At 39.6% G+C, this 128,081-nt stretch overlaps 2 protein-coding genes and 1 non-coding gene across 3 annotated transcripts; 2 read left to right on the top strand and 1 right to left on the bottom strand.

Annotated features, from left to right (window-relative positions):
* Positions 1-40,474: 40,474 nt before the first annotated feature.
* SLC35F2 (solute carrier family 35 member F2) lies at positions 40,475-88,195 on the bottom strand. Its single transcript, XM_029206912.1, has 8 exons — positions 88,079-88,195; positions 60,271-60,446; positions 57,949-58,076; positions 47,704-47,863; positions 46,681-46,837; positions 46,081-46,133; positions 44,887-45,041; positions 40,475-41,506 (listed from the first exon to the last, which is right to left on the bottom strand). The coding sequence occupies exons 1-8, from the start codon at positions 88,186-88,188 to the stop codon at positions 41,321-41,323; spliced, it is 1,125 nt and encodes a 374-aa protein (XP_029062745.1). The 5' UTR covers positions 88,189-88,195; the 3' UTR covers positions 40,475-41,320.
* A 10,511-nt stretch (positions 88,196-98,706) lies between these two features.
* On the top strand, positions 98,707-98,779 carry TRNAW-CCA. Its single transcript has one exon. It is a non-coding gene; the product is annotated as a tRNA-Trp (tRNA).
* A 14,115-nt stretch (positions 98,780-112,894) lies between these two features.
* LOC114887518 (PHD finger protein 20-like) lies at positions 112,895-114,837 on the top strand. The gene is given in 5 exon segments (XM_029209339.1): positions 112,895-113,238; positions 113,339-113,453; positions 113,455-113,627; positions 113,629-114,103; positions 114,106-114,837. Coding segments are annotated over 5 exon segments (1,839 nt in total).
* Positions 114,838-128,081: the final 13,244 nt, after the last annotated feature.

Genomic DNA, 128,081 nt, shown 5'->3' with positions numbered 1-128,081 from the left:
GGGAAAAGGGCTAGTTTAGATGGGAAAAGGGCTAGTTTAGATGGGAACAGGCTAGTTTAGATGGGAAAAGGGCTAGTTCTATCTCTCTTATTCTACAAATATGAAAACTGAGACCTATAGAAGTTAGTAATAGCAATATTCTGCTTTTATCTCTTATCTTACAAAGCATTTTCACCCCTATCCAGTTTGAGCCCAATAGCCCTGTGAAGCAGCATCATTCTTTTAACATATCAGGAAACTGAGATTCAAGTGGAATTAGTGGTACACCTGAAAGCAAAGTCTCCTGGTGTCATATCCAGTGCTCATTCCATCACACCTCAGTTCCTCTACCAAAGTCACACGGTCAGGAACAGAGACAGCAGTAGACTTGACTCCTTATCCAAAACTCCTTCCAGAAGGCAAAAGTGTCCTGACACCTGATGTGGACTGACCGCTGCTAATTATCACAGCATGTCCCAATTACAAGAACACTTGTGCTGAGTGACTCATTCCCCAATAGCCATACAGACACTGGAATGATGGGAGTTTATTTGCTATACTCACAGATGTATGTACAAAGATGTTCACTGAATAATTCTGTGCCCTCAAAATTTTTAAAAAGCAAATTTCAGAATATTATATACTATGCTAACATTTCTATAAATTAAAATAATTACATAATATTGAGTACATATGTATAAGCAAAAGTGTAAAAGTATGGACTGAATAAATACCAAATTCATGATAATGGTTTCCTTTAGGAAAGAAAAGGAATAAGATAAGAGAGGTAACATAGGGACTTCAGTTTTATTGTGATTTTTTTCTTCTTAAAAAATTTTTTAAAATCTGAATCCAAAACTTAAAAATATTTTATAATTCTTTGTTCATTTCTGCATCAAATATATTTTTCAAAGCATTTTAATAAGCCTGAAATTTCACATGTAAGTTTCAAATACTTTTCCTTCCACTCCAGACAACGCTCCCAGTTTCCTCGTCTGTTAAAGGAAGAAAAGGTAGATTAGATTACTTCTAAGATCCCTTTCAGCCTTGATACTCGAGCTTCCTTCAAAATCTCAAGGCTTTGAAGAGATTATAGATGAATGACCTTTTGTCTGTAAATTCTGGAAAGGGGCTAGGAATATACTGTCAGCTATTTCAAGGGAAGTAAGCCCTGAAACATTTTTGTTTTAAACTATGAAAGCTTTTTTTCTTTTCACAGTAGCCTTAGCCCAGAGGCATTCCCCAGTTAGCGTCTTAGCTATTTATATTCTGGGAACCCTGTCTAAATTAAGCTTCCACACAGGGTTTATGTATGATAGGGTCTGGCTATTCTGTTTCTCTCCCGCCATCTCAAGCCAAAAGCCTTGTCATGAAACTTTATTATCACTAATTCTTGTATAAAACACTAGGCTTAAAGGTTTGGTGACCATATATTGACCACAAAAGGAGAACTTGTGATCTGACACAGGTTTGATGATGGGACAGAATATTTGCAATCAGGATGGTCCAGCAAATCCTCAGTCTTGTGGGAGACTGAAGGAACCAGTTAATAGGTTGGATGGGAAGACTAGCAGGACCAAGGGTTTTATACATAATCACGCTGTCCTTCAAGTGCACACAAACCCTTCCAAAGTAATACGAGGAAGAAGTTTCAACCAAGAGAGAATACATCAGCAAAAGGACTGATGATGAGTATTTAATATATTTCATTGTAGAGTTAAGAATAAAACAAGGGTTAAGAAATGGATAGAAGAATAGTATGTGAACAAAATAGAAGCAAAGCAACCAAGATAATGGGAGGAGATGAGATAAAAGGGAAAATAGAAAGATTTTGACTCTGAGAAAAAAAGATACCATTTTAAATTGAAAGTATATTATTAGTTTTAAAAAGAGGAACTAAGTGTACTAGAAAATATTTTAAAACGAAGATAGGAACTTCCCTGGTGGTCCAGTGGTTAAGAATCCGCCTTCCAATGCAGGGGATGTGGGTTCAATCCCTGGTCAGGGAGCTAGGATCCCACATGCCATGGAGCAACAAAGCCCTCACACTCTAGAGCCCACGTGCCACAACTAGAGAAAAGCTCATGCACTGCAACGAAGAGCCCACACACCACAATGAAAAATCTCGCATGCTGCAAAAAAGATCCCACCTGCCGCAACTAAGACCTAACGTAGCCAAATAAATAAAATTAAAAAAAAAAAGGATAACCATTACATGCACACCCATGTTCACTGCAGCGTTATTTGCAACAGTCAAGACATGGAAATAACCTAAGTGTCCATCAATGGATGAATGGATAAAGAAGATATGGTATATACATGCAATGGAATACTACTTGTTCATAAAAAAGGAAGGAAATGTTGCCATTTGCAGCAACATGGATGGACCTTAATGACAATATGCTAAGTGAAACAAGTCAGACAAAGAAAGACAAATATTATCTCACTCATGTGTGGAATCTTAAAACAAACAAACTCATATTACAGAGAAAACAGACTGTTGGTTGCCAGAGGTAGGGGATGAAGGGTGGGCAAAATGGGTGAAGCAGGTCAAAATGTACAAACTTCCATTTATAAAATAAGTCATGGGGTGTAATGTACATCATGGTGACTCTAGTTAATAATACTGTATTGGATATTTGAAAGTTGCTAAAAGAGTAAATCTTAAAAGTTCTCATCAGAAGAAAAAAATTGTAACTTTGTGGTGATGAATATTAACTAGACTTATTATGGTGATCATTTCATAATATTTATAAATATTGAATCATTATGTTGTACACTTGAATCTAATATGTTATATGTCAATTTCAAAAAGAAACAAAAATAACTATTACAACTAATAATACAAATTTTCCTAAATACCAAAAGAAATGTTTTCAAATAGTAAAGAAACATAGTAAGTATAATACATACAATAATTTTAGCATTGAATAAATGGCAGAGTTAAAAAGGAATGATTTCCAGGAAATATTATTAACTGGAAAAAGCAAAACACTAAAGAGTATGCATATTATGCTACCTTTTGTGTTAGAAGAGGGAGATTAAAAAAAAACACAATTGTTTGCAAAAAGAAATACAGGAAAAATAACCAAAAAAACAATGAAATTGATTACAGATCTTCCTTGATTTACATCACAATTATCCCATCATAAATTGCAGTTAACACACCTAACCTACCAAACAACATAGCTTAGCCTCACCTACTTTAAACATGCTCAGAACACTTACATTAGCCTACAGTTTGGCAAAATCATCTAACACAAAGCTTATTTTGTGTAAGAGATATTCAATAAAGTTTGAATATCTCATATAATTTATTGAATACTGTACTGAAAGTGAAAAACGATAATTGTTAAGTGTATCAGTTGTTTTCCCTTATGATCACAGGGCTGACTGTGAGCTGCAGCTCACTGTCACTGCCCAGAATCACGAGAGTTCATATTGCATATCACTACCTGGAAAAAGATCAAAATTCAAAATTTGAAGTACAGTTTCTACTGAATGCATACTGATTTCACACCATCAAAAAGTCTTAAATGGAAAGGTTGTAAGTTGGGGACATACAAAGAGTGGAGAGAAATGAGAAGGAATGGATAGGAAGGGGACTGATGCTTCTCTGAGTATGGTTTTGACTTCTGGAAGCATGTTAATCTTCTACATATTCAAATAATGAAATTAAATCAACAAGAACTGGGGAGACCTAAAACCAGATGTGAACAGAAACAAGTGAACTCAGTTGCATTTCAAATGAATGAGAGAACATGGAAAGCAGATTTCAAGCTCTATTTTTAGTAGGTTTGTTTTTCATAGGGATATGGATACAAGAATTCTGAATCTTATATTTATTGTAGGATTGAGTAAGAGAGTAAATGTTAGTATGTTTGAGGAAGCCAGAGTTCTCACTGTGTAAGAAAAGAGGTACAATTACAGATGGGGGAAAGAGAGGAAGATCCCTGTGGTGCTGAATTATTATAAGCATGAACTCATGATTTCTAAAACATGCCTGTAACACTAAACATCCCTAATGCCAAGATCTTTGTTTATAGTAGCAGTGGTATCACCAAGTTTCAGGGAAAGGTGGATGTTGAAAATGTGGCTTGTTGTGGTCCAGAGTAGGCTGCCCCGAAATGTGCCTCAATGGCATATTGATTATTTTGAATTAAAGTTACTTAAATGGTCAACACAAGAGGGACACTCTGACCCTCCTTTCTGTTTCCCTAAAAGCAGGAGATAAATCTCTCATGTAAAAGGTGCACTCCCAGCGGCTGGAGGTAGAAGGACACCCTAATCACCAAAGACAGGGAATTAGGGCCAAGAAGCCTATATAAACAAACTTGTTACTTCTCTAGTTTACTACTCCAAGCCCAAACTCTGTTTAGATTCTTCACTGATTGGGCACCCAAAACCTGAGTTTCTTCCTCCTGGCAATTCCTCACAAACTTATTGTTTCTTTGTTTATAAAGTATAAAAGCTGCCTGCTTTGGCCACTTCTTAGGTCCCATTTCTATAGCACCTCCATGTGCATCAATTAAAATGTGTTTCTTTTTCTCCTATTAATCTGTATTGTGTCAATTTTATTATTAGTCCAGCCACAAGAACTCAAGAAGGGTAGAGGGGAAAATTTCTCCCTCCCCAACAGGCTTATGATATGCAAAAAAATTTAACGGGGATCTACATTTCACATTATTAATGTAAATTCCAGAATGTGTTACATATGTGAAAGGTAAATCCGTAAAGCAAATAAGAGAAAAATTAACAAAATATTTTACAAACTTAGTGAAGGATTTTTAAAACAAGAACTAGAAAGCAGGGACTTCCCTAGTGGTGCAGTGGTTAAGAATCTGCCTGCTAATGCAGGGGACACGGGTTCCATCCCTAGTCCAAAAAGATCCCACATGCCACAGAGCAACTAAGCCCGTGCGCCACAACTACTGAGTCTGAGCTCTAGAGCCTGTGAGCCACAACTACTGAGCCCACGCACCACAATTACTGAAGCCCGCATGCCTAGAGTCCATACTCTGCAAAAAGAGAAGCCACCGCAATGAGAAGCCCGCACATTGCAACAAAGAGTAGCCCCCACTCACCACAACTAGAGAAAGTCCATGTGCACCACAAAGACCCAACACTGCCAAAAAAATTAAAAAAAGAGCTAGAAAGCAAAAACCATAAGGAGTAAAGTTGATGAGATTTGACTATATCAAATAAAGGATTTCTGTTCAACAAAGCATACCATACCGTGCAGTGGTATAGTGACAGATTAGAAAATGTTTGCAACATATAAAACCAATAAGGAATTAATTTCTAGGTTATACCAGGAACACCTGAAAACATACAGGAAAAGGAAAAGACATCCATTTTTTAAGGTAAGTAACATAAATAAATAATCTGATTCACAAAATGGAAAAAACAAATGACTAGCAAATATATGCCCCTCAAGACAAGGTCTTTTTCTTCCTTCAACACACATTTTCTTGTTCTGGCCATTGAGTCCCTGCACCAGTCATTGCCTCAGTCTTTAATGCTTTTCTCCTAAAACTTCCTATGACTGACTCCTTCTTGCTCTTCAGATTTTAGTTTAAATGTTATCTTTTCAGAGAGGTCTTTCTGAAACCAAGAGGGGCCCTGTGAGGCTCCTGGGCATGGAGGCCTTTTTGTCCCCCATTTCTTGTAGGCAAGACTCCAGCCTCCATGACCTTCCCTGAGTTCCAAAGGGCAGATTCAAACGGTTGCTAATGAAGGGAGGAGCAGTGAGGAAACCACCTGGGGCAAGATTAAAGGGACAAGAGAAGCTCATCAAGATTAGGAGACCCACCACCTGAGACCCTAATCTTGTCAGCAACCCCACTCTTGAAATTTTGCAGAAGAAAGAAGAATGCAAGACTGTCACTGCCTTGATCCTTTTCACTTACCCCTGACCACAAGTCCCAACTATAAGACCTCTCCTTATTCCCCAGGGACGGGGGCACAGTTCTTGAGGCGCTAGCCTACTGGGTTCCCTCTTTGCCTGGCAAAGAAATAAAGCCACTCTTTCTTTCTCCTCCATAACTGCCTCCATATTTCTGTCTGGCATCTGTGCACAGAGAGCCAAGATTTTGGCATCAAATTTTCAGGGCTTGTCTGGGATAGACTCCTAGGCAGGCAGCCTCATAGGGCCCCTTGGCTTGATCGGACCCTCAGGGATTTCTCCCCACACCAACCTCCTCAGGAAGAGCAGAGGGTTGGAGGATTTCTCTGAGGTCAGACTGCCAGGGTTCCCCTGCCGTAGGGCCGCTCCCCAATCACACCCGGCTTGCCTTCTCGGTTGTGGAACTCCAAGGCTGCAGTGGAGAATGGGGGAGAGGTTGCCCTAGCAGCTGCTGAGGCTTTCTTTGCCTTGAGGACACCTTCCTTTTCCCTTTCCCACATCGGCCCAGGCTTCTACTCCGAGAAGGCATTAACTCTTGAAGGATCAGAAAGGGCATTTGGTACATTGTGACACACCTGCCAGCAATTTTGTTAAGTCCCACGGAGTGCACACTGGGATTTTTTGACTTTGTCTGTTTGGGGAACTTCAGTTCCAATTTGGAGAATTATCCCTGTGAAGGGAAATTCTGTTTGTAAGGTGTCAATTTGGACAAAGGTCACAGGTCTAGTGGGACTGGGAAGTCATGTTTGGGGCATTTTTGCCATTTGGCTTTTGATTTCTGGGCTTCTCTTTGCCTTTTGTTTTGAGTGTGGCTTCCGGCTGGTGAGGTTTGGTTTGGTTACTTTGGTTGGAGTGCACAGACGTCTGTTACTAATTGCTTAAGCTAGAATGGGAAGCACTTCCTCTAAAGTTCCACCTGAGAGTCCCTTGGGAAAAATTTTGAATGGCTGGTTGACCTATAGCTATGATTCAGTGACAAAAAGAAAAATGGCCTGAAAATGGGTCTCTTACAATTAGCTCCTGACATTCTAAATGATCTCCTTCTAACTTTTCCCAACTCTTAAGGGGAAACCAAGTTTCCCCTCTACTCCTGCAAGTTTCCGTACTCCTTCAGATACTTCTGATCAAACTAAGACACCATCTCCCCAGAGGGACTATCCCTGCTGGGACAACATTTTATCAGCCAGTCTGCCCCTGTTATCAGGGCCAATTTAAGCACTAGGTGGTCTAAATTTTAGCTATGAAACTATGACCATGGAGAAAGAAATGATTTTTGACAGTGTGGCCACAATATTCTTTAGACTCTGGCGAAAATTGGTTAAGATAAAAACTTTTTTTGGAAATTGCAAAATCAGTTCTTTTTGCATGTACAATTAGAGAAAAGGAGCTTGTTAAAATACTTTTTTTCAGAATTCTGACCCTGAGGGAACAAGTCCTACTTGGAGAACTTACTTTTCTCTCCCTGTGCCTTGAGACCATGGCTCTCAGGAACACTTATCTAATCTAGATGATCTCCAGTTCCTGAGACTGAGAAAAAAAAGGAGGGGGTGTGCGGGGAGAAGCCTTTAAAATTTTTTTTCTTATTCCAACTGCTATTTATAAACTAGTGAGTTTTATATTGTGATATCTGATTCATGACTAAGTTTGGAAAATGAAGCTATGAGATCTCTCGTTGTGTCTGTCTCAGTATGTGTCTTTGTCTTTGGATATTACTGCTGAGGTTAATTTGTAAAGCACTCTATTTAATTGGCTTAAAGAAAAATAAGCACTTACAAATCAAACAATTCTAAATAGAAGAGAAATTAAGCTAAATGAATTTCAGGTTCACGTGAACTGGGAAATATTAGTATTAAATTAGTACATGGTAATAATGTTTAAGTCTGTTGATCTAATTTATATAGACATATCTTATAATACTTTCATTGCACCTAGGTTTACTATAAGTTAAATAAGATCTTATTATATCTGTTGCAAATTTGTCAGCAAGGAAAGTAACTCCATGTGAAGAAACTTTTAAGAAAAGAAAATGCAAATGAGATAAGAGCTTTTAGATAAACTCTATTAAGAATAATTATGCTTTAGGACTAAAATAGTCTCTCCAGATTCTGGTAACTTAAAATTCTAGAGTTGTGCTAAATTAAGTGATGGAAGCTTATTGAATAGCTAGCTCATTCCCAAATAAAATAAGATACTGAAACATTAATTACTGAACATTGGCTTCCTTTTACAGAGAAACAAAAGGTATTTAGGACTATTAATGATGTTTGGTGCCACGTTCTCTAAAGAAAGCAAATGTTTTTAGAAAATATCACTGGTATTTATGTTCACCAGTCTACAGAATGCTAATGTAAAGGACAGTTTATAATTGCTTACTTCTTAGTTTTCACAAGAAATTACGGTTTTAAGAGCTAAGGATTCTAATTTAAACATGTAATTAAAGCTAATAGAAATAATAAAGGAAGCATTTCAGTATAGAGTAGGAAAGTAGGATGTATGTTTTCAGTAAAGAAGCCATGAGGAATGGAATTGCATTTTATTAAGGGAAAAGGAAGCAGGTCTGACTTATAGCTGGCTGTTTCTGAATGGGAAATAAAGTGATGGATACAGAAATGATAAAAAGATTTGTGGAAAGTGGATCCCAAGAAAAGAGTTTTGCGCATGGTCAGGATTGACTAAAATTAAAATAAATTTAATTGAGTAATATGAATTTTAAAAATAAGTGGGTACAGTGCTTCCCTGGTGGCGCAGTGGTTGAGAGTCCGCCTGCCGATGCGAGGGACACGGGTTCGTGTCCCGGTCTGGGAGGATCCCACATACCGCGGAGCGGCTGGGCCCGTGAGCCATGGCCGCTGAGCCTGCGCATCTGGAGGCTGTGCTCCGCAACGGGAGAGGCCACAGCAGTGAGAGGCCCGCGTACAGCAAAAATAAAAAAAATAAAATAAGTGGGTACAAAAGTTGAATTTGGTTTTTCTCTCTTAAGAGGACAAGATTTCTTAATATGTTGAACTGCCTTTGATAACAGATTTCAAATTTCATTATCCCTTAAGTGATCTGTTCTGTATTTGCCTTTGAAATCTTTTGTTACTTTGGCTAAGTGAATAGCTATTGTTTCACAGTGACCTGTGATCCTATCTGGTTGAGTGTTCTAAACCCTTTTTGACTTTTTTTTTTGGACAAAACTTCCTAAATCAAAATGAAGTCCTTTGACCTCTAGCTAACTTTGGGATGCTTCAAAGGGTCCCTGAAACATCCCAAAGAGAGATATTAAACTAATTAGGTTCATTTGGTATGTTAAAAGTACAGGGGAAGTATTGTCAAATGAGTAATAAATCTTCGGTTATATTGTATGGTAAATGTCTACTAATATATATATTTTAGAAATTGTATGGAATTCCTAAAGATCTGACATGTCCTGGTAAAATGTTATCAGTCATAATTCAATCTTAAAGTGTTGTATGTCACAGTAGTAACCAAGTTACTTTGTCAATTGTATTGTAATCAGATTTTAAACATGCCTTCTAAAGTCTTTTGTCATTATACACTTATGGTTTTATTCTGATGCCTTTGCAAAAATGCTTTCTCTTCAAGAAGATTTAGAGAAAAGACTTTTGGATAAATACAAGTTTTTGACTTTCAGACCATAATGCTGAACTGGGTAAGAAATTGAAGAATATTAATGAAAAACCTGATGGCTTCATAAAGCTGTTAACAAAAAGGATTAGTTACATAGAACTGAGTGAACTGGTGAATATGGTTATAATTTTTATAGCTTCTATCTGAAAAATTACTAGTTTGAATCTGTGTTTTCCAGGTGCAAGGAAAACCTTCCCTTCAAACTAATTATGACTTATAGTAATTTGGTAAATTTTACCTTCGTAAACAAAATTGAAACCTTTATCTTTTCTCTCTATCTGCTCCCTCCAGATATTGGAAACTCTTAGGTTCCCAACAGCTTTATCAGATAAATTAGGAAGGCTACCTCACTAACAGGTGCAGAAATCTCAAGGTATTTTGGGAACCTTGAAAAGGAAGGAATTCACCTAGATCTGTTAGGTGAAATCTGTGATAAGCCCTTGGCGTGACTTTCCTAGCCCTGAGAAGTCTTTTAAAAGTCCAGTCAGAGACTCCTTATAAAAGTTCAGTAAGTAAAAAGTCTATATAATCAATTACAGTTATATAAATCATCAGGCCAAATTTATTGATACCAGACTTATTTTGCAAACAAATTAGTCTTAATTTGGTTACATTTGGTAGAAAAGAGGGTAATTTTAGAGAGAAAAAGATTATGTTTCAGTGAATATTAAACTCCACCTTTGTTAATGGAGGTCTGTTCTTACTAAGTCTCCCTCCCAGATAGTTCCTTGCTGTTATGTTATATTAATGTAAAGTTTAATTATTAAAAGGACACTGTTTGTCTCTGAAGCTCTTCTTAGTAATCTGTCTTTGCATGAAGATCAGATGCCCCACAACCAGCAACCAGGGATTATGCATACCGGAAAAGACATAATTTAAAGGACTATCCCCAAACAAGATGGAAGGACCCATATCAGGTACTCTTAACTAGCTCATGCATAGTAAAACTGAAGGGAATTGCCCGTAGGATTAATTTTCACTCACAAAGGGCCCCTGCACCAGACTGGCCTCTAGAGAGGGTGGCTGACCTCAAAATCATCTTAAAACAATGCTCAAACAAAGGAGAAACTACACTCGTACCAGGACGAAAAGAAGACAACATCAGAAGTAGATAGCTTACCCAAGATGCTGGACCTGATTTGTATGATCATTTACAATGTTTTCTTGACTTCTTGGACCCTTGCATATGAATCAAATGTTTTCCTATCATGGGCACGATCCTATGCTAATTTTTTTTAAAAAAAACTAATCCAATTGTTGGATTTGTGACCAATTACCTGTGTCTAGTAATTCTGGGTTACCTTGGTGGATTTCTCCACTCCAAGGCTCTAATTGGTTGGCTCATAGGAAATTTATTTTAAAAGAAAAATTATAGTCATGTTCAGGCCACTATTGATATTACTAGGTGGAATCCCCTCACCTAGCAAGTTAATAATGCCTGCTCTGACTCTGGCCATAAATATGAATTTTCCTCTACTACTCAAGTTCAGAGCAACAAGCAAAATTTCAGCCAAAGAATAAACTTCCTACAATTATGGGATGGATTTATGTAGTTAATAGCTAACTATGGTAATTTAAGTTTAAAGTCACCTCTATGTTGGGAACTATTAAATCATACTAAGGATAATCAGTCTAGTAACATTAGGATATTAAGCTGGGTGCCTTATGGACAGTGCCAATACATAATTTCCCTTAGAGATAAGGATTGGTACAGAACAGACTAAGTCAGATGACCTGGGATATACTGGGCCTAATGGAAGTTCTTGGCTTAACTCTTACTTATGACTTTACTATGTTATTTGCAGTTTGTCTGTTTTACAAAATTGTTGTTTCTTACATTACCAAATGTGTGACTGAGCCTCTGATGAAATGATGTGTAGTTCCATATGAGATCAATGATTGTAATAGTGTAACTCTAGATATGGGAAGAAGCAAGAAGAGGGAATATTTTCCTGGATGATAAGAGATTAGTAAGGCAGGTGGTCCAGAGACTTTTGCTGCAAGAAAGGCTTAGTCCAATAATAGCACATTGAGTGGCCTATCAGTGAAATCTTCACCAAACCTGGAAATGAGCATTTCTAGCACCATGGGATGAAATGGTCATGAAATGCCCCCCAAACCACGGTCAAATTTATGACCTTGAAGAGGCCTTGCCAACTGAAAATTGGCACTTGCCATCTGCCTCTGCAAGGATTAAGTCAATGTCCACTGTGGTCACTGACCTTCAACACCCCCTGAAAGGAATTCAGGGTGGAGATCAGGAATGAGGCATTCTGTGCTCTGAGAAAACCTGGCACAACAGGCCTTTAGATAGTTAGATGTTTTCAGGAGATGATCCGAAATTCTAGTATCTTCTCATATCTAGAAAAGCAGTGAAATCATTAACAGTGACATTTTCTTTAATATTGAGGAGGGGACTGCATTTGAAAGTCAAAGTGGAGTAACTATGGTAAAACTAGATGACCACTGTGGATGTGATTTCAAATGCATTCATTCCAATTTTTTTGCAAACTTGAATTTTCTGAACTATATCAGACTCCACAAAGATTTAAAAATTCCCCCATTCTCTTCAACTGATCAAGGTTGAATAGAGGCCTTTCCAGCCAGAACTGGAAAAAGCATTGGAAGTTACAAAAACCCTTCTTAAGGACATTATTAAGAAAATTCTCACAAAGCTATGCAAAAAAACTCATCTAAAATGGGACAAGGTCTTGCCAGTTATGGCAAGCTCTTGTTCAACAGATTGGTCAATTGTTAATCGCTATGCATGAGTTTGTGTTCCACAGGTCTCCCCCTCACCTGAAAGCTCCCTTGCATGCCCTCAAAGCAGAAGACCAGGTGCTGACCAGCCAAGCCTGCCTACAGCCAGCAATCAGACTCCTGGGAAGCAGACATCTCACCCTTTGGGAAACTTTAAGTATTTGTTCTGACAAGCAGAATGAAAGTTCTGTTTTCTTATCCTTTCTCATACTTTATTCATACACTGATTCTTTCAATAATTCTAACTGCTAGATATGTGGTCAGCTTCCTATTTCCATGTCTTCAGGATTGCCTTGATGGATTTTCCCCATACAGGGAATGATTTGGAAACAACTGGCTTCAGACTTATTCTCCTAAATTCCTAAGAAAATGAAATCTATTCTGTCTACTAAAGTTGACACTTCTCTTACCTCTAACTGGATCTATTGCACCAAAGTGGCAGAACAAGGGATTGAAATCTTAATCATATAAGACTCGGATCCAGGACTTGGAGCTCAAATGTTTCTAATTCGGTATCTATTCCCCCAAATTTAGGCAGGACTATGCCCCATCTCAGCAGGAAGTAGTTAGAGCAGTTGTCGCCCTGTTCCCTGACAGATTTGGGGAAAGAAAAAACCGAAGTAGGGATTAAACCCCCCTAAAACCAAGTTCTTCTGCTGAGTTTATGATTAACATCTCTATCCAAAACGATTGTTCCCTTTCTCATCCAACATATGTTCTCCTCAAGATTGAGGAGTATCAAAGAAAAGGGGAGAGTGAAACTGAGCAGAGCCCTGTGGGGCTCCTGGGCATGGAGGCCTTTTTGTCCCCCATTTCTTGTAGGCAAGACTCCAGCCTCCATGACCTTCCCTGAGTTCCAAAGGGCAGATTCAAACAGTTGCTAATGAAGGGAGGAGCAGCAGCGAGGAAACCACCTGAGGCAAGATTAAAGGGACAAGAGAAGCTCATCAAGATTAGGAGACCCACCACCTGAGACCCTGCACATACCCTAATCTTGTCAGCAACACTACCGTTTTGAAACTTTGCAGAAGAAAGAAGGATGCAAGACTGTCACTGCCTTGATCCTTTTCACTTACCCCTGACCACAAGCCCCAACTATAAAACCTCTCCCTATTCTCCAGGGAGGGGGGCAGAGCTCTTGAGGCGCTAGACTACTTGCGTTCCCTCTTTGCCTGGCAAAGAAATAAAGCCACTCTTTCTTTCTCCTCCATAACTCTGACTCCATATTTCTGTTTGGCATTGGTGCACAGAGAGCCAAGATTTTGGCATCATTTCCATTCTGCTTCACTTACCATAGCCATCCCACTACTTGCCCCATCATTCTTTATTACACCAACCTGTTTTATTTTCATCATATATTTATTATTCGGTGGCATATTCTTCTTTATCTATATGTTAGTTCCTCTTTCTAACTCGATAGTAAGACCCATGGAGTAGGAAATTTGTCTGTCTTGTTCAACCTTGTGCCAATGTTTAGCACATAGTTGGTGTTCAATTAATATTTGTTGAGTTAATAAATATATTAATATATGAAAAATGTAATGCAATCCCTGTTGCTGGCTTAATGAGTTTTCCAGACAAGAATGTTCAGTCATAATTAAATGACTAATTAATGGAATCTTGCCGAGTAGTGTCAAGCATCAGATGGAGAACTGGACAGGATGACCATTTAACAGGATCCTTCTAAAAATAATATATTATGAGTCAAAGGAACACAGTTCCCTTGGATACCTTGTTTTGACCACAGTGGCTAGAGCTCATTATTTTAGTCCAATGGATTAAGCCAATTGAAATTCAATCTTCTTTAGGACTGTGCACATTCTAAACACCATCAGGCAGAGGGGCCCTGATGTGAATTCCAACAACAAGAGGTGGTATTTGTGTGGAATATTCCACCAGGCAGAAATACTCTACTCATGAATCTTTGTGACTCAACATCACAGACAGTTGCTTCCCACTTTAAATCCTGGGGAGTGACAGTCACCACACGATAATGGAAAACCCCTACATTTTGCTAACCAGATCCCATGTGAAAAAATCCAGTCAATTTCTTATGATCATATCTCATGAGGAAGCAAGATCTCATGGTACCACATCTGCCATTTCAGTTAAGGCACAGAGACCCTGATTTAACAAATTGTTGAATTTATCTCAACAGAGTAATAACATGCTTGGAAAATCTGTCATAGGGCTTCTCAACATGCCATGTGATTTCTAATGATACATTTTTGTAATCTTCACTTGCCCAGTATAACATGAGCTTCATCCCTGTGGATTTGCAGGATGTCTATTTATGAGGTTTGGTTTGGTTTGGTTTGGTTTGACCTTAGGTGAAGAGTTAAATTAAATATAATCCTAATTCTTAACACATTATCATCATCAGTCCAGGCAAAACACCTCTCTTGCTCTATTTAATCTCTTTTTTTTTTTTTTTTTTGCGGTACGCGGGCCTCTCACTGCTGTGGCCTCTCCCGTTGCAGAGCACAGCCTCCAGATGCGCAGGCTCAGCGGCCATGGCTCACGGGACCAGCCGCTCCGCGGCATGTGGGATCTTCCCGGACCGGGGCACAAACCCGTGTCCCCTGCATCGGCAGGCGGACTCTCAACCACTGCACCACCAGGGAAGGCCTCTATTTAATCTCTTTACTCTTTGCCTTCATTTCTGACCCCACAAAGTCATAATGTATTTTATATAATATTCTGAACTAGGCATATATCCTCATGAAATTTGTGGTGTTGTATGTTTATGTACTTTTAATATAATTTCAATCTGTTTCTTCTACCACTTCAACACCATTTTTAAGATATATCTATTTCTGCATGAATATCTAATTCAAAGCTTCTATTTCAGTCTGTACTCACTTATTTTAATTACCCATGCTTTTGTGCAAATGTTACTGCTATTGTCAACAGAATCTTATATTCTACATTATTTTCAAGTTTGTTATTACTGGCCTGGAGAAACAGTGTTGATTTTTTTATAAGTTGACCTTGTAACCAATAATTTTGTCAAATATTATTAGTTCTAATATATTTCCATGTTGAAGAGGTCAACCAAAAAATTAATCAGTAGTCAATCTAAGAAAGAAATGGAAAATTTTATTTGAACCAACCTGATTATAAACTGAGAGACAGTCTTTCAGAAATCTCTGAGGACTGCTCTGCCCATTAGAGGTCAAATTACAGTTATATACATATTTGCAACAAAAGGTTATACATCAAATGTATTGACAGTTTATACAATTCATATCTGCACATACAAAGTGACCCTTATAAGCTTAAGAAGAAATGTTATCTCCTAAGGAGGTCTGGTTAATGCAGATATACAATACACACTAAAGGGGAGGAAGGAGGCCCAAAAAAGCAGAGAAAAGTTTTATTTAAATTTTTCTTGTCTTGCCATAAAATATGGATTTTATTTCATCAGATAGATTGGTTTTATCTCTTTCTTTTCAGTCCTTATGTCTCTTGTGCCTTTTTCTTGTTTTAGCACTTTTATGTTAAAACACAGTAGTGAACAAGGCTATTCGTTGCAGTGAAAGCCTGGAAAGAATCCAAATATCTATCAATAAGGAACTATTTGGATAAACGATAGCACACCCACACAATTTTATACAGTACTATACAACTATAAAAGGAAATGAGGAAGACCTCTTATTTTGGTATGGAATAATCTCTGAGGTATATTGTTGAATGAAATAATAAGGTTCAGAACAGAGTATATAGAAACACTCTGTTTCTTTTATCTAAGGAATAGAGAGGAGATAGATACAAATGAGAGAGAGAATTTGCTCCTATAAATTGTTAAAAATGATTAAAGAAGACAATTTAGGTGATACAAACTTTGAAACTTCAGAAAGTAGGCAGTCTTCATTCCCAAAAGTCCAGAGAACTACGAAATAGAGTAGGAGGCAGGAAGATTTTATAGGATAAAGAATAAGGAGCAAGACAAATAAAAATAGAAAATGAATAAAGAACAAGGAAATAAGAATAGAGCCCAAAGATGGCTTGGCATTCGGGGATTGGCTGACTAGACTGGGCTTCTGGTCGACTGGCGCATTTACAGGGATGTGAAAGTTACCTAAGTTTCGGTTTGCTGATGTGTACTCGTCACCCTGGGCAGGAAAGACACTATTTTGGGCCTAGAAATTTATTTCAACCAAACACTCCAGGATTTGGTACAACCTAGAGTAGAGCCAGAGCCTTAACTCTATGCTTCTAAGAGAATTTCTTGACCTGACATCCCAGCTCAGTAATTATTGTCTGTATTCATTCTGGCTAGTGCCATATCTACTGAATCCAGTTTTCAACTATTATATTTTCATACTCAATATTAAAAAGCAAAATTCAACTGAGTAAATCTGAAGATCTAATTAAGCGATTCATGAATTTAGGCAGCATCCCATCTAGCAACTAAAAGGGCACTAGCAACTAGAAGTAGTTGTACAAATGGAAGGTTTTTGTAGGAAGAAGGGTGGGGCAAGGGACCTATTAGCAAAAGAAAAGAAAGGATTATTATTAGGCCAGGACATTTTCTTTTTTGTGGGGAGGGAATTTGGCAAGGGTTTTACCCTGCAGATGCCTCCTCTCCCTCTGGGGGATGGAGAGGACCCATGTAGCAGATTACTTCATTGGTGCTGACCAGAACATTCCAGACTGGTTGGTTAAGATTACATTCCTGGTGAAGGTTGAAACTGCAATTAGGTCAGGTATTAAATCTAGGCTTTAGCACAAGTGGTGCCATTTGGGGCCTGTGGTTTTTCTCTTTAACACCGGGATATCTACTTGGGTCTTCTTGGCTGCTTTCTGTCCCTGCTCAATATTACCAATATCATCTTCTATTTCTTTGAAGAGATTTATTAAGCTTAAATTAAAAGCCTTACCCCAGTCCCCTGGAGGTTCAGTGGTTAGGACTAGGCGCTTTCACTACCATGGCCCAGGTTCAATTTCTTGTCAGGGAACTAAGATCCCACAAGCCGCGAGGCACTGCCAAAAATTAAATAAATAAAGCCTTAGTCCATGTTTTACATCAATTCTGCTTCCTCTAGCAAAGGTCATTTGGGTGGTATTCTTTCTCTCAAACAGACTGGACTCCCATTATCTCGATATTTTTGCCTCTGAGTTCATTTTCCCCTGGTGATATACCCAAAGTGAGGAGCTGTGGCCCAGACTCTTGTTTGTACTAACCCTGGGGAGTTGGTGGAAGAAGGTATTCCACTTTTTGTACCTTCACCAGGTGACCCTGACCTAACCTCTAGGTTGTTGGAGAGGCTACATAATCTCTCAAAAATCTCCCCGAAAGATCTTTTTTCTCTCTGCATTGTAATTGTCCAATCCTGGAGGTGTGATATTGTGATTTATAATAAGAAATACATATTTGGTCTTCATCCTTCTTGGCACAAAGCTCGTAAAATTCTTGGAATTTCCTAAACAAGAGTGATAAAAGTGAAAGGAATGTCTTTTGTTATTCATAACAAGCCCCTTTCAGCCACATCTGAGTTTATCTTAATGTGATGACTCTTGGAGGATGGGGGCTGGTTATCAGAAGAACCAACCAGTGATTAGAGGGATTCAGCCCCATCCCTTGACCTCTAGGGAAGGGAGATGGTATGGAGATTGAGTTCATTCACCAATGGTAAATGATTTAATCATTCATGACTACATAATGAAGCCTCCCCCAAAACTATAACCAAAGTTCAGAGAGCTTTTGGGTTGGAGAACACGTCGAAGTGCTGGGAAGGCCACCCTGAGTAGGCAATGAAATCTCCATGTCCCTTCCTACAAAACCTTGCCTCATGCACCTCTTCCATCTGACAGTTGTATCCTTGTATAACAAACCAGTAATCCAGTACATAAACTCTTTTCCTGAGTTCTGTGAGCCATTCTAACAAATTATTGAACCTGAGAAGGCTGCCACTGTTGAAGGAACCCCTAATTTATAGCTGGTCAGTCAAAAGTACAGGTGACAATCTGGGGCTTGTGATTGGCATCTGAAGGGGGATGAGGAAAGTCTTGTGGGACTGAGCCCTTTAACTTGTAGGATCTGATGTTAACTCTAGGGTAGATAGGGTCATAAGTAAAGCAGCACGAGTATAATAGTAGAGAAAAACGGTGTTGTTTGTTCTTTTAGGAGGAGATGGGAGGGAGTAGGGAACAAACAGATGCTCAATAATCTGACTGCATCATTGTCATCTGCTCCACACTACGGCCAATCACCCTGCTGACTCTTCAAGTCCTGGACTAGAGCTGCTACATTTTTGTTCTACATTACAACAGAGCCGTCAGTGATCCACTGTGGGCAATGGATAAAAGAGCATAACTCAAAATTTCCCTCCCCTGTCTTACTGGAGCCTGGTCTTCTACCCCATGTTGAGCTTTCCTTCCCATACCAGGTCATAATCACTTTGTATTTCCCCAAGGGTTTCTCATGGACTTCTCATGGATTTTGCTCCAGTACTTCAAATCCTAGTGCTTTTCTCTCATTTCTGTGATATGACTATGGTTCAGTTAGAAAAAGAGCCAACAGTCCTGTTAATTCACTATCATGTCTAGAACCAAAAGTAGCTTTTGTTCCTTATCAGCACTAGTTGAAGTCTCATTTGACCTTTGATTTTTGAAACTTTATACCTTATAATCCTGTTTCTTCCATCTACTAGCAATTTGATCATGAGCAAATCAACTCTCTACAATCTCTGATTTTTTTGTCCCATCTCATGTAAAATAACATGCCAAATCTTCTGTAAAATGTGTTGTACAAAGTAAATAGAGAGTAATTTAGAAGCAGCATAGTGTTAGCCTTTGCTGCTTAACAAACTCTCCCAAATCTTAGGGGTTTAAGACAACCTGTTAAAAAAAATTCAACTGAATAAATTTAAAAGATCTTATTGGCTGTATTCAATGATTCATGAATCAGGCAGCTCTGAGAAGCTGCACAAAATGAAAGACTTCTTTATTCAGAAGGAAGCAGGAACAAGGTAGTTATACTAGGTAAAAAACATATTGGTTATGGTGATGTCACTTTCCTTTAGGGGATCAGGCAATTCCTGATTAACTGGTTTAAGATTCTATTTCTGGAAGAGCTGAAAATATGTCTCAGTTGGTGACGTGAGGCTTAACATAAGTGACTCCATTTGGGGCCTGTTGTCTTGCTTGTAACAAACCACAATTTATTTAGCTCATGATTTTGTGGGTTGGCAATTTGGGCTGGGCTCAGCTGGGTGGTTCTGGGAATTGGCTACTGTCAGCTAGAATAAGGAGTATGGGGAATTAAACTGCTGGGAATTTAAAAAGGTACTGCCAGACCCAGCAGCTCTGTGGAACAGCATGGGCCTGTCCTAGAAAACACAGAGACATGTTTGTCTGGGCCAGCAAGTGAGAGAGAGAGAGAGAGAGAGAGAGAGAGAACAAAACACCGGGACACATGCTTCTCATCAACCAGCAGGCTAACTCCGGCTTATTCACTTGGCGGCAAGAAAGGTTCTTATAGTGAGAGCGGAAGCATGTGTGGTCTAGGCTTGGAACTGGTACAGTGTTTCTTCTGGTGCATGTGATTGACCGAAGCAAGTCATAAAATCAGTCCAAACTCAAGGGGTAGAGAAGTAGACTCCACCTCATGATGGGAAGAACCATGAAGTCACAGTCCAAGGCCTTGGACGCAGAAAAGCAATCTGCACCCACTCTTGCAATTCACCACAATTGGTTAACACAATCTCTGGAGACTAATTGCCTGGGTTTGAATGCTGGCTCTGTCTCTTAGTGGTTGTGTGACCTTGAACATTACTCGACCTCTCTGTGCCTCAGTTCCCTCATCTGTTAGATGAGGATAATTATAGCACGTATCTCATAGGGTTATTGTGAATTAAATGAGTCGATGCTTTTAAAGTGCTTAAAGCAGTGCCTGCCACAGGAAGCCTATATGTGCTTCCTTTTGTTTTGTTTTGAAGTTTGTCTTCCCATTGTCTCTCTCTACTTCCTTGCCTGTGCTCATCATGTTTCCTCTTAGACAAGAGATCAATCTCTATCACCCTCCTTCCCCCACATCAAAATTCCACCCATCCCTCAAAGCTCTGCTCAGATACTTCTTTCCCTCAGCACTCTCCCTTTTTCCTTTTAATTGGCATTACCGCTTGCCCCTCTGCATTCCAACATCACTCTTTGATAGCAGTTGTCACATTCTGCCTTGCATGGATTATATGTTTATTCATCCCCCCAAAATAATGAGCTCCTCCATGTTCCAGGAATGCGATAAAGGGTGATGAACAAGATATACAAATCCCTGGGCTTACTGGACTACAGTAGAGAAGAAAATTGTGTATATGTTTGTCTATTCTAGATTATACCTCCTTATGGTGGGGATGAAGTCAAATTCATTTCTTCATCTTTCACATACTCTAGCTGCAGTAGGGACTCAAAAGCTGTTAATTGAATCAAAATATATTGAATTGAATTAAATTGACTCAAATGTTATCAAATTGACAATGTTTTATTTGGGTCACTAGTTAACACTCTTTTTGGTTGCTTGTGCCCAGGTAGCAAGCTAGATTGCACTTAATGCTTCAATAATGTCCCTTCCCAAAACATCTCCTCAAGCTCTCCCTCTTCAGGCACTGAAATTAAGACAGACATTTTCTCCAGCTAAAACCAAAAGGGTTAGCTTCCAGAGCAAGTGTCACTTGTGGCTCTTCATAGAGTCTGTGTGAAAAAACCCACTTATCTTCCCCTTGTGCTACTTCCTGTAAGATGAAATTTTGTCCATGACTCAGTGCTATAATAGACCGTGTAGTTAGGGTTCTGACTTGGAAAATACCCTTGTGCCCTGAATCACAGAGAATTTTGATGGTACTAAGCTTGTAGGAGCCTCTACTATGGAGTGGTTTGAGAAGTCAGTGTGGTGTAAGATAAAAACAAACTAAATCACAAAATAAATATAAAGAAATTCATAATGTTCTGATTTTTCCTATGACAGCTATTTTTTTTAATAGAAATTATCAAATTCTTTCAGAATATTTTTTCTCATTTTTTTATGGGTGGGGCTGGGAGGGCCCTAAGAAAACATATGGTCTACATATTTAATAGCCCAGAGTGGAGCCAGCTGTTGTTATTACTCATATTCAACAAAACTGAGATGAACAAATAGGGTAAGGGAGGTGAAGGATTTAACAAAGACCACAAGGTCAGTTATTAGCGGAGCTGAAACTCCAGACTTGCTTCTTGCACACTTCCCAATAGAGCATTCTGCACAAATACGTGTGTGTGTGTGTGTGTGTGTGTGTGTGTGTCTGGGTGGGGGTTATGTGTTGGGGTCAGAAGTAGAAAGTATCTGCAAAAAAACAAAGAAAAAATAAAACAAAAGAAATCCAAGGAAGGCTGGAATTCTGAAGGTCTGGGTTGATCTGTTATCTCCCTGTGGACACAGTTGCTATGGGGAATAAAAATTCCCAGGGGAGTTGGATCAAGGTCTCTGAGACTTGGAATCTCAAAGTGAAGCACCATCCAGAGTGCCCTGGGCCAGAAAGGGAGCCAGTTCCTGCCTAACCGTCATGGAGCAAGAATCAGGGTTGCTTTTTGGGGTGGGGAGGCGTCAAGAGTGTCAATCCATCTGTCGTGTCTGGTAGCGGGGTTGGGGAGAGAGTGTGAAAGAAATAGCAAGTAGAGAAGATTTTCAGTTTCACAGATGGACGGTAAAAGAAATCAGAATGCAGTCTTATAAATCTTAGAAGCTTGATGTCTGCAGCCCAAGCTGGGGGAATATGGAGCCGCCAAAGTAATAGTCTTAATCAGATTAATGTCCTTTCACCAGTTATTCATTATCAGGATGTCAGGAACAGGATTCAGCCGAACAAAGTCCCGTACGCCTTTTGTTCCTGCGTACCATCAGTGTTTATTTTCCAAAATTTTCATTTCAGCACAGCCACCTAGTGTCCAGTTATCTGATTTACCAGGCCTCAGGTTATCTGTTGAAGGAAACACTATTCAATCCTTAGGAAGGTTAATATTCTCTGCCTTAGAAAGATGTCTATGACATCTTGCTGAATGAAAAAAAAGAAAATTTAAATTGTACTATATAGCTATGTACTATATAGTTCCATACATGTAGATCTGTGTGTATATATGTGTGCAAAGTTTAATTATATATCCATATGCATAAAAATCTAGAAAAATATTCTCCAAGTTATTGATGGTATCTCTGGTTGGTAGGCTGTGAGGAAATTTTTTGTGATTTCCTTATCTTTACTCTGTCAGTTTTCCATAACAGTAATAGATCATCTGTGTTAATAAGAGGAAAACTTATTTTAAAAGACCAAATGAGCCTCAGGATGAAAATCCACCCAAAAAACGTTATTTTCTGGAGTTAAATAAATTCAACAGAAATTTACTGAGCATCAAACTACACACATTGCATACTTTTGATCTGAAAGTATACCTCTAAAGTCAGATAACATCCTTCTACCTTTTAATAAGTGTTTACTATGTGTTAGGCACCATGCTGAGTTTTTCGCATTCTGAATCTTAATCCTGAAGGTGAAACTACTAAGGTGAGAGTGCTGAGGCTCAGAGAGATTAAGTAACTTACCCAAAGTCACAAAAAATATATGAGATTCAGGGCTTCCCTGGTGGCACAGTGGTTGAGAATCTGCCTGCTAATGCAGGGGACACGGGTTCGAGCCCTGGTCTGGGAGGATCCCACATGCCGTGGAGCAACTAGGCCCATAATCCACAACTACTGAGCCTGCGCGTCTGGAGCCTGTGCTCCACAACAAGAGAGGCCGCGATAGTGAGAGGCCCGTGCACCGCGATGAAGAGTGGCCCTCACTTGCCACAACTAGAGAAAGCCCTCACACAGAAATGAAGACCCAACACAGCAATAATTAATTAATTAATTAATTAAAACTCCTACCCCCAACATCTTTAAAACAAACAAAGAAAAAAAAACGCATACGCCTTTAAAAAATATATATATGAGATTCAAATCCAGGTGTTTCTCCAAAACCTGAATACTGAACCACCGCACAATTCCATTCCAAGTTTCTAAGGAATTCCCCCACATTATCCAAAAGGGAGGTTTTTTATTTTGTTTTTTTGAATGCTTACTGTCAGGCACCATTCTTTTTTTTTTTTAATATTTATTTATTTATTTGGTTGCGCTGGGTCTTATTTGTGGTAGGCGGACTCCTTAGTTGCGGCACATGGGCTCCTTAGTCGTGGCAGGCAAACTCTTAGTTGCCGCATGCATGTGGAATCTAGTTCCCGGACCAGGGATCGAACACAGGCCCCCTGCACTGGGAGCACAGAGTCTTAACCACTGCAACACCAGGTAAGTCCCTCAGGCACCATTCTTTAATCCTCATAGAAATCTATGCAGTACATATTTTTTAGAGTACAACCACATTATAAGTAAATAAAAGCCCTTCTTTATATGATAACTTTACCTAAGGTCACAGAGATAATAAACACAACAAATAGTGTGCTGAGCACTTGCTATATGACAGGACTTGTTCTAAGAGCTTAAGATGTGTTGACAGTTTAATCCCATGGGGTAATAGGCATGATTATCCTTCTCATTTTGCAGATGAAGAAAAGGCTCAAAGAGGTTAAGTAACTTGCCTACGATTTAAGCCAGTAAATAAGAGACCTGGGATTTGAACACAGGTCTGACTAACTACAAAACCCAGGCCCTTCCCTCAATCTGATTCTTCTCAGGGCTCAGGGTACTGATCAACACATATTTCAGATAAATAATTTAAAGATGAGGCTGCCATCATCCCCATTTTACAGAAGAGGATCAGGGCCCAGAGACCTGAACAGAATAATTGTCCATGGTCACTCAGCTAGTTGATAAGAATAGAACCAGGATGCCTGACACTCAGTCCTCTTGTACCCCTATACCTCTTGACCCCTGGATGCAAGTGTATATTAACCACAAATGGTTGCTGTATGTTTTCTAGTGCTGTGTAACAAACTACCACAAACCTGGGGACTTAAAACAACACAAACTTACTGTCATATGGTTCTGGAGATCAGAAAGCTGAAATGGTCCTCACTGAACTAAAATTAAGGTATGGGCAGGGCTGTGTTCCTTTGCGGAGTCTCTAGTTTTCTTGGCTTTTTCCAGTTTCTAGAATCTACCCACCTTCCTTGTTTCATGGTGCCCCACCATCTTCAAAGTCAGCAATGGCCAGTCAAGTCTTTTTCATGTTGTATCACTCTGATACTGCTTTCATTGTCATGTCTCCTTCTCTGACTCTCCTGCTTCCCTCTCTCACTTATAAGGAGGCCCTGTGATTACACTGGACCCACCCAATAAACCAGGACATTCTCTCCATCTCAAGATCCTTAACTTGATCACATCTGTAAAGTTTCTTTTACTATGTAAGGTCACATATTCACGGGTTCCAAGAATTAGGACTTGGACATCTTTGCGAGGTCATTATTCCGCCTAACATGGCATACTGACCTTTAGGATTTTTACTTATTTAAAATTATAATTAAAAAAATTTATACCTATATCAGTTTGTCTTCATTAAGTTAATAATGAGTCCTTGAAGGAGGCTGCTATTTGGAGTGTCAAGTTCTCCTCTCACAAAAAGCAGACAAAAATTTCCTTACTTGTTTGGCAGGAGGCTCCTAACCCTCTAGGAGAATTCTAAGATTGGAAAGTCCTATCCCACACCCACACTTCTGGACTGTATGCTGTTTACCACCATACCAGGGTCCACAGGGAACTGTCTGTGTCATCCTTGTTATGCAGCACTTCCTTCACAACCCACTACGATTTCCCCTTCTGAGAAGTACCAAGACAGGTCACAGCTGGAAGGTGGAAGGTAGAACCCAGGTGGGTCATATAGAATAGGAGCAATGCAAGATGAGATAGATTTAAATAGAAGGAATCAATGGCCATAAAAAGACTATTGGAGAGAGACCTTCGAGATGGTGGAGGAGTAAGATGTGGAGATCACCTTCCTCCCCACAAATACATCAGGAAAACATCTACATGTGGAACAACTCCTACAGAACACCTACTGAATGCTGACAGAAAACCTCAGACTTCCCAAAAGGCAAAAAACTCCCCACGTACCTGGATAGGGCAAAAGAAAAAACAGAGACAAAAGAATAGGGATGGGACCTGCCCCTCTGGGAGGGAGCTGTGAAGGAGGAAAAGTCTCCACACACTAGAAAACCCCTTCACTGGTGGATACGGGGGGCAGGTGGGGTGGTGGTGGGGAAGCTTCAGAGCCATGGAGGAGAGCGCAGCAACGGGGCGCAGAGGGCAAAGTGGAGAGATTCCCGCACAGAGGATCAGTGCTGACCAGCACTCACCAGCCTGAGAGGCTTGTCTGCTCACCTGCCGCGGTGGGTGGGAGCTGAGAGCTGAGGCTCAGGCTTCGGAGTTCAGATCCCAGGGAGAGGACTGGGGTTGGCTGCGTGAACACAGCCTTCAGGGGGCTAGTGTGCCACAGCTAGCTGGGAGGGAGTCCGGGAAAATGTCTGGAACTGCCTAAGAGGTAAGAGACCATTGTTTCAGGGTGCACAAGGAGAATGGATTCAGAGCACCACCTAAACAAGCTTCAGAGATGGTCACAAGCTGTGGCTATAAGCACAGACACCAGAGATGGGCATGAAACGCTAAGGCTGCTGCTGCAGCCACCAAGAAGCCTGTGTGCAACCACAGGTCACTATCCACACCTCCCCCTCCAGGAGCCTGTGCAGCCTGCCACTGCCAGGGTCCCATGATCCAGGGACAACTTTCCCAGAAGAACACACAGCATGCCTCAGGCTATTGCAATATTGCATTGGTTTCTGCCCCCGCAGGCTTGCCCCACATTGCATACCCCTCCCTCTCCCCGGCCTGAGTGAGCCAGAGCCCCCTAATCAGCTTCTCCTTTAACCCCATCCTGTCTGGGTGGGAAAAGATGCCCTCAGGTGACCTACATGCAGAGGTGGGGCCAAATCCAAAGCTGAACCCCAGGAGCTGTGCGAACAAAGAAGAGAAAGGGAAATTTCTCCCAGCAGCCTCAGGAGCAACAGATTAAATCACCACAATCAACTTGATGTACCCTGCATCTGTGGCATACCAAAATAGAGAATGAATCATCCCAAAAGTGAGGCAGTGGACTTTGGGAGCAACTGTAAACTTGGGGTTTGCTTTCTGCATCTAATTTGTTTTGGTTTTAGGTTTATATTAGTTTAGTATTTAGAGTTTATTATCATTGGTAGATTTGTTTATTGATTTGGTTGTTCTCTTCCTTTTTCTTCTTTATATATATATATTTTTTTCCTTTTTCGCTATTTGTGAGTATGTATGTATATGTTTCTTTGTGTGATTTTGTCTGTATAGCTTTGCTTTTACCATTTGTCCAAGGGTTCTGTCTGTTTTTGTTTTTTTTAGTATAGTTTTTAGTGCTTGTTATCATTGGTGGATTTGTTTTTTGGTTTGGTTACTCTTTTCTTTCTTTTCTTTTTTTATTACTTTTTAATATTTATATTTTTAATAATTTTTATTTTAATAACTTTATTTTATTTTCTTTCTTTCTCTCCCTCCCTCTCTCTCTCTTTCTTTCTTTCTTTCTTTGTTTCTTTCTTTCTTTCTTTCCTTGTTTCTTTCTTTTTTTCGGTCTTGGTGCTCCAGTTGGGTGTCAGCCCTGTGCCTCTGAGGTGGGAGAGCCAAGTTCAGGACATTGATCCACCAGAGACCTCCTGGCTCCACATAATATCAAACAGCAAAAGCTCTCCCAGAGATCTCCATCTCAATGCTAAGACCCAGCTCCACTCAACGACCAGCAAGCTACAGTGCTGGACACCCTATGCCAAACAACTAGCAAGACAGGAACACATCACCACCCATTAGCAGAGAGGCTGCCTAAAATCATAATAAGGTCACAGAGACCCCAAAACACACCCCTGATGTGATCCTGCCCACCAGAAAGACAAGATCCAGCCCCACCCACCAGACCACAGGCACTAGTCCCCTCCACCAGGAAGCTACACAACTCAATGAACAACACTTAGCCACCGGGGGCGGACACCAAAAACAACAGGAACTATGAACCTGCAGACTGTGAAAAGGAGACCCCAAACACAGTAAGTTAAGCAAAATGAGAAGACAGAAAAACACAGCAGATGATGGAGCAAGGTAAAAACCCACCAGACCAAACAAATAAAGAGGAAATAGACAGTCTACCTGAAAAAGAATTCAAAGTAATGATAGTAAAGATAATCCAAAATCTTAGAAATAGAATGCAGAAAACACAAGAAATGTTTACCAAGGACTTAGAAGAACTAAAGAGCAAACAAAAAATGATGAACAACACAGTAAATGAAATTAAAAATTCTCTAGAAGGAATCAATAGCAGAATAACTGAGGTAGAAGACTGGATAAGTGACCTGGAAGATAAAATAGTGGAAATAACTACCACAGAGCAGAATAAAGAAAAAAGAATGAAAAGAATTGAGGACAGTCTTAGAGACCTTCTGGGACAACATTAAACACAAAAACTTTCGAATTATCGGGTTCCCAGAAAAAGAAAGGTACTGAGAAAATATTTTAAGAGATTATAGTTGAAAATTTCCCTAGTATGGGAAAGGAAATAGTCAATCAAGTCCAGGTAGCACAGAGAGTCCCACACAGGATAAATCCAAGGAGAAACACGCCAAGACACATATTAATCAAACTATCAAAAATTAAATACAAAAACAAATATTAAAAGAAGCAAGGGAAAAACAACAAATAACACACAAGGGAATCCCCAAAAGGTTAACAGCTGATCTTTCAGCAGAAACTCTGCAAGCCAGAAGGGAGTGGCAGGACATATTTAAAGTGATGTAAGGGAAAAACCTACAACCAAGATTACTCTACCCTGCGAAGATCTCATTCAGATTTGACGGAGAAATTAAAACCTTTACAGAAAAGCAAAAGCTGAGAGAATTCAGCACCACCAAACCAGCTTTACAACAAATGCTAAAGGAACTTCTGTAGGCAGGAAACACGAGAGAAGGGAAAGACCTACAATAACAAATCCAAAACAACTAAGAAAATGGGAATAGGAACATACATATCGATAACTATCTTAAATGTAAATGGATTAAATTCTCCAACCAAAAGACATAGACTGGCTGAATAGATACAAAAACAAGACCCGGGGCTTCCCTGGTGGTGCAGTGGTTGAGAGTCCGCCTGCCAATGCAGGGCACACAGGTTCGTGCCCTGGTCCGGGAAGATACCACATGCCGCAGAGTGGCCTGACCCGTGAGCCATGGCCGCTGAGCCTGTGCGTCCAGAGCCTGTGCTCCACAACGGGAGAGGCCACAGCAGGGAGAGGGCCGTGTATCACAAAAAAAAATAATAAAAATAAAAACAAGACCCATATATATGGTGTCTACAAGAGACCCACTTCAGACCTAGGGACACATACAGACAAAGTGAAGGAAGGGAAGAAGATATTCCATGCAAATGGAAACCAAAAGAAAGCTGGAGTAGCAATTCTCATATCAGAAAAAATAGACTTTAAAACAAAGACTATTACAAGAGACAAAGAAGGACACTACATAATGATCAAGAGATCAATCCAAGAAGAAGATATAACAATTGTAAGTATTTATGCATGCAACATAGGAGTACCTCAATACATAAGGCAAATGCTAATAGCCATAAAAGGGGAAATGCACAGTAACACAATCATAGTAGAGGACTTTAACACCCCACTTTCACCAAAGGACAGATCATCAAAAATGAAAATAAATAAGGAAACACAAGCTTTAAATGACACATTTGAAAAGATGGACATAACTGATATTCATAGGACATTCCATCCAAAAACAACAGAATACACTTTCTTCACTAGTGCTCATGGAACATTCTCCAGGACAGTTCATATCTTGGTCACAAATCAAGCCTCAGTAAATTTAAGAAAATTGAAATCATATCAAGCATCTTTTTTGACCACAACAATATGACACTAGATATCAACTACAAGAAAAAAACTGTAAAAGAACGAAACACATGGAGGCTAACAATACACTACTAAATTACCAAGAGATCACTGAAGAAATCAAAGAGGAAATCAAAAAATACCTAGAAACAAATGACAAAGAAAACGCAATGACCCAAAACCTGTGGGGTGCAGCAAAAGCAGTTCTAAGGGGGAAGTTTATAGCCAATACAATTCTACCTCAAGAAACAAGAAAAATCTCAAATACACAACCTAACATTACACCTTAGGCAATTAGAAGAAAAGAAGAAAACAAACCCCAAAGTTAGCAGAAGGAAAGAAATCATAAAGACCAGATCAGACATAAATGAAAAAGAAATGAAGGAAACAATAGCAAAGGTCAATAAAACTAAAAGCTGGTTCTTTGAGAAGTTAAACAAAATTGATAAACCATTAGTCAGACTCATCAAGAAAAAAAGGGAGTAGACTCAAATCAATAGAATTAGAAATGAAAAAGGAGAAGTAACAACTGGCACTGCAGAAATAAAAAGGATCATGAGAGATTACTACAGGCAACTATATGCCAATAAAATGGACAACCTGGAAGAAATGGACAAATTCTTAGAAAGGTATAACCTTCCAAGACTGAACCAGGAAGAAATAGAAAATATGAACAGACCAATCACAAGCACTGAAATTGAGACTGTGATTAAAAATCTTCTGACAAACAAAAGCCCAGGACCAGATGGTTTCACAGGCGAATTCTATCAAATATTTAGAGAAGAGCTAACACCTATCCTTCTCAAACTTTTCCAAAATATAGCAGAGGGAGGAACACTCCCAAACTCATTCTACAAGGCCTCCATCACCATGATACGAAAACCAGACAAAGATGTCACAAAGAAAGAAAACTACGGGCCAATATCACTGATGAACATAGATGCAAAAATCCTCAACAAAATACTAGCAAGCAGAATCCAACAGCACATTAAAAGGATCATACACCATGATCAAGTGGGGTTTATCCCAGGAATGCAAGGATTCTTCAATATATAAGCAAATCAATCGATGTCATACACAATATTAACAAGTTGAAGGATAAAAACTATATGATAATCTCAATAGATACAGAAAAAGCTTTTGACAAAATTCAACACCCATTTATGGTAAAAAACTCTCCAGAAAGTAGTCATAGAGGGAACCTACCTCAACATGATAAAGGCCATATATGACAAACCCACAGCCAACGTTGTTCTCAATGGTGAAAAACTGAAACCATTTCCTCTAAGATCAGGAACAAGACAAGGTTGCCCACTCTCACCACTATTACTCAACATAGTTTTGAAAGTTTAACCATGGCAATCAGAGAAGAAAAAGAAATAAAAGGAATCCAAATCAGAAAAGAAGAAGTAAAACTGTCACTGTTTGCATCCTAAAAATTTGGTAAAGTAGCAGGATGCAAAATTAGTGCACAGAAATCTCTCGCATACTTATACACTAATGATGAAAAATCTGAAAGAGGAATTAAGGAAACACTCCCATTTACCACTGCAACAAAAAGAATAAAATACATAGGAATAAACCTACCTAAGGAGACAAAAGACTTGTATGCAGAAAACTGTAAGGCACTGATGAAAGAAATTAAAGATGATACAAACAGGTGAAGAGATATACCATATTCTTGGATTGGAAGAATCAACATTGTGAAAATGACTCTACTACCCAAAGCAATTTACAGATTCAATGCAATCCCTATCAAACTACCCCTGGCATTTTTCACAGAACAAGAATAAAAAAATCTCACAATTTGTATGGAAACACAAAAGACCCGAAATAGCCAAAGCAATCTTGAGAAAGAAAAACAGATCTGGAGGAATCAGGCTCCTGGACTTCAGACTATACTACAAAGCTACAGTAATCAAGAGAGTATGGTACTGGCACAAAACCAGAAATATAGATCAATGGAACAGGATAGAAAGCCCAGAGATTAACCAACGCACATATGGTCACCTTATCTTTGATAAAGGAGGCACGAATATACAATGGAGAAAAGACAGCCTCTTCAATGAGTGTTGTTGGGAAAACTGGACAGCTACATGTAAAGGAATGAAATTAGAAAACTCCCTAACACCATACACAAAAATAAACTCAAAATGGATTAAAGACCTAAATGTAAGGCCAGACACTATAAAACTTTTAGAGGAAAACATAGGCAGAACACTCTGTGACATAAATCACAGCAAGATCCTTTTTGACCCACCTCCTAGAGAAATGAAAACAAAAAAAAACAAATTGGACCTAATGAAATTTAAAAGCTTTTGCACAGCAAAGGAAACCATAAACAAGACGAAGAGACAGCCCTCAGAATGGGAGAAAATATATACAAATGAAGCAACTGACAAAGGAATAATCTCCAAAATTTACAAGCAGCTCATGCAGCTCAATAAAAAAAAACAAACAGCCCAATCCAAAAATGGGCAGAAGACCTAAATAGACATTTCTCCAAAGAAGATATACAGATTGCCAACAAACACATGAAAGAATGCTCAACATCATTAATCATTAGAGAAATACAAATCAAAACTACAATGAGGTACCACCTCACACGAGTCAGAATGGCCATCATCAAAAAATCTACAAAAAATAAATGCTGGAGAGGATGTGGAGAAAGGGGAACCCTCTTGCACTGTTGGTGGGAATGTAAATTGGTACAGCCACTATGGAGAACAGTATGGAGGTTCCTTAAAAAACTACAAATAGAACTACCATACGACACAGCAATCCCACTACTGGGCATATACCCTGAGAAAACCATTAATTCAAAAAGAGTCATGTACCACAATGTTCATTGCAGCTCTATTTACAATAGCCAGGACATGGAAGCAACCTAAGTGTCCATCACAGATTAATGGATAAAGAAGATGTGGCACATATATACAATGAAATATTACTCAGCCATAAAAGGAAACGAAATTGAGTTATTTACAGTGAGGTGGATGGACCTAGAGTCTGTCATACAGAGTGAAGTAAGTCAGAAAGAGAAAAACAAATACCGTATGCTAACACATATATATGGAATCTAAAACAAAAACAATCCTTTTGACGAACCTAGGGGCAGGACAGGAATAAAAACACAGCAGTAGACAATGGACTTGAGGACTTGGGGAGGGGGAAGGGAAAGCTGGGACGAAGTGAGAGAGTGGCATGGACTTATATATACTACTAAATGTAAAATATATAGCTAGGGGGAAGCAGCCACATAGCACAGGGAGATCAGCTCAGTGCTTTGTGACCACCTACAGGGTTGGGATAGGGATGGTGGGAGGGATACGCAAGAGGGAGGGGCTATGGGGATGTATGTATATGTATAGCTGATTCACTTTGTTATAAAGCAGAAAATAACACACCATTGTAAAGCCATTATACTCCAGTAAAGATGTTAAAAAAAAAAAAAGACTATTAGATAACCAGGTAATCAATACTCCCTGGCAAGATGTAGAATACTTCCATTATCCTAGAAAGTTCCTTCATGCCCCTTCCAATAACCCTTGTGCTGCCTTGAGGCAGCCACCATTCCAATTTCTATTCCCATAAATTAGCTTTTGAACTTCATATAAATGGAATCATACAATATGTACTCTTTTGTTACTGACTTCTTTCACTCATATAATATTTTGTATTCATGTTATTACATTTATCAGTAGTGTGTACTTTTTTATTTCTGAGTGGTAGTACATTTGCAAATATACCAATATTTATAAATCCTTTCTCCTTTTGATGGATCAATTGTTTCCAACATTTTGCTATTATGATTAAAGCTGTAGTAAGCATTCTTGTTAATGGAAGGCCACTGGACTGACAATCTCTGTTATCTCAAAGGGCCCCAGGTAGTAGTACCCCACATTTTAGTTAGCACAGTAGGGAAGTATGTAAGTAATGGGGGAGACCTGGTACATATGCCACTTGAACAGTTGTACCTGAGGTCAGACACTTACAAGAAAACTTCTTGAACTGGTCCTTAGCCTTCTTGAAGGTAGGGAAGTAACAGAAATACAGTAGGACATTCTGAATGGAGGAATGCAGTTGCTTGTGCTATACATTTGATAGGTGAATCATTTGCTGTGTTGGTAGGAGATATAGTAATGGAAGAATACTCCCTATACCTGGCGATATTTTCCATTCGCATGTCGGTCTGGAGATCATTGAATATGGACTTGGAGGGCTTTCGACTCCTCCAAAACCAAAAAACAAACTGAGGGTCAATTGCTAAAATCATGGCATTTAGAGTAAATTATCAATGATAAACAATTTGACAAAAGAAAAGTTGGTTGATGGAGTGCATGAAGTGCCACACTGCAAAGGATCTACCATCAGGACAATCTGGAACAGAAATGCAGGATAAGCACTCCAGCCCACCTGGTACAAAAGTTGAATGAAAGCACCCCTCGACCATTTGGAATTGCTGAAGCCCCTGTGTTTTCAGGTAATTCAGGGAATGGGGAGAGCCCCTAAAAAGAGAACTTCTTACTAATAGGATTATGAGCTCTAGAATAATTCATTAGTAAAATAAATGAGACGTAACTGTGCCCCCATTTTATGGAGCAGTTTATATTTGTGACATTAATAATGACAAGTTACTTTGCACTTCCTTTATTTTTGGATCTTCCTCCTTCACTGTCAACTGCAGAAACAGCTGGGTGTCTTAAGATAACAAAGAAGGTAGTGAGATTATGAAACTTGAAATAGCCAAAGTGTATGAAGAGAGTGACTGCAAGCCCAGGTAGGCAGAACCGGCCCCCTCAGAGGACAGTGGGCCCCAAACATTGCCAGAGGGGCAGTACCTCATGTGCTCAACACTTGATGTGCATTCTCTCACCTAATCTTCACATTTTCAGATGAGAAAACAGACACACACAAATGAAATCACTTGCCTGAGCCTCACTCAGCAATAGGAAGAGCCAGGATTGTACCCAGCTGTGCTCACAATCACTATGCCAGCTGCTTTGTGATCCCAAGGCTGATGGTTTCCTCCAGGAGAGCTCTCTGGTCCGGTTTGCCAATCTATTTGTGAACTCCAATTCACCCAGGAGTTTTTTGGTTTGGTTGCTTTTTGGTTAATGTTTTTTTTAAGCTGTAGATGAAGAACTCCATCTCTCTCAGGGTTTAATATAGCAGCACATTATTCTGGCTGGCATTTCTAATAGTTCCCTGGGTAGCAGGCCTGTGTCTGGGAAGCAGCCAAACACTGAAGCTCAGAACTTATTTTCAAATTCCTAAGGTCTAAAAACACTCTCTGGCAGGCTTGAATGCTACCAAATCAAGTACTGTCAAATGGTTGTTCTTGAGTGTCAGTGCTTAAAGCTCATAATTCTCCATGTACCTAAATAATAATTATTTAATTATATTAGGGGCAAGTCCTTCTTCCACTTCTTCTTTTTGTACTTAACACTTTGTCCAAGCTTCAGCTCAAGTCCATCTCCTCCTCCTAGTAGATGGAGTCCACAGTGTTCTCTCCCTTCTCGGAGCGCTCGTAGCCCTTCCTCTCTTGTCCCACTCAGTTGAAAACACATGAATTATTCCCAACTGCATTATCTATCACTGTTGAAACAGCAAAATTAGTAACGAGGGAAGAAAATTAAGAGGATAACCAAATGGAAAGGTATTGTTTTTAATTGTTATAAATTGGTCCCCAAATAGGCCTGTGGCCTTAGAATGTTCTTTAACCTTCTAAAAGGGACATTTCTCCACCTGCTATGTTAAAAGGTGAGGCAGATGATGAAGTGAAGGGGATAGAAACCATGATGTGCTTCAGTTCAACTTACTGAGCTTAATGGGAGGATAATCAACTGGAGAAATGTACATGTTAGAAGGTTAAAGAACATTCTAAGGCCACAGGCCTATTTGAGGGCCAAATTGAGTTGTCTGTCTTTGATGCCCCCAGTTACTTTTCTTGAACTCATCCTAGTACCAGGGACCTAGGACTCACACCTTCCCCAGTTTCTTCTCCCTGCCCCCTGCATCCCTGTTTGGGGGATCTATGTGAGTATCCTCCCATAATCTAGCCAGCCTTCCTCTAAAGGATTAGCATGTGGTCACTGAACTCCAGGCAATTTGAGAGTTCCCTGCTCTCTGCAAATAGATCTCCCAAACAGTGTCCTTTGGCCTAGCCTAGATTCCTTCTGCACTGCTCTCCACAAGGAGATGTGGACTTGAACCATGTTTCTACATCATGACCAAAGAGTTCTCAGGACTGTGCTTACCTGCCAAATTTAGCTCTCAACTAAGCCAAATCCCCCTGCTCTGGCATGTCTCACGCTTTAGTTATCAGATCAGATATTAAGGCTTGACCCTCCCCCTCCTATTGAATGCTCTAAATTGATGGGAGACCAAATAAATTTTGTATACCAACTGTATCCAAGTAGTCATATATACAGGCATATCTTGGAGATATTACGGATTTGATTCCAGTCCTCTGCAATAGAGCAAATATCACAATAAAGCAAATCACACAATTTTTTCTGGTTTCCCAGTGCGTATAAAAGTTACTTGTAGTCAGTTAAGTGTGCAATAGTATCGTGTCTAAGAAAACAATGTATATAGCTTAATTTTAAAATACTTTATTGCTAAAAAGTGCTAAGCATCATCAGAGGCTTCAGCAAGTCTTAATCTGTTTGCTGGTGGAGGGTCTTGCCTCAATGTTAATGGCTGCCAACTGATCAGGGTGGTGGTTGCTAAAGTTTGGGGCTGCCATGGCAATTTCTTGATATAAGGCAACAATGAAGTTTGCTGCATCACTTTACTCTTACTTTCATGAATGATTTCTCTGTAGCATGCAATGCTGTTTGATAGCATTTTACCCACAGTAGAACTTGTTTCAAAAAGACCCCTAATAAGAGAGTCAGCCTGTCCTTTGAAGCTTTGAAGCCAGGCAATGATTTCTCTTCTCTAGCTATTGAAAGTCCTAGATGGCATCTTCTTCCAGCAGAAGGCTCTTTCATCTACATTGAAAATCTGTTGTTTAGAGGAGCCACATTCATGAATTATCTTAGCTAATCTTTTGGATAACTTGCTGCAGCTTCTACATCAGCACTTACTGAGTCACCTTGCACTTTCATGTTATGGAGCTGGCTTCTTGTCTTAAACCTCGTGAACCAACCTCTGTCAACTGCAAACTTTTCTTCTGCAGCTTCCTAACCTGTATCAGCCTTCACAGAATTGAAGAGAGTTAGGGCCTTGCTCTGGATTGGTCTTTGGTTTAGGGGAATGTTGTGACTGGTTTGATCTTCTATCCAGGCCATCAAAATTTTCGGCATATCAGCAATAAGGCTGTTTCGCTTTTTTATCATTCATGTGTTCACTGGAGTAGAACATAATTTCCTTCAAGAACTTTTCCTCTGCAGTCACGACTTGGCTGTTTGGCTCAAGAAGCCTAGTTTTTTCAGCTTTCAACATGCCTTCCTCACTAAGCTTAATCATTTCTAGCTTTTGATTTAAAGTGAGAGACATGTGACTCTTCCTTTCACTTGAACACTTAGAGGCCACTGTAGGGTTATTAATAGACCAAATTTCAATATTATTGTGTCTCAGGTAATAGTGAGGCTGAGGGAGAGAGACAGAAGAATGGCTGGTTGGTGGAATAGTCAGAATACTCACAACATTTATCAATTAAATTCACTATCTTATATGGGCACAGTTCATGGCACCTGAAACAATTACAACAGTAATACCAAAGATCACTGATCACAGATCACCATGACAAATATATAATAACAAAAAATTTTAAATATTGTGAGAATTACCAAAATGTGACACAGAAACATGAAGTAAGCAATTGCTGTTGGAAAAAATGGTGCTAATATACTTGCTCAATGCAGGGTTGCCACAAACCTTCAATTTGTAAAAAACCGTGATATCAGCAAAACACAATAAAGCAAAGTACAATAAAATGGGGTATGCCTGTACACTTAATCCAACAGCTGGACCAGGAAACTGAAGTTCTATAGAAATGCCTCTGGATGTGTGTCAGGGGTGAGGGCAGATTCCCTGAAACTGCTGCAATCAATCTTATCAACAACTGCAATTTCTGGAAAAATAAGATGTCGGGGGGAGTGGTCTACGTAGGAGTTGGTGATGGTGGTGATGGTGGTGTGTGTGTCTGTGTGTGTCCCATCATGTAAAGGTACCTGCACTGGACTTTTTATGAAGACCAAGGTGGATAAGGTCCCACATGGGACCACAAGACCAAAGTCAGAATATGAATCTGAAAGAATGTGAAACACTCAGGGAAAAGTGGAAAAGCACTGTCACCAACCAGAAAGAAGGCAACATCTGAGGTCAAGGAAAGTGGGACTCCAAGCTCCGGCTACTAGCACTGCAAGTCCTCTACATCTCACCTGGTACCGGTACAGTCCTCTACACCTGGTACAGGTACAGTCCTCTACATCTCAGTCTGGCCTCCCCACTGGGCAGGCTGTGAAGAATAGCTCATTGAGTGATGATTATATGGCACCATCTGAATGCTTGTTATGGTAAGTTGGAGCCAATAATTGTTCAAATGGCCCATGTTTTTTACTCATATCATTTCTCTCCCCTTTCCAATTTTCTTCTCCAGAAGTGTCTGCGCTTTAAGATTGCTAAAGAGGGCAATATTTAAACCAGGAACAAAGTGTATGAAGAAAGCATTGGGGGAAGAAACTTTGGGACATTAAATCCTACAGGTAAAATTTTGCTATCCTAAAGAGGCTTTACTCCTCTCGATATTCCACATATACATAGACAGACTTCTCAAAACACTATAAAAATACTATTGAAGAACTGCATGTTCAGCATTACCTAATTTCCTCATAAATCTCTTGCCTTTTAATAAGCTAAGTGGCTATTTGCTGAATTTCCCTGATTTATTGGTATCTTTTGAGGGCTGAGGATATATCCAGATACTAAGTGATTAAATGTGGATGAAAATGGTACATCACCATAATAACGACAGAAAAGAGAATCGTGACTAGGCATACAGAAGACCTCACAGAGATGCATGTCTACAGCTTCTTAAAAGGGCAGGCTCCAGAGCCGCAGAGAAAACTGCACCATCAAGCTAGTTTTTACAGGAAAATCTTCCCAGTTCCACTCACTGGAGGTGCATTCCACAGGGACTACGGCCCCCTCAGAACTCAATTTCATGAAGCAGTGGGAACTTCAGGCTGCCAACTAAACTGAAGGGAATCCTGGATCCTGTATTCACTTTAGCCACCAAACTATGTGACCTGCAAAGGATATTTCAACTTTTCTGACACCTGCATTCTTCAACTGTTAATCAAAGGCAATCGCTGCTGAGGACAGTCATCATAATACCCTCTTTTAAAACAAAACACTTTGATTTAACAGAACGTTATGGAGGCACTACAAAATGAAAGATTATGTCACAGGTCTTTTTTATAATTGTTAAAGCGCCACCTGCTGGAAATAGTGATCTTACATACCAATTCTCTGTGAGACATTGGTATCAGAAAGGTGAGAAATGTTAACTACTCATCCACAAAAGAGAACCTAGATTCAAAACGCAAATAACGAAAATGGCGCCAGCAAAGCCCTCTCTTCTTACAGTGTTACCACAGTCCAATTGCACAAGTTATTACCCCTATACAACACTAGGGAATGACCTAGCAACTCTATTATATTATTCAGCAGGATATTTTTTTTAATGGCACGAATATCTACAAAAAATATAGAAAAATCGATATTGCTCTAATAGGCTGAGAAAGAATTTATAGGAGGTTTTCAACTTAAGAACGTGTTGTGTTTCAAAAGCTTGTGTGTCGGGCTTCCCTGGTGGTCACTGTTTAAGGATCCACCTGCCAATGCAGGGGGCACGGGTTCGAGCCCTGGTCTGGGAACCCACATTCCACGGAGCAACTAAGCCTGTGCGCCACAACTACTGAGCCTGCGCTCTAGAGCCCGTGAGCCACAACTACTGAGCCCGTGCATCACAACTACTGAAGCCCACGCACCTAGAGCCCATGCTCCTCAACAAGAGAAGCCACCGCAGTGAGAAGCCTGCGCACCGCAAAGAAGAGTGGCCCCCGCTCGCTGCAACTAGAGGAAAGCCCGCGCGCAGCAACAAAGACCCAATGCAGCCATAAATAAATAAATAAATAAATAAATAAGAAGCTCGTGTGTAAGCCAGATTTTTGAAGACACATCTTCCATGAAAGTGGTATTATGCAGGCTGGTTAAACTGACAGTCTTCACAACTTCCTTAAACCTTGCAAAGCCTTGCAGTACTATTATTCAGTTGCTGAATGTCATTCATAGAATTGCTTCTTTGAAACACTATTCTGAGTTTTAATTTGGGATGCCCAGATTGGAACTCCTCTGCCCCTTTCCAAAGGGAGCAAGCAAGGGGAAACACCAGGATTAAGGGTGATGGGTAGAAAGAGAGTAGGGTAGGATAACTTACTCCCTACAGACATGTATCTGCATAAAAGGCCTTACTTTAGCTCAATCTCCCCTTAAATGTTCCGAACTGAGACCAAAGACAAAGTTCATTTAATAATCACTCAAGAAGTAAGATGACCAAAGGACTAGAAAAATGATAAAAGGCTGTTGACCTGGAAGAGCTCAACCCGTGGTGAGGAGAGGCAGGTAAACAGCAACACCTCAATTCAATAAGTGCTACGAGGAAGATGTGAACAAGCAAGGGCCCTGGGAACCTAGAGGAGGTGGGGGACCCAGCCCAGATGGCCTAAAAAAGGCTTCATAGTAGAGATGACATTTGAGCTTAGCCTCGACAGACATGTGGGATATTGTCACCTGAGATTCTCTACTTCACCACTATCCCTATATATACCGGTTTATTATTAAGCAAGATATTTTAAGAAATAATCAGTGTATTAATCAAACTGGAAGTCTTCCCCAAAAGGCCAAACATTTTAACATAATCTTTTTCCACTCACTGACAGTTGTTAATGGTAAGGAGTGAAAACCAAATATCAGTTTTAATTGGCTGCAGGAAATGAAAGGTTATTTCACTCAAAAAGGTTTTTTTAAAAACCCATTAAACATTTTTAAATGTTTATTCCAGCAAATGATCTGGGAGCTTACTCTGATTTCCCCTCCATTCTGGCAGAGCCCCAAATAGATAGGTTTGCTTCGCCTTAAGAAGACATGATTCTGAAAAGTTGGATATGAGGAAAGCTTGAATATATTAAGTCATTTAAAATCCACAAGGGGAATTAGGTAATCAAAAAAACCACACAGTAAATATATTTCCATGAAATCAAAATCTTTTAATAATATGAACACTTACCCTCAATTTCTTTATTATATTTTTACCTAAAAAAGTTTACATACAGAGTTTTTGTAAAGTGGCATACTAGTAGTTGATATCATAATGATGCTACATATTAACACTCTGTATTGAAGAAGTATCATAAAAATCTCATGGCACATTATTTGCTAAGAAGTAGCATAATAACAATTGGGAGAAGGTTCCTAGGTTTACTGTACTCTACGGCTTCTATGGTACTCACAGTTGTATCTCAGGATTTCTCAAGTACTGCCCACCCATGTTCCCAACATGTGCAATCAGTCATCAGACCTCATCTAGTGGCCTAAAGGCCACGAGGCTTGTACAAGGACAATAACTGCCTCAGCAGGACAAAACTCAGATGCCTCCAAATGAGGAAACCTACTCCAAAACCAGCCTGGGCTGCCCCTCCTCCTGACTACCTAGCCCAGCCTGGACAGCCTGCTTTCAGGCTGTGTCCTGAGGCTGGCTCACACCCAGGTATCTATCCAATCCTGCTTTCCTACTTGTACCTCTAAGACCCCAGTGTGGGCCCCACTCCTTGTCTCCCTGACACTAATAGGTATTGGCCCTCAAACACACAGAAACACAATTCTGGCCTTGGCTTCTGCCCTATTTTGGAATTTCTACTTTTGATACATTATTTTGTATTCCTTTGTAAAATCTAACCACTGGATCCAATCCAATGCTACAGAGTATTCACTCTGAGTCTGATAATTTTCCAAGTATTCCAAGGCAGTAGGCTCTGCTTTATCCAGGTGACAGCTTCCAGCTTCCCAGGAAACCCCAGGTGTACGTGTGTGCCTTCTTCTCCAGCTACAAGACTGCAGAGTGGGCCTCCTGGAGGTTCTCCTCAAGCTTCAGTCCCAGGTTGTCGATTCCAATGCTGGTAACTGGTGGCATGCTGCTTTCAAACGGCTCTGCAGTGCGTGTTGGAGTGGAGCAGTACAGAATGAACCCCACCATGATGACGGTGAAAGAGAGGATGTAGAGTCCTGAAAACTAGGAGGAAATAATAGGCTATGGACAGTGCTCCCTCACATACACATCTTTGCTGCTGCCTTTTGTCAACAGAGCTTTGAGGGTTACCTTCTCATAATTTTTTTTTCTGAAAGTTGCCCAAGGAGATGCTAATGACCAAAACCGTTCCGTGTGTGTGTACTGGTGAATGTGTGAGCTCTGCCCATATCACCCACCACGTCAGCCAACTGGATTCTTGGATCTTTAGGAAATGGACTTTTGCCTTTCTCTGTGATAACCCAGCTGCATCCCACCTCACAACTAGTCCCACTTACTTAGTGGAGAGACTAAAAATTTAGCATGGTACCATGAGAGACCCAGATTCAGACCCTAGGCACAGCTTACAACACTGGTGTGAAACAATAAGAAAACAGAATGGTTTGGAAAAGGAGAAGAGAAAGAAGATGAGAGAGAAGAAAAAGTAAGACACACTCCCAGGCTTCCCTGGTGGTGCAGTGGTTGGGAATCTGCCTGCCAAGGCAGGGGACATGGGTTCGAGCCCTGGTCCGGGAGGATCCCACATGCCACAGAGCAACTACACCCGTGTGCCACAACTACTGAGCCTGCACTGTAGAGCCCATGAGCCACAACTACTGAGCTCGCATACTACAACTACTGAAGCCCACGCTCCTAGAGCCTGTGCTTCGCAACAAGAGAAGCCACTGCAATGAGAAGCCCACACACCACAATGAAGAGTAGCCCCCACTGGCTGCAACTAGAGAACAGCCTGCACGCAGCAACGAAGACCCAATGCAGCCAAAAATAAATGAATAAAATAAATTAATTTTTTTTAAAAAAAGACATACTCCCAAAGGTAGAAGGAAAAAATGAAATGGGTTTTGAAATGAGTATTAAGTAGATTACAGTCATCTCCAGGTGTGGGCTTCTATGGGTCACCATTGGCTTCAACATGTTAATGTTTCATAGATGCTCAATTAGTTCTTAACCTTAAACCGTTAGAACTTTTTAAGGAATGGAATACCCACAGTCCTCCCCAAAGCTGGAAGGCCTCCACTGGATTCAGTGATGATGCAAAGCCAGTGATAATGTCAACCGGAGCAGCAGCCAAACTAATTTCCTCCACAGGTTTCATTCTTGGATCCAATCTCAGCACAGCACCCAGCACATAGCTGGTATTGAATAAATGTTTTTTTGGGGGAAAAATGATTCAGAAAAGATTAAAGGGAGTTAAAGCTATTGAGAGTACCCTAAACTTTTAAAGTCAGTATCATGAAGGTCAATCATGCTCTCCAATAGAATGTTCACTGTTACCTGTGGGAAAACCTAAGTAACTTATTCAAAACATGTCCTGTTTGGTTTGGTGGTTTTAAATGTTTATAAGAAAAAAGTATCTTGTTCCTCTTAAGAAGGCACATGATTAAATGGAGGCACCTTTATTAGAAGAGAGAGACTCTGAGGGAGTGAGATAATAAGTCCCCTGAATCAGAGGCTGTTTTTAAAATTTTACCCTTTGTGTCTGGATCTATACAGGAAATTTCTTGTGGCTACTCTGTTCAGTGAGTATTTACTCAAGATCAATCCAGAGGAGGCAGAGTCTGACACCAATGAATACAGAAATTGTTTAATGTCTTTTTCAACTGTGTTTTAAAATATCAGAGCCGAAGTTATTTTAGATACTATAATTTTTTTAAATTAGTGACATACTGAACTTATGATTCTGTCTTTAAAAATTTCTTCTAAGATCCTAGATACCGTCTTTATGCTCTGAATGATTTCCCACCTCTGTAATTTACTCTGAAGATCACAGCAGACCTCCTCTTTGCTCTACAAGTCTTGAAACAGCCTTTGACCAAAAAGAATAAAATCTGATATGAGTTATGAGTGAGCTGCTAGACATGCAGGGACAAAGAAACATAAAGCAAAAGAACTGCAAGGAACTTATAGTTTGCATGTTCCACTTTTGAGAATAATAGTGTAAGTCATGTGGCCAAAAAAAATGACAACACAAGAAGGCTTTTTCTCATTAAAGTTAATACAGTTAAAAAGCAAATATGTACATTAAGGGAGCTTATAATAGGTAGCGACAAGTGTACTTTCACTTTGAAGCTTTTATTTCTTTAACCTTACTTCCTCCTTGGACATTATTTTACTAATGAGGGAAAAGTAAAAGTTAAACTACTAAAGCTACCTCAATATGTTTAGTTAAAAAAAAAAAAAAGCACAGGTAAGCGGGGCCAAATGTTATACTGCAGAGCTCTCAAGCTTTCTCTGGGTATGGGTAGCCATCAACTGGCCTTGAACTGCAGAATAAAAACACCATGGTCCCCTAGTGGTGGCCATGTGAAATGCAAGAACAGCACCACAGAACAGCTAACTCACTTTTTTTTTTTTTTTAACTCACTTTTAAGGCCCACTTTGTACCCCTTAATGATTGCTATCATAGAAAAAAAAAATCTAGGGCTGTCAGGATCACTTCCCTGATTCACTTTGACATTTGTTACTTTTTAATGATGCCACCAAAAAGCTATAAATACTTCTTCAGTCTTAGTTCAGGAATACCTTAACCAGCAAGTTTGTGAAGATAACAGCTGGTTCCTGTGACATGTAAAAGCAAAAATGGTTTATGCCTCTTAAGCAGAAATTTCTGAGAACACACTGAACTAGGCATTGTGAGTTCCTGGCCAATTCCTGGGAACAGTGTAAATCAGTGCCAAGCAATTTCCACCCAGATACAAAATTTTACACGGATAAAGAAATATAGTTGCTATCCCCAGCTAAAACCAAAATTATCAAGCAACAGCCGACATTCTAACTATTTGTTCAAATGACTGTAATAGCAGCCAAGTCAACAAGCTTTATACTATAGAAAGATGGATTTCTTTCTTTTTTTAAAAAATAATTTATTTTTGGCTGTTTTGGGTTTTCGTTGCTGCACGCGGGCTTTCTCTAGCTGCAGCAAGCGGGGGTTACTCTTCGTTGTGGCGTGCAGGCTTCTCATTGCAGTGGCTTCTCTTGTTGCGGAGCACAGGCTCTACGTGCACGGGCTTCAGTAGTTGTGGCTCACGGGCTCAGTAGTTGTGGCACACAGGCTTAGTTGTTCCGCGGCATATGAGATCTTCCTGGACCAGGGCTCAAACCCGTGTCCCCCGCATTGGCACGCGGATTCTTAACCACTGCGCCACCAGGGAAGTCCCAGAAAGATGGATTTCTAAGGCAGTAGTTCTCAAAGCAAGACTCTTATAATAACACTAACATGCTATTTGCCTGGAGTGAGAGTGTCCAAAGAAATTCTTGCCAAGAAGGTGAGAAGGTTTCATTTTGGGATCTAAAATCTTAAAGAAACCCATTACTTCTTTTAAACCAAAAAAGTGTTCTGATTTGAACAAGATCTATTTGCTCACCTTATAGCCAAACAGAAAGAGTCCAAAGAAAAGACTGTAGAGGTCAGCTGTCAGGATGCCCAGGTTGACAGAAGTGGCACTAGTGACTTTAATCACCAGTGGCATGAAGCTGTACAGGCAAAACATACAGAGGGCAAATGCTACAAACAGGAGGGCTGTGAAAAAAATGGAATATCTAATGTTATAGGAAGAAACCAAAAGTTAAAGGTGCTGTGCTTTTAAAGTTTGACTGATATATAAAATTCCCTGATCCTTTAACATACTATCCACAAAGCCACTTGTTAACAGCAAGTATTGCAAATGAGACATACAAAGCTCTCAGGAAAAAAATAACAACAAGATATGATGAAGAACTTAAAAAATTCAACAGAGTGTTAGATGATCGAGGCCATAGAATCTTGCTTATGGTGTTAAGTCAACAGCTCTTATCACCCCATGTTATCCACCTGCCCAGAACAGAGAGATGCCAATGATAAAAGGCATCATGGTTGGACATGATTTGTGTGGTTGAATCAAAATAAAGTAGTTTTAGGGTATCAAAGATAGTCGTTAGGCCCATTATCTTTTGTTCATCTCATAAGAGCTGGTCATGTGGGTCAGCAACTACTTATAGCAGTTACCTCTGCTTCACAACCACTTCTCCAACCTCACTCAACACACACACACACACACAGGCAATCTAAGTTATTTACTTGAATGAAATCATCCAAGCATGGTAAATGAATTTCAATGACACTTCATGTAGTACTTAATTTCTTTCCACACATCATTTAATAAGGTTCAGATCTTTCCTATCAGATGAGAGTAGCAATGGAACATGGTGGTGATTACACACCATCAGATTATTCAGGTTAATACTTCACAAATTACATCAAGCAGACAACCTTCACAAGAAGTCTGAGGACTCGAGATACAGATCTAGTTGAAAGTTAGTGTGACCAAAGGTCAGTCTTGTTCAGAATTCCTAGTAAATAAAGGCTATTCCTGAAGGTAAAGATTAAGGATTAACTTTTATGGGGGGGTTTGTTTACAAGTTCTCAGAGAAAACTCAATGTAAACCACTATAGTTCTCTGTGTACTAAATTACTCTGTGATTTTATATAAAAATGTTTAATAGTATTACTAAAATGAAGTATTTATTTCTTGATGTGTGTCAGGGGAAAGACTAACAAGAATTATTATGTATGTACATACCAATTTTCCAGTCCCAGTGAATGCTGGCAATATCCTTATATTCCACAATCAATCTGTGATTAAAACAAGAGGTCACAGAGAGATCTTTATACTAATTTTTACTATTTTATAAGCAATTAAATTGCTTCAAGCTTTAAGTACTTCACCAAGGTGATTAATTATGTTGACTTTTGAATTTTTCTTAGAGTATAAAAATAACTATCTTTAGTTAAAATGACAAAGAATAAAACCCAGAGGAGTCCATAAACACATGTTTGACACCCTTAGAAGCACTCTACAGTAGTCAACTACAGGAGGAAAACATGACACTATGTGTTCCCATTTGAACAGGAAGTTAATATTTTCTAGGAATAATTGAAAAAGAGTCTTCACTGGTAATATAAAGTCTACCACATTATAAGCAGGAATCAAGCATCACACATGTAAAAGAAAATGAGGCATAATTCTTGATGTTTCAAAAATCTTCTAATAGATATTTAGCAAGTTACTGATTTCAAATTTGAATTTGGGCCAAATAAACAATGAATATTAGTAGCTGGAAAGTAATCATCTATGACATATTTGCTTATATTGTTTTTAAGGATAAATTTAGAATCTTACAGCTGTATGCCACTGATAATTGTTCCAAACAAGCCCACCATTCCTAAAAACTCCTGTCTGCTCAGCTTCTTCACGATGTATTCTTCACACACATTAGAAACAGCATAGAGGGAAGCCCCAAGAAGGACCAAGATGTCACCAATCAGTACATCACTACCTATAAGGAGATAAGCCACAAAAAGGAATACATTTGTCACTAGGGAAAACTCTCCAGCTTGCTTCCAGGAGATTATCTGGCTCATATTTATTTAAGTAAGATTTTACAGAAGAAGAAACCCTGATTTTTAGAAGTTTAAAGACTCTTGCTCGTCTCACTTTCTGGCACAATTCTGCTTTCATTTTTCTTATTTTGGATCCTCAGGAAACTAACAGATTGGAAGATGGTGGTGTATACCATAATGTAAGGCCTCAGAAAATGATTCTATGACATGAGAAATTAATGGAAATTATTGATGGGAATTCATTGAAAACTATAGGGAAGGAAGCTAGGTAAGCAAGGTAATTTTCTCAATCAAAGGAGACATTGAAGTCACTTGTATATTGAGTGAAATCACAGACCTTATTTAGATTTTACAGTATCAACTATCTGAACCTTGACATAAAGAATATCAAAATGTTCTCATCCACAGAGTAACTGAAAAAAGAGGTCATTCAGTGAACACAAAGTCTCCTTTTTGATGAAAACAAAACCCAAGAATCTACAGTAGGATTTCCAGTAACTAATCCAAATGTATGGGCCAAAAAAAGATTATTGCAAATATATAAAGAAACTTCTCTCTCATGACACAAAACAAACTATTTAGTGTGACAAAACATAGCAAGGGCTCAAGGCAGGTAGAAACATAAAGACTGCTTTGTGGAAATGGTTATAGTACCAGAAGCAAGTAAATCTAAAAGTAAAATTTTAAAGATAGTTAATCAGGACACGTTCTCTGCCTTTTACTTTATCTTTGCACAATAAAAGTGAGGACATAAGCAAAACTTTTTCTGTGACTAAACCAGAAACAAGTAACACAGTCTCACCTGAATTGTCTTCCCTCCCTGCTAATATGTCTGCACCAACCATAGTTCCTACGCCCAACAGACAGACAGCCACAGCGATGAAGTGGATCACTCTGTATCTTGCATAAAGAATAAACCACGAGAGAGCCATCAACACAGGAATCCCAAAGCAATCCAAAAGCTGCATGGAAGGAGAAACAGATGGCTTAAAACATCTCTCATTAGCTACAAGATGATTAAGTAATAACAGGAGTCAGTGTTTATTGAGCATTTATTATTGCCAGCCCTGTACTAAATGCCTTACCTGGATTAACTCATTTAATCCTCACAACAATTCTATGAGATTATAACTGCAATCTCCGTTTTACACAGGAGGAAAACAAAGGCACAGAAAGGTTAAATGAGTTGCCCAAATTCACATAGTTAAAAGTGGTGGAGGACTTCCCTGGTGGCACAGTGGTTAAGAATCCACCTGCCAATGCAGGGGACACGGGTTTGAGCCCTGGTCCGGGAAGATCCCAATGCCATGGAGCAACTAAGCCTGTCCACCACAACTACTGAGCCCGCGTGCCTAGAGCCCGTGCTCTGCAACAAGAGAAGCAACCGCAATGAGAAGCACATGCACTGCAACGAAGAGTAGCCCCCACTCACTGCAACTAGAGAAAGCCCGCGTGTAGCAACAAAGACCCAACACAGCCATAATAAATAAAAGTGTTGGAGCCAGTTGATGAACCCAGGAATTCTGCCCAACAGCCTATGCAGTTTACCTCTACACTCCCACCTGTGTTTATCTTTAAGTCCAGTAGACATGTGCCCATTCACTCAGTCAACAAATATTTAAGTATGTGATATGTGGGAGACACTGTGAGAGGAGCTGGAATATAGAGGAGAACAAGAGAGACACAAAGAGGAGTATACAGAAGGCTAGACAGACACAGAAGAATCACACAACCAATATATAAATGCAATTGGGCTAAGAGCTACAAAAAAGTACAGGTTATTATGAGAGAGCAAACAGACACCATCTCCTTGACAAAGTGTCCAACCCCACCATATAAGACAGATGCTTGCTCACAGCAAATACTCTTGCTCATCTTCATCATATACTCCTCCATCACCTGTTGGTCCTGCATCCAGAAAATACTTGCTACACCCCTGATATTGCCAGTCTGAAAGGCAGGGGGATTAAGAGTGCCAAAATTATAGTAAATCCAAAATCTTTGTAAGATAAAAGAAAAAGAGATTCCATTCACTGGATTCTTAAAGTCACAAATTTGGTAAAGTGCGTTCAAGGATAAAATATATTCCTTTTACTAATAATGTTCCTGATGATGTTTTTTGATTGCTCATCCTGTTCTTTTTTTAAACATGTCCCTGAGTTGCTCTGTATCTGTTTAGTCTTGGAGAAGGCAGGCCCCTAAATCTCCAACAGCCCGTTTGATCCTGTCCACAGTTGTTTACTGATTGCCTTTCACTGCAATGTTAAGTATAGGAATGGGCACCTTGCCTTGTGTTATTTATTCCAGCTGCAGAACTCCAATCTGTCTCTCTCTCTTTTTTTTTTTTTAGAACTCCAATCTCTTAAGTGCTTTATTGAGCCTGCCTGAATAACAAACCATTAAACGATGCAAATGATAATAGCTTGTCCTTGAAGACACCAACAGAATCCAGCCATAATGAAGTAACAAAGTCTAAACTACATTCTTTAAACAAGAAAAGTGGAAAAAGTCACTCTAAAAACTATTACAGGAGACTCCCTATCCTCAAATTGTGTCTTAAAGTCAAACTTAAACCTGCTCTATTTTAAACAATTTTTGGTGGGCAATGAGTAGCCATATAAGGGAGGCACCTACATTTGGTAAGAGCTCCCAAGACCTCAGGCCCCAGACCTACCATTGACCAGCTGTGTGATCTCTAGCTAGTCACCCTTTGAGTCAAAATCTGAAATCAAGAGGTCAGACCAAATGATCTCACAGGTACCTTCCCACTCTAAAATTCCATGACTTCTAATCTGATATCTATCACATTCAGTCATTTATCTACATTGGATCTTTTCAAAATGTGTTCTTGGTGACAGATGTCTTCTGTTTGATGCCTGTAGCTCTAAGAGCCTCCCTATTTAATTTAATCGTTAAAAATTATTGTACAGTCACAGTAAGCAAGGAACTAAGTAAGAACCTGGAATGAGGAGAAGGCATGGATATAAACATGAATTAGACTTTATTAGAGATACAGTGGAGTATAGAGGAGAAAGTGAAATTGAATTAGGCCTTAGAGAAGGGGCTTTAAAAAGATTCATTCTAGAAAGAATAGAGCAACATAAGAGAGAGAAGCCGCCTGTGGGTACGGAATGTGTAGATGTGGCAGTGAAGTGAGAAGAGACATGAGTAGAAACCTAGGCCAGCAATGTCAATGGCCACATCAAGAACTACTACATTACTATTCACAATTACAGAATCTTTGAAGGAATCCTTAAGAAGGAGTTTCAAAGACCATCCAATCTAAACTTCCACCTTTTCAAGGGGAATTCCCTGGTGGTCCAGTGGTTAGGACTCCAAGCTTCCACTGCAGGGGACACAGGTTCGATCCCTGGTCAGGGAACTAAGATCCCACATGTCACGCATGGTGATCAAGCAATCAATCAGTAAATAACTTCCACCCTTTCAGATTAACCAGGCCAGAGATTTACTCAAGGAGAGAATCCGCTTGAAGAATTCCAATGAGAGGCACTTTCTACTGCTGGAAGCACCTCTAGTTGTTAGATGTGCTTTTTATAATAGGGCTTGCTAGGACCATAAGTACATAACTTTTGACAACCAAATGCTTAGGTTTTTCTAAGAGGCTAAGACGAAAGAAATTGTTTGAGATTAGTTTAAGGCATGACCTTTAGTCACAATAACCCAGCTGTGTTTTGTTTAGCTGTGTTTAGACCTTGTACCAATTCATAACTTCTAATTGTCATTAGTCAGAGATCAAAGTTTCTACAAATTGTAATCAAGTAATTAAACGGTGTGTGAGATTATGAGGATAGATGTGACTAGAAAAATGCCATTTTCTATATACTTATACTCATTATTCATTGCTAAAAGTACACTTAATACTATTTGTGATGAACTGCATCTTCTAGGTAACTCCTGGTTTTAATTTTTGTGAAATTCTGGGTTTTTCACGTGCCTCCTATTATGTCTGTCTTAAAAAATATTTCCTATCTTGGCTTTTTAACCCATGCCAGTCGAAACCCAAGAGATTTGCTGAGGAAAATGCTTAGCACAATATTAAAAGGCATTCTGGAAATTTGAGAAGATGGCGGAAGAGTAAGACGCAGAGATCACCTTCCTCCCCACAGATACATCAGAAATACATCTACATGTGGAACTGCTCCTATAGAACACCGACTGAAGGCTGGCAGAAGACCTCAGACCTCCCAAAAGGCAAGAAACTCCCCACGTACCTGGGTAGGGCAAAAGAAAAAAGTAAAAACAGAGACAAAAGAATAGGGACGGGACCTGCACCAGAGGGAGGGAGCTGTGATGGAGGAAAGGTTTCCACGCACTAGAAGCCCCTTCGCGGGTGGAGACTGCGGGTGGCGGAGGGGGAAGCTTCAGAGCCACGGAGGAGAGCGAAGCAACAGGGCTGCAGAGGGCAAAGCGCAGAGACTACCACACAGAGGATCGGTGCCGACCAGCACTCACCAGCCCGAGAGGCTTGTCTGCTCACCCGCCGGGGCGGGCGCGGGCTGGGAGCTGAGGCTCGGGCTTCGGTTGGATCGCAGGGAGAGGACTGGGGTTGTCGGCGTGAACACAGCCTGAAGGGGACTACTGCGCCACAGCTAGCCAGGAGGGAGTCCGGGAAAAAGTCTGGAGCTGCCGAAGAGGCAAGAGACTTTTTCTTGCCTCTTTGTTTCCTGGTGCGCAAGGAGAGGGGATTAAGAGGGCTGCTTAAAGGAGCTCCAGAGATGGGCGCGAGCCGCGTCTATCAGCGCGGACCCCAGAGACGGGCGTAAGAAGCTAAGGCTGCTGCTGCCGCAACCAAGAAGCCTGTGTGCGAGCACAGGTCACTATCCACACCTCCCTTCCGGGGAGCCTGTGCAGCCCGCCACTGCCAGGGTCCCGTGATCCAGGGACAACTTCCCCAGGAGAACACACGGCGCGCCTCAGACTGGTGCAACGTTATGCTGGCCTGTGCTGCCGCAGGCTCGCCCCACATCTGTACCCCTCCCTCTGCCCGGCCTGAGTGAGCCAGAGCCCCCGAATCAGCTGCTCCTTTAACCCCGTCCTGTCTAAGTGAAAAAACAGATGCCCTGAGGCGACCTACACGTAGAGGAGGGGCCAAATCCAAAGCTGAACCCCGGGAGCTGTGCAAACAAAGAAGAGAAAGGGAAATTTCACCCAGCAGCCTCAGAAGCAGCGGATTAAAGCTCCACAATCAACTTGATGAACCCTGCATCTGTGGAATACCTGAATAGACAACGAATCATCCCAAATTGAGGCGGTGGACTTTGGGAGCAAGATATATTATTTTTTCCCCTTTTCCTCTTTTTGTGAGTGTGTATGTGTATGCTTCTGTGTGAGATTTTGTCTGTATAGCTTTGCTTTCACCATTTGTCCTAGGGTTCTGTCCGTCCGTTTTTGTTTTTTTTCTTTTTTTTTTTTTACTTAAAAAATTTTTTTCTTAATAATTTTTTATTTTAGTAACTTTATTTTATTTTATCTTACTTTCTTTTATCCTCTTTCTTTCTTTCTTTCTTTCTTTCTATTTTTTATCCCTTTTATTCTGAGCTGTGTGGAGGACAGGCTTTTGGTGCTCCAGCCAGGCATCAGGGCTGTGCCTCTGAGGTGGGAGAGCCAACTTCAGGACACTGGTCCACAAGAAGTCTCCCAGCTCCACGTAATATCAAACAGCGAAAATCTCCCAGAGATCTCCATCTCAACACCAACACCCAGCTTCACTCAACGACCAGCAAGCTACAGTGCTGGACACCCTATGCCAAACAACTAGCAAGACAGGAACACAACCCCACCCATAAGCAGAGAGGCTGCCTAAAATCATAATAAGGCCATAGACACCCCAAAATACACCACCAGACGTGGCCCTGCCCACCAGAAAGACAAGATCCAACCTCATCCACCAGAACACAGGCACTGGTCCCCTCCACCAGGAAACCTACACAACCCACTGAACCAACCATAGCCACTGGGGACAGACACCAAAAACAACAGGAACTACGAACCTGCAGCCTGCAAAAAGGAGACCCCAAACACAGTAAGATAAGCAAAATGAAAAGACAGAAAAACACACAGCAGATGAAGGAGCAAGGTAAAAACCCACCAGACCTAACAAATGAAGAGGAAATAGGCAGTCCACCTGAAAAACAATTCAGAATAATGATAGTAAAGATGATCCTAAAATCTTGGAAATAGACTGGAGAAAATGCAAGAAACATTTAACAAGGGCCTAGAAGAACTAAAGAGGAAACAAGCAATGATGAACAACACAATAAATGAAATTAAAAATACTCTAGAAGGGATCAATAGCAGAATAACTGAGGCAGAACGGATAAGTGAACTGGAAGATAAAATAGTGGAAATAACTACTGCAGAGCAGAATAAAGAAAAAAGAATGAAAAGAACTGCGGACAGTCTCAGAGACCTCTGGGACAACATTAAATGAACCAACATTCGAATTATAGGGGTCCCAAAAGAAGAAGAGTAAAAGAAACGGACTGAGAAAATATTTGAAGAGATTATAGTTGAAATTTTCCCTAATATGGGAAAGGAAATAATCAAGTCCAGGAAGCACAGAGAGTCCCATACAGGGTAAATCCAAGGAAGAACACGCCAAGACACATATTAATCAAACTATCAAAAATTAAATACAAAGAAAACATATTAAAAGCAGCAAGAGAAAAACAACAAATAACACACAAGGGAATCCCCATAAGGTTAACAGCTGATATTTCAGCAGAAACTCTGCGAGCCAGAAGGGAGTGGCAGGACATATTTAAAGTGATAAAGGAGAAAAAGCTAAAACCAAGATTACTCTACCCAGCAAGGATCTCATTCAGATTTGATGGAGAAATTAAAACCTTTACAGACAAGCAAAAGCTGAGAGTTCAGCACCACCAACCCAGCTTTACAACAACTGCTAAAGGAACTTCTATAGGCAAGAAACACAAGAGAACGAAAAGACCTACAATAACCAACCCAAAAGAATTAAGAAAATGGGAATAGGAACATACATATTGGTAATTACCTTAAATGTAAATGGATTAAATGCTCCCACCAAAAGACACAGACTGGCTGAATGGATACAAAAACAAGACCCGTATATATGCTGTCTACAAGAGACCCACTTCAGACCTAGGGACACATACAGACTGAAAGTGAGAGGATGGAAAAAGATATTCCATGCAAATGGAAACCAAAAGAAAGATGGAGTAGCAATTCTCATATCAGACAAAATAGACTTTAAAATAGGGACTATTAGAAGAGACAAAGAAGGACACTACATAATGATCAAGGGATCAATCCAAGAAGAAGATATAACAATTGTAAATATTTATGCATCCAACATAGGAGCACCGCAATACATAAGGCAAATACTAGCAGCCATAAAAAGGGAAATCAACAGTAACAGAATCATAGTAGGGGACTTTAACACCCCACTTTCACCAATGGACAGATCATCAAAAATGAAAATAAATACGGAAACACAAGCTATAGATGATACATTAAGCAAGTGGACTTAGTTAATATTTATAGGACATTCCATCCAAAAACAACAGAATACACCTTTTTCTCAAGTGCTCATGGAACATTCTCCAGGATAGATCATATCTTGGGTCACAAATCTTGCCTTGGTAAATTTAGGAAAATCGAAATCATATCAAGTATCTTTTCCAACCACAACGCTATGAGACTAGATATCAATTACAGGAAAAGATCTGTAAAAAATACAAACACATGGAGGCTAAACAATACATTACTTAATAACAAAGTGATCACTGAAGAAATCAAAGAAGAAATCGAAAAATACCTAGAAACAAATGACAATGAAAACACGACCCAAAACCTATGGGATGCAGCAAAAGCAGTTCTAAGAGGGAAGTTTATAGCAATACAATCCTACCTTAAGAAACAGGAAACATCTCAAATAAACAACCTAACCTTGCACCTAAAGCAATTAGAGAAAGAAGAACAAAAAAACCCCAAAGCTAGCAGAAGGAAAGAAATCATAAAAATCAGATCAGAAATAAATGAAAAAGAAATGAAGGAAACAATAGCAAAGATCAATAAAACTAAAAGCTGGTTCTTTCAGAAGATAAACAAAATAGATAAACCACTAGCCAGACTCATCAAGAAAAAAAGGGAGAAGACTCAAATCAATAGAATTAGAAATGAAAAAGGAGAAGTAACAAATGACACTGCAGAAATACAAAGGATCATGAGAGATTACTACAAGCAACTCTATGCCAATAAAATGGACAACCTGGAAGAAATGGACAAATTCATAGAAATGCACAACCTGCCGAGACTGAACCAGGAAGAAATAGAAAATATGAACAGACCAATCACAAGCACTGAAATTGAAACTGTGATTAAAAATCTTCCAACAAACAAAAGCCCAGGACCAGATGGCTTCACAGGCAAATTCTATCAAACATTTAGAGAAGAGCTAACACCTATCCTTCTCAAACTCTTCCAAAATATAGCAGAGGGAGGAACACTCCCAAACTCATTCTACGAGGCCACCATCACCCGGATACCAAAACCAGACAAAGATGTCACAAAGAAAGAAAACTACAGGCCAATATCACTGATGAACATAGATGCAAAAATCCTCAACAAAATACTAGCAAACAGAATCCAACAGCACATTAAAAGGATCCTACACCATGATCAAGTGGGGTTTATTCCAGGAATGCAAGGATTCTTCAATATACGCAAATCAATCAACATGATACACCATATTAACAAATTGAAGGAGAAAAACCATATCATCTCAATAGATGCAGAGAAAGCTTTTGACAAAATTCAACACCCATTTATGATAAAAACCCTGCAGAAAGTAGGCATAGAGGAAACTTTCCTCAACATAATAAAGGCCATATATGACAAACCCACAGCCAACATCGTCCTCAATGGTGAAAAACTGAAAGCATTTCCACTAAGATCAGGAACAAGACAAGGTTGCCCACTCTCACCACTCTTATTCAACATAGTTTTGGAAGTTTTAGCCACAGCAATCAGAGAAGAAAAAGAAATAAAAGGAATCCAAATCGGAAAAGAAGAAGTGAAGCTGTCACTGTTTGCAGATGACATGATACTATACACAGAGAATCCTAAAGATGCTACCTGAAAACTACTAGAGCTAATCAATGAATTTGGTAAAGTAGCAGGATACAAAATTAATGCACAGAAATCTCTGGCATTCTTATACACTAATGATGAAAAATCTGAAAGTGAAATTAAGAAAACACTCCCATTTACCATTGCAACAAAAAGAATAAAATATCTAGGAATAAACCTACCTAAGGAGACAAAAGAGCTGTATGCAGAAAATTATAAGACACTGATGAAAGAAATTAAAGATGATACAAATAGATGGAGAGATATACCATGTTCTTGGATTGGAAGAATCAACATTGTGAAAATGACTCTACTACCCAAAGCAATCTACAGATTCAACGCAATCCCTATCAAACTACCATTGGCATTTTTCATAGAACTAGAACAAAAAATTTCACAATTTGTATGGAAATACAGAAGACCCGAAATAGCCAAAGCAATCTTGAGAACGAAAAACGGAGCTGGAGGAATCAGGCTCCTGGACTTCAGACTATACTACAAAGCTACAGTAATCGAGACAGTATGGTACTGGCACAAAACCAGAAATATAGATCAATGGAACAGGATAGAAAGCCCAGAGATTAACCAACGCACATATGGTCACCTTATCTTTGATAAAGGAGGCAAGAATATACAATGGAGAAAAGACAGCCTCTTCAGTAAGTGGTGCTGGGAAAACTGGACAGCTAAATTTTTCCATGTTCCTAAAATTTGAAGATAAGACCATATCTGTTTTATATAAAAAAGTGATGTATCAGGAATTCCTTGGTAGTCCAGTGGTTAAGACTCCGTGCTTACACTGCTGAGGGTGCAGGTTCAATCTCTCCCTGGTCGGGGAACTAAGATACCGCAAGTCATGCTGTGCAGCCAAAACAAAAAAAAAGTGATGCATCGAAAGTCTTAAATTCAGGAGCTTCCCTGGTGGTGCAGTGGTGGAGAGTTCGCCTGCCAATGCAGGGGACATGGGTTCGTGCCCCGGTCCGGGAGGATCCCACATGCCGCAGAGCGGCTGGACCCGTGAGCCATGGCCGCTGAGCCTGCGCGTCCGGAGCCTGTGCTCCGCAGGGGGAGAGGCCACAGCAATGAGAGGCCCGCGTACCGCAAAAACCTGGTATTGGAATCTATCTTACTTTCATCTCATTTATAAGATATTTTGTTGTTAGCAATGGGGAGTCAGTGTTATGATACATCACACAGTTTGCCAACATTAAGACAACTGTTTTCTTTTTTTTTGGCTGCATGACACGGCTTGTGGGATCTCGGTTCTTCAACCAGGGATGGAACCAGGCTACAGCAGCGAAAGCCCATAATCCTAACCACTAGGCCACCAGTAAACTCCCTAACATTAAGACAACTTAAACAATCTTCCTCAACTCCACCAGGTTGAAAAGTACTGCTATGTAGAAACATTTTTCTTTCAATCCAGTGAGAATAAACCTAGAAAAAGAATAGAGATATAAGTTTTACTTTTGGCTACCATCTCTAACCAAGATGTCTAATAGGTTCCTTTTAATTGTTCCTTTGTCTTGAATATCCACTTTACTTGCAAACCTCCAACTTTTCTGTAGCACAATGGTATATCCACTTTATATGCCATGTTTAAGCAACACATAAAACAGAACTCTTGCCAACATCACAGCATCCATTGCCAACTAAATATTTATGTTTATTTTCATAGCAACTGTTCTATTCTGCTATAGCATTAGCAGTTTGGGAACTGATTAACTTGTACATGTTTTCAGTAATTCCAGGAAGCCTTACTCATTAGCATATATGCTCCACTGGAAAACAGATAGCATCCACCCGTGTTTAGGTTTTCTTCAAGTGAACAGGTTCTTAATAAAATTAGGTGAGCACATATGAGCTCAGATTCTTCTCTTAAAGCTATAAAACCCAAACTGGTAAGAGGACTCCTTACCTGGACACTGGTTAGAGTTGTGTACTGGTATGCTCTGACAATCAGGTAATTAGCTTCTACATCTGCTAGTCCAAGCAGGATGTACTTCCACCATTTCTTTTTCAAGATGTTTAAAAGGTTATCACTACCTGGTTGAAAGAAATCTAGATTAGTACATGTACTTAAAATGATTCCTTGCATGTTAATTTAGAGATAAAGAGTCAAAGCAAGGGTTTACTATGTATTTTGAATGTGGACCCTCCTAATTTCCATTACTCATAACCCAAACTCCTGCAACAGCTCAGCAGTCAGATTTTTTTCTAGTATGAGGCCCAAGCTAAGGTGTCATCATAGACCAAGTGTTCAATGAAAACACCAAAGAGAAAGGAAGTAAGAAAAAAGTGGTTAAATTCCCTTTCCTACTGCAACAGAAATATAACATCCAGATCCCTAGGAAATGAAATGTTTTCTTATGAATTCATTGGTTATTTAACCTCTGTTCATGAGCTTCTTCAAAGAAAACTCTGCATGTGGTCATTCTTTTGGAAAAGATGTGCTTTCAAGAGAAAATTAAGCCAGTAGTAAGTATGGAAAAAAGATTTAGTGGCCCCACTGAAGAAACACCTTTTATCCCCTAAATTCTATTTATTCAAGTTAACTGTGATTCATTTCTTTGTAGAATTTAGCATCAAAAGGATATAGAGTTGGCACATATACAAGAAGGCTTTATGGGTAAGATAACCTGCAAGAAAATAAAGGTAGTGAGAATCGTAGCCAAATAATTATCATGAAATCCCAATCAGCAGGAACATCCTGAAAACACAGTTTGTCTTCCCCAAGATGAGAAGGCATGGAAGGTAGGTACCTAATAACCATCCCTTAGGAGGACTACACTGATATACTTATGAATCACACTGACTTCCTAAAGGCCAATGCTTACATAGAGGAGAAAAGTCTGGGGCTATTAACCATGTACCAGTTCTATTTCCAACTCCTAAAGTTCTCACCAAATTTGAAGCTTTCCCCTTAAGATATCTCTTTACCCCTTCCCACAACTGGTTTCCATTTTCTTTCAAAATAAGTTATTTATCCTGACACATAGAAATACCATTGATGTATTAAGGTTCATATTAAAAGACGATTAGCAAATAGCACACTGGTGATTTTATTATTTGCCTTAAATGTGATGAAAATGGGAGTATTGCACCCTACCTATCAGTCTGGGTTACCCATTGTCTTTACACTCTTGAATTCAATCTTATTTAATTTATTTTATAATACCATGTTCTTCTTTTGTGGGAAGGATGGCTCTTATCATGACAAGAAGCCCCTAATACAGCATGGTGGTGAGTGCATGGGCTCTGGGGCAGGCTGCCTAGGTTGAAATCTGCCTCCACCTGCATGATTTACAGCAAGTTATCTAAGTACTACATGCCTCAGATTACTCATCTATAAAGTGGAGATAATAATAATACTCACTTGATTTGTTAGGAGGCTTCAATGAGTTAAGCAATTAAAATGATACCTGGCGCAATAATGTTAGCCTAGTTTTTCCCATTTATAAATAGTTAGCTAGAGATGATAATTCTACAATGATTCTAAAACAACTTAACCAGCCAGTGATAAGATGTTAATTCCTTGCCAATTCCTTGTTTTGTTTCTCTCACAACATAGACTTGATCTATCAATACATGCAATTGGTGGTCCATTTAGCATTCTCCACTTAGCTGGAAATACATATTTTGGACAGTGAGTTTCTTGACTTTTTAAGTGTTTTTAATACTGTCTTTTAAATTTATCAACCATGGGGGGAAAAATAGAAGACCTAATTTGTAATGGCATTTACACTTTTTTTTTTTTTTTTTTTTTTTTGCGGTACGCAGACCTCTCACTGTTGTGGCCTCTCCCGTTGCGGAGCACAGGCTCCGGACGCGCAGGCTCCGGACGCGCAGGCTCAGCGGCCATGGCTCACGGGCCCAGCCGCTCCGCGTTATGTGGGATCGTCCCAGACCGGGGCACGAACCTGTGTCCCCTGCATCGGCAGGTGGACTCTCAACCACTGCGCCACCAGGGAAGCCCTACACTTTTTTTTTTTTTTAGACAACTCCTACGTTACAGTTTGGTGCTACTTATTTTAATCAACAATTTCAGAGAATTATACACAAATCTCTAGTCACCAATTTCATAGAATTCAAAGGTGTCATACTTTTCTAATAACTTTAATAAAAACAGCAGTAGTTTCCTGTTCTTGATTTTGCCCCATATTTTATTTTTTGAATGTCAAGAGCCAAAAATTTTTATGAAGATAATTTGTTGAAAAGGTAATTCCAACATTTGACATACCTGATTGAAATGCCAGCATCACTGTATAAATTAGAAACAGCAAGCAATAGTTGATAAAGCTCTGAAGCATGGGGGTATTCACTTTGTATCTTTCTGCCAAATACTGGCTGGTGATGGCTGTCCCACATATACACAAGGACAACATCTGACCCAGGGCAATTGTTTTCAAAATATTCCTAGAAAATAAAGGAGGAAATCAGAGGAACTGGCAAGTAAGTTATATCTTTCACACACACACACACACACACACACACATACACACTTTAGGGCTAAACCAAAAGGAAAATGCTAATAATTCCAGGTGGTTCTTTATTTCATTTTATCGCTTACTTCATATGCACAAAAATTAAAGCGTTGGATTTTGAGAGACTACAGTTTTATTCTTTTACATTTCTAATTTTCCCCTCATTACCACAAAAATACATATTCCCCCAGTTCACTGATGATCTATTTAGAGATCATTTTGATTACTTAGCTATGTCATATTTTATTTGAATTATGTGTGTGTGGTTTTTTTTGCAGTACGCGGGCCTCTCACTGTTGTGGCCTCTCCCGTTGCGAAACACAGGCTCCGGACGCGCAGGCTCAGTGGCCATGGCTCACGGGCCTAGCCGCTCCGCGGCATGTGGGATCTTCCCGGACCGGGGCACGAACCCGTGTCCCCTGCATCGGCAGGCGAACTCTCAACCACTGCGCCACCAGGGAAGCCCTGTGTGTATGATTTTTTAAAGCTCAACTTTAACTCTAGTTTTAAAGTCTTCCTATTCATTGTTTAACATTTTCTCATCCTCTCATTCTCCCAGAGACTTGGTTCCTTCAACTAGAAGCAGAGGCTTTCAATGTTACCTACATGTTAGAATCATGGAGCTTTTAAAAATGCTAATATCCCGAGCTGCACCTGAGACCAATCATATTGTCGCCTCGGGGGGTGGGTCCAGACCTCGGTGGAGTTCAAAGGTCCCCAAGTAATTCCAAATGCAGCCAAGATTGTGAATCACTGTTCCAGAGGCTGGCACTTTGGATCCAGAGAAGAATAAGATCTAGACCCTACCCTTTGGCATTTTAAAAGAGAAGTACCTTAACAGCCAACTACGAAACTGCAGAAAGCAAACTACACAACAACAGTCTTGTAACAGTGGTGTGATTAAGGGGCTGAGAGAGCACACAGGTACTATTGGTTAATTCTGAGTGAGGGAGTTAGCAGGCAGGGAGAAAACTGAGAAAAGTTTTATGGAAGAGGTGATTTTTCAGTTAGGTTTGGAAGTATGTATATAAGAGATTTCTAGAGGAAGAAGTAGGGAGAAGGGAACCCAGGAAGAAGTAACTGCAGGACCAAATGTAGAGGCACAAACATGCAATGGCGGGTTCAGGAAATATCGAGTGGCCCATGCCTAAGGCATAAGGTCAACAGCAAAGAGTGGAGGGCAAGAAGCCTGGAAAAGTAAGTAGAGGCCAGACTGTAAAAAGGTAACTCTGGGGCTTCCCTGGTGGCGCAGTGGTTGGGAGTCTGCCTGCCGATGCAGGGGACATGGGTTCATGCCCTGGTCCGGGAGGATCCCACATAACGCGGAGCGGCTAGGCCCGTGAGCCATGGCCGCTGAGCCTGCACATCCGGAGCCTGTGCTCCACAACGGGAGAGGCCACAAAAGTGAGAAGCCCGTGTACCGCAAAAAAAAAAAAAAAAGTAACTCTGGTTACTATGAGAAGGACTACTGAAGGTTAGAAGGTTAATATAATGATCCATGACTGAACTAAAGCCACATAAATGTGAATGTTAAGTAGAGAATGATGTGAAAGACTCACAGAGCCTAGTGATCCATTAAATCTCAGGAGGAGGTATTGAAAATGATCTCTGGGTTTCTGGACTAGATGACTGGATAGATATAAGGCAGCTGCCCGCAGCTGACCAAGACACAGAATACAGGATGAGAAGCAGGTTTGGGCAAGGGGAGAGTACTGAGCTTAATTTGAGAACAGTAGAAATTGAGGTGGCTGGAAGGTCTGAGAGAAAAACATTAAGAGGTTTGTGACAGGCAGACTCTAAGATGGCCACCAGTGAATCTCTGTTTCTGGGTAGTTTTACTCTGTGTAATCTCTTCCACTTTAACATGGGTTGGATCTTTTACTTGATTCTAACCATTAGAATACAAGAAAATTAATGGGATACCATACTATACAACACAGGGAATACAGCCAATACTTTATAATAACTATAAATAGAGTATAACCTTTAAAAATTGTGAATCACTATATTGTACACCTGTAACTTATATAATATTGTACATCAACTATACTTCAATTAAAAAAAAAAAAAAACCAGGATACCACTTCCATGGATACACTACCTGAGGTTATAACTTCCATCTTGCTACCCAACTCTATTGATTCTCTTCCTTGCTGGCTCTGATCAAACAAGCTGCTATATATAGACAGGCCCACAGGTTGTCTGGTCAACAACCAGCAAGGAACTGAGACCCTGAGTCCAACAGTCTCCAAGGAAATAAATCTTGCCAAAATCAACATGAGCTTGGAAGCAGATTCCCTCCCCAGTCATGACTTCAGATGAGACTCTAGCCCTGGCCAACACCATGACTGCAGCCTTATGAGAGACCCTGAAGCAGAGGACAGAGCTAAGCCATACCCAGATGCCTAATCCATAAAAACTATGATAACAGATGTGTATTGTTTTAAGCCACTAAATTTGAGGTAATTTGTTACACAGTAGCAACAGATAACAAATACAAGGTTGAAACTCTGGACTTCAGAAAGACCATATCTGTTTTACTCTCCACTACATATCCAGTGCTGGCACTTTGTTGTCACTTAATAAATAAATATTTGTCAAGTGAATGTAAATGGATAAAGAAATTACCACATATGCCCAAATATATGGTTACCTCAAATATAAGACACTTCCCCACTTATCCAATGAAGTTCAATAGTCAGAGAAAGACAAGAAATTATGAGTGCCATGATACAGAAACTAAGAGTAGAAAAACATTTCAAGAAGGATGAGATCATCAATACTACAGTGTCAAAAACTGCAGAGAGAAAAGATGTCATCATGGCTAAAGAGACACAGTTGGACTGGCAAGCTGGATGCTGCTAGATGGCTTGGAAAGAAAGCATTTTGTTAGTGGTAATGACTAAAGTCAGATTCTAGTGGGCTGAGTGAGTAGAATATGAGCAAATTAATGCACCAAACATAAATAGCTCTTTTTTTCTTTTTAATGATGAAAAGGAGAATAGCGATGGGGAAAGAGTTTGAAGTATTCTGCTTATTAGCAGCAGTGTTGAGGACAGGGTTTTTGCTTGTTTGTTTGTTTGTTTGTTTAATTATTATCTTGTTAAAGAAGCAGGGAAACTTAAACAAGTTTGGGAGATGAGCAGAAGGCAATATGGGTGAAAACTTGAAAGAAACTTAAAAGAAATTAAAAGAGATGATGAAGACATATAGTTCCTGGAAGGTTCAGGGACCAGGATTGAGAATACTGCAACTTTTATTTAAATGTTCTCTACATAAATACTTCCTTCCAGAGTTGCTCTAAGCAAAATAGAAAATACCCAAATTGCAGAAGACAGAGAATATCTGTTCTAAGAGTTTACAATGTATTTTTTCTTTGGAATATTTGCTTCAGTAATTTGCAACTAATCTCAAACAACCCTAACACAGGCAACAAGAAAAAGGGGAAATTTGCTGGGTAAGTCAACCCTAAATATATACTTATAGAGCATCTACCATGTGCCAGGCCATGAAGATACAAAACTGGATAGGCACTCTCTGTGCCTCAGAGGCTCAGAGACCATTGGGGATAAGTAGGCATATAAACTAGTAATTAGGGCACAGACAGACAAGTATAAAAATGGGCTACTTACAAGAACCTCAGAAGTTCACTAGACAGGCACAGTAACGAAAGGTATCTCAAGCACAAGGAATAGCAGGTACAAAGGCACAGAGTTCTAAAACAATATGGCACATTCAGGGATTTCAAGTGGGTTGGTGTAGCTATAACCCAGAGTGTAAGAGAAAAACAAGAGCAGCAGGTGATGGAAAAGTCAACAGAATCGAGATCAAGAAGAGATCTAAAATAGGTTCTAAAGTTGGTATCTTATTTTGCTGGTGGTAAGCTCATTGAAATCTTCTGAATAGGAGAGAGTAAAGAGATTAGCAAGGTAGGAATTGAGCATTCCTGGGTCCCTAAATATGTCATAGCACATTATGTCATAACACAGAACACCAAAACCTAACCCTTAATTCCTGCCATGGAAGCCAATTAAAGAGGAAAATTGACAGAGACAGATCTACCTAATATAATACCCAGTTTTCTGGATCAGACACCTGTGTAGATAACAATGTAATTAAGCAAGATCCCAAAGACAAAAGGAAAAGGTACATTTGGAAAAGAGATTAACTCCATTTTGGACATGCTGGATTTTGTTTAATTATGAGACAGTCAAGAAGAAATGGCCAGTAGACAGTTTGGAGCTGGGAAAAAGGACTGGATTGGAGAAATAAATTTGGGAATCATGATCATAAAAGTGGTAATCGAAGTTGGGATATAAATGAGGTCACTAAAACATATACCTAAAAATTGAAAAGAAAAGAGGGTAAAAAAGAAACTTCCTGGGGGACTTCCCTGGTGGCTCAGTGGTTAAGAATCCTCCTGCCAATGCAGGGGACATTGGTTCAAGTCCTGGTCCGGGAAGATCCCACATGCTGTGGAGCAACTACTGAGCCCGTGTGCCACAACTACTGAAGCCCATGTGCCTAGAGCCCGTGCTCCACAACAAGAGAAGCCACCGCAATGAGAAGCCCCACCGCAATGATGAGTAGCCCCCGCTCACCACAACTAGAGAAAACCCACATGCAGCAACGAAGACCCAATGCAGCCAATAAATTTAAAAATAAACATATAAAATTATTTTAAAAAATCAATCTGGGAAACAGCAACATTTAAGGGGCAGAGGAGGAAGAGGAATTAGAGATGGGGATGAAGGGGCATGGCCAGAGAGACGCAGGGAGAAAACAAGGAAAACCACTCTGGAAGCAAGAGTAAGTGGCATTTCAAGGGGAAGCGCTCTACAGTTTGAACTGCAGCAAATTCCTCCTAACTGCTCTTCCTGCTCTACTCTCTCTCTCCACAAATATTGGCAAAATCAACATATCCCCCTTGTGTTCTCCCCAATCTCTTAGCCCTCCTGAGATAAGTACTTTCTAGAACTTGGTATTTAACATTCAATGCATTTCCATATATTTTCATATTTACAGAAGTATCCTTATGCAATGTATACAATTGTTTTGTCTGTTTTAAATTTTTATATAAACTGCATCATACTAAATGTATACTTTTGCAACTTGCTTTTTTGATAAACATTGTTCAAGAGAGTCCTCTATATTGATGTTAGTTCTAGTTCATTCCTTTCCACTACTGTATAGTACTCCACTATGTGATTATATCACACTTTATTTATCCATTCCCTTATTGATTATTAGGTTGTATTCCAATTTATTTTTGCACTTATAAACAATGCCTCTACAAACATTCATATGTATGTCCCCTGACATACATATCTAAGACTTTTTCTGGGTTTTAGCAAACTATGTGCTAACATATAATCTCCTCCACACTCAGGATGGCCTGATGGGTACCATCTAGACATCTGCTGGAAGCAGTGAACTCAGAGTACTCTACAAATATAATGAGTTTCTATTTGTGTCATGAGTTTCTATTTGTGTCATGAGTTTCTATTTGTGTCATGAAGTTTCTATTTGTGTCATGAAGTTTAAAGAAATCATTTGTTCTGGAGATATATTTAAGAGTAGAATCATTGGTTTTAGGGCATGTCTTCAACTTTACTTGTTTTGCTAAAATGCTCTTCAAAGGGTTATATCACTCCAGTTTACTCTGTTACTTTCAAAAGGAAGGAAATGAAGCAACTTCACCCTTCAACAGGCAGAAATTATATCAGGAAATGGCCAGACCCAAAGACATTTTATTAGGCAACTGAAGGAAATTTTCACCCAGGTGAGCAAGAGGTTAAGGACTTGCTCCCACAGAGCAGTATTCTTTTTTTAAAAATTTATTTATATATTTATTTATTTTTGGCTGCGTTGGGTCTTCATTGCAGTGCGCGAGCTTCTCATTGCAGTGGCTTCTCTTGTTGTGGAGCATGGACTCTAGGCGTGCAGGCTTCAGTAGTTGTGGCTTGCAGGCTCTAGAGCACAGGCTCAGTAGTTGTGGCGCACGGGCTTAGTTGCCCCGCGGCATGTGGGATCTTCCCCAACCAGGGCTCCAGCCTGTGTTCCCTGCACTGGTAGGCGGATTCTTAACCAATGCACCACCAGAGAAGCCCCAGAGCAGTGTTCTTTCTAGGGATGTTCTACCTGTCACAGGCTGATGAGGCAAACTGGATCTGTGGGTTGCTACCTCTTTCTCTTATGCTCATTTCTTCCTGAAGGAGGCATAGTTTGCATCAATTCTGGATGTTATGCTGCCCTATCCTAGGCATAAGAAATTCACCACTGGGTCCTGTATAGTGTACTGGGAACCTACAGAAGTATAGGCCAAAGCCAAAGAGTGAAAAAGTGCATTCATTTTGTGTCATTGTCCCCAACCACATACTTCCCTCTGGAATCATGTGGGGAAGGGTACCTGGCCAAGGAAATGGTTCCAATTTTCTGGTATTTCATTGTTTAATGCCCTCATTTCTTTAAACTTCTCCTCCTCTCTTCCATGGAACAAAGTCTCAGAATTGCTAGATTTTGTTGCTAATGCCCACTTTTTTAAGTTGAGGAAACTGTGGCCCAGAAGAGGGGTGTGTCTTCCCTAAGATCATCTCAGGAGCAGAGTCTGTGCACAAATTGTCTGACCACTGAACATCTGCTGTGCCCGCTACAGAACACGGTCTTAGGATAGTAAGTGAGGTCATCTCTCACGGCTGATATCTTCTTACCTCCTGTACCTCTTTGTCCTCACTCACCTTTCCCCACATTCATCTCTTTACCCTCCTTCACTTCTCCACGATTTTATAACAGAGCTTATATTAGGAAACACCTTCTTCAAAGGATCCCTGCACCTCACCTTGCAGTCAGGAAACAAAGGGTCTAGCCTAATTTCCCTGCTACCAGTATTAACACTGTTTCTCCGTATGTCAGGAGGGCATTGGATGTCCAAAGTACAGGACACTAAAAAGCTAATCAAGGGGCTGATAACTTTATCAAATTCAGAACATTCTTTGCAGACCATAATGGGCTCAAAAGCAATAATAAATGTGAAATATGTGAGAATAAGAAATGTGGAAGCACTAAGCCCTGTTCACAAATTGACAAAATTCCTCTAATAAGCTCACATTTACATTAAAAAATAGCACAATTAAGCAAGTTGTCCTCCAACTATAAAGTATAACCATCTTCTAAAAAAAAAAGTCATAAATTGAGTATGGAGATTTAAAGTTACAGGAATGCACTTCTCTTGGCTCCAAATCATAATGACCTCATCTATAATGGAAGAGGAAGAGAGCAAGAATGAGAGCAAGTGAGAAAGACAGAAAGAAAGAGAAACTGAAGGGGGTAGAGGCTGAACAAGGGCGAAAGAAGAGAAAACAACTCAGACTTGTAGAGATACCATAGGCCTCAAAACAATTTTTGTTACTTATGGCTTCCTATTTAAGCATTTGGATTTCACAAGGTCCTAATGCATATGAATTCTGAATTAAACAAAGGGACTCTCTCTACACCTTAATAAAACCTGTTACTCTCTAAGGGAAGCTGACAGAAGCAACATGCATCTAACCATGGGACATATCCTGCCACTGTTTTTCAAACGGAACCTCCACTGAAGTGAACTTCAATGGCAGGATATGATCCAACTCCAAGACATATTTTCCAAGGCAGCTTCATGCTGTGGGAGCCGGGACACCAGAAAGCAGGGCAAACAAGTCATGGATCATCAGTGGTAGGGGTGGGAAAACACGTAGAAAATAAACTAAATAACATCACTTCTGACCACATTACTATCTGGATATATTGTATGAATTTAAGGAATAAAAGAAGAAAAGACTTTAAGGCATTTTATTTCCCCCCTTCTTTCTTCCAGAAAAGCTAAAGTAGGTATTTTAACATCCCTTACATTTCAAAACACATACTCATGCACATGCTTTCCAATGAAACTATAACTTCTTTTATTCATTTAATCAGTCAGTAAACTCTTCAGTCATGTACTTACTAAAGTTTCTTGGGTGCCTAATATGTGCTAATAAGCACAGGGAATTTAGAAGGCCCATGTATTTCATGGTCCCAGGCCCACTTCTCTCCAGAACAGGTGAGCAAGCTCTTGCTGTGTGCCCTGAAAAAATACCATATCCCTCTATCCTAGCACCTACCATGCTGCTTGTGGTTCTTCTTCCTCCAGGACTCTAAGCTCCAGGAGGACAGGGACATTATATTCTCCATGAGTAACACAGTGCCTGGCACAGAATAAGTGCTTCAAGGATATTTGCCATTGTTGAACATGCTAAGGAGCTTTCTGTCTAGTCGAGGAAACAGACCTCACAACACAGAACCACAATAAAATGGGAAAGTGTCAAAACAGAGTTGTATGCGTGGCCAGGGTAAGGAAGAGTCAAGACTGCCTGGAAAACGTTCACAAAGAATGAGACACTTGATCACAGACCAGAAAGGTGAACAATTTCCAGGAAGATTCAGGAATGAAGGATTTTTGCCTAATTCAAACACTAGCTTTACATAAAATATACACAAGACACAATGACAGGACTGATTCATTTATTCAGCTCTTCTTCATTTGGAACGTCAGGTTAGATTGATAGTCCTTTACCTGGGGGTACATTTAAAAATCATTGGGAGCTTTAAAACAACACCAAAACTAAGACATCAGCCCAAACGAGTTGAATCACATTCTTAGGAGGTGGCATCCAAATATCAGTCTACTTTAAAAGTCCCCTAGATGCATCTAATACACAATGAAGATGACAAACCACTGAATTATTTGAAGGAAAAAAAAAGTGTCAAATGACTGATACAATGCATCGTTTGAATGCAAATCACACATTTTTGTTCACTTTATGTCTCAAATCCGTGCTGCTAGGTTGCACATTATCATCTAAAGGCAAGATTTAGTATCAAAGCTAAAAGACATCTATGGAGCCGTCTCCTTGGGGAGATTTTTAAATCTATCATACCGCCATCTGTAAATACCCGGGATAGAATAATAACTTGAGCACTTCTATACAAATCCTATTACAGGGGCTTCCCTGGTGGCGCAGTGGTTGAGAATCTGCCTGCTAATGCAGGGGACACGGGTTCAAGCCCTGGTCTGGGAGAATCCCACATGCCGCGGAGCAACTAGGCCCGTGAGCCACAACTACTGAGCCTGCGAGTCTGGAGCCTGTGCTACTCAACAAGAGAGGCCGCGATAGTGAGAGGCCGGCGCACCGCGATGAAGAGTGGCCCCTGCTTGCCACAACTGGAGATAGCCCTCGCACAGAAACAAAGACCCAACACAGCAAAAATAAATAAATTAATAAACTCCTACCCCCAACATAAAAAAAAATAAAATCCTATTACAAATCTGGAAAGAATAAATCATCACATTTAGCACATAGATTATCCAGTGTCTATTAGTAGAGTATTTTAAATTAGACTGGAAGGAAGCTAAAATATGATAGTTTTTCTTTATATAGTGAGTAGCAGCCTAGATGACCTGTTATATTCTTTCCTTATCTACATTTCTATGATTCAAAAATTTAGCCATTAGTGTATCATCTAATGCTAATAAGCATAAGTAGCTAGCAGTTTTGAAGAACACACATTCTGATGTAATAAAGGCATATTCAAAACTCAAAGTGGCCAAGCAAGCCAAATTTCAAAGAATAGAAAGGGCAGTAGTATATATTATTACCTCAAAAGGAAGGCAAGTAAGGAAAGGTAATTTTCTTTTTCCCCCATTGGATTATGCCTTACTCATTGTAGATGCTCAGTAAATATATACAGACTATTCACTGCAGCACTATTTATAATAGTAAAAATCTAAAGAAAAAAACCTGTATGTCTAAAAATATTGTTGCAGGAAAGAAAGTGAGCACAAGAGGATGGTCATGTCCCTGGTCTCAGGCGAGTCCCTGGGATGGCTGCCAAGTGTGGGTTCTTAGCTTCACACAGGAAAGAATACAAGAGTGAGCCATAGTAAAGTGACAGAAGGTTTATTCAGGGAGATACACCCTCCATAGACAGAGTGTGGGCCACCTCAGAAGATGACAGGCACTAGGGTATGCAGTTGTCAGTTTTTATAGGGGTGGATAATTTCATAGGCTAATGAGTGGGAGGATTATTCCAACTATTTTGGGGAAGAGGTGGGGATTTCCATGAGTTGGGCCACTGCCCACTTTTTTACCTTTTATGGTCGGCCTCGGAACTGTCATGGCGCCTGTGGGTGTGTCATTTAGCTTGCTGATGTATTGCAATGAACATATACTGAGGTTCAAGGTCTAGTGGAAGTCAATCACCCACCATCTTGGACCCAGTTCGTTCTAAACGGTTTACGTCGTGTCCTCAATGGCTGTCATTCTTTTAAAGGTTGTGCCCTGCCGCCTTCCTGTCTCAGGGGACTAGCTTAATAAACACAAAGGAATACCGTGCGGCTATAAAAAGCAAAATAAATATCTCTATACACTCTATAAAATGACGGCCAGGATATACTAAAAAAAGAACCAAATGAGGAGGAAAATGGGTATGGAATGCAAACATTTACCTATATTTGTTAGTATTTTTAAATGAAAACAGGTAACTTTTTACTGTTACGTATAGGTCAGGAGAGAGAAAAAGTAAGAGGTACATTATGTCTGAATATGCCTTGTTTTATAGATTTGTCTTAGGAGCCATGTGTTTTACATAATTATAAAACAAAAATTAAATTTTTTAAGAAGCTACATATAAAATTAAAAATAAAATTTTAAATGAACTTAAGGATGTCTTAAGTTGGTGGCAAAACCAAATAGAAAGGAATTATTTCAAGCGACTTTAAAACACACTAATTTGACAGTACATTCCTAATAGAATATACCATAGAAACAATAAGAACTGTAAAATATCTTAAACTTTTTAGAGGTAGTGTTGATATTATTTTGAGACTGTGTGCGTACTGTGGAATAAAGCAAACAAGAAATGATATTAATGTATTGATTTTGGGTACAGGAAAAAGGAGATGAAGATGTAAGACTGAAGAGGTTATATTAAAAACCCTACGGTTCTGAACTTTATTAAAAGTTAGAATTAACTCAAAGGGCAATCCCTCCCTTCCTATACAAATTATACCTCAGGGTAATGAGTTAATGACAGGGAGTTTGTAGAAATACTTATATAATAAATAAAAATGGAATGACAGAAATAGAATATCATTTTACAACCCCTAATAAAATAATAATCTAGGCAATAAAACTTGATAGCTCCTAATATAATAACAACAACAACAACAATAAAGACAAGCAAACGTTATGCATCTCCTGAATACACAATATCTATGAAATAGTCTTGCCAAAAATGTAGGACCACAGGGTTTTTAACAGGGGTCCACTGATCAGGTCCATGAAAATATTCTGGGAAATATATGAACTTGGATGGGAAAAAAATACATCACAATACGTTCCCTTCGATTGTGAACGTGGGTAACAAACTGTAGAAGTATTAGCAGTACCTATGACTTTGCTGCCAAAGAATTCACAGATATTTTCATATCATATGACAACTATTGCTGAAATTTCAAAATATCATCACTACTCCAAAATTATGGTAAAGACCCATTGTGAGATCTTGTTATTTAACGTGTTTTTTTTTTAAAGAAAAGAAGCACATATATTAACATCATAATATGTTTTTAATAGTTTAATACCTAAACAGATGTAATGTGTTTCCACTATACTCCTATATATTTTATTTTCTGCATTTAAAAACAGTATTCTGAGAAGGAAATACTGTACACTCACCAGAAAGATACAATCAGCAAAACTGAGAGTGTGGAAAACTCTCCATGACAAATGAACTGTTTCTTCAAAAATAAACTGCAAGAAAAAAAAGAGCCAAGAAAAGAAAAAGACAACAACAACAAAAAAGCCAAGAGGAAGAGGAAACGTATAGAAGAAAAAGATGTAGATATAACAACCCGTTGAAATGCATGGGCCTTATGTGCATCTTGGTTTAAAAACACTATTTTTAAAATTAAGCTATAATTGGGGAAATCTGAACATGGACAAGATATATGATAGTAAGGAACTATTGTTAATTTTTAGGTGGAATAATGGTACTATGACTACGTTTCTTAAGCCCTTATCTTGCAGAGATCAATACTGAAATATTTATGAATGATATTATATGATGCTTGAGATCTACTTTAGTATAATCCAGAAGGGGTGAAGTGGAGCAGTGCAAATGAAATGAGTTGATAATTATTGGGTGATGAGTACATCACAGCAGGTAATAGTCTCTATTTTTATTTAAACGTTTCCATATTTTTTAAGCCTAACAGAACCCCCACATTTACCCATGATAAACCCAAACATCACATTTACTTACTTTCAGTTACCAGCTAAGCATGGTAACACTCATTTTCTCTTGCTTATCAGAAGTTTTAGTTTCTGATTAGTTAAAAGAGAGAGAAGGAAAAATAAATTCATTATTACTTAACAAATGCAATTTACAGGAGTTTCAATATACATTAATTCCTGGCAGAGAAGTAATGAAAAGGGGTTTATAATGGAGGAAAACCCTAAAGATTGCTGATCTAATAAAATGTCTCACATTATACTCTACTTAGTATGTGTTTGGCTCCCCAGGTAGGTTGTAGGCTACTAAAAGGCAGAAACAATGTCCTATTCATCTTTGTTTATCCAGTATGTGAATCAATATGGGCAGGCTGAACTGCTGTAAAGGTAAAAAATGCCAGGAGAGAGGGGCTTCCCTGGTGGTGCAGTGGTTGAGAGTCCGTTCGAGCCCCAGTCCGCGAGCGTCCCACATGCCGCGGAGCCGCTGAGCCTGTACACCCCAGAGCCTGTGCTCCGCAACGGGAGAGGCCCACGTACCGCAAAAAAAAAAAAAAAAAAAAATCCTTTCTTTCTATGAAAACCTGTAAAGTGAAGGGACCAGAAGAGAACATAACATTAGAAGACTTCTTTGACTCCTCATTTTGAATCCTTGTGCTAATGTGGATTCACAGCTCACCTTTGCTTCTTCCCCAACCTCCTTATTACCTGCGATTCTCAGCTGACAATTCAAGGTTTCCAAACTGCTGACTTAAAGCTCCCTGGACTCGCCAATGGGGCATCCGTCATCATCAAATATTATTTATTTATTACATTCACACAAATGGACCCCATCAGAATACCTAACTTTATGTTTTTTATAGTGCCTCACAATTTACAAAAACTTCTCTCTACCCTCTTTGATTTTTGATCCATTTGACAGTGCTGTGGAGTTAAAGACGAAGAAACCAAGACAGAGAGGTGAAATGGGTCACCTAACCGATGTTGTTCAAAAGTGGCAGAATTAGGTACAAAATACAAAACCCCAACACTAAGTAGAGTGCTTCTGCTAGCCCACCATGTTCCCTCCTACGTGATTCTGTTAAAATAACTTCAAAGTAGAGGATTAATCTCTTCTTTTTTTCCTATAACCAAATGTTTGATGACAATGGATGAGGCTGCAAAAATACAGGTTGGTGCCATCTCTCTATATAAATGCCTGACTTCTTATGTGATCATTGAATATGTCTCCAATATTCTATTTCCCCATATTTTTATAATAGATAAAATATTCCATAATAACTGCAGACTGGGTTTGCATAGAATTAAATCAGTTATCATAGAATTATGATTATTTTACATTTTACTTGGAATTTTGTATATAAATATATCCTAACACACACCAAGCAATTTAATAAATACTATGCACACTACTGAAGTATATAACCTTCTGCAATACCTGGCAACTTTCATCATCACAGTATCATCTCACAGCCAATAAAAGAGAAGGCTACCAATATTAGGCCCTCTAGAAAATCAGAGTTAAGCAGAAACACACACACACACTCATCCTCACACAAATAGAGAAGTGTGGAGAGAGAAAAGCATTTGAGGTATTTGAAGGTAACTGCACCTGTGGAGTAGAAAGCTGCAGCTTGTTCAAGGGAGATGATCTCAGGGATGATCAAATCAAGTTAATAACTGTGTCTTTTTTCAGAAGAGGGGTAGCCTTTGCAGTAGTACACCACTCCTACCTAGAAACTGCTTAGTGGAAATAGTCCACAAGGCAGGCAATTGCAATAACCCATGGTGACCTTTATTACCATCTTCTTAATGGTATCCTTTTCAATTCAGCAAATATTTTTTTAGTTCCTGACAGTATGTCAGGCTCTGGGAATATAGAAAAATAATAGATAGAGAGCCTGCCTTCATGAAATTCACAACACAGCAGTGAAGAAAAACAGTAAAGAAACAATTGGGATGGGACCTAACCTAATTTGAGATTTCATGCAAGGCTTTCCTCATGAAGTGATATTTCATCTGACACAAAGAATGAAGTCAAGTTGCTCAGGTTAACAGAAAGGGAATAGGAACTGCTGTTCTGTTACCGGAAAACTGGGTTCACTTCTTAGTGGGTGTTGAGCTAAAAAACACTGCCAAGCCAAAGAGTGGGAGAAGGAAGGATTTATTACTTGCACCAAGTAAGAACAACAGGTATCTTTCCCAAAGCAGTGTCTCCCCAACAGCAAAATTGGGGAAGTCTGAAGCTGAGGGTATATGCATATTCATGAAGGGGCTTGAGCAGAGAAGAATTCAGCATAGAATTGGGACAAAGGTTGACAGAGTCCAAGCTTTAGTTGACCGATATCTCGTGGGTCAGAAAAGCTCAACATCATCATTCCTTAGGTTCCAGCTGCACTGGGCAGGGGGTGGGGTTGGGGGGCTCAATTCTGTAAAACAGCCCAAGAATGTGCTTCAGGCTATCTTTACCATTGAAACAGAACTGAGAGCCTTTATAACTGATTTATTCTTTGCTACTGTTACTTCTCTTGCCTAAGAACTCATTTGTTTTTTTGTTCCCTTAAGATCACTAATTACTGAGACCTGTTCAAGGGCATTGTGTTCAGGCTTAGATCACAAAATGGCTTAGGTCTTTCTCTAATGTCAAGAAAGCCATGCCTGGTTCTCTTTCTCCAGGGACCCCCTACCCTATCCGCTTATAGGGTCTCAGCAGAGAGAATGGTATTGTGAATTCTCCAGCATGCCTGGAGCCTAGAGATGCAGCTCATCCAAAGAAATTAGCAGCTATCAAATCTCTTTCAAACCTGTGGTACAACCTGAAAAGAGTACCAATTTTTGGTTGGTTATTTCAAACACTGACCATGTGCAGAAGGTGTGGGTTAGATGAGCTGAGAAAAGGTTTAAAAAAGGTTTCCTTGACATTTTATGAATTATTGCTTACATTTTTACCAGCATCCAGATGGTATTTGTGCTCTAAAGCTGTTTTTTTTTTTATTGGAACTAATTTTAGACTCTATCACCAAATGTAGTAGACAGAATGATGTCTCCCCAAAACTGTCCATGTCCTAGTACCCTGGAACCTGTGAATAGTTCACCTTACATAGTGTGATATTATGATATAAGAAATACATATTTTAGTCTTGTTTTCTGGCCAGATCTTAAAACCCTTGTAATTTTCTAAATGATAAGAGTGAAAAGAGCACCTTTTTTTGTTTGTTTGTTTGTCCCCAATTCCTGAAATAGCTGCAGAGTGATAAAGGTGAAAGAATCATCTTTTGTTATTCATAACAGGCCCTCTTCAACCACACCAGAGTTTATGTTAATAATATGACTTTAAGAAAGCCCCTAAGGATGGAGGACTGGCTGCCAAGGGAACCAGCCAGTGATTAGAGGGCTGAAACTTTCAGCTCCACCCCCAGAGAGGGGAGAGGGGCTGGAGGCTGAGTTAATCACTAATGACCAATGAGTTAATCACTCGTGCCTACATAACGAAGCATTCATAAAAACTCTAACCAAGGTTTTCAGAGATCTTCCAGGTCGGTGAACACACTGAGGTGCTGGGAGGGTGATGTACCTGGAGAGGGCATGGAAGCTCCATGCCCCCTCCTCCATAGCTTGCCCTATGCATTTCTTCTATCTTACTGTTCCTGAGTTGTATCTTTTTATAATAAACTGGTAATCTTCTTGAGTCCTGTGAACCACTCTAGCAAATTATCAAACCCGAGGAGGAGGTTATGGGAACCTCTGATTTATAGCTGGTTGATCAGAAGTACAAGGTGACAACCTGGGACTTGTGAGTGGTGTCTGAAATGGGAGGTTGGGGGACGGGGGCAATCTTTTGGGACTGAGTCCTTAACCTGCGTCATCTGCACTAGCTCCAAATAGTGTCATAACTAAATTGTAGGACACCCAATTTGTGTCTGGAGAGTTGAAGAATCGGTTGATGTGAGAAAACCACGCACCCCCACCCTGACATTTGTTGTCAGAAGTTTTTTTCCTTTTACATGGCAAAAGGGACTTTGCAGATGTGATTATGGTTAAGTACATTGAGATGAGTCCTTAAAAGGAAGAATCTTTCCCATCTGTGGTTGAGGAAGGTATGACTACAGAAGAAAAGAGAGATGCAAAGTGGCTCGCTTTGAAGATGGGGAAGGGGCCAAAGGCCAAGGAATGCAGGTATCCTCTAGAAACTGAAAAAGGAAAAGAAATCCACTCTCCCTAGAGCCTCCAGAAAAGAACAAAACCCTGCTGACACCTTGCTTTTAGCCCAGTGAGACCTGTGTCAGATTTCTGCCCTAAGGAACTGTAAGATAATAAATCTGTATTGTTTTCAGTTACTAAATTTGTGGTAATTTGTTATGACAGCACTAGAAAACTAATACACCAAGTCAAATTAGTTGCATATGACACTTAAAATCATACTTGAATCATAATATTATTTAACTATTTACATTAATCTCAATGAATGGCCTTAGTAACAAGATAATCACATCAAGTAAAAAGCCTATTAAGTAACTTCAGACAAAGTTGATCAGGAGCCATCCTGGATTAAAACACTTTCATCATTTGCTGGGAAAAAAATGAAACCATGCCATCAAGACAGAAACTACCAAACTAGATTTATTCAAACCAACAAAAGTAAAAATTGGAAATCCAGTGATTTCCTTACATATTATGTCCTGCATGATTCCTAGGTAGTCAAGAATACAAGGGAAACATTAATACTCACTGTCTATACAATAAAAGGGAGACAAGTGTCAGTCACTGTATTGAGCTTTTACATATATTATCTTACTGGATTTTCATACAAACCTAAAATGTAGGCAAAATTTTGCAAAAGTTCAAAGTTTTTTAACCAAGTTGATATGACAAACAGATAGTAACACTAGATTAAAATCCAAACAAGATTCTAAAGACCGTGTTCTTTCCACTCCTCTATGCTAAGAAAATGAAATAATTGTGGGAAGAAAGATAGTAAGAAGGGTGCCCAGTTCCAGAATGATGTCCTCTCAACTCCTACGGCATTTGCATTGTAACCTTCCTTCCCATTTTCTACATCCTGTCTGTAGTGTTTTATATGCCTGTTGTATTTATTTGTTTTACTAGATTATAAATGCAGAAACTGTCATGGATATTTTTGTGCCTCCCCCTTATATACATATCCACACAATATCTAGTACTGTTATTATTGTTGTTGTTACTATTGTTACCATTACTATTATTACTGTTACCACTGTTATTGTTTACAGTAGTAATAACAATATCTGACCCTTGTTGAGTGCACATTATGTACAAAGCACTGTTCTAACAATTTCACAGTTTCATAATCCTAATGCATTTAATCCTCCCAACAATCCTAAAGGTACGTACTATTTTTTTTTTTTCTGTCCACGCCATGCAGCGTGTGGGATCTTAGTTGCCCAGCCAGGGATCCAACCCGTGCCCCCTGCAGTGGAAGCATGGAGTCTTAACCACTGGACCACCAGGGAAGTCCCAGGTAGGTACTACTTTTATAGCTCTTTATAGATAAAGAAACTGAGGCACAAGACATTAAGCAACTTGCCCAATATCACACAGCTAGTAAGTGGTAGAACCTGGAGAGCAACCCAAGCAGTGTGGCTCATAATCATTGTTATATTGGAAGTACAGTAGCCCCCTCCCCTTTATCCATGACGGATACATTCCAAGGACCCCAGTGGAAGCCCAAAAACGTGGATAGTACTAAACCCTATATATGCTATGTTTTTTCCTATACCTACATACCTATGATAAAGTTTAATTTATAAATGAGGTTAACAACAGTAACTAATAGAATAGAGCAATCACAACAATATACTGTTATAAAAGTTATGTGAATGTGATCCTTCTCAGAATATCTTATGGTACAAATTTAATGCCTTTAATGCCTTTTCCATCTTAACTGAGCATTTATTACACACTGCGGCTGTAACTTTTGCAGTTTAAGGTGCTGCAGCAACACTAGCACACATTTCTTTTTCCTTCTTCACAACTTCACATCTAGAAGATTTGTTCTTACCATATATCTTAGCAACCTCAGCTGACAATTTTTTTCCTTATTAAGTAGAGAACTTTCACCTTTTCAATTAAAGAAAACACTTTATGGCTTCTCTGTAGTATATCCAAATTGCCAACATCACTACTCTTTCATTTGGGGGTCATTTTTAAGTAAAGTAATGGTGATTTGAACACAAGAACAGTCAATCTGATAACCAAGATGCTACAAGTGACTAATGGGCAGGACACGCAGGACAAAGGGATGATTCAAGTCCCAGGTGGGATGGAGCAGACGGCACAGGATTTCATCATGCTACTCAGAGCAGCACACAATTTAGAACTTATGAATTGTCTATTTCTGGAATTTCCATTTAATATTTTCAGACCTCAGTTGACCACGTGTTACTGAAACTGAGGACAGTGGGGATACTACTTGCATTTATTATGAACTCAAAAATCCTTTATTATTATCCTAACAAAAGTGAGGTGGCTTAATAAAAATAACTGTGTGTCAGGTGCCGTACTAAGTGCTTATATATGTTGTTTCATTTAAATCTCACAAAAACTTTTGTAAGAAAGGGATTACAAGTACAATTGAATAGGTGAGAAACTGAGTTTTAGCTGTTCAGTTTGTATTTTCTCATGCTACACACTGCCTCCCTGATAAGAACAAAAATAAAATATACAATATTGAGGATTATAATACCATACAGGGAGACCAACTGATACAAATTACCTTGCATCTCTAACAATGGGCATTAACACACTCGTTTGATTATATGTTCTACAATTAATTATTTTAATAAGGGGTGTTCTAATGAAAATAAGATGACATAAAATCTATTTATGATATCCTCCCTCTGTCCTCCAATTTTTGATTGGCTGAAATGAGAAAGTCTGAAACACATATTCAACTCACCTATTCTCTTTGGACACAGGTCAGAGAAACTTGAGTCCTACAGCCTACAAGAGGGGAGGGGGCAGCACTAAACAGTGGGCAACATGTAGAGGATATGGCCTCTACCTCCAGGATTCTCCCTCTCCCCAGACTCCTGTGCGAGAATTCTAAGAGGGGCACCAATGTGAACACCCTCCAATCAAAATGAGAGCAAGGAAATGGTGAAAGGAGGATTCAGGATAGTGATTATCTTTGGTTGGGGAAGAAGGGATATGAAGGAGGAGATGACTAATAGGTAGATTAAAATTACCTTTAAGGCTGGTTGTAGGTATACAGGAACTTACTGCACAAAAAAAAAATTAACTTATTCATGGGCCAACAACGAAAGGGTGTCATGAGCCAGGGATTATGATTAATCCACTTCTGTGCAACTGGAATCTAAAAAATAAATTAAATGATGCCCCAGAAAGAGCATTATATTTATCGTGTGACTTTATATACTCTCTGGCACCCCAAGGCGATACAAATAACCCAGAGCAAAAACCCTAGGGGGTAAATTTTCCAAGTCCTTTTTTTTCTGTTTATTGCCCAGCTCATAGGAGGCAGGGTCACCACACTGGTTAGTAGCACAGGCTCTGTGGCCAGACTGACTTGGTGGAGGAGATGAAACCTGGTTGCTTTCCTTACTACTGTGTGACTAATCCTGTTAGGGAATACGATTTAACCTCTCAGTGCCTCAGCTTCCAAATGTGTCCAGTAGGCTGGCAATGATAGTATAATACTTACTGCAGAGTATTATTGTAAGGATTACATGAGTTAATCCACATGAGGTGCTGGAATAGTGAAGTTGCTCTAGGTATACTAAGTAAACTTTACTCAACAAAGATTGGCTTTTATTATTTTTTTAATCTCTGGCTTGATACCACAGTGAAAAGCTTAAGAAATATTCTCCTAAACTCTTTTGCTCAGTACTCCTCTGGGAAGCTCTAAGCTTCAAGCTCTCAATAATACTAGCCTCAAGCTCTCAGTAGGATTTGTTGGACTGAAAAAACTGAGTTAAAACGTTCCTTAAATACTCTGGTTTCCAAGAAATGACTAGAAAGAAGTTTGGGACTCAAAGGTGGTTTTTCATGGAATCTTTCTCTGCATCATTAGCATAAATAACCAAGTTTTTGTGACATATTACTTATCTGATGACTTTAATTAACATAGACTCCTGTAACCATCCAAAAAAATGTCCCAAAATTTGTGGACTTAAAGTTTTTATAATTTATTAAAATAAAAACCATTTAAATCTTTATACAGGGCCTATTTATACTTTCACTACGAGCAATTCTAAGAAACTGGGTTACCTGGTTTCTACAGCATTAACAGGTTAGAAGTCATAATTTAGTAAGAATGCAGACTTTCAGAGATATGCTCAGTAATACAGAAAAAAATCATGTGTGAAAACTGTCAGAAAGAAGTCAGAAAAAAATAAGACAAAAAATTAACCTCTGATCATATTACAACCACTCAGAATAATAATTTTAATCATCATAATCATCATAATGGGGCTTCCCTGGTGGCACAGTGGTTGAGAGTCCACCTGCCGATGCAGGGGAGACAGGTTCATGCCCCGGTCTGGGAAGATCCCACATGCTGCAGAGCGGCTAGGCCCGTGAGCCATGGCCACTGAGCCTGCGTGTCCGGAGCCTGTGCTCCGCAACGGGAGAGGCCACAGCAGTGAGAGGCCCGCGTTCCGCAAAAAAAAAAAAAAATCATCATAATGATGATCCTGAATCATGAAGAAAAGGTGATATGTTGAATGCACTTTGTTTATTAAAAGGCAAGTAGTCTCATATATCTGTTTTAAATATACCATGAAGACTTCTAAATAATGGTTTTTTTTCCCTTGGTAAAATCTCCAGGATTAGTTGCAAATGGACCCACTAAGTAATTCAATGGGTTGGCCTACCCTAGAAAGTTGTTTGATACAAACCAATTAAATGTTGAAGAACTGCTGCCCAAAATTATGAATAAATTAATTAACAGAAGTGAGTAATCCATTACATAAACAGTGTCATTTTAATTGGGTTTAAAAGTAAATTTTAATACTTTAAAAGAGTGGGTCATAAGTTTTCTGTAAAATTCACCTGCATGAAATGATTCATTTTCTCTGATGTTCCTCAGTAAATAATAATATAAGGAAGCTTTATAACTTTTTAACAAACTTACCAAAACTTATATACACAAGCAGTTACCTTGAGAGCCAGTTCGCTTCTTCCACAGCTATGGCGAGTGAAAATTACCTTTTTTGTCATAATATGGTAAATGTAACGAGTTAGGAAACAGGTAACTGAAGGGCATAGAGGAAGGGCATCCAACAGAGTACAGCAAGGAGCCAGGGAAGAAGACTGCCTGACTTGATGCTGTCTACAAAGAGTCTTTAAGCAGCCATGAGGTCAGATAGGAAAGCATTCAAGGAGGGAGGTACAGGTGTAAAGATGCAGACAGCAAGGGACTCAGAGGCATGCCGTTATTGCTGGGCCGCCACATGAGAGATGGATGTTCTGGGAGATAAACTTGGAGAGGGAAGTGGGCCAGTGATAGGGGGCCTTACAGTTCACGTCAAGAACCTTGAGTTCTCACAAAAGGACAAATATTGAATGATTCCACTTATATAAGAGATCTAGAATAGTCAAATTTGTAGAGACAGAAAGTAGAATGGTGGTTACCAGGGGCTAAGGGGAGAGGGGGATGCAGAGTTAGTGTTTACACAGGTTCAGAGTTTCTGTTTGGAATAATAAATTCTGGAAATGGAGAGTGGTGATGGTTGCACAACGTTGTGAATGTACTTAATGTCACTTAAAATGCTTAAAATGGTAAATTTTATGTTATATATATTTTACCATAATAAAAACCACTAAAAATATAATAATTGTGTTCAGGTAAAGAAGAAAATGAAGGAGGGAGGAGGGGAACAACAGCCAGAAGCAGTAGCAACAGCCACAGCTTGAGCTCCATCCAGTAACCAGTGGCTCTCAGTCTTGTTTTAGCTGCAGAACCCTTTCTTCAAACATCTTGCACAGAAGCCCAACTATAAACCAGGCAAAGCAACAGACTGGTGGGGGCCAGAGGCCAGCCCAGGAGCCACCAGCTTCTGTTTCCTAACTTGCCCCCATAATGGACCCAGAGGAGCCTCCAGGGAACCCCAAGAGCTCCCTCAATTTGCAAACCACTGATGCAGGTGATGGGAGGAAGCCAAAAGGTTTCAGCCTGAACATGATGCAGTGAGATTTCTGAGATAGTACTGTAAAACAGTCTGGTTTGGAATCAAATGAAACTATTTCAACTCTGCCTCTCACTAACCATGTGCCCTCAGGCAAGTTACTTCTATGCTATAAAGGGACTAAAAAAACTTTTTATAAGGACTGATGAAATGTTAGTAGGATACCTTGATAGATGGTAAATTCTCATTTGATGGCAGCTATTGGTACCCTTTAACTTTATTTGACATTACTCTGGTTCCTGTGAAATAAGATGATTTAGGGTAGGTGGAGGCATGGATGGAAGCTATGACAAAAGTCCAAGTAATGATAAAGGCCTAAACTGAAGTAGTGATAATAAGGATTGGAGGGGAAGGTGGACTCCAGAAATATTCTGGAAATGCTGTCAAGATGGGAAATAAGCACTGGCAGCCATCTCATATTCCTCCAAATCAACCTGAAGAAAGGAGCAGAGATAAGCAGGAATAACCTAAAGGTTATTCCTATAACTGGTCTGGGGGAGGGACAGGACCATACCCGGGGCACAGAACAGCCAGAGGCCAAGTGGAAGGCTTTTAATGTCAACCCTTACCTCTCCCCTACATTGCATTACTGCCTATCCCTTTAACAACTTCCTGCAGTGTTGAGAAGTTAAAAAGGTTCAGGCTTTCTAGTCAGGAGCCATTCCTCCACCCACCTCCCTCCAAGCTCCTAGGGCTAATGGGTTACAACCTAGAGATACTGCCTCCTCCTTCTTCCAGAGCAGCTGATGATAAAGCCATGGTCACAGAACAGCCTGATGGAGGGGTGCCAAACAAAAGCAATCAACAGTGGTTTTGTAATGCCCAAGGATTCTCCATTCTGGGATTCATCCCCTCCCTTCTACTTAAAGCCACCTGGAGGGACTTGGCCAGGCCTGGCCATTGACTCTTCCCCAGTACACAAGGGGACATGTATGAGAATGCTCATCAGTGTTGTTTGTGGCTGGGAGTTGGAAACTATCTGAGTGTCCATCACTGAAGGACCATGGAACCACAGATAGTTAGAAACAACAGGCTAGATCAGTGATTCTCAACCAGGGTCATTTTGTCCCCCAGGAAACATCTGACAATGTCTGGAAAGATTTTTGATTATCACAACTCAGAGGTAAGGAGGTGGAGAGAGTGCTATACTAGCATCTAGAGGGTAGAGGCCAGGGATACTGCTACATCCCACAGTGTACAGGCCAGCCCCCAGAGCAAAGAATTATTTGACCCAAAATGTCAATAAGGCTGAGATTGAAAAACGATGGAGTAGAGGAACAAAACATGACTGGGTCATAAACATATAGTGCTGAATAGAAAAAAAAATTTTTTTAAGAGATGTGATCTATTATAAAATTCCTATTTGGAATTAAGGATTCATATAGTCACATCTGGTATTCATTGTGTATGTATTTGCAAGGTAAGCACTACACTTGGCAGAGAATACAATAGTGACCAAAACTAGATTGGATTCCTTACCTCCTGAAGTCTAGTAGAAGAGGCAGATATTAATTAATCTTGCAAATTTAAAGGGGAAGGGAGAAGATATTTTGGAGACTGGTAGGATCTAGAGCTCCCTAATCCCTCACTTGCAAAGGCCACAGAAAGTTCTTCAATTTACAGTACCTTTCAGGAGGGCTACATACCGGCTTAGGATTGTGTTGTGCACACAGTGAGTGCTCAATAGATGTTTGTTGAGTGAATAGATGAAGGCTGTACAGTTAAACACCACTAAATGACTCCTTCCAAATTTCTGCGCCTTAACCTTTGAAATAAGGAAACCAAACAGAAAAGAAGAACCAAAGGGCCAGGCCCTTTACTAGACAGTAACAAGGAGTACACGTGTAGACTGACCAAATACTATTGTTCATTCCTCCTCAAGACTGTGCCCCCCTCAAACCAAGCTATTTGCAGTTCCTTGAGCAAAATACTCTTTGGCATCTCTAAGCCTGGACTGTCCTTCTTCACCTAGTCCACCTGCAAAACTCATTCATGCTTCAAATTCCCGATCACCTTCTCTGTCGAGCTCCCTCATGCTGGTGGACATGATCTCTGGCCTACTTTGTGCCATCTGTACTTTGTGCTCACCTCTACAGTACTTATCATAACTTCTTTTTTTTATGATGTTTTTATCATAACTTCTTACCATAATTTGATCATGAGTTCTCTGGGAACAGGAACTATATCCTATTCATCTTAATAGCACAGAGACTAGTCTAGAACCTTGAACATCATAAATGCTCAAGGTTTATCGAATGAAAGACTGAATGAATGAATACATGTCCTGCACTGTACTATGAAAAGAATGGGATAAAACCTATGCCCTCAAAAAGCTTACCATCTATTTGATGGGAAAAGGACAAATATGTGAAATAATAATTAACAATTTTTGCTAGAGATATAAATTTGATAGTCATTATAATAAACATGCATTTTTTTCATATTTGAATTAGAGTATACATTAGGATATAATCTGCTAGATAGTATCCATACGATTAAATAAATATCCTCAGGTATTCCTGGAAATCCATATCCTCCTATCGTAGTATTTGTCATTTGAGTTGGTAGCAATAAGTGACAAAAGCTGAAATTACAAGCAGAATCTACTTGGAAACATAGAGTGCTCATTATCATGAATGCCTGGCATGTAGTGGGTCCTCAATAAATTTTTATTGAACGAGTGACCTGATATTCTTAATCATAGAGAAAAAGTTATCTGTCTACTACTGAGGCAGGCATATCAGGAGTTGGTGTTACCTAGAATATATCCCTCTCATAATGAAAACAGAACCAGCTCAAGGTCCTAAACTTTTCCTCTGTTATTTAGTACCCAGTTGCCAAAAGAGGTATTATTGCCCCCTTTTGGTAAAACGAGTAGAAACCAGTTGTGTGGTCACAAACTATTCCTTTATATCCTATCCATATAGTGATAACACATCTACTTACCAACCTCTCTCCATCCCATAACGGTTAGGGATTCATGGAGCTAAACTCAAATTTAGGGGATGAGTTTTAATACTGAGAGTTTAAAATACTGAATATAAGAAGTCCTGGATATCAGGTAAACTGCATTTTTCTGATTGCTGGGTTAGACAAGGAGAAACTGCAAACAAGAATTCATGTTTGGATGGTTGCCAGAGGTAGGACTGAAAATCTTAATGAACAAAAGAGCTCAGCCAACCAAAAAAAAAAAAAAGCTCCAGCCCAAGACCCTCAGAATAAAGATCAATAAAGGGAAGACTGTAGAGAGTACGGCAGAATGGAAAGGAAGCCTCAAGAACCTTAGTCATCCCTCATTCATTCATTTATGGGGTTGTGGGAAATACAAAAATTTTAAAGACTTGATTTCTGCTGTTAAGGACTTCGTCCATCAGGAATGCAAGATACACATAAATAGCTATCAGACAGGGAAGAAAGTAAAAATCCATAAGGGAGGCACAAAGAAAGTCTGTTCAGAGACAGAAGAAATCTTCTATCTAGGAAGCTATCAGATGTTCCTGGTAAAACATACCAAATTTTGAAAATATTAGAGCATTAGGAAAAAACAATTATTGCTAATCCTTGTTATGTCTTGCTCAACTAATCCACCATATTGTCTGTCTCCTCATCAGGGTTGCTTGTCATCTCCTGAAGCAACACCACATCTTCCTATCACCCAGGAATGGAGGGCTGATGGTGGGTGCAAACTAACCCATGCATAGTACCATGAACAAGGCTGTCTGCCACTCCTGCGTAATCAGCCACTTAATCTCCACAATAACCCAACAAGGTAGGTACTCTTATTATCCCCATTCTACAAGTAAGAAAAGTGGGGCACAGAGAAGTTAAGTGACTTGCCCAAGGTCACCTAGCTGGTAAGTGGCACAAAAACAGGATTTGAGTCCAGAATCTGTACCCTTAGACATTACACTACACTGCCTCCCAGCTGAGAACTTATGGCTAAATTTATCAGACATACTGTATATAGCTGGATAATACAAGGTGATTTTTGGCCCTTTAAACACACACAGCTATTTAAAACTTATTTACATGAAAAAATACATACACCATTATTGATCTAGTTTTGAATATAGTATGACTTTTTAAGACAGTTTTCACAACCTTTAATGGAAAATTCACTTTGTTAATCTTAAAAAAAAAAAAAAAAAAAGGGTGCCAGCGGCCAGGAGTAGTTAAGCCCAGTTTAGACTGGGGCTGGCAGGCGCCACCCCTTACAGGTCATCGCATGGCCTTCGGGAAGTTGCTTAGCCTTCTTTGTTTCTCCATCAGCAAAGCAGGAATAACAACAGTGCCATCTCATAAAATGGTGTGGATTAAATGATAGTATCCATATAAATCGCTAAGCACAGTACGTGACATAGTGAATGCTCAGTGAACGTTCGCTTTCATTATTTAGATCCTGAGTTATCTGTATTTCCAGGATGCGAGTCGTCCAGTAACCACAGAAATGCTTTCCCTGTCCCAGAGTCTCTGCCGATCCCTTGAGCACATTTCTCTCTATTTTCCACGTAACACAGTGACAAGAGAAGCAGGCTTCCCTGGACCTCAGACCCGAAGGTAGCTACGTCGCCTCGCTCAGCCCGGGAAAGAGGCAGGCTCTGGATTTCCTCGGGGCGGCACCACAAAACTCAACCCAGACTTCTCACTTGGGTGAACTCAACTGTTAGTGAGGGATCACCCGCCCACTCTGCCGGGCTCCGCAGCAGGGAATGTGGGCACCGGCGGCAGGAAGAGGAGCTCACCCACCTACCAAGCCCGAGACTGGGCACCCCTCCTTCACAGCATCCCTGGGGACTTCGTCCCCTCCCCGCTGGGAGGCCACTGGGGATTGACCTAACAATGCCAAGACAGTGAATTTCCCCTCAAATCCTCTGAAATACTTCCCCACGATTTCTAAGAGGGAGTCAAGGGAGGGACGCCAAGAGCTTCATAAAGCCAGTAAACAGCTACATCCCTGCAGCACATGTTCAGCCGCCTGAACCAGCACCCCAGTGCTTGCCGCCGCCACTTGCGAACCCGGGAGCTCCCAGCAGCGCCCGCCGCCCAGCCGGTCGCCGTGCGCGGCCTCCACTCACCAGGTGAAGAGTTTGCTCTTGATCCGGAGCAGCAGGCTGGCGGACTCGCCCGCTGCTCCCTGCGCGTGCGGCTGCGGGCGGGCGGATCCCGCCGGCGAGGTGGCCTCCATGGGAGCCCCGCGGTCTCCGGCGCCCGGAACCCCTAGACGTGCCGGGTCCCGGAAGACGGGAGGCGGTGCCTGTGCTGCCGGTGGGGGCTCGGCTCGGCCAGTGAGTCCGCGCTGCCGGGTTCGCTCGCGTCCTTCTCGCACCGCGGCCGGCGGGCTCCTTCTGCGGCAAATCATTAACTGTCAAGCCCCTAGGGCCAGACAATACATTTGCAGATTGCAACCTGGCACCTCGGGGGGCCAGGAGCAGGAGGAGAAAGGGCGCTTTTTTTTTTTCCACCTTGGCAGTCGAGCTTCACTGTTTGTTGACACCCAATATGCATTTCAAGTTCTTATGGTCCCTTACTTAAAATCAGCAAATGAGGTGAATCGAGGTTATGCCAGCGTGTACTAACTTAAGAAGCAGTGATTTAGCTACTGCCTGACCTTTGCTAACTGGGAAGGTCCGGCTGACCCCTCTCTTGACCTAATCTCCCTCCCTCTGACTAACTTATAAAAGATATTTCCCATCTAATAGAACTGAAGACGCCTTAGTTCTGTGTTTCTTGTTTTCGCAAAACATAGGTAAAATCCTATGTTTCCTATCCGTAAAGGGATGCCGGAAACACGTCTTCTTGGTCCTTGTGGTGTGTCTCCTTCCTTACGGGTGTGTTTGGTTTGTCTTTCAATATTCAGAATTGTCTCTGAGGTGCTAGAGAAGAGTGTCAACCCCTGGCGCTCAGCTAGGGTGTCCTGGGCCTGGGTCACGCCTTCCGATGCTTCTGCGGGCCAAGGAGGGACTAGGAACTGGGGTCCAAAAGTTCCTGACTCACTGACAAAAAGGACGTTGGTGGGTCTGGTAGACTGCTACTTCCGGAAAGGAGATCAGGAAGACAAAAGGAAAGGTGTTGAGACCGTTTTTTTCCTGACCACCTCCTTCCCCGGGCAAGGTCCAGGCGGCGGGAGTGGGGAGCAGGCTGTGAGAAGATTCTAAGAAAGAAAATAGATTTTGAAAAATGAAATGTAGCTTTAGGAACCCCAAGTTTAGCAACTACAGAAACCCCAAAATTTAAATGAAATGATTTTTTTTTAATTGTTTAAGAAGAGAGAAGGCGATACGATAATGGAAGCAGAGCTTGGAGTGATAGCTTTGAAGATGGAGGGGTCTCCACAAGCCAAGGAATAAAGTCAGCCAGTAGAAGTTTAGAGCCTTGAGAAGGAAGTAGCCCTGCCGACTTAAGCCTTAACTGTAGCCCAGTAAAACTGATTTCGGACTTCTGGCTTCCAGAACTGTAGGAGAATAGACTTGTGTTGTTTTAAGCTACTAAATTGGTGGTGACTTGTTGCAACAACCATAAGAAACAATTGCAGATGTAGTATATACACTAACTTGTAAGTGGTCATGAGGTACTGTCAAGTGAAAAAAGTAAGTTGCAGAGTTGCAGAATAATTGTATAATATGATTCCTTTTTAGTAAAAAACACCAACTAACTTAATATCTTTATATAAACATATACATCTATATGCATATCTTTATGCTCACTTGTGTTTATATGGGCAAAAGAAGGGTGTGAAAGAATACACACCAGGCTTTTTTTTTTTTTTGCGGTACACGAACCTCTCACTGTTGTGGCCTCTCCCGTTGCGGAGCACAGGCTCCGGACGCGCAGGCTCAGTGGCCATGGCTCATGGGCCCAGCCGCTCCGCGGCATGTAGGATCTTCCCGGATCGGGGCACAAACCCGTGTCCCCTGCATCGGCAGGCGGACTCTCAACCGCTGCGCCACCAGGGAAGCCCCACACCAGGATATTGATACAGGTTTAAGTTGTGAGGGTGGTGGGAATGGGGGGGAGTTGAGGAGGGGAATAAGGGAGAATTGTTTTATACATCTTTGTTTTGTGTTTTTACTATGGGCATATACTACTTTTGCAATTTGAAAAGTATTCAATTAAGATATTTTTCAGTAAGTCATGTTTGGCTCAACATATTACCCCCACAGGAAAATGGGGCCAGGAAACGTAGTCGACCACTAATGTGGATTCTAAAGTTATGCGCAAAGTTATATGTATTTTCTAAACAGAAAATGCTTCTCAAAAAGCATTGGCAGGCGAACTCTTAACCACTGCGCCACCAGGAGAGATCCCATGCGGGATCTTTTGTTGTGGCTCATGGGCTCTTTGTTGCAGTGTGCGGGCTTCTCTCTACTTGGGGCGCGGGGGCTCTAGAGTGCGTGGGATTGGTTGCCCTGTGACATGTGGGATCTTAGTTCCCCAACCAGTGATCGAACCGGCATCCCCTGCGTTGGAAGGCAGATCCTTAGCCACTGGACCACCAGGGAAGTCCCTGAGAGGCATATTTGAATACTAAAAATACCATAATAGTAATGAACTTCAACTTTTTTATTGAAAAGGATCAAAAAGAAGAAAAATTCTAAAGCAGATATCAATATTTAAGACTCCCTTAAACTGGAACCAACGTTTAAGATAAACTGAAGTCATTTATAAAAATTTGAAATATAGTGGATTTACAATATTGTGTTAGTTTCAGGTGTACAGCAAAGCAACTCGGTTATATATTTTTTCAGATTATATTCCAATACAGGTTATAACAAGATATCAAACATCGTTCCCTGTGCTCTACAATAAATCCTTGATGCTTATCTATTTTATGTATAGTAGTTTGTATCTGTTAATCCTGTACTCCTCATTTGTCCTTCTCTCCCTCCCTCTCCCCTTTGGTAACCATAAGTTTGTTTTCTATGTCTATGAGTCTGTTTCTGTTTTGTATATAGATTCTTTTTTTTTTTCTTTTTTGGCTGCACCACGAGGCTTGCAGGATCTTAGTTCCCCAGCTAGGGATCAAACCTGTGCCCCCTGCAGTGGGAGCATGGAGTCCTAACCACTGGACCGCCAGGGAATTCCCTAGATTCATTTGTATTATTTTTTAGATTCCACATATAACTGTTATCTCATAGTATTTGTATTTCTCTGTTTGGCTTACTTCACTGAGTATATCAGTCCATCCATCCATGTTGCTGCACATGGCAATATTTCATTCTTTTTTACAGCTGAGTAATATTCCATTGTGTGTGTGTGTGTGTGTGTGTGTGTGTGTGTGTGTATGTACCACATCTTCTTAAAGTAATCAACTGTTGATGGGCACTTGGGTTGTTTCCATGTCTTGGCTATTGTAAATAGTGCTGCTATGAACATTGGGGTGCATGTATCTTTTTGAGTTAGACTTTTCATTTTTTCCAGATATATACCCAGGAGTGGAATTGCTGGATCATATGGTAGCTCTATTTTTAGTTTTTTAAGGACACTCCATATTGTTTTCCATAGTGGCTGCACCAATTTACACTCCCACCAACAGTGTAGGAGGATTCCCTTTTCTCCAAATCTTCTCCAGCATTTATTATTTGTAGACTTAGTGATGATAGACATTCTAACCAGTGTGAGGTGATACCTCATTGTGGTTTTGATTTGCATTTCTCTAATAATTAGTGACATTGAGCATCTTTTCATGTGCCTGTTGGCCATCTGTATGTCTTTGGAAATTTTTCTATTTAGGTCTCCTGCTCATTTTTTAATTGGGTTGTTTGGGGGTTTTTGATATTGAGTTATGTATGAGCTGTTTGCATATTTTTGGATATTAACCCCTTATCATTAGCATCATTTGCAAATATTTTCTCCCATTCTGTAGGTTGTTTTGTCTTGTTGATTTCCTTTGCTATGAAAAGCTTTTAAGTTTGATTAGGTCCCATTTATTTTTGCTTTTATTTGTTTTGCCTTAGGAGACTGATCTAAGAAAATATTGCTACAATTATGTCAGAGAAAGTTTTGCCTATGTTCTCTTCCAGAAGTTTTATGGTGTCATGTCTTATATTTAAGTCTTTAAACCATTTTGAGTTTATTTTTGTATATGGTGTGAGGGAGAGTTCTAATTTCATTGATTTACATGTAGCTGTCCAGCTTTCCCAACACCACTTGTTGGAGAGGCTATCTTTTCTCCATTGTATATTCTTGCCTCCTTTGGCATAGATTAATTGACCACAGATGCATGGGTTTATTTCTGGGCTCTATATTCTGTTCTATTGATCTATATGCCTATTTTTGTGCCAATACCATGCTGTTTTTTAAAAAAATTAATTTATTTATTTATGTATTTATTTTTTTGGCTGTGTTGGGTCTTCATTGCTGCGCGTGGGCTTTCTCTAGTTGATGTGAGCGGGGGCTACTCTTCATTAAGGTGTGCAGACTTCTCATTGTAGTGGCTTCTCTTGTTGCAGAGCACAGCTCTAGGCACACTGGCTCCAGTAGTTGTGGCATACGGGCTCAGTTGCTCTATGGCATGTGGAACCTTCCTGGACCAGGGCTTGAACCCATGTCCCCTGCATTAGCAGGTGGATTCTTAACTACTGTGCCACCAGAGAAGTCCCAATATCATGCTGTTTTGATTACTGGAGCTTTGTAATATAGTCTGAAGTCTGGACCTGTTATGCCTCCAACTTTGTTGTTTTTCCTCAGGATTGCTTTGGCAATTCTGGCCCTTTTGTGATTCCATATAAATTTTAGGATTATTTGTTCCAGTTCTGTGAAAATTGTCCTGGGTATTTTGATAGGGATTGCATTAAATATGCAGATTGCTTTGAGTAGTATAGCCATTTTAACAATGTAAATTCTTCCAATCCAAGAGCATGGGATATCTTTCCATTCCTCTGAATCATCTTCAATTTCCATGATCAATGTTTTATAGTTTTCAGTGTATAGGTCTTTCATCTCCTTGGTTAAGTTTATTCCTTGGTTTTGTTTTGTTTTGTTTTTGTTTTTGGACACAATTCTAAAAAGGATTGTTTTTTTTTTTACTTTCTCTTTCTGATATTTTGTTATTAGTTGTAAAGAATTGCAGCAGAGTTCTGTAAATTAATCTAGTATCCCACTATCTTGCTGAATTTATTTATTAGTTCTAACAGTTTTTGTGTGGAGACTTTAGGGTTTTCTATATGAAGTATCATGTCATCTTCAAATAGTGACATTTATACCTCTTTCCTTCCAATCTGTATACTATTTATTTGTTTTTCTTGTCTGGCTGCTGTGGCTAGGACTTCTAATACTATGTTGAATAGAGGTAGTTAGTTGGGCATCCTTGTCTTGTTCCTGAATTTAGCAGGAAGGCTTTCAGCTTTTCACCATTGAGGATTATGTTGGCTGTGCATTTGCCATAAATGGCTTTTATTATGTTGAGATACGTTCCCTCTATGCCCATTTTGGTGAGAGTTTTTATCATGAATGGATGTTGAATTTTGTCCAATGCTTTTTCTTTTTTCATCTATTGAGATGATCTTGTGGTTTATGTCTTTCCTTTTGCTAATGTGGTGTATCACATTGATTGATTTGCTTATGCAATGGTTATTCTTGCATCCCTGGAGTGAATCCAGATTGATCATGGTGTATGATCTTTTTAAGTATTGTTGGATTTGATTTGCTACTATTTTGTTAAGGATTCTGTATTCATCAAGGATATTGACCTGTAACATATTTTTTTGTAGTGTCTTTGTGTGGTTTTGGTATCAAGGTGATAGTGGTTTCACAGAATGAATTTGGGAGCGTTCCCTCCTCTTCAATTTTTTGGAATTGTTGAAGAAGGATAGGTATAAGTTTTTCATTTTACGTTTGGTACAATTCCCCAGTGAAGCTGTCCCATCCTGGGCTTTTGTTTGCAGGGAGTTTTTTATTACAGACTCTATTTCACTGCTAGTGATCAGTCTGTTCAAACTATCTGTTTCTTCTTGACTCAATTTTGGCAGGCCGTAAGTTTCTAGAAATTTGTCTATTTCTTGTAGGTAGTCCTATTTGTTGGCATATAACTGTTCATAGTATTCTCTCATTATTTTTTGTATTTCTGTGGCATCAGTTATTATTTCTCCTCTTTCATTTATTATTTTGTTTTTGTTTTTGGGGGGCGTCACCTCTCTTTTCTTCTTGGTGAGCTTAGCTAGAGGTTTGTTGATTTCATTTACCTTTTCAAATAACCAGTTCTTGTTTTTACTGATATTTTCTATTGTTTTTCAATTTCTATTTTATTTATTTTCTCTCTGATCTTTATTATTTCCTTCTTTCTGATGACTATGGGCTTTTGGGTTTTGTTTGTTCTTTTTCTAATTCTTTTAGGTGGTACGTTAGGTTGTTTATTTGAGATTTTTCTTGTTTCTTCAGGAAGGCCTGTATCACTATGAACTTCCCTCTTAGAATTGCTTTTGCTGCCTCCCATAAATTTTATAAGGTTGTGTTTCCATTTTCATTTGTCTCAAGGTATTTTCTGATTTCTTCTTTGATTTCATCATTGACCCATTTGTAGTAGCATGTTGTTCACTATCCATGTGTTTATTCTATTCCCAGTTTTCTTTCTGTGGTTAATTTCTAGTTTCATACAGTTATGTTCAGAGAAAATGCTTGAAATAATTTCTATCCTTTTAAATTTGTTGAGATTTGTTTTGTGACCTAGTAAGTGCTCTATCCTAGAGAAGGTTCCATGCATACTTGAAAAGAATCTGTATTTTGGTTTTGTTTTTGTTTTTGTTTTTTTTTTTGGATGTAGGATCTTGTAGATATAAATTAAGTCCAACTGGTCAATTGTGCCATTTAGGATCTCTGTTGCCTTATGATCTCTCCATTGATGTCAGTAAGGTGTTAATGTCTCCTACTATTATTGTATTATGGTCAATTTCTTCCTGTATGTCTGTTAGTATTTGCTTTGTATAGTTAGGTGCTCCTATATTGGGTGCATATATGTTAATGAGTATAATATCCTCTTCTTGTATTGATCCCTTTATCGTTAGATAATGCTCTTCTTTGTCTTTTTTATGGCCTTGGTTTTAAAGTCTATTTTGTCTGATATGTTTATTGCTACCCTCACTCTCTTGCTATTTCCATTTGCATGAAATATCTTTTTCCATCCCCTTACTTTTAGTTTGTGTCTTTCACCCTGAAGTGAGTCTCTTGTAGTCAGCATATCATAGTTTCTTGTTTTATTATCTAATCTGCCACTCTGTGTCTTTTGATTGGAGCATTTAGTCCATTGACATTTAAAGTAATTATTGATAGGTATGTACTTATTGCCATTTTAATCCTTGTTTTCCAGTTGTCTTTGTAGTTCTCTTTTGTTGTTCTCCTTGTTGTTTTTCCTTTTGTGGTTTGATGATTTTCTTTTGTAGTATGCTTGAGTTCTTTCCTTTTTGTTTTTTGTGAATGTTTTGTATGTTTTCTATTTGTGCTTACCATGGAGTTCAAGTATGTTGACCCATAACTATTTTCTTTAAACTGATAGTCATTCAAGTTAAAACACAGTCTAAATGATCTACATTTTTATCCTCCTTTCTCCCACATTTTGTGACTTTGATGTCCTATTTTAAACCTTCATGCTTATGTTTTTACTATTAATTGTAGTTAAAAGTCATTTTACAATTTTTAAAGTTGTTTTTTAATCTATGTTCTGGCTTATTTAAGTGATTTTCAACCTTTTATATGTTTGCCTTTCCTATTGTGATTTCCCCTTTCCTGTAGACTCTTGCTTCTTTTCTATTTAGAGAAGACCCTTCAATATTTCTTTTGGGGTAGGTTAAGTATTGCTGAATTCTTTTAGTTTTTGCTTCTCTGAGAAATTATTTCTTTCTCCTTCTATTCTAAATGATAATCTTGCTGGGTAGAGTGCCGTAGGTTGCAGGTTTTTCTCTTTCAGGACTTTAAATATATAATGCCACTCCCTCCTGGCCTATAAAGTTCCTGCAGAGGAATCAGCTGATAGCCTTATGGGGGTTCCCTTTTAACTGACTCTTTGTTTTTCTCTTGCTGCCTTTATAATCCTCTCTATCTTTAACTTTTGACATTTTAATCATGATATGTCTTAGTGTGAGTCTGTTTAGGTACATCTGTTTTGGGGCCCTCTGTGCTTCCTATACCTAGATATCTGTTTCCTTCTTCTTTAAGTTTGGGAAGTTTTCAGCTATAATTTCTTCAAATACATTTTCAATCCCCTTCTCTCTCTCTTTTCCTTCTGAAACCCCTATTATGCATAGGTTGGAATGCTTTATATTATCCCATAGATCTTGTGTGTTACTTTCTTCTTTTTTTTTTTTTTTTTAATTTGTCTTTCTGTGTACTGTTTGGATTGGGTGATTTCCATTATTCTGTCTTCCAGATCACTTGTTAGTTCTCCAGTGTCATTTAGTCTGCTACTTATTGCTTCTCTATTGGTTTTTATCATGACAATTGAATTGTCTGTTTTTGATTGGTTCATTTTTTTGGTTTCTAATTCCTTGTTAAAGTGATCTGCATTTCCATTGAAAATCTTTTAAATTCATTTAGAATTTTTATTACCTCATTTTTGAACTCAGGGTCTAGTAGACTGGTGAGGTCTGTTTCATTCATTGTTTTTTCAGGAGATTTCTCTTATTCTTTTAATTGGGAGTAGTTCCTCTGCCTTTTCATTTTACTTAACTTTTTCTGTCTCTGAATTTAAGAGAACCAGTTATCTACTCTGGTCTTGAAGGGGTGTTTTTATGTGGGGCCATCCCTATGTAGACTGTGTGTGTCCAGTATTTTTTGTGTGAGGGCTGGTTTTGTTATGGATGCCGTGCAGAATGGGTGTGATTGGTGTTAGGGGATTTAAACCTTGTGCAGGAATGAGGCAGGGCTTCCTCTGTGCTCTGTTGCTATCACAGCCCTGTCAGGGGCAAGTTCTGCTCCCCAGTTTTTGGAGTAGAAGCCCTGAGGCTCAGGTTCTATCAGGCTCCATTGCCCTTGAGTGCAAGATCTGCCACAAAGGATGTGATTGCTGAAGGAAGTGAAGCCCATATGATCACAGAGGACCTATGTGCCACCTGTGTAGCATCTGTGGTTCCACTCAGAAGCAGCCCAATGTTGCATCTCTTTTTCTCTTGTGTTTATCCCAGATCTAGTGCAAGGCTGTGGTTTGGAGTAGCATTGTGACTACACAGGGCACAGGGGGTCAGGGCATTGTGACTGCAGGAATTAAGGTGGCTGTGCTGCCCCGAGATCTGGGCTGCCTCTGTGGCAGACTTCTCCCAGGACTTGTCTGCTCCAGATCTAGTGTAAGCTGTGGTATGGAGTGGGCAGGGCCTAAGTGCCCTCACTGGAAAACAAACCATTGCGTACTCCTGCCCATGGCTTGTCTGCCCAAGATGCAGAGCTTAGCCACTGTGCCCTCTTGTGGTACTGCCCTGTGCATACACTGAAGATGTTCACTGCAGCCCCTCCCCACCTTGTGCACATGCTGACAATGGGCTCCAAGGTTCACCTGGATCACACCTCAGGTGCCCTAGTATGTCTCCACATAGCTAGACAAAATCTTTGCCCAGATCTTGTGCCAGGCTGTGGTGTGGAGTGAGCAGGGCCAGAGTGTTGTGCCTTGGAATTGATAAGTGCAGCGAAGCAGCAGCTGCCAGTGCAATGCTCTTTCTGCCCTGATTGTTAACAAGCCAGCATGTGTGCACTCCTCACAAATAAAAACCAGGCTTCTCCAGCCCTTCTGTCTGTCTCAGCAGATTTCCCAGCAGGCAAGAGGCCTTGCAGGCAAGACCCTAGGACTGGGATGCTCAGATTGTGGGTTGACCTGCTCACTTCCCAGAACGAGGGTCCCCCTGTGTGGACCTTCTCTTCCTTACAGATCCCTCCCAGGGGCTCAGGTCCAACCTGATGCCTTTTTTTCATCCTATCCAATTATGTGGAGATCTTTCCTGCAGCTTTTGTTATATAGGAGTTCTGTCAGTTTTTCCAGTTAGTTTTCCATGAGAATTGTTACATATGTAGATGTATTTTTGCTGTGTTTGTGGGGGGCAGGTGAGCTCCATGACCTCCTACTATGCCATCTTGATCCCCCTAATTCCTGAAGTCATTTTTATGAAAAGTAAATGGGGACTTTCCAAGTGTAATCTGTATTTAAGTTCATCTCAAAGCCCATATTTTAAAAGCCTTATTTTAATACAATGGAATATTATTCAGCCATAAAAAGAAATACTGCCATTTGCAGCAACATGAATGAAATTCAAGGGCATTATGATAACTGAAGTAAGTCAGACAGAGAAAGACAAACTTTGCATGGTCTTAAAATAATTCCACTATGTGGAATCTAAAAAAGTGGAACTAACTCATAGAAACAGAGTAGAATGGTTGTTGCCAGGTGCTGGGGGAAATGGGGAGACGTTGGTCAAAGAGTACAAACTTTCAGTTATAAGATGAATAAGTTCTGGGGATATAATGTACAGCAAGGTGACAACAGTTACCAATACTTTATTGTAAACTTAAAATCTGCTAAGAGAGTAGATCTTAAATGTTCTCACCACACACAAAAAATGGTAACTATGTGAGGTGATGGATGTGTTAACTAACCTTAATGTGGCAGTCGTTTCAGAATATATACATATATCAAATCATCGCATTGTACGCTTTACTCATACAAACTTCTTTGTCAATTATATCTCTGTAAAGCTGGGAGAAAACCCTTATTTTAAAAGATCTTGGGACTTCCCTGGTGGTCCAGTGGTTAAGATTCCATGCTTCCAATGCAGGGGGCCCAGGTTCGATCCCCGGTCAGGGAACTAAGATCCCACAGGCCACACAGCAAGGCCAAAATATTAAAAAAAATTTTTAAAGTAAAAGATCTTGTTTGTAGGGTCTACTAAATATATACTATTGCCACTACTATTGTCTGAATCTTTTTTCCTGAGATAGTCCAACCTCTGAAATAATTAGTTAAGCATCGGTGAAAAGGAAACAGACGTGGGATTGAACAAAAAAAATTTTTTTTAAATAAGGGAACCAAAAAATCATCTGAAGAAATTTAAAGTATGTAATTAACCATAACTATACCTTATTGTTTAGTTACATGGTTTTAAATACCATCCGTAGGCTGACAACTCCCAAATTTTTAACTCCAATACAGGTGTCCCCAGAGCTCCAGATTCATATATCTAACTGCTTACTTGACATTTCCATGAGGAAATCTTAAAGGCATCTCAAAAGTGGCCCAAACAAAACTCTTTGTTCCCCCATTTCCTACTCTTTTCCCATTCACTCCCATCCCGGTATAGAAAACCTCAATCAGTTCTCAAGCTAAGAATCCTCCTTTTCTCTTATCCTCCCCATTCAATCCAATAGCCAGTCTTTTTCCATTTCCAAAATATATCTTAAATTCAATAACTTTTCTCTATGTCCACACTGAAGGCCAAACCACTAAAATCTCTAGTCTAGACCACTGCAGTAGACTCCCATATCTTCTTACATATTCTATTCTTGATTCTGTACAGTTAATGCCAAAATGCCTATGAAATAAGGCCACTCTCCTGCTTACAAGCCTCCAATGCTGCCTGTTATATTTAGAATAAAGTTTAGGCTCCTCACTCTGGTTTACAATACTCCTGCCTGTCTCTTCAACTTGCACATGGTACTCTTCTATTTCTCAAATTCCAAGCCTGTCTTATTTCCTCTGCCTGGAAAAATCTGCCTCCAGATTATTGGAGCATAATCTCAGCATAGTCTCAGGTCCAATGTCACATACTCAGACAAGACTTCCCTGACATAAATTAATCCATTGTCTCCCAGTCTCTCTCTGTCAAATCGATTGATTATATTTTTACCATAGAAATTTTTTATGGGCTGAATCGTGTTCCCTCCAAATTTATATGTTAAAGTCAAACAGGACCAAGAAGGCAGGACCATCACCCTGGTAAACCAGGAAGGCAGGGCCACCCTGGTTGGCCTAAAGAACAAAGCATCAAGCCAAAGAGGATTATTCTCAAGCCTTAAAGTATAATGAAATTTTCCCCTGCTAGTTTTTGATTTGCTGGGACTTACTTGTGATGCCTTTTTTCTCTCCAGTTTATTCCTTTTGGAATGGAGAATGTCTGTCCTATGCCTGCCCACCACTTGTTCAGTTTGGTTTTTTTTTTTAACATCTTTATTGGAGTATAATTGCTTTGCAATGGTGTGTTAGCTTCTGCTGTAAAACAAAGTGAATCAGCTATACATATACATACATCCCCATATCTCCTCCCTCTTGCGTCTCCCTCCCACCCTCTCTACACTTGTTCAGTTTTACAGTTCACAACTAGAGAGGAATTTTGCCTCAGGATGAGTCATACCCCAAATCTCACCCATACATTATTAAGATAATATCTAGATGAGATTTTTGGACTTAGAGTTGATGCTGGAATGGGTTAAGACTTTTGAAGCTGTTGGGATAGGGCAAATATATTTTGCATGTGAGGACATGACATATGGTGGAAGTCCTAATGCCTAGGACCTCAGAATGTGACTATATTTGGAGATAAGATCTTTCAAAGATAATAAAACAAAGTAATTAGGGTAGGCCTTAACCCAATATGACTGGACCTTTTAAGAAGGAAGACAATGTGAGGATACAGGGAGAAGATGGCCATCCACAAGCCAAGGAGAAGGCCTCAGAAGAAACCAGCTCTGCTGACACCTTGAATTTGTACTTCCAGCCTCCAGAACTGTGAAAAAATAAATTTCTGTTATTTAAGCCACCTAGTGTGGTACCTTGTTATGGCAAACCAAGCAAACTAATTCAGAAATTAGCTAAAATTGTCTTGTTTATTTAGCTTAGTGTTCCCCTGCCCACAAAGCGAGTCTTGCCCTTCTAGTAGGAACAGCCCCATAAGTGCCTTGATAATCATGTTAGAGCTCAACAAAGAGGTTAAACCATAGAGCATTCAGGTAACCCCCTCCAGAAAGTTTTTTAAATCTCTTCATACATATCTTCTACAAATTTTAATGTATTAATCTCAATTCCCCTCTCACAACCTTTTTCTTTCTTCACTCTCCTGCACTGATTCTCAGCACCCATTCCTTTAGCCATACCACGTTACTTGAAGTTCATGAAACATGCCATGCCGTTTTGCATGGCTATGCCTTTGCACATGCTTTCCCTTTGTCTAGAATAACCCTCGATATCTGCTTAGGCTAGCTAGTGCCTTCTTACACTTCAAAACTCAGCTCAGGGGTTCCTTCCTCAGGGAAACATTTTTAAAGCCTCCCTGTTTTATATTTATTTTCTATTTCATTAACTTTTGTTCCAATCTATATTGTTTTTTCCTTCTACATTTTTTGGTTTTATTCTTCTATATCCCTGACTCCTTAAGTTGTATGCTAAGCCCATTAATTTTGAGCTGAATCTCACAAGTTGATGATATTTTTGCTATCATTCAATTCTAAGTGTTTTCCAGCTTCCATTATGATTTCTTCTATTTCTTCTATGAGTTAAAACATTCCTTGATTTCCAAGCATAATAAGCTATTTTAAAGTTATTTTTCTGTAATTGAGTCTTAATTTAATTGCTTAATTAATGATTATGTAGCCTATAGGTTACCAAAACTTTGAAATTTGCCAAGACTAGCTTTAAGACCTACTACATAGTCAGTTTTCATAAATGTTTCACGTGTGTTTAAAATAATGTGTATTCTCTAATATTCTAATGTCTATTAGACCAAACATTAATGGTGCTCTTCAAATATTGCATCTCCTACTGATTTTTTGTCTGTTTGATCTATCAATTATTGAAACATTTGTTAAACCAGTGACTTTCAAAATGTGGTTCCTAAACCAGAAACATCAGCAGCACTTGATAACTTTTTAGAAGTGGAAATTCTCAAACTTTACCCTCAGCCTACTGAATCAGGAACTCTAGAGGTGGGCCCAGCAATCTGTGTTCTAACAAGGCTTCCATGGTTTCTGATGTATGTATACTAAAATTTGAACCAGTGCATTAAACAATCCCTCTATAATGGGAGCTTTATCAGTTTCTCCTTGTAGATTTGCCAATCTTTACTTTGGATGTTTTTAATTTTTGTTACCAGGTACGTAGTAATTTTAAATTGTTATATATCTCTAGTGAGTTAAATATTTTATCATTATGACATGGTACTCTTTATCTATAGTAATAACTTTTTATATTAAAGTCAGTTTTTCCTGATACTAATATAGTCTCTCCAGCTTCCTTTTGGTTAGTATTGGCCTGGCATTTTTTTTCCATTTTTTGCTTTTCAATATGTCTGCATAATAATGACGTTTATACATCTCTTGAAATAACATATAGCTGGATTTTGTTTTGTCTTTCAATCTGACAATCTTTGTCATTTCATTGGAGTTTAGTCTATTTACATATAGAGTGATTACCAGAATATTTGGATTTATTCAGACCAAATTATTATGTGGTTTCAACTTGTCTCAAAGTGTCATGAGACACTTTTTTTTCCTCTTTCTTGCCTTCTTTTGGATTGGCTATGTTTTTTCTCCTCTACTTATTTGGAAGTTATATACTCTACACTTATTCTTTTATGGTTGTCCTAGCTATTCTAACATGCAAAGTTAACAAAGTTTAAAATTAATCAGTTTTTATCCTCTTCCCAAACAATACAAAAAAATTAGAGTACTCTAATAACTCCTCCAATTTTTATGATATTGTCTAGTAATTTAATTCTAGCTTGCTTTTTCTCCCTCACAAGTAGATAAATTTATTATTGTTTCACAGACTCATTGATTAGCATCATATTTATGGGTCTGTGACATGTGCAGTCACATAGGGCCCACTGCTCAGAAGGGCCCCATGCTTGATTTCATGTTCTGCTGTTACCATCTTGAAATCCTTAATTTTTTAACAAGGAGCTCTGCATTTTCAGAATCCTTCACTGAGACACCAAAATTATGTGGCCAGATCTTCCATCAAGAATTTATTTTCTTGGGCTTCCCTGGTGGCACAGTGGTTGAGAGTCCGCCTGCCGATGCAAGGGATGCAGGTTCGTGCCCTGGTCTGGGAGGATTCCACATGCCGCGGAGCGGCTGGGCCCGTGGGCCATGGCCGCTGAACCGGCGCGTCCGGAGCCTGTGCTCCGCAGCGGGAGAGGCCACAACAGTGAGAGGCCCGCGTACTGCAAAAAAAAAAAAAAGAATTTATTTTCTTTCTACTTGAGTTATATCTTTAGAACTTCCTTTAGAGGGTGGCTTTGATGGTAAAATCTCTCTATTATTGCTTGTCTGAAAATAACATTTTACTCTCTTTGTTTTGAAGATAGTTTTGATGGGTATGGAAGTTTAAATTGACTAATATTTTCTCTCACCACTTTGAATATGTTTTCCTGTCTTCACTGATGCAATTGAGAGCCAGCCAACCATCTAATTTACCTTTTCTTTGTAGGTGATCTGATTTTTTTCTTGTTACTTTTTACTACCTTTTCTTTTTCCCTGGGGTTGTGCATCTCATTATGATGTATCTAGATGTAGATTATTTTGCTTGGGATTTGTTTGGCTTTGTTGGGCTTCCTGGACCTGAAAATACTTTTTAATAATTAATTTTTTCTGCATTATCTCTTTGGATAATGCCCTTTCCCTATTTATTATCTTCTTCAGAAACTCCTTCTAAATGTAGATCAGACTTTCTTATTCTCTCCTCCAAATCTCTTCATTTCTTTCATATTTTCCATATCCTTGTCTCTGAAGTTATTCTGGATAATTACTTCAAATCTATCCTCAAGAATGTTAATTCTCTTTTTACTTGCATGTGATTGTGGTTTAAACCAATTTTGAGATTTTCATATCAATTATTTCTAGAGGTTATTATGCAAATCGATTTGTTTCCTCCTCATATATTCAAGCTTCCCTCATTTTTTAAAAACACATTAAGTAAAGTTATTTTACATTCTGCCTTAAAATCCCCAAAGCTGGAATTTTATAGGTGAATGCCTGCTGTTCATTGCTTCTATTATTTCTCATTAATGGTGTCTGATTTCTTTTGAACTGTTCTAGTCTTCAGAATATTATCTGTGAATTTTAAAAAATATTTATTTATTTGGTTGCACTGGCTCTTAGTTGCAGCAGGTGGGCTCCTTAGTTGTGACTAGCCGCCTCCTTAGTTGTGACATGTGAACTCTTAGTTGCAGCATGCATATGAGATCTAGTTCCCTGACCAGGTATCAAACCCAGGCCCCCTGCATTGGGAGCACGGAGTTTTATCCACTGCGCCACCAGGGAAGTCCCTATCTGTGAATATTTTGATATCTAGATTAGAGCTGAATTCCCTCGAAGATGAGTTACTTCTACCTGGGGGAGCTACCAAACTAGGACCATTTTAAATTAAATTCCACACTGGAGGTTTTTTGAGTCACACACAGGTAGCATGAATTCAAATTGCAAAACTCATATTGGCTAGCTTGTGTTATGAATCTTTGAATGCTATTTTTCATCTCCACCAAGTTTCAAACAGGCAACTCTCTTTGCTGATCTCTTCTGCATAATGAGATTTATTTTTTTATTCACACTTACACTTCAAATATAGATCTCTGAGCCTCCAGCTTTACTCAGAAGGTTTATGACTGGGTCCTGTCAACAAAAATAAATAATATAGGAGGCTTCAAATAAGAAGAGTTTAGTGACTTCCCTGGCAGTCCAGTGGTTAAGACTTTGCCTACCAATGCAAGGGGTGTGGGTTTGATCCCTGGTCAGAGAGCTAAGATCCCACATGCCTGTGGCCAAAAAAACTAAAACATAAACAATATTGTAACAAATTCAATAAAGACTTTAAAAATGGTCCACATCAAAAAAAATCTTTTAAAAAAAAGAGCTATTTGGGGTCTTAAGAATTGCAATTTGCATGGAAAAGACTCTGACAAGTACAGATTTCTGGTAACTGACTATACTGCTGAACTGAATGAGTAACCATTTTCAGAACTCTAATGGAAAACTGATGAATTCATAAAAGTGCTAACAAAAGATCAAGATGAAAAAAAAATTAATTACATGGGACTGAGTGAACTGATGAGGATGATTATAATTTTTGTGACTTTCTGTTTGAATAAAAAAAAAATCCCCAGAATAAAACCAAACAAACAAAAAAAAGAATTGCAACTTGAAGGACTTCTCAAGTGGTGCAGTGGTTAAGACATTGTGCTCCCAATGCAGGGGTCCCAGGTTCAATCTCTGGGCGGGGAACTAGATCCGCCCAGATGCATGCCACAACTAAGAGTTCACATGTCACAGCTAAGGAGCCCATGTGTCACAACTAAGACCCAGAGCAACCAAATAAATAAATAAATATTTTAAAATAAAGAATAATTGCAATTTGAGAGACACAAATTCAGGTAACCCTGAATTACTGCTCCAAGGAAGAGAAAGAGAAGCTTAAAAAGATAAAAAGCCATGGGAATTCCCTGGTGGTCCAGTGGTTAGGGCTCTGAGCTTCCACTGCAGGGGGCATGTGATCGAACCTGATCGGGAAACGGAAATCCCACAAACCCGCATAGCCAAAAAAAAAAAAAAAAGATAAAAAGCAACAGCGTTGTTAAAAGTTGCCTGACAAGAACTGTGATTGACTCTGATGCAAGCTAGAAAATATTTGTCCTTAAGAAATCAGGAGCTGTTTTAGAGTAGGGGTCTGATAAATAGGTAAACTATTACAAGTTATATTAGTGTAAGGGTCCAATAAGTATCTTGAGTTTCTGGCAGGTGCTCTGGATGACTTCATCAGGTCAAAATGTCAGCTTCCATCCAAACTGAGATGAACAGTGCATAAGTCCACTTCCTTAATGGCTTCCTGGTTCCATTTTAGAGACGCTCTTAGCAATACTGACTCCATTTTGAATTTCCTTTCAGAGACCCTCACCTTAAGCATGCCCTGAACTTTAACTTTTACACTTAAAGAAGTAGCACCAAGAAGTCTTCAAAGCAGAGGCTCACATTCTTTAAGAGTTAGCAGAAACCTTCGGGGCAAAAACTGGCTTTAGCACATTATTAGTTCACAGGATATCTGAGTTCACTTCATTTGGAGTTCTCTGCAGAGTTGCTACTTTCCTACTAGCTCAGCAATGGATTTTTTAAAAATTTAATTGAAGTATAGTTGATTTACAGTGTTGTGTCAATCTCTGCTTTACAGCAAAGTGACTCAGTTATACACGTATAGGCATTCTTTTTTTAATATTCTTTTCCATTATGGTTTATCACAGGATATTGAATATAGTTCCCTGTGCTATACAGTAGGACCTTGTTGTTTATCTATCCTATATAAATTTTCATGTGCTAATCCCAAACTCCCAGTATTTCCCTCCCCCACCCCTCTCCCCCTTGGCAACCACAAGTCTGTTCTCTATGTCTGTGAGTCTGTTTCTCTTTTGTAGATAGGTTTATTTGTGCCATAATTTAGATTCTACATATAAGTGATATCATATGGTATTTGTCTTTCTCGTTCTCACTTCCTTCCCTTAGTATGATAATCTCTAGGCACATCCATGTTGCTGCAAATGGCATTATTTCATTCTTTTTTATGGCTGAGTAGTATTCCATTGTGTATATATATATATATATATATATATATATATATATATACATCTTCATTATCCATTCATCTGTCGGTGGACATTTAGGTTGTTTCCACATTTTGGCTATTGTGAATAGTGCTTTAAGTAGCAAGAGTTTTATTAAGCAAAGCAAAAGTACACTCCCAAGAAAGAAATGAGAGTGAGCTGTCTGGAAACCAGAAGCAGCCCTGCAATGGGGGTAGGGTTGGGTTGTTTAGAGTGGTGGTCCCTCACTGTGTCCTGTGTCATTTGACTGAGAAGTCGATTGACAGCTTTAGGTTATATAAGTTTTCTCCTAGTGTGCAGGCACATATCCATAAGCACCCAAGCAAAACCCATGGGGGAGAGGGGGAGGCAAAAAATGCAATGCCAATTTATTCCAAATACAGCATAATGAACCCCGGGTTACTTTGAGTCACGTTTCAGGTCTTGGTGCACCTGTGCCAACCTGTGCTGGTGGTTTTATTTTGCTTGGTCCTGATAAGACTGGAAACTTAGTGGTGGTCCTTGACTAGAAGAGGGAAGATCTCTGGGCATTCTCTAATTACCTGTATAATTAGGTGGGGGAGGGAAAGATGACCCCATCCAGGATGGGGTGGAGACCCATTCATGTCTGACTAACTACCTAACAAATCAGTTAGCAATGGATTTTAAATGACTTTGTATTCTTTATGTTTTATTTGTTTAGTTTGGAGGGTCATTCACAGTATCTAATTGACAACATGCCTGAAATGTAATTCTGCATTTATTTAATCTATAATATAAAAGTTTTGAATCATTAAAATAATTTAAGAAAAAAAGTAGCGACAGACTGGGAGAAGATATTTATAATACATATATATCTGACAAAAGACTCAAATCCACAATACATAAAAAAATTCCTACAAATCAAGAAGAAAAAGACAAACCAAATAAAAAGTGGGCAAAATATTTTTACAGGCACTTCACAAAATAGGATATCCAAATGGCCAATAACTATAAGATACTCACCATTATTAGTCATCAAGGAAATGCAATGACATTCCAATGAAACAGAAAGGAAGGGGGCAGGGCACAACCTTTAAAAGAATGACATAGCCATAGGACATGACAAAAACTGGTTAGAATCAACTAGGTCCAAGATGGCAAAGATTTGACTTTCAGTGGACCTTGAGCTTAATTATATGCTTCATTGTAATATATCAGCATAAGCTAAGAAGTGTCACACCCACCAGTGCCATGACAGTTCCAAAGCCGAACATCAAAGATCAAAAAGTGGGCTGTGACCCAATTCCTGGAAATCTCACCCTTTCCCCAAAATACTTGGAATAATCCTCATGCTCATTAGCCTATGAAATTACCCAGCCAATAAAAATTAACCACCCCATATTTCGGAACCTCTTGCCTTCTGAGATGGCCCACATTCTGTCTGTGGAGAGTGTTTCTCTCTAAATAAATCCACTTCTTACTTATCACTCTGTCTCTCACTGAATTCTTTCTGCAATGAGACATCAAGAACCTAAGCTTCATTATGTTCTGAGACCAGGTGTGTGATCTCAATTAAAAGACCGTGGGTTCATGTCCCAATCTGGGTTTTGGCTGGGTTCGAGTCCCAGTGTGTGCATTCAAGTCCCAATCTGAGTTGCACAGTTTCACCACTATACACCCAACAGAACTTCTAAATTCTTAAAATGACAATGCTAAATATTGGTGAGGCTATATAACGACTAGAACTCTCATACACTCCTGGTGGTAATATAAATAAGTACGACCACTTTAGAAAACTGTATACCAGCTAAAGCTGAACATATGCATACCACATGACCCTAATATCCCACTGACAGGTGTATACCCATGAGAAAATTAATACATATTTCCATCAATGACATATACAAAAATGTTCATAGCATCTTAATAATACCTCTGTGTTATTGTGATATAATAAGAAATACATATTTGTTCTTCATCCCCAGTTCCTGTCACAGAGTTCCTAAAAGGCTTGGAATTTTCTGAGTGATAGGGGTAAGAGGAACATTTTTGTCATTCATAATAAGCCCCTTTCAACCATATCTGAGTTTATGCTAATGTGATGACTCTCAGAAGATACAGTCTTGTTCCCAGAGAAACCAGCCATGTGGCTAGAGAGTTGGAACTTTAAGCCCCACCCCCTGACCTCTGGGGAGGAGAAAGAAGCTGGAAGTTTAGTTAATCATGAATGGCCAGTGAATGAATCAACCATGCCTACATAATGGAACCTTCATAAAAACACTAAACAGTGAGGTTCACAGAGTTTCCAGTTTGGTGAAAACAAGGAGTGCTGGGAGGGTGGTGCACCCAGACAGAGCATGGAAGCTCTGTGCCCACCCACCCACCTCCCACATCTTGCCCTATGCGTCTCCTCCACTTGGCTGTTGTTGATAATCCTTTATCTTTTTCTAATAAATTTTATTTATTATATCCTCTATAATATATACAATATATACTTTATAATAAATTGATAATAGTAAATAAACTATTTTCCTGAGTCCTGTGAGCCCTTCTGGTAAACTATCAGACCTAAGGAGGGGTCATGGGAATCCCCTGACTTTGTAGCTGACTATGCAGAAGTATGCGAGGCCCAGACTTGCAATTGGCATCTGAAGTGGAAAGTTTCTTGTGGGACTGATCCCTTAACCTGTGAAGTCTGTGCTCACTCCATATAGTTAGTGTCAGTGTTGAATTGAGCTACAGAACACCCAGATGGTATCTGGAGAGTGGGAGAATTGATTGTTAATGTGGAAAATCCACATATTTGGAGTCAAAAATGTTCTGTGGGTAAAAACAGATTCTAGTAATCCGTGTTGACAAAAATTAATTAACAGTCACTCTAAGAAAGAAATGGGAAATTTTATTCAAGCCAACTAGAGGATTATAATCCAGGAGACAGTCTTTCAGAAAGCTCTGAGGACTGTTCTACCCTTAGAGGTCAAAGCACAGTTATATATGTTTTTGAGACAAACAGTTATATGTCAAATGACATACTGACAGTTCACACAATCCAGATCAGCACATACAAGGTGAATAGTGGGCCATCATGACCCTCTTACAAGATTGAAAATGAAGGTTATATCCTAAGGAGTTATCAAATAGTGGATCATCATGACCTTTTACAAGATTAAGAAGGAATATTATCTCCTAAGGAGGTCTAGTTAATGCAGATGCACAATACACACTAAAGGGGAGGGCAGAGGCCCAAATGGCCAGAGAAAATATTATGTTTAAATTTTTCTTGTCTTGGCATAAAGTATGGATTTTATTTCATCAATTTCCCCCTTTTGATCATTAATCTTTTGAAAGAAAGCAGTAAGAGACCAAATATTTGGTCCCTTGATGCCACGATGGTTGCTTACCTGCCCTGCATCCATCATGTTCCTCACTGTCAGGTCTTAATAGCCCAGTGCTTTCTTTCCTTTCAGGGGATTGTACCAATAAGATGTTTGGCAAGGACTAGCAGTCAATTCCAAGTTGTCCAATAGGACTTATGCTAATTTTACCTTGCATGTGCATTGTGCATGTTCACTGATGTATAGAGTACTACAGATGTGATCAATAGTTTCAAGTTGTTTAGATATTGTCTTGGTAGGAGTAGGTGATATACAGTGTGTAAGGCAAGAATCTATAACTTTATAAGTTACACAAACAATAATCAAAATTGCCAATAAGAGTAACAATGTCACTAATAAAGGTTTAAGCCAAGATCCTCCTAAACCAAACCAAATTTCTAGTATTTCACCTAAACTGGGAAGAGGATCATTTAGAGTGGAAATTGATTCTTCATATGTGGCATAAGATGAGTTACATCAGAAGATATATCAGGTATAAAACCCAACATTCAGCATGGATTATAGCACAAGTTTCCCCTTGGGAAATAGAATATCAAGGGCCATGTGATTCTGTAGGATCACTTTTTCATCATGGAAACTTCCAAACTGAGCAAGCTGATAACTTGATTACTATCATTCAAAGCTGGCTGAGTACATTTTGTTAAAGCTTCTATGTGAGTAATAATATCTTCTCTTCCAAATGAAGGAAAAATATATCATGGCCAAATGATCATAGTATTGGAAAACTGATCAAACCCAGTGCACTTGCATTAAAGTCAGATTGGCAGGCCTACCCCTAGGTGACCTTGAGACCAAGGGGAACCAACTGTTCATCTTCCTAACCAACCTGGGGAGAGCCAAGGCCAAAATTTGTTCCATAAGTCCTGGGTCCTGTTAAGAGCCATCCAATATTTAACATCTAGTGAAAAGGAGTATTTATGGCCAGGTTCAGAACATGTGCCATTAACTGGCCAGGTAAGAGGGTCTCACTTAGTGATACTGGTGGCAGCAGTATCTTACAGAGTACTAGAGTTTCTTTCTTCTAAAATAAAATCTGTAAGGGCAATCCAATTAGAGCCTTGAAGAAGAGAAATCCACCAGTAACCAGTAACCCAGGAGTACTGTATGTGGCCCATCTCATCTGATCTTGGAGGCCAAACAGAATCGTGCCTGATTAGTACCTGTATGGGAGACTACCTGGGAACACAGGGTGCTGGATGTAGGCAATTGGCCACAAACCCAGCAACTGGATTGATTTTTGAAACTCACCTATGATTTCTTCCAAGGAAGAAATACATTTGGTTCATAAGCAAAAGCGTGAGCAATTATCAAAGTAATTAGTGTACAGGCCTGATCTGGGATCTTGTGTCAGCTGTCTATTTCAGACGTCCTGGTCTGGTAGTGTTGGTCTTAGTTAGTGGAAGTTGGGTGTCAGAAAAAGGAGCTGCAGTTCAGGAAAGGAGACCTGATATGGCTCCTTCCAATGTCTGTACAGAGTTCTTTATCTGATATGTTTTCCAGTATGCATAATCTCCTATCTGCACATCATGAGGCATCTGATATTCATCCAAAGATAGATTGCTGTGATAAGCTTTAGAAACAAACTTAGACTATCCTTTTAATAATTCAATTAAACTTTACAACAATGTAACGTAGTAACGAGGAGCCAACTGGGAAGTGAGTTTTAGGCAGTAAATACAAGAAACCTCAAAGACAGCAACAGTAGAACTTAATGTCCACTGAAACGTTCACTTTTTTATCTCTAAAATACCCTAATTTCTGCCAAATATGGCCAAATTAAGACTAATTTGTGGACTTCCCTGATGGCACAGTGGTTAAGAATCCACCTGCCAATGCAGAGGACGTAGGTTCAAGCCCTGGTCTGGGAAGATCCCACGTACCGCAGAGCAACTAAGCCCGTGCACCACAACTACTGAGCCTATGCTCTCTAGAGCCCACGAGCCACAACTACTGAGCCCATGTGCCACAACTACTGAAGCCCCCATGCCTAGAGCCCATGCTCTGCAACAACAGAAGCCACCATTATGAGAAGCCCGTGCACTACAAAGAGTAGCCCTCGCTCGCTGCAACTAGGGAGAGCACGCGTGCAGCAACGAAGACTCAACACAGCCATAAATAAATAAATAAGTAAAGGAAAGTACATTTGTTAAAATCTTTAGGGGTTTCCCTGGTGGCGCAGTGGTTGGGAGTCCACCTGCCGATGCAGGGGACGCGTGTTCGTGCCCCGGTCCGGGAAGATCCCGCGTGCCGCGGAGCAGCTGGGCCCGTGGGCCATGGCCGCTGGGCCTGTGCGTCCGGAGCCTGTGCTCCGCAATGGGAGAGGCCGCGGCGGTGGGAGGCCCGCGTATCGCAAAAAAAAAAAAAAAAAAAAAAAAGACTAATTTGTTTGAAAAATATTCCTGACTTCAATAAACTTGGTCTGATTATTTACATAAGTTGATCCTACAGGCTCTTTTATATTGGCTGCACTGCATGAAAAGACACTCACCACCACTAATTATTAGAGAAATGTAAATCAAAGCAACAATGAGGTACCACCTCACACCAGTCAGAATGGCCATCATTAAAAAGTCTACAAATAAGAAATGCTGGAGAGAGTGTGGAGAAAAGGGAACCTTCTTACACTGTTGGTGGCAATGTAAATTGGTGCAGCCACTATGGAAATTAGTATAGAGGTTCCTCAAGAAACTAAAAATAAAGTTGCCATACGATCCAGCAATTCCACTCCTGGCCATATACCCAGACAAAACTATAATTCAAAAAGATACATGCGCGGGTGGGGCGGGGCAGAGGGCGGGGCAACTGAGGCGCTGCGTCACTCGGTGCAGTCGATGGTGCATGTGGGGGGCGGGGCGGGGGATTGGCTGGGCGCGTCCCCAGGGTCACGTGGTGTGCAGCACGCAGAGTCCTTCAGTCAGTTAGACCCGGAGCGGAGCAGCCGGAGCGGGGCTGTGAGTAGAATAAAGGCAGCCCCCACTGATGACTGAAAATGACAAAGCATCCACCTAACAGACGAGGAATCAGCTTTGAAGTGGGAGGCCAGTTGGAAGCCCGGGACCAATTAAAAAGCTGGTATCCAGCTCACATAGAAGATATTGATTACGAAGAAGGAAAAGTACTGATCCATTTCAAGCGTTGGAACCATCATTCTGATGAATGGTTCTGCTGGGAAAGTCCTTATTTACGCCCTTTAGAGAAAATACAGCTGAGGAAAGCGGGCTTACATGAAGAGGAAAGATCATCTGAATTTCAAATAAATGAGCAGGTCCTTGCTTGCTGGTCTGATTGTCGTTTTTACCCAGCCAAAATCACTGCTGTTAACAAGGATGGACCATTTTTATTAAAATGGTGACTGATCTCACTTAATATGGGGAAAATCAAGTCAAACTCATAGAAGAAAAAACTACAAGGATATACTGTACAGCACAGGTACTTACACTGTGAAATTTTATGATGGAGTAGTTCAGACTGTCAAACATATTCATGTCAAAGCTTTTTCGAAAGATCAGAATATTGTGGGTAATGCTAGGCCTAAAGAAACAGAACACAAAAAGTCTTTCATCATCTCCTGATAAAAGACAGAAGTTTAAAGAGCAGAGAAAAGCCACAGCCAATGTGAAGAAAGACAAAGAGGACAAAGCCTTAAAGACAGAAAAGAGACCCAAACAGCCTGATAAAGAAGGAAAGTTAATCTGTTCTGAAAAGCGGAAGGTGTCAGAGAAGCCTTCCCAAGAACAAGAAGGAAGATAAAGAGAACATTTCAGAAAATGACAGAGAGTATTCTGGAGATGCTCAAGTGGATAAGAAACCTGAAAATGACATTGTGAAGAGTCCACAAGAAAACTTGAGGGAGCCAAAAAGAAAGCGAGGCAGACCCCCTTCCATAGCTCCTACTACTGTGGATTCAAACTCTCAAACTTTGCAACCAATAACATTGGAATTGAGAAGACGGAAGATATCAAAAAGAAGTGAAGTCGCATTAAAACGTCCTCGGCTTGACAAAAATTCATCCCAGGAAAAGTAAAAAAACTACTCGGAAAACACTGACAAAGTCCTATCAAGGAGACGGTCCTCCAGGCTGTCCACTAGTGGGACCCACGAGATCCTAGATCCTGACTTGGTTGTATCAGATTTGGTTGATACGGTTACTACTGATGCTTTGCAAAACACATCATCTGGTACCAAGGAGTCTGAAGAAGAAGCCGGGAACATCCTGATCTGCAGCTGTGGTGTCAGCCTTGGAAACAGCATCTGGCGGAGGGGAGATCTCATTCCAAACACAACCATGTCACTGAAGCCAAGAGCAGGGAGGAAGCCCCAAGCTATAGAACTTTGAACGAGGCGGTGGAGAAGCCTCTGCCCCTGCCCTTGCCCCGGTCTGTGGAGGAGTCATATATCACCAGCAAGCACTGCTACCAGAAGCCCCGCACCTACTACCCTGCTGTGGAACAGAAGCTGGTGGTGGAGACCCGGTGCTCTGCCCTTGACGATGCAGTCAACCCCCTCCACGAGAATGGTGACGATTCCCACTCTCCGCGCCTGGGCTGGCCTCTAGAACAAGACAGGAGCAGAGGGGACAGTGACCCCAAACCCAGCTCCCCAAAGGTGAGGGAATATGTCTCCAGAAAGGTCCTACCTGAGGAAGCCCCGGCTCGGAAGCTGCTGGACAGAGGCGGAGAGGGGTTGCTGAGCTCCCAGCACCAGTGGCAGTTTAACCTGCTGACGCATGTGGAGTCTCTTCAGGACGAAGTTACGCATAGGATGGACTCCATTGAGAAGGAGCTGGACGTGTTGGAGAGCTGGCTGGACTACACTGGCGAGCTGGAGCCCCCGGAGCCTCTGGCCAGGCTTCCGCAGCTCAAGCATTGCATCAAGCAGCTGCTGATGGACCTGGGCAAGGTGCAACAGATCGCACTCTGCTGCTCAGCATGAAAGTGGGCACCCCCACACTAATGGGGGAACAATCCTGGAGCACGTGCAGGAGGAGCTTCACGTATTTAAATAAATAAACCTAGCATGCCAAATGCACGTGACACTGACCGACTTCAGGGGTCTGGGCAGGGGTGTGATGGACTTGGACAAAGAGGCCGTTTTGGCTGCTGGAAGGGAGGGCACTCTGATCTTGAAGCCTACCAAGAAGGTAGCAAATAGACTCTTGGAATTCCCTTCTTCTGTGCACATGGTTGAATGGAGAGTGAGTCTTTTTGCACAAACTTCACTTGAAATCGTGCCACTGATGATAAATGGAATGAGAGCCAAAAATGTTTAGTCGGAAACAGTTGTAAATTCAACTTGCAGCTTATTTAATTGACTTTTCTGTCAGGTTGGGGCACATGCCAAGCCTTCTGGTTTTCTGCCTGGCATGGATTTAGGCAGCAGGCATCATTTTCATTTTTCCAGCTTCGTGGGAAGGTCGTGACTTCACCATTCTGTGGAGGTTGGGAAGGAGCAGAGGCCTTGGCCACCCTGCCTTCTTAGAACTCTTCACTTTCTCACCACCTCTGTTGCATGACTTCATGGTACCGGGGACAAGTTTTGTATGCTTTCACCCCAGAATTGGCTGGGTTGTGTCTTTTGTAGCAGAACCTATACAGCCCGTGGAAGAACTAGAATCTCACTGTAATAAGAATATAGGAGGAATTCCAAACTGAAGCAGGCAGGGTCTGGAACCCAAAGGACAGCACTTTCTACCCACTTCTTGACAGCTTACCAGTTCTATTTAATGTCCAACAAATGGTTCCCCCAAATTTGAACTCTCACTGTAAAGATTTGTTACAAAGAATGTGGTTTGGGGAATTACCTTACTTTGTATTGTTGTAAACAAACCAGATTCTACATCTGCTGCCGCTTTTCTCCTTCCCCGAAGGGTATATGTTCAGTAGTTGGCATTTTCAGAATTGTTTTAATATACTTTAACACTTTAAATTTCCTGTTCGTATTATTTTGTGAGATCAAGGTGATTATGCTGCTTAAGGTCCAGGTACAGTTTGTACCTTTTGAGACAATATTTGTTACTCTTCCAGGTTACGGTTCCACATGTAATTGTTTTGTTTTTCCTTACTAGGCAAAGTTAAAGAAAATGTTCCATGCTTTGAGGAGTGACCCGTTTTACCATTTAGTTTTCCTATCAGTAAAGGCAAAAATCAAAGCACATCTATCCATTAACACTCACAAGTTAATTATGGGTTTATGAATCTGTAATGTTATATGCTGCAAATATTTACTATGTAAACGTGAAGTAGCCAATATCTCAATAGCAATGACAGTATCTCCGGTGACCTTTGGGATGGTTAGGCTTTAAGGTACAGGTCATTGTGGTCACAAAGCCCTCTGTACCAAGATCTGTTTCAGGGTATGCTTTGTCTAGTAATTTAACTCACCATTTGATATAAAATGAATTTAGGACAAGTTGACCTGCTGTAGCTCATCCATCAGAGGGAATATATGTGGCTATGACATCTGTAATAAAGCTGACACAATTCCTCTGTAAGAGGTTGTTTCCCATTGCTAATGTTGGTGTTTCTGGTGTGGGAAGAAACGCTCAAGGAGTATGCATGGCATCTATGTTTAGCATAATTTATCAGACGGCCACATTATAAGAACTGTGTGAAGCTTGTCTGAAAGGGGAAGAAACAGGATGATTTTCCGTAGCCACAACTGTGAGGTACGGTGACTTATTAGATTACTGATTTTTCTTTCCTGAAAACACATTTGAGCATAACTTCTGGGGAAGCTGTAACTTTAAGGGAGTCAGTCTCATGTCTTTTTCAAGATGAAAGAAGAAACTGAGTTACCCTAATTTTGCCAAGTGGCCATTATTGAGTTTACTGTATGCTTTTTGTAAAGGAAATAATCCCATTTCACTCATTGTGACCTTTGTCCTTAGGGAAGCAGGGGGTGACTCCAAGTTCTGATAACCCCAGTGTGCTTCGCTAATTTAAAGCTATGTTGAGGGGCTCCATCCCCAATTCCTGGGTCAAGTTGAATTAACCCCAGGCTGGAGCACTGGAAACTGTTATTTGCAAATATTACTGTTAATTAATGTTACCATTTAGAAATATGTATACTACCTAAGTTTTCTTTTGAGAAAAACTATCCACCTATTAAAAAAATTGCCTTGGGCTTCCCTGGTGGCGCAGTGGTTGAGAGTTCGCCTGCCGATGCAGGGGACACGGGTTCGTGCCCCGGTCCAGGAAGATCCCACATGCCGCAGAGTGGCTGGGCCCGTGAGCCATGGCCGCTGAGCCTGCGCATCCAGAGCCTGTGCTCTGCAACGGGAGAGGCCACAACAGTGAGAGGCCCGCGTACCACAAAAAAAAAAAAAATTGCCTTGACAAAAGAAAGAACAAAAAAGATACATGCACCCCTATGTTCATAGCAGCACTATTCACAATAGCCAAGACATGGAAACAACCTAAATGCCCATCGACAGATTAATGGATAAAGAAAATGTGGTATATATATATATATATATATATACACAATGGAATATTAGCCATAAAAAAGAATGAAATAATGCCATTTGCAGCAACATAGATGGACCTAGAGATTATCATACTAAGTGAAGTAAGTCAGAAAGAGAAAGACAAATAACGCATGATATCATTTATATGTGGAATCTAAAATATGACACAAATGAACATATGTACAAAACAAAACAAACAAAAATAAGATTCACAGATATAGAGAACAGACCTGTGGTTGCCAAGGGGAAGGGGAGAGAAAGGATTGGGAGTTTGGGATTAGCAGCTGTAAACTATTACATACAGGGTGGATAAACAACAAGGTCCTGCTGTATAGCACAGGGAACTATATTCAATATCCTGTGATAAACCAAAAAGGAAAAGAATATGAAAATAAATATATGTGTGCGTGTGTGTGTGTGTGTGTGTATAACTGAGTCACTTTGCTATACGGCCGAAATTAAACATGACACTGTAAATCAACTATACTTCAATAAAATAAAAAAAAATAAATTGGCTGTGCTGGACCTTTTTATAAGGAATCTCAAATTGCAGTTTTAAAGAAAGAGAGAGACAAATACCGTATGCTAACACATATATGGAATTTAATTTTTAAAAATGTCATGAAGAACCTAGGGGTAAAACAGGAATAAAGACACAGACCTACTAGAGAATGGACTTGAAGATATGGGGAGAGGGAAGGGTAAGCTGTGACAAAGCGCGAGAGAGGCATGGACATATATACACTACCAAACGTAAGGTAGATAGCTAGTGGGAAGCAGCCGCATAGCACGGGGAGATCAGCTCGGTGCTTTGTGACCGCCTGGAGGGGTGGGATAGGGAGGGTGGGAGGGAGGGAGACGCAAGAGGGAAGACATACGGGAACATATGTATATATATAACTGATTCATTTTGTTGTAAAGCAGAAACTAACACACCATTGTAAAGCAATTATACTCCAATAAAGGTGTTTAAAAAAAAAAAAAAGTCTCTCAAGACCAGGAAAGCCACACCAAGGGCTTGCCATCAGATTCCACCTGTGAAATCTATAGATTTTGGTGGATTCCTCTGCTTGAGGTCCCCAAAATATCTTGAGATTCCTGCAGCTGCTAGGAGGTAGCATTTTTTATTCATCTGATAAGGCTGCTGTTCCCAGAAACCTAAGAGTTTCCAATTTCTGAAGGAATCAGGTAGAAAGAAAAGATAAATGTTTCAATTCTACTTACAAAGATATAATTTACCAAATTGCTGTAAGTCATAATAGCTTGAGGGGAATGGTTTCCTTATATCTGGAAAACACATATTAAAATGTCATATTTCAGACAAAACGAAAAAATTATAACCATATTTATCAGTTCACTCAGTTTTATGTGACTAGTCCTTGATTTTTATCCTTTGTTAACAGCTTCATGAATCCATCAGATTTTCTACTAGAATTCTTTAATTTCTTACCCAGTTCAGTGGTATGATCTGAAAGTTATCAGAAACCTGTACTTGTCAAAAAGTCCTTTCTATGAATCTTCTTGAAGATGAAACTTTTTTTGCAAAAGCATCAAAGTAAAGCAGTAACTGTCTGTGAATGACAAAAGACTTTCTGATTACAATGCAGTTGACAAAGAAACTTGGTAATTGCTGTGGCATACAATATTTTAAGATAATAACTAGAATCAGTAGCATTTTACCAGGACTTATTCAACTTTTAGAAATTTTATATAATTTCTAGAACATCTATATTAATGACATTTACCCATATCTTAAGAAGGTTTATCACCACACACTTGACAATGCTTACCATGTAATTTAATGTACCAAATAAGGTTTATCTTTCTTTGATAAGAAGAAAAAACCCAATTCTCTTGAGGTGTTCCAGGAGTCTTTGGAAAAACCTCGAAGTTAGCTAGAGGTCAAATGAACTTCAGTTAGAATTTGATTTTGGGGAAGTTTGTCAAAAATATCAACAAAGTTTCAGAATACTTGGTTGAATAAGATGATAGATAACTGTGGAACAATATTCACTTAACCAAAGTGACAATAAAAGATTTCAAAACAAATACAGAAGGTTAAAACAGATTACTTAAAAGCTAAAGAAATTTTACAATCTGTTATCAAAAGCAGATTAATACTCTAAGAAAACTTTGTCCTCTTAACAGAGAGAAAACCAAATTCAGGCTTTATACCACTTTACCTTTAATATTAAATTTTATTTACTCAATTAAATTTATTCTAATCTTAGTCCTGACCACACATAGGATTCCTTTTTAAAGTTTCTCTTTTTTTTTTCTCATAAACCTAGAACTTTGTTGAACAACTTTGTATATCCATATAAATTTGGCCCTTATTTTCTGTCCCATTTAGAAATAACCAGCTTTAGGACAAAATTACTTTATTTTCCCTTGAAAAAATGCATTTCTGTTCCTTATACCTTCTTTTTCCTTGCATACAAAGATGTTTTACTTATTAATTTTAATAGTTTTAATTACATATTTTAATTAGAATTCTTAACCTTAAAACTGAGGTTTTGGGCTTCCCGGGTGGCGCAGTGGTTGAGAGTCCGCCTGCCGATGCAGGGGACACGGGTTCGTGCCCCGGTCCGGGAAGATCCCACATGCCGCAGAGTGGCTAGGCCCGTGAGCCATGGCCACTGAGCCTGCACGTCCAGAGCCAGTGCTCCGCAACGGGAGAGGCCACAACAGTGAGAGGCCCGCATACAGCAAAAAACAAAAAACAACAACAAAAAAAAAACAACTGAGGTTTTAAGGTTAATTTTCTAGTGAAAACTGAGAAGCAAATAATTATAAACTGTTTGTCATACCAGCATTTCTTGACTGGCAAACCTATGAACATATTCTGTAACATAATTTCTTTCTTCAGTGGGGTACATGTCCAATGAACACAAACATCTTTAGTTTTTCTCTAGTAAGCAAAAGCAGGTAAACTTAGTCTTGCTTAGCAATTAATGTTCCAGTATCCTATTTGGAAATGATCTGGATATCCAATGAATTCTCATCATTTAACTTAATTTAGCAGTTTCAACTTACCAAAAATCTGGAGAAACTATTTTAAGTAGACAGTCCTAAAACATAATTATTCCCAAAGTGTTCACCTAAAATGTCTTATCTCATTTACATTTAATTTATTTAAAAGTTTCATCATATCAAGTTATTTTTCTTAATGACAAATTTTGTGCCAGGAATAATAAGATCTTATTTCACTTCTAGTAAAACTAGGTACAATAAAATATTATAATTTATTATATTATATATTATACTGTATAATATTATACAAATATTATACTTTTGATGACTCTAAAGACATGTCTGTATTAATTAAACCAACAAACTTAAAGTTGTTTTCATTCAATAAAAATTAATCCTAGGTCATATGATCCTGAAATTCATTTGGGTTAATTTCTTTTGTATTTCTGAGTATTTATATAAATGCTTAATTTCCTTTAAGATCAATTAAATAGAGTTCTTTTACAAATTAATTTTGGCAATACTACACACACACACACACACACACACACTGACACCATAGTTCCCATTGCAAAACTTCAGCCATGAATCAGGTACAATAATACAAAATCCATTAGTTACAAATAGGTTGAGTTCAAATTGGGTTTCTGGCAGATGGAAAAAATCAAAGTCACCTGTTTAGATGGCTAAACCATTTTTTACTAATATTTATGGAGAAGACACTTAAGATTTGTCCTAGTCCAAATTACCTTCCCCCCACCTTTTTTTTTTTTTTTTTTTGCGTTGGGTCTTCGTTGCTGCGCACAGGCTTTTCTCTAGTTGTGGCAAGCGGGGACCACTCTTCGTTGCAGTGCTCGGGCTTCTCATTACGGTGGCTTCTCTTGTTGCAGAGCACAGGCTCTAGGGGTGCGGGCTTCAGTAGTTGCAGCACACAGGCTCAGTAGCTGTGGCCCGCAGGCTCTAGAGCATAGGCTCAGTAGTTGTGGTGCACGGGCTTAGTTGCTCCGCAGAAGGTGGGATCTTCCCAGACCAGGGATCAAACCTGTGTCCCCTGCATTGGCAGGTGGATTCTTAACAACTGCACATGCCAGGAAGTCCCACATTTTCTCCCTTTTATTTTTTCTTTTGATAAGAGTTACTTTCCTGAAATTTGCATTTTAAAAAGATGACCTAGATGAGAGTTCCTGGAGAAGACCAGGTAGAACATTTGCATTTCAAAGGCATAGGGAGAGAAATGCAAGTTCTTCCTAGGAAGAACTTTTATTCTCTTAAGGCCAGATTTATTTTTCAATACTTATAAGCCTCTTAAGATAAATAGGGGAGGTTTGGGGAGTGGTAAAAGGATTGTTGGGCTTTGGATTGTTTCTGGAGCCACCCCTCTTGTCCTGTAAGGACTAGATTTGTAGAACCAAGGCAACTGTCTTTAATTCCTCAAAGAATCAGGTGGCCACCTCAGTGACATCAAAGGACCAACATACCCATCCACCTACACTGAAATTTTTTTTCCCCACTCATTTAGCCTAGGGGAGGCCAAAAAAATCCTATCAGGCTCTGAATTTCAGGTGTGGTTAGGAGTAAAGTCAGACCAGTATCTTCCTATCTTGGTAATCCAATTACAAAAAGTTTTGAGGATCCTCCCTGGGTTTAAGAAATACTTTAACTATTCTTTACCTATGGCCTTTGATCTGAAGAAGCTAGCTTACAGCTTCAGGTGGTCTCATTTCTAAAGGTAACTGTTTGAAAGTCTCTTCAGAGTGGAAGGACAACTCAGAGAGGATCACTAGAATGAGTACTCAAGTAAAGAAGGATAGAGTGGAGCAGGAGTTATGTCAGTCTTAAAGCTTTTTGTTTGTTTTAGGTATCTTTTATATTATTAATCCTTCATTAGCCTGCTACAATAAATCCTTCAATGAAGCTATTTTGGAATTTTGAAGCCTTTGGGGGCTTCTGCATACAAATTAAAATAGGTACAATAGTTTAACTTGAGAGCTCTCTAAAATTTTAACAATTTAGACGTCTTTCCAAGTCAAAGGGTTCAAGAAGCTAGCCTTACAAATATTTTTTCCTGCTAATCTAATTTTAGAAAAGAGAAAAAGAACTCTTACCACTCTTGTTTCCAGTAGACAATGCAGGCAGAGATCCAGGAGATTGACTGACATGGTAAGAACTTAACCTTCTGCTTTAATTGCGCACACAAAAATCAGTTTGGGAATGCCAAAAAAAAAAAAAAAAAAAGCCCCACCTTGACTATTTCAAGGCAGGATTACCTTTAATTCCCAATTAAGTAGGCACTTGCAAGCATACATAAACAGCTGGTATCCCCATAGGTGTCTGTCCATCAGTGGACTGTTTGGCTTTTTTTTTTTTCTTTTTTTTTTTTTTGGCTGTGTTGGGTCTTCGTTTCTGTGCGAGGGCTTTCTCTAGTTGCGGCAAGCAGGGGCCACTCTTCATCGCAGTGAGCGGGCCTCTTCACTATCTCAGCCTCTCTTGTTGCGGAGCACAGGCTCCAGACGCGCAGGCTCAGTAGTTGTGGCTCACGGGCCTAGTTGCTCCGCGGCATGTGGGATCTTCCCAGACCAGGGCTCGAACCTGTGTCCCCTGCACTATCAGGCAGATTCTCAACCACTGCGCCACCAGGGAAGCCCAGACTGTTTGGCTTTGAGACACAATTTCCCATTAGTTGTAGTCTAATTCAGATATGAAATATGATCTGAACAACTTTCTGAGACCAGGGTAGTGTGCTGCTTCTGATTCTAGCTCCCCAAGGAGTTAGCCTTAAGTCAGTTTGATTGTTTTATGTGTCTCAGTTTCTCCCTCTGATAGTCTGAAACCGCTGTGGGTGCCCAGAGGACTGGATGATCAGTCCTTATCTCAGGCATCCTCAGAAAAGCAGTATTTGGGACTTCCCTGGTGGTCCAGTGATTAAGACATCACACTTTCACTGCAGGTGGCACAGGTTTGATCCCTGGTCAGGGAACTAAGATCTCACTTGCCACGCAGCACGGCCAAAAAATATGAAGAAAAAAAAAAAAAAAGAAAAAAGAAAAAGAAGAAGAAAAAGAAAATCAGTATTTACTTAATGGTTGTAGTGGGGTTCTTCTGTAGGACAGCTACACATCACAAGGAATAATCATCAGAAAATCCACTAGGTCCTTAGTTGCCTAAGGGCACCCTGTAGCTAGAAGGAGCAAATGTCCCTTGTTCATCAGAGCTGAATATTCAGTCTCTCACTTCACTAGCAAAAGTTCTATTCAAACCACATGTCAACTTAGTTATTTTTTTCAATTTAAACCAAATTTCACAAAAAATCTGCCACCTATATTTCCCTGGGCCTCCTGCCCAGATCCCCCTAAGTCCCTGCTTAGGAAATGCACCTGTGCCCCTTAAGACTCCAAGTCTTAAGTGAAAACAGCTCTAATAAAAATTTTTTGGATCATCACTTAAAAGTAATGAGATCCAGATATAAGGAGAATTCATCAGAACACCTGATGTGTACCAAGAAACCATTGGGTTTCAATGGGCCTGTGCTGGTACTGAGTGCCAGTTTGGGGAAGACTCCAGGTATCCTCTGGTGGGTATCTCTGATATTCTGCCAGCTACACAATGCTAATGGTGGCAAAAATTAATCAACAGCCAAACTAAGAAACAAATGGAAAATTTTATTCAAGCCAACCTGACAATTATAACCCCAGAGACAGTCTTTCAGAAAGCTCTGAGGACTGTCCGTCCTCAGAGGTCAAAGCACAGTTATATAAGTTTTTGAGAAAAAAGGTTATACAACAAATGATGTATTGACAGTTTACATGATCCAGATCTCAAGTATTGGGTCATCATGACCCCTTACAAGATTAAGAAGGAAGGGTATCAATCTTGAGAAAGAACAGAGCTGGAGGAATCACACTCCCTGACTTTAGACTATACAGACTACAAAGATTCAGTAATCAAAACAGTATGGTATTGGCACAAGAGCAGACACATAGATCAATCAAACAGAACAGAAAGCCAGAAATAAATGCAAATACTTATAGTCAATTAATCTATGACAAAGGAAGTAAGAATATACAATGGAGAAAAGACAGTCTCTTCAATAAATGGTGCTGGGAAAATTGGACAGCTACATGTAAAAGAATGAAATTAGAACATTCTCTAACACTATATACAAAAATAAACTCAAAATGGATTAAAGACCTAAATGTAAGACCTGATACTATAAAACTACTAGAGGAAAACATAGGCAGGACACTCTTTGACATAAATCGTAGCAATATTTTTTTTGGATCTGTCCCCTAAAGCAAAGGAAATAAAAGCAAAAATAAACAAATGGGACCTAATTAAACTTAAAAGCTTTTTGCACAGCAAAGGAAACTGCTGACAAAACAAAAAGACAACATACTGAATGGGAGAAAACATTTGCAAATGATGTGACCAATAAGGAGTTAATATCCAAAATATATAAACAGCTCATACAACTCAACATCAAAAAAAAACCCCAAACAGCCCACTTTAAAAATGAGCAGAAGACCTGATAGACTTTTTTCCAAAGAAGACGTACAGATGGCCAGCAGGCACATGAAAATATGTTCAACCTCATTAACTGAGAAATGCAAATTAAAACCACCTCAGATATCACCTCACATCTGTTAGAATGGCTATCATCGAAAAGAACACAAATAAGAAATGCTGGCAAGAAAATGGAACCCTAGTACAGTGTTGGTGGGAAAGTAAATTGGTGCAGCCACTAGGGAAAACAATATGGAGGTTTCTCAAAAAACTTAAAATCAAACTATCATATGACCCACCAATTCCACTACAGGGTATCTATCCAAAAAATAAAAACAAATCAAAAAGATATACGCATCCCAATGTTCATTGCAGCATTATTTACAATTGCCAAGGTATGGAAGCAACCTAAGTGTCCATCAACAGATGAATGGATAAAAAAGATGTGGTATATATATACAATGGAATACTACTCAGCCATTAAAAAGAACAAAATTTTGCCATTTGTAACAACATGGATGGACTTGAAGGGTATTATACTAAGTGAAATAAGTCAGACAGAGAAAGACTTATACCACAAATATCACTGCATGATACCACTTATATGTGGAATCTAAAGAATACAATAAACTAGTGAATATTTTTTAAAAAGGGACATCCCTGGTGGTCCAGTGATTAAGACTTCCCCTTCCAATGCAGGGGGTGAGTGTTCGATCCCTGGTCAGAGAGCTAAGATCCCACATGCCTCGTGGTCAAAAAACCAAAACATAAAACAGAAGCAATATTGTAACAAATTCAATAAAGACTTTAAAAAAAAAAGAGGAAGACTCACAGATATAGGGAACAAAACAGTGGTTACCAGCAGGAAGAAGGAAGTGGGGGAGGAGCAAGATAGGGGTAGGGGATTAAGAGGTACAAACTCCTATGTATAAAACAAATAAGGTATAAGGATATATTGTACAGCACAGGGAATATAGCCTATAGTTTATAATAACTATAAATGGAGTATAAATTTTAAAAATGTGAACCACTATGTTGTGCATCAAAACTTATATAATATTGTACATCAACTATACCTCCAAAAAGTATTTAAAAATATTTTTTAAACTACTGAAGAAAAAGAAGGAAGGTTATCTCCTAAGGAAGTCTAGTTAATGCAATGCACAATACACAGCAAAGAGGAGGGAGAAGGCCCCAACAGGCAGAGAAAAAATATTCTTTAACTTTTTTATTCTCTTGCCATAAAATACAAATTTTATTTCATCACCCTAAACTGGAAAACACATAAATGTCCATCAATAATAGAGGAGATAAATTTCTACAATGGAATACTATAGTGCATCAATTAAAAAAACCAAAGTACTGATACATGAAATAACATGGGATGAATCTTACAGATGTATATTAAGTGAAAAAAAGCCAGAATTACTGTACGCTTCCATTTATATTAATTTCAAGAAGTTCAAAAAATTGAAACGAACCTTTTAGGATTGGAATCTTAGTAGTGGTTACTTTTGGTGTTATGGGTTGAATTGTGTCCCCTAAAAAGATATGTTGAAGTCTTAACTCCAGCACCTGTGAATGTGACCTTATTTGGAAATGGGATCTTTAAAGATGTAATCAAGTAGGATGAGATCATACTGGATTAGAGTGGACCCTAATTCAGTGACTGATGTCCTTATAAGAAGAGGGAGATTTGGACACAGAGACATAGAGACAAAGAGGAAGAATGCCATGTGATGAGGAAGGCAGAGATTGGAGTGATACAGCTGTAGGACAAAGACCTTCAAGGATTGCTGGAAACCAGCAGAAGCTAGGAGAGAGACATAGAACAGATTCTCCTTAAGAGCCTCTAGAACAGAGAAAGAATAAATTTCTATTTTTTAAGCCACCTAATTTGTGGTAATCTGTTATGGTAGCTCTAGAAAACTAATATGCTATGGGGGGATATAAACTAGGAGAGAACTTGAAGGAAACTTCTGGGGTACTAAAAATGTTTTGTATCTTGATCTGGGTAGTGGTTATGATATATATATATGTAAAAATTCATTGGACTACACTTTTATATGCACTTAAATTTATACCTAATTTAAAATTAAATAAATAAGAAATTAACAGAAAAAAATGCATAAAGTAAAATGAGGTTTCTGAAAGATATGTTTTATATGCCTCTAGACCTAAACATTCTTGAAAAGAGCTTTTGTTTTAGTAGAGAACACAAATCATAAAGGGAGCCACAGAATGACATCACTGTGGTGGGGCAAGAGTACTTCAGGTCCAGACCCTCAGCTCTGCTGATCCAGAAGCTTCATCTGGTAATAAATCCTGAGGTGAGAGCACAGAGATATGTCTCATTCTAATTTTTTCAATCAGGGTCCAGTTGCAGAAAACAGCAACGAGGAACTATTTTAAACATAAAACAATATAAACCAGGGTATTAGGTGCTTACAAAAAACCCTTTGGAATGCCTGGAGAAGCTGACTCTAGTCTACTCTCCAGAGATGATTTCTAGATAGAACAGAATCACAAAACTAGCCCACCCGAGGAGTTTCAGCCTCTGCAACAGGCAGGAAGGTGGAGAATCAGAGACTGTGTCTAAAACACAATGTAGAAGCTCCAATTCACAGATCAGGAAGTCACTGCTGCCACAAATGGTGATTCTGAGCTCACTCCATGCCTGCCAGGTGTTCCATGCCTTGTCTCTTGCTACCAGCAAAGCTAGAAACTGGACACTGATGTCCTTATAAGAATAAAACATCGTTCTTTCTTCCTTTCTTTCTTTCTTTCCTTCCTTCCTTCCTTCCTTCCTTCTTTCTTTCTTTCTTTCTTCCTTTCTTTCCTTCCTTTAGACAACGAATCATCCCAAATTGAGGAGGTGGTCTCAGAGAGCAAGATTTATGATTTTTTCCCCTTTACCTCTTTTTGTGAGGGTGTGTGTGTATGTTTCTGTGTAAGATTTTGTCTGTATAGCTTTGCTTCCAACATTTGTCCTAAGGCTCTATCCGTCCCTTTTTTTTTTCTAAATAATTATTTTTCAATTCAATCACTTTATTATACTTTATTTTATTTTACTGTATCTTCTTTCTGTCTGTCTTTTTTCCTTCCTTCCCTCCTTCCTTCCTTCCTTCCTCCCTCCCTCCCTCCTTTCTTTCCTTCTTGCCTTCTTTCCTTCTTTGCTTCTTTCTTTCTTTCTTTCTTTCTTTCTTTCTTTCTTTCTTTCTTTCTTTCTTTCTTTCTT

The sequence above is a fragment of the Monodon monoceros genome, unplaced genomic scaffold (genome assembly GCF_005190385.1).
Source record: "Monodon monoceros isolate NGI ecotype Baffin Bay Population unplaced genomic scaffold, NGI_Narwhal_1 Super_Scaffold_7, whole genome shotgun sequence".
Classification (NCBI taxonomy): domain Eukaryota; kingdom Metazoa; phylum Chordata; class Mammalia; order Artiodactyla; family Monodontidae; genus Monodon; species Monodon monoceros.
Note: the sequence above shows the minus strand (reverse complement) of the source record. Positions and strands in the feature narration are given on the sequence as shown.

What these genes read in the sequence shown, in the direction of transcription:
- SLC35F2 (XM_029206912.1), bottom strand. Translation starts at nt 88,188, where the DNA reads ATGGAGGCCACCTCGCCGGCGGGATCCGCCCGCCCGCAGCCGCACGCG. An exon ending in CAACTCTAACCAGTGTCCAG is followed by an intron (nt 47,864 to 57,948) that starts GTAAGGAGTCCT and finishes CCTTCCATGCAG; the next exon opens with CTTTTGGATTGCTTTGGGAT. An exon ending in TCACTGGGACTGGAAAATTG is followed by an intron (nt 45,042 to 46,080) that starts GTATGTACATAC and finishes TTTTTTTCACAG; the next exon opens with CCCTCCTGTTTGTAGCATTT.